At 43.6% G+C, this 117,669-nt stretch overlaps 1 protein-coding gene across 1 annotated transcript; it reads left to right on the top strand.

Annotated features, from left to right (window-relative positions):
* The first annotated feature begins 9,904 nt into the window (after positions 1 to 9,904).
* Positions 9,905 to 94,169, top strand: LOC106583522 (testis-expressed protein 264). The gene is made up of 4 exons (XM_014167803.3): positions 9,905 to 10,413; positions 33,396 to 33,617; positions 80,552 to 80,726; positions 93,294 to 94,169. The coding sequence occupies exons 1-4, from the start codon at positions 10,159 to 10,161 to the stop codon at positions 93,599 to 93,601; spliced, it is 960 nt and encodes a 319-aa protein (XP_014023278.1). The 5' UTR covers positions 9,905 to 10,158; the 3' UTR covers positions 93,602 to 94,169.
* Positions 94,170 to 117,669: the final 23,500 nt, after the last annotated feature.

Below are 117,669 nucleotides of genomic sequence, written 5' to 3'. Positions count from 1 at the left end.
ATGGAGAGGGTTGTGAATGTAACAGAGTAGTATGCTACTCCATTACCCTCTAGTCATATATTTTCCCCCACAGATACAAACACAGATCTTGTTCTGGAAGCTCTTGATGTTATCGTATCTGACCGACACGTTCTGCTTGTTGTAGGGCACCATCTGGGTAGAGTCCCAGACCTCAATCTCTCCCTGCTTCAGGAAGGTGCAGATCTAAAGACACGTTAGGGTTGGGAGTTTACATCGTCTTCAAAGGGAAGCCTGCTTCAGGAAGCTGCAGATGTAATCACACACACACTGTTTGAGTCCAAAATGGCACCCTGTTCCCCATATAGTACACTACCTTTGACCAGAGCACACAAGTTGGGCACTGTGTAAGGAATAGGGTGTCATTTCACACCTACTGTATCCTGGTCCTGTGTCAGTTACTTCGTAGTAGGCCAAGAAGCCAGCCTGTCTGGTGAAGAGTCCGGAAGGGCCGGGGCCAATGGTGGGAGCGCCCACAGCAGTGTTAGCGCCACTGGCCAGCTGAAAGGTGTGGCAAATCCAGCCAGGAGCTTCTTGGCAGGGGCACTGTTGCTTTTCCAGTACTTCATAGCATAGTCCTTAGAACACACAGTATCTGGTAGTGAGAACACTAGATAGCGAAGGTTGGAAAAATAAAGATGTTACTCACGCTCAACTGGAACCTAGACAGGCAGGAAGAGACTGATTTGATAAACAGGGGAAGAGATGGGTAGAGAGAAATATGAGGGGGAGATAAAGAGGGAAGTAGAATGAAAGTGTTTCGCCACTTTGTAGTACATATGGTTTCCCTGATCAGCCGGTCCTTGGTAGAGGGCTGTTTTCTCCAGTGTTGAATTCCCAAGATCCATGGAAGTCATAGGTCATCACATTCAGAAGGCCAACAGCCTGAGTGTTAGGGAGAGAGATACAAATATTTATTTAGTGGCTTGAATAAACAAACCATTTCCAATAGGCAAGATATTATTTGATAGATCATGCATGTTTTTGTGCACACATTTTACATGAGAATTGATATCATTGAGTCCCAGTGTGTATGTACTGACTGTCCAATCTTGGGGATCTGGTATGCAGTGTCAATGGTCCTCTTTCCAGACACAGCTGCAGTCAGAATCAGACGAGGACGGTTGGTCATCTTTTCTAGTTGTCTAAATTGGATCTCAGTAAAATCCAGACCTTGCCTCGTAACTAGTTACGCCAAGAGAACTTGACCTAAAGGTGGAAACACCCATTTCTGACCCGAGGGTGACCACGAGCTGCAGCCAAGGTTTGATTAGTTGTAACTCCAAAACGCAACACGAGGTTGAAGAAGACAAAGGAACCTTTAAACAACCTATGCTATGGATGAGTAGCTGTGTAAGAGGTTGAATTCAAGCAGGACCACCCGGTTATTCTCTCCAAGGAATCGTGTGTCTACACTGCTTTCATTCCCACGCTGGAACCACCTATATGGCTGATTAGCCATCCTCAGAAGACCCCTCTTTAAGAACAAGTGCGAGGAAACAGACCACTAAGAGAAAGGACACTGACATTGTGAGGACAATCAGAGAGTTACACCCGGTAACCGAAGAAGTGCCGTCATGAGAGAGAAGGCGAACCCGGTCCACAAAGAGACACCCCATTGGAGACCTTCGATACGTAATTACATCATTATATTCTGACCCATAAGAGCGGCAGTTCGGGTCAAGGTTAGGGTTAGACTAAGCATAGTTTACAAATGTACCCAAGTGTGCTTTTCTCTTGTACTCTCTCCCTCTTTCTCTCTCTTTTGAAATCCCCATTTTGTGTAACACGTGTCATATTGTGTTGGTCAGACCTGTTTCAGTGTACTAAGATCTATTCAATAGCCTAGACTGTGTTTGTGTATGTGTATCTTAAATTATCATTTTAGCTTGTTAGTAAATAAATAATCAACTCAATTGGTGTGGTACGGACTTATTTAGTGTGACTCGGGTTTGTGCAGATTCCTGGATTATGCGACGTTCAGAATGAGACTGTAGAGGAAATTAATTAATAAGCGACTGTTGTAAAATCGATATTCTGATATTCTTTGTGTTAATTTGGGAAATAGAAACTCAATAAAGCCAAACTTTCCCATGGTGCCCCAGGTTACTGAATTAATAATTACCTGATTCATTTAATCACGTAATTATAAACAGTTAATCATTCGATGAACAGCAGTCGTCACATTAATCAATCGAACATTACAACAGGTGTGTGTGTGTTCATTCGTGTTTGTTCAGTCACATGTGTGTGTGAGTCTGACCTGCACCAAGATGGTGAATCTGTACTTATCTGCGGGCCTTTAGATCTAGGGAACTCCCAGTCAAAGTCCAGGCCATCAAACTTAATCGCACTGTTGATGAACTTCTGGTGGTTGGCTGTACTGGACACTATCTCTGTTAACCTTGGGACACACACTGCTCAGACACAGGGTGTGTGTGTGTGTGTGTGTGTGTGTGTGTGTGTGTGTGTGTGTGTGTGTGTGTGTGTGTGTGTCTCCACTTGTGGCCGAGTGCCAAAGTTCCCTCCAATTGCCAGCAAGGTCTTGAGGTTGCTGTTCTTGTAAGCAAATACAAGAGTTAGGGTTAGTCCTGGTTTAGGTATGTGTGTGTACGTACCTGAATGAGAATGTGCGTACCTGCTTTTGAGTGTGTATGTGCCTGCATGTGTACATGCCTGCATGAATGTGTGCACACCTGCATGAGTGTGTATGTGCGTGCCTGCCTGCGTGAAAGAGTGTGTGTATGTCTGTGTGTTTGTGCATGTGTGTCTATTTCACTGGTTCTTGAGGGCCTGGAACTATTCCGAAGAGTATCTCATCATTCCAATCGGAGGTTTTGATCTCGTTGTTGCCCATGCAGGCGAAGGTATAGGTCAGATGGTCACAGAGGAAGGGGTCCAAGTCAGCGATCAAATACTTGCCTGCTCCTAGATGGTACTTGCCCCAGTTTGTGAAATAACATGACAGGATGTAGGAGGATCCTATGGAAGGGTATCAGTAATGGTAGAGTTGGGAGTCAAGCAGTTTCAGAGTCAGGGTTGACAGACTCTGTAATTCACATTATTGTTTTCTGATTTGCTACATCTAAATCTCAAATGTACGTAAAATGGCCTCTCAGCAGCCTCTAAGGTGCAGAGTTACGTAACCGGGTGGAAGCCGCTTGTTGATGGCTATTTAACAGTCTGATGGCCTTGAGATAGAAGCTGTTTTTCAGTCTCTCGGTCCCAGCTTTGATGCAACCTGTACTTAAGTCATTTTTTGGAGTATCTGTACATTACTTTACTATTCATATTTTTGACAACTTTTACTTTTACTTCACTACATTCCTGAAGGAAAGAATGTACTTTTTACTCATACATTTTCCCTGACACCGAAAAGTACTTGTTTCATGTTGAATGCTTAGCAGGACACAAAAATGGTCCAATTCACGCACTTATCAAAAAAATATCCCTGGTCATCCCTACTATCTCTGCACTGGCTGACTTTGTCTGTAAATTATGTCTGAGTGTTGGAGTGTGCCCCTGGCTATCCATAAATGCAAAACCCAAGAAAATGGTGCTGTCTGGTTTTCTTAATGTAAGGAATTTGGAATTATTTATACCTTTGATACTTGTTTATATTTTAGCATTTACATTTACTTTTGATACTTATGTATATTTAAAACCAAATACTTTTAGACTTTTACTTAAGTAGTATTTTACTGGGTGACTTTCATTTTTACTTGAGTCATTTTCTATTGAAGTATTTTTACTTTTACTCAAGTATGAGAATTGGGCACTTTTTCCACCACTGCTTATAATAACCTCGCCTTCTGGATGATAGCGGAGTGAACAGGCAGTGGCTCGGGTGGTTGTTGTCCTTGATTATCTTTTTGGCCTTCCTGTGACATCATGTGCTGTAAGGTGTCCAGGAGGGCAGATAGTTTGCGTTGGGCAAACTGCACCACCCTCTGGAGAGCCTTGCGGTTGCGGGCGGTGCAGTTGCCGTACCAGGCGGTGGTACAGCCCGACAGGATGCTCTCAATTGTGCATCTGTAAAAGTTTGTGAGGGTTTTAGGTGTTAAGCCAAATTTCTTTAACCTCCGAAGGTTGAAGAGGTGCTGTTGCGCCTTCTTCACCACACTGTCTGTGGGTGGACCATTTCAGTTTGTCAGTGATGTGTACGCCAAGGTACTTCAATTTTTTTTAAATCAATCAAACGTATTTATAAAGCCCTTCTTAAATCAGCTGATGTCAAAGTGCTGTACAGAAACCCAGCCTAAAACTCCAAACAGCAAGCAATGCAGGTGTAGAAGCACCTGCTTTCCACCTTCTCCACTGTGGTCCCATCGATGTGGATAAGGGGGTGCTCCCTCTGCTGTTTCCTGAAGTCCACAATCATCTCTTTTGTTTTGTTGATGTTGAGTGAGAGGTTATTTTCCTGGCACCACACTCCCAGAGCCCTCACCTCCTCCCTGTAGGCTGTCTCATCGTTGTTGGTAATCAAGCCTACTACTGCTGTGTCGTCTGCCAACTTGATAATTGAGTTGGAGGAGTGCTTGGCCATGCAGTCATGGGTGAACAGGGAGTACAGGAGGGGGCTGAGCACGCACACTTGTGGGGACCCAGTGTTGGGGATCAGCGAAGAGGAGGTGCTGTTTCCTACCTTCACCACCTGGGGGCGACCCGTCAGGAAGTCCAGGACCCAGTTGCACATGGCAGGGTTCAAACCCAGGGCATCGAGCTTGATGATGAGCTTGGAGGGTACTATGGTGTTGAATGCTGAGCTATAGTCAATGAACAGCATTCTTACATAGGTATGCATCTTGTCCAGATGGGACAGGGCAGTGTGGTGGCGATTGCATCGTCTGTGAATCTATTGGGGCGGTAAGCAAATTAAAGAGGGTCTAGGGTGGCAGATAAGGTGGAGGTGATATGATCCTTGACTAGTCTCTCAAAGCACTTCATAATGACAGAGGTGAGTGCTATGGGGCAATAGTCATTTAGTTCAAATACCTTTTGTTTTCTTAGGTACAGGGACAATGGTGGCCATCTTGGAGCATGTGGGGACAACAGACTCGGATAAGGAGAGATTCAATATATCTGTGTGAACACACCAGCTAGCTGGTCTGCACATGCTCAGAGGACGCGGCTAGGGATACCATCTGGGCCGGCAACCTTGCGAGGATTAACACACTTAAATGTCTTACGTTGGCCGCGGAGAAGGAGAGCCCACAGTCCTTGGTAGCGGGCCGCGTCGGTGGCACTGTATTATCCTTAAAGCGAGCGAAGAAGGTGTTCAGCCTGTCCGGAAGCAAGACGTCGGTGTCCGCGACGTGGCTAGTTTTCCTTTTATTATCCATGATTGTCTGTAGACCCTGCCACATACATCTCGTGTCTGAGCCGTTGATCTGGGACTCAACTTTGTGCCTATACCGATGTTTAGCCTGCTTGATTGCTTTACTGTTTGTATTCTTCCATATTCCCAGTCTTCTTGCCCTGGTTAAATGCAGTGGTTCGTGCTTTCAGTTTTGCGTGAATGCTCCCATCTACCCACGGTTTCTGGTTGGGGTAGGTTTAAATAGTCACAGTGGGTACAACATCTCCTATGAACTTCCTGATAAACTCATTCACCATATCGCATTTATGTGTTGATATTATTTTCTGAAGCTACTCTGAACATATCCCAGTCCATGTGACCAAAACAATCTTGAAGCGTGGATTCTGATTGGTCAGACCAGCGTTGAATAGTCCTCACCACAGGTGCTTCCTGTTTGAGTTTCTGCCTATAGGAGGGGAGGAGCAAGATGGAATCGTGATCCGATTTGCCGAATGGAGGGCGGGGGAGGGCCTTATATGCATTCTGGAAGGTAGTATAGCAATGGTCGAGGGTTTTAGCAGTGCGAGTACAGCAATCAATATGTTGATAGAATTTCGAGAGCCTTTTCCTCAAATTTGCTTTGTTAAATTCCCCAGCTACAATAAATGCAGCATCAGGATATGTGGTTTCCAGTTTGCATAAAGTCCAGTGAAGTTCTTTGAGGGTCGTCGTGGTATCCGCTTGGGGGTGATAAAGACCGGTGTGGCTATTATTGACCAAAATTATCTCGGGAGATAGTACGGTCGGCATTTAACTGTGAGATATTCTAGGTCGGGTGAACAGAAGTACTTGAGTTCCTGTATGTTATCACAGTTACAACATAAGTCGTTAATCATAAAACATATACCTCCACTCTTCTGCTTCCAGGAGAGATGTTTGTTCCTGTCGGCACGATGTACTGAGAACCCAACTTGCTTTACAGACTCAGATAGTATATCTCACGAGAGCCATGTTTCCATGAAGCAGAGTATGTTACAATCCCTGGTGTCCCTCTGAAAAGCAACTCTCGCCTTTATTATCCAGAGATTGGACATTAGTGAGTAAAATACTTGGGTGTGCACGCTTCCTAAGAGAGAGAAACAACTGTGGAACAATTCTAAAACTATATAATGAATATATATATATATATATATATATATATAGTTAATCTATAGTTCCAGAAAATGATGTCATGGCTTTGGAAGCTTCTGATAGTCTAATTGACATAATTTGAGTCAATTGGAGGTGTACCTGTGGATGTATTTCAAGGCCTATATTCAAACTCGGTGCTGTCACGTCCTGACCAGTGAAAAGGGTCATTTGCCATAGTAGAATGGTCAGGGCGTGGCAGGGGGGTTGTTTTGTGTGTTTTGGGGTATTTTTGTTCTAGGGGAATTTGTTCTAGTTTTCTATTTCTATATTTGGTTTTCCATGTTTGGCCGAGAATGGTTTCCAACCAGAGGCAGGTGTCTTTCGTTGTCTCTGATTGGAAGCCATACTTAGGCAGCCTGTTTTCCTTTGGGTTTTGTGGGTGGTTATTTTCCGTTTAGTTGTTGTACCTGATGAAACTGTTGGTCCTTTGTTATTTTTGTAAAGTGTTATTCATTAAAGATTTAAGAATGAGCACTATTCACGCTGCGCCTTGGTCTATTCAACAAGACGCATGTGACAGGTGCCTCTTTTGCTTGACATCATGCGAAAATCAAAAGATATCAGCCAAGACCTCAGAAAAATAATTGTAGACCACAAGTCTGGTTCATCCTTGGGAGCAATTTCCAAATGACTGAAGGTACCACGTTCATCTGTACAAACAATAGTATGCAAGTATAAACACCATACCGCTCAGGAAGAAGACGCGTTGTCTCCTAGAGATGAACATACTTTGGTGCGAAAAGTGCAAATCAATCTCAGAACAACAGCAAGGACCTTGTGAAGATGCTGGAGGAAACAGGTACAAAAGTATCTATATCCACAGTAAAACGAGTCCTATATCGACATAACCTGAAAGGACGCTCAGCAAGGAAGAAGCCACTGCTCCAAAACCGCCATAAAAAAAGCCAGACTACGGTTTGCAACTGCATATGGGGACAAAGATCGTACTTTTTGTAGAAATGTCCTCTGGTCTGATGAAACAAAAATAGAACTGTTTGGCCATAATGACCATCGTTATGTTTGGACGAAAAAGGGGTAGGCTTGCAAGCCGAAGAACACCATCCCAACCGTGAAGCACAGGGGTGGTAGCATCATGTTGTGGGGGTGCTATGCTGCAGGAGGGACTGGTGCACTTCACAGAATAGATGGCATCATGAGGCAGTGAAATTATGTGGATATATTGAAGCAACATCTCAAGTCATCAGTCAGGAAGTTAAAGCTTGGTCGCAAATGGGTCTTCCAACTGGACAATGACCCCAAGCATACTTCCAAAGTTGTGGCAAAATGACTTAAGGACAACAAAGTCAAGGTATTGGAGTGGCCCTCACAAAGCTGGGTCAAACATGTTGGGTACACTTCTGATCCACTGGGAATGTGATGAAAGAAATAAAAGCTGAAATAAATCATTCTCTACTATTATTCTGACATTTCACATTCTTAAAATAAAGTGGTGATCCTAACTGACCTAAGACAGTGTAACGACGGTCGTCAGGAATGGACCAAGGCGCAGCGGGTTGAGTGCTCATAATACATTTTTTAATGAAAACACTTATACAAACAAAACAAAACGATGGACGACGAATACAGACTTGAAGGCAAACAACAGCAATTCAAGTGACAACCTCCCACAAATGACAAACACACCCTAATATATAGGACTCTCAATCAAAGGCAACTAGACAACACCTGCCTTCAATTGAGAGTGCACACCCCAATTAACTAAACATAGAAACAGACTAACTAGAAAGAACATAGACTAACAGAGCAGTGACCAAAAAACCCCGGAATACATAAATCAACTACCCTCTACATAATACACACACCCCGAACCACATAAACCAAATACCCTCTGCCACGTCCTGACCAGCCTACACTAACAAAATAACCCTCATACTGGTCAGAACGTGACAGACAGGGAATTTTTACTACGATTACATGTCAGGAATTGTGAAAAACTGAGTTTAAATGTATTTGGCTAAGGTGTATGCAAACTTCCAACTTCAGCTGCATATAGATAGGTGTGTGCCTTTCCAAATCATGTCCAATCAATTACATTTACCACAGGTGGACTCCAATCAAATTGTAGAAACTTCTCAAGGATATTCAATGGAAACAGTGCGCACCTAAGTTCAATTTCGAGTCTCAGAGCAAAGGGTCTGAATACTAATGTAAATAAGGTATTTCTGTTTTAGTTTTGATAAGTGCGCAAACCTTGAAAAAAACTGTTTTCGCTTTCTCATTATCGAGTATTGTGTGTAGATTGCTGAGAAAAAAATTATATTTGATCAATTTTAGAATAAGGCTGTAATGTAACAAAATGTGGAAAAAGTAAAGGGATCTGAATACGAAGGCACTGTACAGTACAGTACTGTAAAGTAGACTAGAGTTTAGTGCAGTACAGTAGAGCACACTATAGTAGAGTAGAGTATAATTGACTGTATAGCACTTTACTGAACTCCACTGGACGTTACTGTATTGAACTAAACTGTACTGTACTGATCTCTACTCCACTATGCTCTACTGTGCTGTACTGTGATGTCCAAACTTGTGAAACATGTAGGTCTATGATTGGTACAGATTTGGTCCGGTCTGGAACAACCACATTTGATCTTGTTTGGAGGCGAAGCTCATTAGAATAATAGCCAGTGTGTAGAATAATACCCAAACATGCAAAGGAGGATATTACATTTTTCTACCTACTCAGGATACATCACCATGAAGAGAATAACATTCATAATTATGCATTTCTGTCCTATAGATCAGGGACCCATGATGTCATCTTGTTACTATCATACTATTACCAGGTGTTAATCCATTTCACTTACTGTATTTCAATAACCAAAATAGATTTTTTCATCATAGCTGACACCCCATTCTTTCTGCAGACACGTTTTGGAAAACGTGGTTCACATAAAAACTGAGGGAGATTTTACAGTTATTCTGATACCAAACTTTACATCTACACATCTGTTCTTCGAGTATATGTGTTTTTGTAAAATGTTCTGTGGAAGTTGTTAAAAGCAGTCCTTGTGCATATATTTATACGGTTTATTTAACTTTGCAAACAATGTTTTTTGTTTTTCATTCCGTTATCATAGAATTGCCCAGTAACAACTTCAATGAGGAGGATTTGTTGACCTCTGGTGGCGTCTCACGCAGCAAATCGTATAATTGATTGGAACAAGATAAAAAGATAAAGGGGTGTTTACTAGATTAACCGATTTTCTACAACACCCAATTTTAGTCGTTGGGATATTTTTTGTATTTGAAATGACATTGATATATGTGTTTGGTTTATAAAAGTCTGTAGCTACAATTTATATGACTGATATATTGCATAGCAATGGTCGTGGAATAAAACGATACCTCACTTTCGTTTCCACAGATGGTGCATCCCAGGAAGTTGTTTTCAACTGGTCCTTCTTGTTTAGGGAAATTAATCTGTATTCGAACGGAACCGTTGTTCATACCGTTTTGTGAGAGTTGTTATCAATTTAACGGACGTTTTAACTGAAAGTCGTTGTGGCTTTAGTTGGCTTTTAAGCCAGCTAGTTAGCTACCAACATAAATCAATTCCCGATTGTGTTTCAGCAAATCGCAAAGGCTGAAAAGGTTTCAACAACCAAAGCTACATTCTAGGACCCTACATCATGTCAGAATGGTTAATGTTGTGTTTGATTTTCGTCTTCTTGTTGAGTCTTGTGACAATAGTAGGGTACGTTCTGTACTCGGGACTGTTGTCAGAAATACACATCCGGACTGGTTCTCCTCCAATCAAGAACATCACAATCGCCTACAAGTTCAAACAGGGACCATATAAAGAGTGTGGACAACTTTTTACTGAGAGTTGCAGCATTGGACGCAATCTGTCTAGTATTGGAGTGTTCTACGATGATCCTAAAAAGGTAAACTAGCTAGCTATAGAACACAACCCCCTGCCTGCGCAGTGCTAGCCAACTTCCTGTGCACACATGCATCATTACTAGAAATCAGATTTTAGGCCTACTTATCAGCCCGTATTTAGTTATGACAGTATACTCATAGTGATATGCATACTACATAAATCCATTTTCTACGAATTGGTATATTTGTCATAAGAATAACAGGCTATTATCAGGCCTATGTCTGACAGTACTGAAGCCCATTACTCTCTAGCTGACATCATAAAGGCTGGCTGGCATGCACTGCTAGATGGCCACGGTCTGTAATTACTGTGTTCAGGGGTGTTGAAGATGTTAGGGATGCCATTTTATCCAAAGTGACATACAACTGTGAGTAGTAGCCTACATTATTGTATAGGTGGCTGCAGTGGGCCCCAGGTGGCCCCTGTAATCTAAAATAAATTACGTTTCACGAGTCTCAGTTGGTCATGCAACATGGTTGAGTTTGAACCTCGTATTGTAGGTAGGACCTATTACTAGAAGGCTACAGTTTCTGTGAGCTTACCTAGCTCTGACTCAAGGATTTAGTCTTGTCTGATTAATCAGGCTATAATGCACAATTAATTGACATGCTATGCAGCCTGACACATTTGAGTTCAACATTATGTTCCTTTCATGCCAGAATGTTGAATAAAATTACATTTAAACTTACTCTACCGATTGTTTGTGCGGTTTGTCTTTCACCCACTTGAAATTTGAGCCAAAATATCCACAGGAAATGATTGTTTACCCAACTTTTTAGAGAGCTGGTAGGTTTGCCACTGCCAGCTGAATGTAAGCAACGTTCAGTCTGTGGTGTGGTTTGGTTACACTTGGTTATTGTTTATTGTGCAAGTGTTTACGTTGCAGTAAAATACACAACAGAAAATCAAGCTGACAGAACCATACCTACCAGCTCTCAAAAAATTTGGGTAAACGATCATTTCCTGTGGATATTTGTAAAAACATTATTTTATTAAACCTTCTACTTTGCAAGGAACATTTAGGCTTTAACAATTTTTCACTCAAATGTGTCAGGCTGTATATACCAATGAATTATATATTACAGCCTGATTAATCAGACCAAATTTGAAGCATTCAGTTTGACAGACTACAACCTATTGGTGTATTGCAGCCACCTACTGGATTTTTTTTATGAACTCAATCAAAAACCATCCCACTTCTTCAGTCAGTTCAATCACATCCCTACACAGGCTCAGGGGCCTGTGAGGACGTAGCATTAATCGATTCCTTATAATGCCTCTGTTGTAAAAAAAAAAAAAACTTAAAGCCGCACTCAAAGCTATGCCTGTTTTCTCAGATTTTCTCTCTGTTTGCACTGTGCAGTTGATAACCAATGCAATAAACGCTACAAAGTTCACCTTCTTAACATGCAACATGTCAGGATCCTTCTGTTGACAAGGAATATTCACCTCTGTCTCTACTCCTACTACCATTATTTCCTCAACGTCACTCCTTTCTCCCACTCTTCTCACCGCCTTCAGATAGTAGACATTATTCTTCCCACCTGTGTCTCCTTCACCCTAACAGGGCATTTAAAGAATTCGGGTGCATGTTCACCACCACAATTGCAGTATTTAGTCTCAGCTTGCATACGATACTCCTGCCCTCTACATACACTTGACATATTTTCAGCTTGAGGTGGTGATTCGTCATCCACAGACATATCAGTGTGGATGACGAATCACCACCTCAAGCTGAACCTCGGCAAGACGGAGCTGCTCTTCCTCCCGGGAAAGGACTGCCCGTTCCATGATCTCGCCATCACGGTTGACAACTCCCTTGTGTCCTCCCAGAGTGCTAAGAACCTTGGCGTGATCCTGGACAACACCCTGTCGTTCTCCACTAACATCAAGGCGGTGACCCGATCCTGTAGGTTCATGCTCTACAACATTCGCAGAGTACGACCCTGCCTCACACAGGAAGCGGCGCAGGTCCTAATCCAGGCACTTGTCATCTCCCGTCTGGATTACTGCAACTCGCTGTTGGCTGGGCTCCCTGCCTGTGCCATTAAACCCCTACAACTCATCCAGAACGCCGCAGCCCGTCTGGTGTTCAACCTTCCCAAGTTCTCTCACGTCACCCCGCTCCTCCGCTCTCTCCACTGGCTTCCAGTTGAAGCTCGCATCCGCTATAAGACCATGGTGCTTGCCTACGGAGCTGTGAGGGGAACGGCACCTCCATACCTTCAGGCTCTGATCAGGCCCTACACCCAAACAAGGGCACTGCGTTCATCCACCTCTGGCCTGCTGGCCCCCCTACCTCTGAGGAAGCACAGTTCCCGCTCAGCCCAGTCAAAACTGTTTGCTGCTCTGGCACCCCAATGGTGGAACAAGCTCCCTCACGACGCCAGGACAGCGGAGTCAATCACCACCTTCCGGAGACACCTGAAACCCCACCTCTTTAAGGAATACCTGGGATAGGATAAAGTAATCCTTCCCCCCCTTAAAAGATTTAGATGCATTATTGTAAAGTGGTTGTTCCACTGGATATCATAAGGTGAATGCACCAATTTGTAAGTCGCTCTGGATAAGAGCGTCTGCTAAATGACTTAAATGTAAATGTAATGTAAATATATTACCAAATCATTTGCAATTATCACACTGCATGGGTTTGGGAAGGAAAGCTCTTAAAGTAGGAATCATCAACTAGATTCAGTCGCGGGCCAATTTTCTTCTTGTCCAACGCATCCATGATTTTCATATAGACTTCAAACGGATCTCCGAGGTAACTCCATCGATCCAAAACCCTCACTTTGTCCAAAAAAGAATCAGAACTAGGCTTGGATTTACTAAATCCCACAACCACATTACTTCTCTTATTTCAGTTTGTGTTTGCAACTGTAATCCTTCTCACTCTCATCTCCATTCGACACACCATCTGATTCAAACAGAAAATCCGCTTACGCCATCTTCTTCCCCGTTGGGTCTCTAGTTGTAGCTTCCACTCACCACCAAATATGGTGGAAGGAGGAGACAGCTCTATAGAGGCCGGTGTACGAGATATCTGAAGAGAATAAGTCAGAGAGTTGTTAAATCGCCTCTACCCTCCGTTCCAATGGTCTACGTGCAATCACTGGAGAATAAACAGGATGAGCTCTGTTCGAGACTATCTTATCAATGTGATCTGAAGAACTGTAATATCCTATGTTTCTCTGAGTCATAGGTGAACAAGGACTTAGTTAATATAAATCTAGCTGGTCTTTCTATACATCAGCAGGACAGAACGGCTCCGTCGGGGAAGCTGAGATGAGGGGGTGTGTGTATCTTTATTAACAACAACTGGTGTCCGATCTCTAATATCAAGGAAGTCTTGGGGTTCTGCTCGCCTAAGTTAGAATACCTCATGATACGCTAGCTGTATACCATACCAATTACAAAGAGATTTCATCTATATATTTCGTAGCTGTCTATTTACTACCACAAACCGGTGCTGGCACTAAGACCACATTCAACAAGCTGTATAGGGCCTTAAGCAAACAAGAAAATGCTCACCCAGAGGCTGTGCACCTAGTGACCGGTGACTTTAATACAGGAAAATTGAAATCCGTTTTACCTAATTTCTACCAGGAACTAAGGGTGAAAAATCTGTAGATCACCCTCCACTGAAAGGTTGCTGGATCGAATCCCCGAGCTGATAAGGTAACAATCTGTCGTTCTGCTCCTGAGCAAGGCAGTTAACCCACTGTTCCCCAGGCGCCGAAGACGTGGATGTTGATTATGGCAGCCCCCTGCACCTCTCTGATTCAGAGCGGTTGGGTTAAATGCAGAAGACACATTTCAGTTGAAGGCATTCAGTTGTACAACTGACTAGGTATCCCCCTTTCCCTTTCCCCATTTGGCAAATCTGACCATAACTCAATCCTGATTCCTTCTTACAAGAAAAAACTCAAACAGGAAGTACCAGTGACGCACTCAATATGGAAGTGGTCTGATGAAGCGGATGCTAAGCTACAGGTCTGTTTCACTAGCACAGACAGAATATGTTCTGGGATTCATCCAATGGCATTGAGGAGTTTACCACATCAGTCACCGGCTTTATAAATAATTGCATCGATGCACATATCCCAACCAGAAGCCATGGATTACTGGCAACATCTGCACCGAGCTAAAGGCTAGAGCTTTCAAGGAGCGGGACACTAATCCGGAAACTTATAAGAAATCCTGCTATGCCCTCCGACGAACCATCAAACAGGAAAAGCATCAATACAGGACCAAGATCGAATCCTACTACACAGACTCTGATGCTCGTCGGATGTGGCATGACTTGCAAACTATTACTGATTACAAAGGGAAATCCAGCCCGAGCTGTCCAGTGTTGGTAGCCTACCAGATGAGCTAAATACCTTCTATGCGCGCTTCGAAGGCTAGCAAACACTGAACTATGCATGAGAACACCAGCTGTTTCAGACGACTGTGTGATCACGCTCTCCGTAGCCAATGTGAGTAAGCCCTTTAAACAGGTTAACAATCAGAAGGCCGCAGTGCCAGACAATCAGGACGCGTACTCAGAGCATGTGCTGACCAGCTGGCAAGTGTCTTCTCTGAAATTTTCAAACTCTCCCTGACCTAGTCAGTAATACGTACATGTTTCAAGCAGACCACCATAGTCCCTGTGCCCAAGAACGCCAAGGTAACCTGTCTAATTGACTATTGCCCCATAGTACTCACATCTGTAGCATGAATTGCTTTGAAAGGCTGGTCATGGCTCTCATCAAAAAGCTCATCCCAGACACCCTGAAACTACTACAATTTGCATACCACCCCTACAGATCCACAGATGACACAGTCTCTATTGCACTCCACACTGCCATTTCCCACCTGGACAAAAGGAACACCTACGTGAGAATACTGTTCATTGACTACAGCTCAGCATTCAACACCATAGTGCCCTCCAAGCTCATCACTAAGCTAAGGGCCCTGGGCTTAAACACCTTCAGAAAATATTCATACTCCTTGACTTATTCCACATTTTGTGTACAGCCTGAATTAAAAATGGATTACATTGTAGTTTTTCTCACCCATCTATACACAATAACCCTTAATGATAAAGTAAAAAATGTATAGAAAATGAAATACAAAAATATCTTATTTACACAAGTATTCACACCCCTGACTCAATAATTTGTAGAAGCATCTTTGGCAGCAATTACAGCTGTGAGTCTTTCTGGGTAAGTCTCTAAGAGCTTTCCACACCTGGATTGTGCAATATTTGCCTATTATTTTCAAAATTCTTCAAGCTCTGTAGAATTGGTGGTTGATCATTGCTAGACAACCATTTAAGTCTTGCCATAGATTGTCAAATAGATTTAAGTCACAACTCGAACTCTGCCTCTCAGGGCCATCACTGTCTTCTTGGTAAGCAACTCCAGTGTAGATTTAGCCTTGTGTTTCAGGTTATTGTCCTGCTGAAAGGTGAATTCAGCACCCAGTGTCTGGTGGAAAGCAGACGGAACAGGGTTTTCCTGTGCTTAGCTCCATTACATTTTATTTTGAAAAAATCCCCAGTCCTTAACGATTACAAGCATACCCATAACATGATGCAGTCACCACTATGCTTGAAAATATGGAGCGCGGACCCAAATATAACACTTTGTGTTCAGGACAAAAAGTGAAGTGCTTTGCCACATTTCTTTTGTTATTACTTTAGTGCCTTTTGGAATATTTTGTATTCTGTACAGACTTTCTTCTATTCATTCTGTCAATTAGGTTAGATGTAGAGTAACTGTTTCAAAGTCACCATTGGTGAGATCCCTGAGTGGTTTCTTTCCTCTACAGCAGCTGAGTTGGGAAGGATGCCTGTATCTCTGTAGTGACTGGGTGTATTGATACACCATCCAAAGTGTAATTAATATGTCTGCTTTTTAAAAATGTTTACACATCTACCAATATGTGCCCTTCTTTGAGAGACATTGGAAAACTTCCCTGGTATTTGTGGTTGAATCTGTGTTTGAAATTCACTGCTCGACTAGAGACCTTACAGAGAATTGTATGTGTGGGGTACAGAGATTAGGTAGTCATTCAAAAATCAGGTTAAACACTATTATTGCACACAGGGTGAGTCCATGCAACTTATTATGTGACTGTTAATCCAATTTTTATTTATGCTTGCCATAACAAAGGGGTTGAATACTTGACTCAAGACATTGTGTGTAGGCCAGTGACAATCCTTTTTTCTTTTTAAATACATTTTAAATTCAGGCTGTAACACAACAAAATGTGTAATAAGTCAAGGGGTATGAATACTTTCTGAAGGCACTGTACCTCTGCAACTGGATCCTGGAATTCCTGACGTGCCGCCTCATGGTGGTGAGGGTAGGCAACAACACATCAGTCACGCTGACCCTCAACACGGGGGCACCTCAGAGGTGCGTGCTTAGTCCCCTCCTGTACTCCCTCTTCACCCACGACTCCAATACCATCATTAAGTTTTCAGACAACACAACGGTGGTAGGCCTGATCACCGACGACGATGAAACTACAGGCACGAGGTCAGAGACCTGGCAGTGTGGTGCCAGTAAAACAACATCTCCGTCAACGTCAGCAAGACAGTGTAGCTTATCATGGACTTCAGGAAACAGGGGGCCGAGAATGCCCTCATCCACATCGAGAGGGCTGTTGTGGAGCAGGTCGAGAGCTTCAAATTTCTCGGTGTCCACATCACTAAGGAACTTTCATGATCCACACACATGACACACATGAAGAGGGTATGACAATGCCTCTTACCCTTCAGGAGGCTAAAATATTTGTCATGGGCCCTCAGATCCTCAACAAGTTCTACAGCTGCACCATTGAGATGATCTTGACTGGCTGCATCACCGCTTGATATGCTTGGCATCTGACTGCAAGGCGCTACAGAGGGTAGTGAGAATTTTGACTTGGTCTATACCAGGAGAACGCTACCTGCCCAAATGCATAGTGCCAACTGTAAAGTTTGGTGGAGGCGAAATAATGGTCTGGGCCTGTTTGTCCCCTTAGTTTCAGTGAAGGGAAATCTTAACACAAATGAATACAATTACATTACATTCAGCGATTCTGTGCTTTCAACTTTGTGGCAACAGTTTGGGGATGGCCCTTCCCTGTTTTGGCATGACAATACCCCTATGCATAAAGCGTGGTCCATACAGAAATGGTTTGTTGAGATCGGTGTGGAAGAACTTGACTGGCATGCACAGAGCCCTGACCTCAACTCCATCGAACACCTTTGGGATGAATTGGAGCCAGGCCTAATTGACCAACATCAGTGCCTGACCTCACTAATGCTCTTGTGGTTGAATGGAAGAAAATCCCCTCAACAATGTTCCAACATCTAGTGGAAACCCTTCCCAGAAGATATAGCCAAGATATTGTTACTCATTGTGTATTTATTCCTTGTGTTATTATGTTTCCATTATTCTTCGTGTTATTATTTTTCCATTATTCCTCGTGTTATTTTTTTTCAAATGTTCTACTATTTCTATATTATTTTTTTGGGTTGTTCGCAAGGGCCCATAAGTAAACATTTCACTGTTAGTCTACACCTGTTGTTTACGAAACATGTGAGAAAGAAGATTTGATTTGACTTCTGTGGCTTCAATGAGAGGGGGCAGTCATTCTCCCCTGGTATTTCCAGATTGGATTTGTAATTTACTCCATTATCCACTAGATGGCGATAATGGTATCAGAAAGAACCCAGTGCTATTTGGAAGTGGTGGGGTGGAATATGATAGCATACACATTACCTTCAGGAGGAATTACCACATCAATATTGGATTCGTCTCGTTTGTATATAATTAGCTTATCGTGTGTTAAAAAATATGGATGTTGTTTCCCAGGGTATCCATTCTATACCCAAACATGTAACCAGAAATATGGTCGATAGACCTACTACCTTGAACCAAAGGTCAGCATATTGTGTTGTATGCAGAAGTTGAAAGTGTTGGTCATTTGAATGATGTGTGTTTTTGTCAGGGGGTATCCATGACTATGTTAACACAGCTTCTGTCCCCTATATGGTTTTGGGGGATGTATACTTTGAATCCCCCTATGCCTGATCCCTAGACCTGTGCTCTCAGGACTTCAGGCCAAGGGGCTAGCCTCTAAACATGGTTCCCCCTCTCTGGTCATGTGAATGAGGGTAGCCCATTGTAGTCCCGCTTGTTACTCTTCCATCCACTCTGCTGCCCCCTCTCCAGTCTTTCTCTTCCCACCCCGCTGCAGTGTCAACACCATCCACTAACCTGCTGGGTGTCTCTGTGACACTGTTTTCTCCAGCCTCCTGCTGGTCCCTGTGTGAAGACTGAACTTCCGTTACCCCATGGGTAAATCCATTTCATTTCTATCACTTTCTGACAACACCCCTTTTGATTTGAACGAAACCTTCCATACATTTTTGCCCAATGTAGAAGTGGTCAGAAAGTGACTTTTGGACCTGAATGCCAAAACATTGAAGAGATGAAGGTGCTCAAAGTTGACCTATTTTACACACCCCACCATACCATTAGACATGTCTTCATCACTGGAAAATATAAACATTTGAGATTGATATCTTTTAAAAGCTTACAAATAGGATTGTCAAACTATTTCAAAATGTCTTGAAAAAAAGTGTATTTAATGTTTTACCTTAAACATAAATGATCTAAAAATGCCTCCATTAGTTTTGTTTCTTCATATTGACATTTGTTGTAGCTTAGACCCTATTCTACATCATCTGAGGTTTGTGTTGTGCCCGCTATCGGTTGAGACACATCATGCCCTTGAATACATTGTGGATGTCATGTTTTAGCTCATAAATGTACTAAAATGGGACTTTCAAATCGTACCACAGAGATGGTTGGAGTTCCACACATCATAGAATGTTGACTTGAATGGGAATATCTGTTGTTTTAAATTATGCTGTCAATTCTCCATAGGAAATCATAGAAATATAGGTAATAGAAAAACATTTAAGTTGTCATTCGATGGTGGGTGGACCGGCGGCCATCTTTGGTAGTAATTCGATTAAAAAAATTAAAAAATCTTAAATTCCAATTTCAATGGTGTACCAGCTAAATTGCAGTGATCTGAAGGGATAGGTCCATTCTATGAAATCTATTTCTATGATTGAAATGACACCCAGCCTGTATTCAAGAGCAGTTTGTGTCTTAACCGATGGTGGGCACAACACAAAAACCTCAGATGTGAAATAGGGTCTAATCTACAACATATCAGAATATGAAAAAAATCGGAGTTTACGCATTTTTAGATAATTGATGTTAAAAAAGAAATTATGAAATAGTTTGACAACACTGTTTTGTAAGATTTTAAATTATAACTCAACTGTTTTATCTTTTCCATTGATGAAAACATGGATGTCTCATGGTATGGTGGGGTATGCAAAATGGGTAAACTTTAAGCACCTTTTTCTCTGGAATGTTTTGGCATTCAGGGGAAAAATGTCACTTTCTGACCACTTTTTCAATGGGCAAACATGTAGAGAAAGTTTTTAAATCGAAAGAGATGTGTTCAAACAGTGATTGAATTCAAATCATTTTTACTCCCTATCTCTCTCGCTCTCTCCCCTCTCTCTCCTTCTCCCCCACCTCTCTCTGTCTTTCTCCCCCCCACGCCCCCCTCTGGTCCTCTGCTCTGGAGTCCACAATAGATTGGCAATGGTAGCCTCTGACTGCTCAGCATACTGTACTTCTGTCCATCCCCACTCACAATACTTTCAGATTACCTAATGAATTTGTTCACCATTCTCTTTATAGGACTGCTATTTGGTTCCATGCCTCTCCTCTCCATCTCATTGGCTAATACTATGAGCTGGAGTTACAAGAGCAATAACTGTACCCTTCTCGTTATCTGAGCCTGATTCATACCCACAGCAACCTTATGGAATGTTAGCTACCAGAGTTGAATGACTCTTCCCAGCTCTGCTTCCAATCCCCCTTTGTGACACCGACACCCATCTGCTTTTTCCCAAGCCCGCAATTAGCAATGGACAAGTCCTGATGTAAGTTTGGCTAGGCCTAATTGGCGTAATGATCTCAGCTCGTTTGTTAAAACCCCGGGATGTTATCTGTTCCAAAGGTCAGAAGCCCTCAGTGCTTGGGCTCCCTGGAGGGAGGGTAGGGGGACGGGCAGAAAAACAGAGGCGTTGTTCTAAGTGGGACCCTATTTCCTGTATAGTACATTACCTTTGACCAGGGCCCATAGGGATTAGGGTGCCATTTTGAACACAGTCAGAGTTGGAATAGTGTTTTCTACTCAGAGAAAGGCTATTGGTTTTGTATGGAATGGGGAGTTTAAATTGACAAAAGCACAACTGTCAGAGGAGAGGTTGGTTTTCAGTTAAGTGTGGCTTCTATTTTCCTCCATCGTATATATCCTCATATTTTTTACAAGTCTAAAGTCTTCTCTTTTTAAATCACTTCCTCTGTGGAAACAAAAGACTCAGAGAGAAAGGGCTCGAGGTGGTCCTGAGATGGTTTGCATAAATACAGGGCTGTGGAGCAACTGTTCTATTCTTCCTATCCTATCCTTCCCTTCAAACAGCTGACATCACCAGGCGTAAAGTCTGTCTCATCTCGCTCTCCTCTTTTCCACAGCCTCTCCTCCTCTCTCGACATAGTTCAAAGGCTGAGGTTTTTCTCACTCTCCTAGTCTGCCCACCACTACCCCCCCCTCTCTCGGAAGCGCTCCACTCGTTTCTCTGTCCCTCTCTTAAATACATCTAAAACCAAAAGCATTGTATTTGGTTCAAAACATTCTCTAAGACCTAAACCTCAACTGGAGTTGTACATAAAGGGTGTCATTGAACAAGTTGAAGAAGCTGAACTCCTAGGAGTAACATTGGATGGTCAATTATCATGTTCAAGTCATAGTGACAAAGTTGTTATGAAGATGCAGAGAGGTACAGTTGAAGTCAGAAATTTACATACACTTAGGTTGGAGTCATTAAAACTCGTTTTTCAACCACTCCACACATTTCTTGTTAGCAAACTATAGTTTTGGCAAGTCAGTTAGGACAACTACTTTGTGCATGACAAAAATAATTTTTCCAACAATTGTTTACAGACAGATTATTTCATTTATAACTCACTGTATCACAATTCCAGTGGGTCAGAAGTTTACATACACTAAGTTGACTGTGCCTTTAAACAGCTTGGAAAATTCCAGAAAATTATGTCATGGCTTTAGAAGCTTCTGATAGGCTAATTGACATCATTTGAGTCAATTGGAGGTGTACCTGTGGATGTATTTCAAGGCCTACCTTCAAACTCAATGCCTCTTTGCTTGACATCATGGGAAAATCAAAAGAAATCAGCCAAGACCTCAGAGAAAAATAATTGTAGACCTCCACAAGTCCGGTTCATCCTTGGGAGCAACTTCCAAACGCCTGAAGGCACCACGTTCATCTGTACAAACAATAGTATGCAAGTATAAACACCATGGGACCATGCAGCTGCCATGCCGCTCAGGAAGGAGACACGTTCTGTCTCCTAGAGATGAATGTACTTTTGTGCGAAAAGTGCAAATCAATCCCAGAACAACAGCAAAGGACCTTGTGAAGATTCTGGAGGAAACGGGTACAAAAGTATCTATATCCACAGTAAAACGAGTCCTATATCGACATAACCTGAAAGGCCACTCAGCAAGGAAGAAGCCACTACTCAAAAATAAATTTGTAGAGTGGTTGAAAAACTAGTTTTAATGACTCCAACCTAAGTGTATGTAAACTTCCGACTTCAAATGTATGTAAGAATATGAATATGTACTGTATATATGAATAGTGTGTAAATAGTATTATTGTTGTCTCTGTTTTTGCTATATATTAACTGTTAAATTTATTTTTTATGTAGTGTAATATCTCACAGTGGCAAGAAAAAGTATGTGAACTCTTTGGAAATACCTGGATTTCTGCATAAATTGGTCATAAAAGTTGATCTGATCTTCATCTAAGTCACAATAATATATAAACACTGTGCTTAACCAAATGTTTTCTCGAGTTGCGGATCAGACCTACACAGCAGTCAGGAGGAATTTTGGACCATTCCTCTGTACTAAACTGTTTCAGTTCAGCAATATTCTTGGCATTTCTGGTGTGAACTGCTCTCATGAGGTCATGCCACAGCATCTCAATCGGGTTGAGGTCTGGACTCTGACTGGGCCACTCCAGAAGGCGTATTTTCTTCTGTTGAAGCCATTCTGTTGTTGATTTACCTCTGTGTTTTGGGTCGTTGTCCTGTTGCATCACCCAACTTCTTTTGAGCTTCAATTGGTGGACAGATAGCCTAACGCTCTCCTGCAAAATGTCTTGATAATCTTGGGAATTCATTTTTCCATCGATGATAGCAAGCTGTCCAGGCCCTGAAGTAGCAAAGCAGTCCCTCCACCATACTTTACAGTCAGGATGAGGTTTTGATGTTGGTGCGCTATGCCATTTCTCCACACATAGTGTTGTGTCTTTCTTCCAAACAACTCAAATCAATATTTTTGCCAGTAGCGCTGTGGAACATCCAGGTTCACTTTTGCAAACTTCAGATGTGCAGCAATGTTTTTTTTGGACAACAGTGGATTCTTCTGTGGTGTCCTCCCATGAACACCATTCTTGTTTTACGTATCGTAGACTCGTCAACAGAGATGTTAGCATGTTCCAGAGATTTCTGTAAGTCTTTAGCTGACACTCTAGGATTCTTCTTAACCTCATTGAGCATTCTGCGCTGTGCTCTTGCAGTCAGCTTTGCAGGACGGCCACTCCTAGGGAGAGTAGCAACAGTGCTGAACTTTGTCTATTTATAGACAATTTGTCTTACCGTGGACTGATGAACATCAAGGCTTTTATAGATACTTTTGTAACCCTTTCCAGCTTTATGCAAGTCAACAATTCTTAATCTTAGGTCTTCTGAGATCTCTTTTGTTTGAGGCATGGTTCACATCAGGCAACGCTTCTTGTGAATAGCAAACTCAAATTTTGTGAGTTTTTTTTATAGGACAAGGCAGCTCTAACCAACATCTCCAACCTCGTCTCACTGATTGGATTCCAGGTCAGCTGACTCCTGACTCCAATTAGATTTTGGAGAAGTCATTAGCCTAGGGGTTCACATACTTTTTCCAATCTACACTGTGAATGTTTAAATGATCTATTCAATAGACAACAAAAATACAATCATTTGTGTTATTAGTTTAAGCACAGTGTTTGTATATTGTTGTGACTTAGATGAAGATCAGATCAAATTTGATGACCAATTTATGCAATAATCCAGGTAATTCCAAAGGGTTCACATACTTTTTCTTGCCACTGTATGTTGTTCTTTTCTATTACTGTTCTGTACTTTGTCATGTATTTGTATGTGCAGTAGCTAATGGGGATCCTAATAAATTTAGCTCTCTCGCTGACATCTGAGAGGTGTCCCAGATGAGCAAATGGAGACGACATGAACATTGCATTTTCTTTTCTAGTATTTCTCTATTTTCTTTCTCTCTGCATTGTTGGGAAGGACTCCTAAGTAACCATTTAATTGTTAGTCCAAACCTGTTGTTTACGAGGCATGTGACAAATAACATTTGATTTGAGACTATGCTCCATTTTGAGATAAGGTTGCTGATCTCTCAGGGTCAGGGTTGGAGGTCTTTGTGACATAGGGATTGTCAAAGTGGGGTGCATTCGGAGGGAGATGGGGGCATGAGATGACAAATCTGTCTGTTCATTTGTGAGTCCTGTCCATATTATGTTGTGACAGTCACTCTTCCACAACAGGGTTGCAGTACATTGCAGGATGTGGGGCTCTTTGTTTGTGATGATTGACAGATCAAACTTAAACACTAGAGAAAGGGCTGGAGCAAAACACTGGTGGAGGTGACCCTCTGAGAGACGGAACATTCAGCCCTATCTTCAAGATCCTTGACTGCTCCAGCCCTACCCCCTGACCACCCCACTACCCAGCCCCAGAATGCCCCCATTCATCTTGATGCCACGATTTATCAAAAGCCCTCACAGAGCACAGTCCCAAGTGGCTCCCTGAGACCAATTTATTAGTATTTTAGCACCAGTCTGAGCATGGCCCGAACATGAAAAAGCTAGCGCACCAGGAGGGGTATGCTGGAGAAGAGACAGAGAGTTGATGAGAAGGGGAGAGGAGAGAAGAAAGGGGAGGAGGAGAGGAGAAAAGAGAGGAAGAGTAGAGGGAGGGAGGGGAAGAGAATGAGAGGTGCTTCCTAAGTGGATGTGAAATGAAGAATACATGGGACTGCGTTCAAAGTTGTTTTTGAAGTCCATCAATCTCCCAGAGGGCTGAGCAGCAGGGTTTGTAGCTGCGCCTCTTTGTCCAGCGTGTCCCGCTGTGAACCTTGTGTTGGCTCCAATCCACAGGGGCCCCCCCGCTGTGACCAAAAACAAAATCGCTACAAAAATCCCATCAAATATCCAGGCCTCACTAAAGTTAGTTTTTTGAATCTCTATCGGCTATTTCTTCAGTCCTACACCATTTTGAGAGTATCAGAGTGATCTCTCTCCCCAGTTTTACAATGTCCAGGAAATGCCTTGTGCGTCATGACCTACCATTTCTATAGTAGCCTGTAGGCTTCTTGATAGACTTCAACTGGACAGTTTGAACTGAACACTTCTCCCCCTCTTTATGAAAGCTAGTGTAGAAGTTTTTATCTCACTGTATCCATCTTCCCTGGTGGAGACTTCCTATTGGGTGTGAGGGTGTGATGGCCTATGTGTTGTCTGGTCCCAGATCTGTACGGGGACTGGGCTAGGTGTAGGTTCCTCTCTCCAGCCCTGTGCTGACAGACTGGGTTAGGTGTAGTCTACTGTACAGCAGTGTATGTTCCTCTCCCCAGCCCTGCTGACAGTGATCATTAATTAGAGCAGTGTTAGTGGACAGTGGGACTCATTTGGGTCCCTGGCCTGTCACAGGCTGATGAAGAGTATCTCTGTATGGACTCTGCTGTTATCACCACCCCTTCCCTCACTGCCTCCTCCATCCCTCCTCTTCCCATCCCTCTCTCCTCTCCTCCTGCATCCCTCCTTGGGTCAGTCCAGATTTCTGCGATTCTGGTCTCGGATGGCACCATGTGGCGGTAGTTGTCCCGTCTCATCGCGGCAGGAGACCCAGGCGCCAGCTAGCCCTGCGTGTGTCCCAGGCCTTTGTGTAGTGCTACTGGGGGTTAGCAGAGACAGAGCTGCAGTGATGGGACTGCTTGTTAACCACACACTTTAGTCACAGAAGCCATCTACAGCCATGCTGAGAAAGCGGAGAGACACTGGCCCTTCTGCTGCTGACACTCCACAGGCTGAAATGGGCATGGGGGGTGAGTGTTAGCAGGAACCAGAGATGGAGAGTAGATGATGGTGGGTCTGTCTCAATCCACAAAGGATGCTGCCTTTGAATCAGGTCTCAAATGGGATTCCGTTTTCAGTTAAGCTATCTTCTGGTAAAATACTACCTGGGAAGGTACGTGCCTTTTGGAGATACGTAGGCAGTAGACGGCTGCATTTTGATTGCGATGCAATACTTTGAAGAGAAACGAGATGGGATCGATGCAGGCGCCAATACCGGTTGAGTCAAGAGTCTGGGGTGTGGTGAATCTGAAGTGTTTTAACAGTAGCCTACTTTTCAGTGCTGTGTAGTAGGTTATGGCTTGAGTGAGGAAAGAGCGTTGTCTCCCTGAGGCAAGGTGATTGGTACTCTACTTCAGCTGCCAGTGTTAAAGGAGACCTCTCAGACTCAGTCAAGATTACTAGAGCGAGATAGGGATGGCGATATGTCGTTTATTATAAAACTGGTTGTTTGGATCCTGGATGCTGATTGGTTGATATCAAGGAGTAGAGGTCTGAACATTTAAACGTTAAATCATGTAAACAAAATTGGGATCCTTAACGTTAAGAAAAATCCATAACCGAAAAACAATGTTTTATTCACTACGAAATCAAAACGTCAGTGCAGTTATCACAACATATTATTTTCAAATCAAATGTTATTGGTCACATACACATGGTTAGCAGATGTTAATGCGAATGTAGCGAAATGCTTGTGCTTCTAGTTCCAACCATGCAGTAATATCTAACAAGTAATCTAACAATTTCACAACAACTACCTTATACACACAAGTGTAAAGGAATTAATAAGAATATGTACATATAAATATATGGATGAGCGATGGCCGAACGGCATAGGCAACATGCAGTAGATGGTATAGAGTACAGTATATACATATGAGATGAGTAATGTAGGGTATGTAAACATTATATAAAGTGGCATTGTTTAAAGTGACTAGTAATACATTTATTACATCCAATTTTTTATTATTAAAGTGGCTAGAGATTTGAGTCAGTATGTTGGCAGCAGCCACTCAATGTTAGTGATGGCTGTTTAACAGTCTGATGGCCTTGAGATAGAGGCTGTTTTTCAGTCTCTTGGTCCCAGCTTTGATGCACCTGTACTGACCTCGCCTTCTGGATGATAGCGGGGTGAACAGGCAGTGGCTCGGGTGGTTGTTGTCCTTGATGACCTTTTTGGCCTTCCTGTGACAACGGGTGGTGTAGGTGTCCAGGAGGGCAGGTAGTTTGCCCCCGGTGAGCAGAGCAGTTGCCGTACCAGGTGGTGATGCATCCCGACAGGATGCTCTCGATTGTGCATCTGTAAAAGTTTGTGTTATAGCCTAACTAGATAATCGTAAAAAAGCAAGAGGACAAGTACATTAGAGTGTCTAGTTTGAGAAACAGATGCCTCACAAGTCCTCAACTGGCAGCGTCATTAAATAGTACCCGCAAAACACCAGCCTCAACGTCAACAGTGAAGAGGTGACTCCGAGATGCTGGCCTTCTAGGCAGAGTTCCTCTGTCCAGTGTCTGTGTTCTTTTGACCATCTTCATTTTTTATTTTTATTGGCCAGTCTGAGATATGGCTTTTTCACTGTTGACGTTGAGGCTGGTGTTTTGCGGGTACTATTTAATGAAGTTGCCAGTTGAGGACTTGGGAGGCATCTGTTTCTCAAGCTAGAGACTAATGTACTTGTCCTCTTGCTCAGTTGTGCACCGGGGCCTCCCACTCTTTCTATTCTGGTTATAGCCAGTTTGCGCTGTTCTGTGAAGGAAGTAGTACACAGCATTGTACGAGATCTTCAGTTTCTTGGTAATTTCTCACATGGAATAGCCTTCATTTCTCAGAACAAGAATAGACTCACGAGTTTCAGAAGAAAGTTCTTTGTTTCTGGCCATTTTGAGCCTGTAATCGAACCCACAAATGCTGATGCTCCAGATACTCAACTAGTCTAAAGAAGGTCAGTTTTATTGCTTCTTTAATAAGAACCACAGTTTTCAGCTGTTATAACATAATTGCAAAAGGGTTTTCTAATGATCAATTAGCCTTTTAAAATTATAAACTTGGATTAGCTAACACAATGTGCCATTGGAACACAGGAGTGATGGTTGCTGATATTGGGCCTCTGTACGCCTATGTAGATATTCCATAAAACATCAGCTACAATAGTTATTTACAACATTAACAATGGCTACACTGTCTTTCTGATCAATTTGATGTTATTTTAATGGACAAAAATCTGCTTCTCTTTCAAAAACAAGGACATTTCTCAGTGACCCCAAACTTTTGTAGTTGTGTGTTTGAACTAAATGACTATCGCCCCGTAGCACTCACCTCTCATCATGAAGTGGTTTGAGAGTCTAGTCAAGGATCATATCACCTCCACCTTACCTGCCACCCTAGACCCTCTTTAATTTGCTTACCGCCCCAATAGATCCACAGACGATGCAATCGCCACCACACTGCACACTGCCAGGTCCCATCTGGACAAGAGGCATACCTATGTAAGAATGCTGTTCATTGACTATAGCTCAGCATTCAACACCATAGTACCATCCAAGCTCATCATCAATCTCGATGCCCTGGGTTTGAACCCTGCCCTTTGCAACTGGGTCCTGGACTTCCTGACGGGTCGCCCCCAGGTGGTGAAGGTAAGAAACAACACCTACTCATGGCTGGTCCTCAACACTGGGGCCCAACAAGCGTACATGCTCAGCCCCCTCCTGTACTCCCTGTTCACCCATGACTGCGTGGCCAAGCATGCCTCAAACTCAATCATCAAGTTTGCAGACGACACAACAGTAGTAGGTTTGATTACCAACAACGATGAGACAGCCTACAGGGAGGATGTGAGGGCTCTGGGAGTGTGGTGCCAGGAAAATAACCTCTCACTCAACGTCAACAAAACAAAGGAGATGATTGTGGACTTCAGGAAACAGCAGAGGGAGCACCCCCTTATCCACATCGATGGGACCACAGTGGAGAAGGTGGAAAGCAGGTGTTTTTACACCTGCATTGCTTGCTGTTTGGGGTTTTTGGCTGGGTTTCTATACAGCACTTTGTGACATCAGCTGATGTAAGAAGGGCTTTATAAATAAATTGGATTGAAATAAATTTGAAGTACCTTGGTGTACACATCACTGACAAACTGAAATGGTCCACCCACACAGACAGTGTGGTGAAGAAGGCATCAGCGCCTCTTCAACCTCAGGAGGCTAAAGAAATTGGACTTAACACCTAAAACCCTCACAAACTTTTACAGATGCACACTTGAGAGCATCCTGTTGGGCTGTATCACCGCCTGGTATGGCAACTGCACCGCCCACAACCAAAAAGCTCCCCAGAGGGTAGTGCGGTGTGTCCAACACATTACTGGGGGCAAACTTCCCGCCCTCCTGGACACCTGCAGCACCCTATGCCATAGGAAGTTCAAAAAGGACATCAACCACCCGAGCCACTGCCTGTTTACTCCACTATCATGCAGAAGGCGAGGTCAGTACAGGTGCAGTACAGGCATCTTCCTTTTGGTGTTTTTCAGAGTCAGTAGAAAGGCCTCTTTAGTGTCCTAAGTTTTCATAACTGTGACCTTAATTGCCTACCATCTGTAAGCTGTTCGTGTCTTAACGACCATTCCATAGGTGCATGTTCATTAATTGTTTATGGTTCATTGAACAAGCATGGGAAACAGTGTTTAAACCCTTTACAATGAAGATTTGTGAAGTTATTTATGAATTATCTTTGAAAGACAGGGTCCTGAAAAAGGGACGTCTCTTTTTTTGCTGAGTTTATATATACAGCTCTGGAAAAAATTAAGAGACCACTGCAAAATTATAATTTTCTCTGGTTTTTCTATTTATAGGTATGTCTTTGGGTAAAATTAACATTTTTATTTTATTCTATTAACTACTGACAACATTTCTCCCAAATTCCAAATATAAATATTGTCATTTAGAGCATTTATTTGCAGAAAATGACAACTGGTCAAAATGGCAAAATAAGATGCTGTGTTGTCAGACCTCGAATAATGCAAAGAAAATAAGTTCATATTCATAATTTAAAACACGCAATATTCATATTTTAACTTAGGAAGAGTTCAGAAATCAATATTTGGTGGAATAATCCTGATTTTCAATCACAGCTTTCATGCGTCTTGGCATGCTCTCCACCAGTCTTTCACATTGATGTTGGGTGACTTTATGCCACTCCTGGCGCAAAAATTCAAGCAGCTCGGTTTTGTTTGATGGCTTGTGACCATACATCTTCCCGTTGATCACATTCCAGAGGTTTTCAATGGGGTTCAGGTCTAGAGATTTGGCTGGCCATGACAGGGTCTTGATCTAGTGGTCCTCCATCTACACCTTGATTGACCTGGCTTGGAGCATTGTCCTCCTGAAAAAAAACAATCCTCAGAGGGGGAACATTGTCAGAGCAGAAGGAAGCAAGATTTCTTCCAGGACTACCTTGTACTTGGCTTGGTTCAGACAAATCTGCTCGATTCCAGCCTTGCTGGAGCACCCCCAGATCCTCCACCAAATTTCACAATGGGTGCGAGACACTGTGGCTTGTAGCCCTCTCCAGGTCTCATACCCACTGTGAAATTTGGTGGAGGATCGGTGATGAACTTCATCTCCCCTAGAAAAAAGCATCTAGACAATATTTCCCAATAGTACTAAGCTAGCATTTGGTTTGCAACAGTTGCGGTTTGTCTAAACCTTGCTGTCTGACCTGTGTAACAATGTTGCAGGTTTTTTTGGCCACCGTGCCATGCATATGAACATGAAGAGACTGACAACTTCTCTGAACCAGACAAATTCATTTATCATGATCATTATAATGGATACAGTATATCCAAATAAATTGCAATAGAAACAAACAAATTCCCCCCGCCCTCCACCACAACTTTTCCCCCTGGAGACACTGAGCCAAATCAGGTGTTCTCAACTCCAACAATCCTACTCTACAGTAACTAACTGTTCTGGAGTTACAGTAGCTAACTCACCCTGGGGATAAACTGACATACAGAGAATGGACTCATGGTCTCCATGTCTCCTTCCTCCCGCTTCATGTAGCAGTGTGTTGGTTGGCCTTGAACGATGGAGATTGCAAGGAGACAGGGAATTCCCAGAGGCCTTTGCCCTGGCTGGTTGTGAGGGGATATGTACGGAGAGGAGGTGAGAGAGGAGTTGGCAGGCAGGTAGCCTAACGGTTAACCCCCTAGAGTTGATGTCCACGCCCCTGCGGAAATCTAATTAGCATAATAATAGAAAATCCACAGAAAGTATAAGTCTCAATCCACAGCATCGCCGATGTCACATCTGCCCAGAAAGGTGACAGTGCTAGAGCGGTGTTTGTCAGACCATGAGGCATCCCAAAAATCTGTCTTCTCACAAAATCGTCTGAAGCGTCTGAACGGTTTGGCCTACAAACTATTATGACCCCTCTATGGAATGATGAGACTCTCTGACCACGATGGTGTACATGTCGGTTGTTTTGCTCTAGGTTGTCCACAGGCCTCATAAGAATCATCTGGAGGTACCCCGTTACCAGTTGAAAAAATGAATGGAAGTACACTACATGACCAAAAGTATGTGGACATGTACTCGTCCAGCATCTCATTCTTAATCATGGGCAATAATATGTTATTGTTGGTTCCCCATTTGCTGCTATAACAGCCCCCACTCTTCTGGGAAGGCTTTCCACTAGATGTTGGAACATTGCAGCGGGGACTTGCTTCCATTCAGCCCCAAACATTCATGAGGTCGGGCACTGATGTAAGGCGATTAGGCCTGGCTCGCAGTCGGCGTTCATCATATCGAGGAAAAGCAATAAGAACGTTCCGAATGCAACCCCTGTCCTGTCCTCTCTACACCTGCTGGGACTTAAGATATGAAAATTGGTGAGAAATCAGCCGTTTGATTGGCCATTGGTTTGTACACAATCCGGAGGTCATTTCGGATGTCCCATGAGTCTTAATTTGCATTAAGTGGCTCCTCTTTTTCTACCCTTTAATGGACGATTCGATTCGCTCCCCAGATTGGAGAGAGAACCACCAAGCACAACTGAGCAGCCAAATGTAGCAATCAGTGTCTTAGAGCCTAACAAGAGCCTTGCTCTTAACATTGCCTGCCAACTGTGCTGGATTCTAAAACTTGGCGTTTATTTGTATTTATTTATTTATTTGTGTAAAATTGTTTTCCATTTATTTGTTTAAAATTTGTTTTCCTTTCACATGGTTTGTTAAGCTGTTTTCTGCCAGCCTATCTTCTGTCTCTTCTTTGTGACTCATCTGTTTATTAGAAGGTGGATATTTTGGGAGACTGAAGGAACCGTCTGTCTGTGAAATTGGTTGGCTATTTTTCAGACGGTGGACAATTTTTTTGGGGGAGGGAACTTGTAGACTTTGATGGGCATAGATAAAGGTGGGTTTAGATAAAGGCAGTGTTTACAACAATAGTGGTTTTGCAGTCCTTAATTGCTGCGGCAGGCTTCAGGGGGTTGTTGAGGGAGGGAGGGAGAAAGAAAGAGAGGAGGCATCCTTCTCCATTGAAGCAGTTTGCATGTATAATTACAGGCTCTCTGAATGACTGTAATGAGAGAAAGGTGGAGGGACAGAACAACAGCGATAGAGCGAGTCGTTAGCGAGAGAGGTCAATTTGGAAATTGTTCCACGGTTGGGGCTGAGGACAAACATATTGACACATTTTCAGATTGTTTTTAAAATAATCTGACGTGAAGGAATACTAACATCATGATACATTATTGCTGTAGGACTAACGCTGCAGATAGCAATACTGGGTGATTTGAAAAGCCATAGTCAATCAATAATATAATAATTATTTTAGCAAAAATGTTTATTTTTAATTTACAATCTGTAGAAGCTATGAGAATAGAAAGGTTCAGTACTTTTGTGAAGCATCACAGCACAGTTGAAAAATATATGGCAAATAGAAATCCAAAATGGATGGTGTTAAGAGATAGATGGGAGGGGTTGAATGGAGCTGAAGGGTGGGACTAATAACAAGATAACCAATGTAAAACATACGGGGTCTGTAAAATGTAAATAGGTTCAGAAATGTTGTGAAATGGCACAGTTACAAATAGAAATCAAACTGGATGGACATCAGAAATAGAGGAGGGACTAAAAACAAACAAAATATAACTATTGTAAAATAGATTGTGTTTGTAAAATGTGTATAATATGTATAAACTGAAGGTAGAAACCTAAGTGTTATTGTTTATTAGTTTACTCCAATTGGAGAAGGGTGGTAGGGTTTGCGGGGAATAATAAAGGTATATTCTAAAAAAAGTACATATGACTATATAGGTATGTGTATGTATATATGTGTATATCAATATATATATTTACCAAAAAAAGATATGTGGGATTGGAAATGATGCAGACAATTACATTGATGGAAGCAACAATCTTTCCGCAATATTAAGCTGATCCACCCCTAAAAACATAAAATAATGATACATGATTGCTGTATAAACACCACAAATAAGCAGCAGCCCAATTGAAACGAAAGCAATCACATTAAATGCAAACAGACTGTTGTCACATCAGATTGTTCATTTTAACCTCACAGTGAGATTTAACCTTTTGCTGACAAGACTCTCTCTCCCTCCTTTCCGTCCTTCCTTCCTTTTTCTCTAGGTGATAGGAGAGAAGTGTCGCTGTGCGGTGGGTAGTGTCCTGAGTGAGGGCGATACTAGGCCCAGTGAGGAGCTCCAACAGCTCTATGAGAAGTTTGGTTTCCGGGTCTTCAGCTTCCCAGAGGTCACTCACGTGGTCAGCGCCTCCTTTCCCTACAGGACGCCCCTGTCAATCTTCTTTGGGGTGCAGAGAGTCTACCCCCAGCTAGAGAGCTACATCAAGGTAATAATATACAGCATGACTGACTGCCTTCTGTTTTCTCCTCCGCCTCTCACCCCTTTATCCATGGTCTCCTCTATTCGTCCCTATCCATCCTTATCTATGCTGTCCTGTCTTATACCCTAAGAACCATCCATTCCCTAGGCCAAGTCCTCCATGTTTACTCCAGCCCTTAGCCCAACACTCCCCATCCCTCCCTTGTATCCACTGACCCAGTACAGCAGCAGGCCTGGGGCTGCTGGGAAAATGAGTCATTGCAGAGTCTGAGCCGTGGGTTTCTCAAGGGTTAATTAGGTAGCATTCTGGTACAGGTGGCATCACCATGGGCAGCCAGCCCATGGTGTAGCAACGTGTGTGTGTGTGTGTGTGTGTGTGTGTGTGTGTGTGTGTGTGTGTGTGTGTGTGTGTGTGTGTGTGTGTGTGTGTGTGTGTGTGTGTGTGCAAGTGAATGTCTGCCTCCCCTGCCACATTCCCTGGCTGGCGATGCCATCTGCCCTGGGCCTGACGCTGCTAAAGTCTGGCCAGCGTCACTCAGTGGCACACTTGACCCATCTGTATAAGTTGCTTTGGACTCTGACAAATGATTTTCGTTACATCTAAGGAACATTAAGTTTTGTCTTTCATTGCATGGTTTCCAGTTTCAGGGCTTAACCAATCGTAACCGTCCAATACAGTCTTGTGCCAGTTGCCTCTCTACTTCCTAGGCCTATACCATCTGCCTTCTGTCTTGGGGATTTACAAATTACTATTCAACTTTAGCTCCTTGCATTGGTACTTTATCAGGCTGGGGGTGTCTCAAATATGTGACTGATCAACTCTTTTCAGTCTTATGTTGCAAAATTTGAAATTGTGTTTTTTTACATTGGATAAAAGTACAGACTGGAACAATGGGAAAGTAAATCTGGTTTGAATGTTGATAAACATGTAACCCCACTTTTGCAAAAGTAGCCCCTTAATGTTTTGTTACACCAATTGGAGAGTTCTTCTTTGTCTACACCCATTCAGCATCGTTCAAAACTCTGTCAACTTCTTCCTTGACAGCAATACTGTTGATCGCCGTTTCTTCCCCATCACTGTCATCAGAAGACTACAATGTCTGGTTCAATGAAAATGTTTTTACTTAAGTCAGGGATTTCCTCATCGTCTGATTTTATTTTCAGAGTCACAGAGTCAGCATGGCACGATCGTCCTCCAGAAAGTACTTTTTCCCACTGATCTTTGTCGATAGCGCCTGCTTAATTCAGGGAAGCAATGATGTTGAGAGCAGTTCTCAATGGCCACTATATCTTTCAAAAAAGCTGTGGTAGCAAGGGTTATCTACACATACTGAGCAGCTCATGTTATAGATAAAAGCATGCTACATGGCGTTTCCAGCCCATCCATTATCTCATCCAATCATGGCTAGCGGGAAGTTTCCTGTCTTTTTTTCCGTGGCTAAACCAACTAGGCTCGTAATTTAACAATTTTATTTGTATTTACGGATGGCATACAAGTTTGTTATTAAGGCACATGAAAGTTCACATGTTCCAGAAGGCATTTCTGCCAAAAAAACTTCAAATGCCTCTCCAGTGAAGTAGTGACAAGCGACATACGCCTAGCTTCCTGAAACGGGTCACATATGATTGCTGTCTATTTAATCCTCTGTTTATGAGTCATGGTACAGTTCCCATTTTTAGTGCTAAACCAGTCTTTAATGGGTTTTTTAAAATATTGAATTTGTTGTTCTACTGAGTGGGTGAAAGGTGAGCTCTGAGTGTTGGAAAACATTGAGGGGTGAGGGAAGCAGAAAAATCTAGGCTATACAGTAGTAGTAGGTGTGAGTGATTGTGTTTATTTGTGTGTGTATTGTGTGCCAAACTCATTTTGATTAATGAGTTCATGTCCATTTCTAACCCCTAGTGACAGTGGGTGTTTGCAGTGGCGGCCTAAGGAAGACAGATTCCTACAGTGTATTCACTTATTGTGACATTTTTTAATTATAAATGTTTCCTAACCACCTCATGAACTAGGCCTAAATATGTTGGTGAGAGAATGGAATTCACTTTCATTTCAATGTATTATTCAATGTAAAATGTTTATTTGGGTATTTAACATTCCTATCCATCATGCTTGCACAGTGTCTCTCCTTACTGCTTTTCTTCTGATGGCATTTTGTATCTGTCCTGAGTTGAAAGAATAAGCATGCTGTTCTTTCAGACAAATTCGGTGTCAGTAGACTCCCTAGACCGTACCAGAATGACTTCTCATAAAAGCATGATTTGATTTTCTTACCCTCAGTCCTTAACCTTATCATATAAAATGTGCCATGATAAGAAAACAGCATTCAGTTATACCCATTGATTTGCACATAGGTGTTATAGAATCTGTGTGGACTTACTCAGCAGAAGCTGTGGTGAAACATCATTATGAAAGACAGCTTTTTTGTCTCCACTGACTCTCCGTACCCTACTGTCATCCCTGAAAGATGCTGCGTAGCAAGTAAATTTTGTATCTGGTCGTGGTGTAAGAGGAGAGCAAGATAATGAGAATCTCCCATAGATTTTCTTTTGGTTATGCAATCGCACCTTTTTCTCTTTTTGTTAAAAGCCGGACATGATTAGTTTAATTAAAGTGTTCTGCCTTTTCTCTTATTTATCTTTCTTTACCGGTGATAGGCTACAATATTCAAAGTTATATTTTTAAGAGCCTCTTGAAAACCAAACATTGCATAAAAAGGTGCATGACCCAGAGGAGATTATTATTATTCTTTATTTCACCTTTATTTAACCAGGTAAGCTAGTTGAGAACAAGTTCTCATTTACAACTGCGACCTGGCCTAGATAAAGCAAAGCAGTGCAACACAAACCACAACACAGAGTTACACATGGAATAAACAAGCGTACAGTCAATAACACAATAGAAAGAAAAGAGAGTCTATATACAGTGTGTGCAAATGGCATGAGGAGATAAGGCAATAAATAGGCCATAGTAGCAAAGTAATTACAATTTAGCAGATTAACACTGGAGTGATAGATGAGCAGATGGTGATGTGCAAGTAGAAATACTGGTGTGCAAAAGAGCAGCAAAGTAAATAAAAACAATATGGGGATGAGGTAGGTAGATTGGGTGGGCTATTTACAGATGGACTATGTACAGCTGCAGCGATCGGTTAGCTGCTCAGATTGCTGATGTTTAAATTTAGTGAGGGAAATCTAAGTCTCCAGCTTAAGCGATTTTTGCAATTCGTACCAGTCACTGGCAGCAGAGAACTGGAAGGAAAGGCGGCCAAAGGAGGTGTTGGCTTTGGGGATGACCAGTGAGATATACCTGCTGGAGCGCGTGCTACGAGTGGGTGTTGTTATCGTGACCAGTGAGCTGAGATAAGACGGAGCTTTACCTAGCATAGACTTATAGATGACCAGTGGGTCTGGCTACAAATATGTAGCGAGGGCCAGCCGACTAGAGCATACAGGTCGCAGTGGTGGGTGGCATAAGGCGCTTTGGTAACAAAACGGATGGCACTGTGATAGACTACATCCAATTTGCTGAGTAGAGTATTGGAAGCTATTTTGTAGATGACATCGCCGAAGTTGAGGATCGGTAGGATAGTCAGTTTTACTAGGGTAAGTTTGGCGGCGTGAGGGAAGGAGGCTTTGTTGCGAAATAGAAAGCCGATTCTAGATTTGATTTTGGATTGGAGATGTTTGATATGAGTCTGGAAGGAGAGTTTACAGTCTAGCCAGGCACCTAGGTATTTGTAGTTGTCCACGTATTCTAGGTTAGAACCGTCCAGAGTAGGGATGCTAGTAGGGCGGGCGGGTGCGGGCAGCGAACGGTTGAAGAGCATGCATTTGGTTTTGCTAGCGTTTAAGAGCAGTTGGAGGCCACAGAAGGAGTGTTGTATGGCATTGAAGCTCGTTTGGAGGTTTTTGTTTGTCGAATGACTGAAAAGGTCACTTCTGGTGACTTTTTAAAAATACATTCTACTCCATAATGCATTAAAAGTAAATGATGTTGACGCCATCTGAAATAGAACTGATGCGTGCCACTGCACTGTAGGGAGATGATAAGGAACAAGTGGTGGTTGTACATTCCTGGCTCTCATTTGTGCCACTGCTCGCTCTGGGGTCACTTAGAAATGTCCTTGTTTTTGAAAGAGAAGCAAATTTTTTGGCCATTACAATAACATCAAATTGATCAGAAATACAGTGTAGACATTGTTAACCTCTCTAGGGTCGGCGGGACGAAATCGTCCCACCTACGTAACAGCCAGTGGAATCCTGTGGCGCGTTATTCAAATACCTTAGAAATGCTATTACTTCAATTTCTCAAACATATGACTATTTTACACCATTTTAAAGACAAGACTCTCGTTAATCTAACCACACTGTCCGATTTCAAAAAGGCTTTACAACGAAAGCAAAACATTAGATTATGTCAGCAGAGTACCCAGCCAGAAATAATCAGACACCCATTTTTCAAGCTAGCATATAATGTCACAAAAACCCAGAAGACAGCTAAATGCAGCACTAACCTTTGATGATCTTCATCAGATGACAACCCTAGGACATTATGTTATACAATACATGCATGTTTTGTTCAATCAAGTTCATATTTATATCAAAAAACAGCTTTTTACATTAGCATGTGACGTTCAGAACTAGCAAACTTCCGGTGAATTTAGTAAAAATTTACTAAATTACTCACGATAAACGTTCACAAAAAGCATAACAATTATTTTAAGAATTATAGATACAGAACTCCTCTATGCACTCGATATGTCCGATTTTAAAATAGCTTTTCGGTGAAAGCACATTTTGCAGTATTCTAAGTAGATAGCCCGGCATCACAGGGCTAGCTATTTAGCCTCTTGAGGATACCCTAGGATAGGGGGCGCCACAGCGCATTTTGAAAAAAAATCGTTCCCATTTTCAACGGCCTACTAATCAAACTCAGAAGATAGGGCATGCATATACTTATTATATATGGATAGAAAACACTCTAAAGTTTCTAAAACTGTTTGAATGGTGTCTGTGAGTATAACAGAACTCATTTGGCAGGCAAAACCCTGAGACATTTTCTGACAGGAAGTGGATACCTGATGTGTTGTATTGAGTTCTAACCTATCCCATTGAAAAACACAGGGGTTTAGGAATATTTTGGCACTTCCTATTGCTTCCACTAGATGTCGCCAGTCCTTTCACAGTGGTTTGAGCCTTATAGAGTCAAAACTCAGTGAATGACAGGAGTTTGAAATTGGTCACAGGGGATGGGCCATCACCATTATGACGCCGGCGGCCATGTCTGCCCCCACCTTTGGAAACGGTTTTAAAGGCAGTGAAATCATCCCCCTCGAATCTTATTGGCTCTCTTGGTGTTAGTGGCCCTGAACATTTATTTTATACAACGTTTGACATGTTTGAACGAACCTACATGCGCGAGGATTGCTTTCAGTATGAAGTGCAGAGCTGCGTTTGGAGAGAGCCATAGGACGCGCTACCAACATCAGGCTAATGGAACGTGAAGTATGGACTTTTTGACCGAAAATACATCTGTTGTGGACCTGGGATGCTTTCTGATGAAGACAACTAAAGGTAGGCGATTATTGACAATATTATTGAAGATGAGATGGTTCATACTGTTGCATCCAAGATGGCGCCGAGCACTGTATATTAGCTGATTTTCTGAGTATCGCATCTCCTTTTATCGCAAAGTGTGATTACCCAGTAAAGTTAATTTAAAATCTGGTATGACGGGTGTTCTCAAGAGATATTCATCTATAAATGTTAGATTGACAATATACATTTAAAAAATCGTTATAGTATAGCAATTTATTGAAACGTAGCATTGTTTACCGGGACGCTTTTGAGGGGAAATTAGGTAGTCAACGTCAGACAGAGATGTAAAATGCTGTTTTTATATATAAATATGACCTTTATTGAACAAAAGAATGCATGCATTGTATAACATGATGTCCTAGGGGTGCCATCTGATGAAGTTTGTAAAAGGTTAGTGCTACATTTAGCTGTTTATTGATAATATGTGATGGAAGTGGTTGGTCGGAAAATGGCTATGAAGCTGCTTTTTACGATGGACTCATCTAATATAATCTAATGATTTGCTTTTCCTGTAAAACCTTTTTGAAATCGGACGACGTGGGTCGATTCAGGAGAGGTGTATCTATAAAAAAAAAAAAAAAATATTTTTAATTTTTGTAAAAAATTATGATAATTTTTTAATGCTAATTGGCGATATGATTTTTCGCTGGATTTTGATCCCGCTAACGGGATCAGATGCTCAAGAGGTTAGACACCCAGCAAGTTTAGCACTCACCAAAGTCAGATTTACTGCAAGAAAAATGTTATTACCTTTGGTGTTCTTCGTCAGAATGCACTCCCAGGACTTCTACTTCAATAACAAATGTTGGTTTGGTCCCAAATAATCCATAGTTCTATCCAAACAGCGGCGTTTTGTTCGTGCGTTCAAGACACTATCCGAAAGGGTAAAGAAGGGTGACGAGCACGACGCATTTCGTGACAAAACATTTCTAAATATTCCATTACCGTACTTCGAAGCATGTCAACCGCTGTTTAAAATCAATTTTTATGCAATTTTTCTCGTAAAAAAGCGAGAATATTCCAACCGGGAATCTGCGTTTAGGTAAAAAGACTAAAGAAAATAAAGCATGGAGTCGACTCGTGCACGCACCTAAGCCCATTGTCCTCTGATCGGCCACTTGCCAAAAGCGCAAATGTGTTTCAGCCTGGGGCTGCCTCGATATCATTCAGCTTTTTCCCGGGCTCTGAGAGCCTATGGGAGCCGTAGGAAGTGTCACGTTACAGCAAAGATCCTCAGTCTTCAATAAACAGAGACAAGAAGAACAAGATCTTGTCAGAGAGGGCACTTCCTGTAAGGAATCTTCTCAGGTTTTTGCCTGCCATATGAGTTCTGTTATACTCACAGACACCATTCAAACAGTTTTAGAAACTTTAGGGTGTTTTCTATCCAAAGCCAATAATTATATGCATATTCTAGTTACTGGGCAGGAGTAGTAACCAGATTAAATCGGATACGTTTTTTTATCCGTCCGTGTCAATACTGCCCCCTACCCCCAACAGGTTAATGTTGTAAATGACTATTGTAGCTGGAAACGGCTGTTTTTTTTATGGAATATCTACATAGGAGTTCAGAGGCCCATTATCAGCAACCATCACTCCTGTGTTTCAATGGCACGTTGTGTTAGCTAATCCAAGTTTATCATTTTAAAAGGCTAATGTTATAACAGCTGAAAACTGTGGTTCTGCTTAAAGAAGCAATTAAACTGGCCTTTAGACTAGTTGAGTATCTGGAGCATCAGCATTTGTGGGTTCAATTACAGGCTCAAAATGGCCAGAAACAAAAACCTTCCTTCTGAAACTCTTCAGTCTATTCTTGTTCTGAGTAATGTGAGAAATTTCCAAGAAACTGAAGATCTGGTACAACGCTGTGTACTACTCCCTTCACAGAACATCGCAAACTGTCTCTATCCAGAATCGAAAGAGGAGTGGGAGGCCCCAGTGCACAACTGAGCACACATTAGTGTGTCTAGTTTGAGAAACAGACTCCTCACAAGTCCTCAACTGGCAGCTTTTCTAAATAGTACCCGCAGAACACCAGTCTCAACGTCAACTGTGAAGAAGCGACTCCGGGATGCTGGCCTTCTAGCCAGAGTTCCTCTGTCCAGTGTCTGTGTTATTTTGCCCATCTTAATCTTTTATTTTTATTGGCCAGTTTGAGATATGGCTTTTTCTTTGCAACTCTGCCTAGAAGGCCAGCATCCCGGAGTCGCCTCTTTACTGTTGATGTTGAGACTGGTGAGGGAGGAGGATGTCTTCCCTGTAAAGCACAGCGTTGAGATTGCCTGCAATGACAACAAGAAAGGCCTCTTTAGTGTCCTAAGTTTTCATAACTGTGACCTTAATTGCCTACCGTCTGTAAGCTGTTAGTGTCTTAACGACCGTTCCACAGGTGCATGTTCATTAATTGTTTATGGTTCATTGAACAAGCATGAGAAACAGTGTGTAAACCCTTTACAATGAAGATCTGTGAAGTTATTTGGATTTTTACGAATTATCTTTGAAAGACAGGGTCCTGAAAAGGGGACGTTTATTTTTTTGCTGTGTGTGTGTGTGACAGTGTACCACTGATGGGTCCTGTGCGGTCCTGCTCTTATGTGATCTTCATCTTTGATGGCTCCCCTGCCCTCTGTAACCCTTCAGTGTGTGTGTGTGTGTGTGTGTGTGTGTGTGTGTGTGTGTGTGTGTGTGTGTGTGTGTGTGTGTGTGTGTGTGTGTGTGTGTGTGTGTGTGTGTGTGTGTGTGCGCGCGCCATGTTACCCTCCACTGGCTTCTATCACAACTGTAAAGAGTGTCTGGGGACTTGGGGATTGAGGTCTGACTGCGCTGTGTGTGTGCACGCAGCAACAGCCAGAGGTTGTGCCATGCCGAGGCCTAGCGTGGCCCATCCATCCCCCTGTGATGTTAATGTGATTATCCATTATTAATGATGTCATCTTCCAGCATTAGGGTTTTATTGTTAGACATCAGGTCTCTCTCCCAGGTGTGTACTTCCAGTGCAGACTCTTAACAGTGGAAGGAAGCAGACAAGTCCACCAGTCCAGTGCAACGCCTGGCCAGGCCTTATAGACAATGGCCACATCTGTTGAACCTTACACCTCATTTTCTGTCCGCACAATAACATTTTCTCTGTTGGAATGTCCACACACTAGCATACTACTCAGAATGAAGCAATGTCTTGGCTAGGCATTGTAAGTGGTCTGATAGTACGGAGATTTGAGCATAGCCAATGTCTCTTATCTCTGTCTATTTACAGGCTATTTCATTATGATCTGCCATTCAAAATTCCTATTCACAATCTGTCAGCAAACTCCAGGTGGGTGTGATGGGCAGGCTGGGCTGTAGCCTACTTCATACAAATGCCTCATACTCCTGCACATCAACTCGGTACTGCTATTCCCTGTATATAGGTTTGTAATCTTTATCTTCAACTCTGCATTGTTGTTAAAGCACCCGAAAGTAAGCATGTCACTGTTAGTCTACACATGTTATTTATTAAGCATGTGACAAATAATATTTGATTTGATGACAATTGAAAAGCTCTGTGGAGACACTCTTTTAAGATGGTACTTGTACGTAAGCTCTCTTTTCAATAGGCACGTTACCCACTGCTCAGTGGACTAGTTGTGTCTTTTCCATTTTAATTAATTTATTTTTTATTTCACCTTTATTTAACCAGGTAGGCCAGTTGAGAACAAGTTCTCATTTACAACTGCGACCTGGCCAAGATAAAGCAAAGCAGTGTGACACAAACAACGACACAGAGTTACACATGGAAGAAACCAATGGACAGTCAATAACACAATAGAAAGGTCTATATACAGTGTGTGCAAATGGCGTAAGGAGGTAAGGCCATAGTAGCGAAGTAATTACAATTTAGCAATTTACACTGGAGTGATAGATGTGCAAGTAGAAATACTGGTGTGCAAAAAAAGTAAATAAAACAATATGGGGATGAGGTAGGTAGTTGGATGGGCTATTTACAGATGGGCTGTGCACAGCTGCAGCGATCGGTTAGCTGCACAGATAGCTAATGCTTAAAGTTAGTGAGGGAGATATAAGAGTCCAGCTTCAGTGATTTTTGCAATTCGTTCCAGTCATTGGCAGCAGAGAACTGGAAGGAAAGGCGGCCAAAGCAGGTGTTGGCTTTGGGGATGACCAGTGAGATATAGCTGCTAGAGCGCGTGCTACAGGTGCGTGTTGTTATGGTGACCAGTGAGCTGAGATAAGGCAGAGCTTTACCTAGCAGAGACTTATAGATGACCTGGAGCCAGTGGGCCTGGCGATGAATATGTAGCGAGGGCCAGCCGACGAGAGCATACAGGTTGCAGTGGTGAGTGGTATATGGGGCTTTGGTAACAAAACGGATGGCACTGTGATAGACTACATCCAGTTTGCTCAGTAGAGTGTTGGAGGCTATTTTGTAAATGACATAGCCGAAGTCAAAGATCAGTAGGATAGTCAGTTTTGCGAGGGTATGTTTGGCAGCATGAGTGAAGGAGGTTTTGTTGCGAAATAGGAAGCTGATTCTAGATTTAATTTTGGATTGGAGATGTTTAATATGAGTCTGGAAGGAGAGTTTACAGTCTAACCAGACATCTAGGTATTTGTAGTTGTCCACATATTCTTGGTCAGACCTGTCCAGAGTAGTGATGCTAGTCGGGCGGATGGGTGCAGGCATCGATCGGTTGAAGAGCATGCATTTAGTTTTACTAGCATTTAAAAGCAGTTGGAGGCCACAGAAGGAGTGTTGTATGGCATTGAATCTCGTTTGGAGGTTTGTTAACACAGTGTCCAAAGAAGGGCCAGATGGATACAGAATGGTGTCGTCTGCGTAGAGGTGGATCAAGGAATCACCCGCAGCAAGAGCGACATTGTTGATATATACAGAGAAAAGTCAGCCCGAGAATTGAACCCTGTGGTACCCCCATAGAGACTGCCAGAGGTCCAGACAACAGGCCCTCCAATTTGACACACTGAACTATCTGAGAAGTAGTTGGTGAACCAGGCGAGGCATTCATTTGAGAAACCAAGGCTGTTGAGTCTGCCTATTAAGTATACGGTGATTGACAGTCGAAAGCCTTGACCAGGTCAATGAAGACGGCTGCACAGTACTGTCTTTTATTGATGGCGGTTATGATATCGTTTAGGACCTTGAGCGTGGCTAAGGTGCACCCGTGACCAGCTCAGGAACCGGATTACACAGCGGAGAAGGTACGGTGGGATTCGAAATGGTCAGTGATCTGTTTGTTAACTTGACTCTCGAAGACTTTAGAAAGGCAGGGTAGGATGGATATAGGTCTGTAACATTTTGGGTCTAGAGTGTCACCCCCTTTGAAGAGGGGGATGACCGCGGTAGCTTTCCAATTTTAGGATTTTCGGAAGATACGAAGAGAGGTTGAACAGATTGGTAATAGGGGTTGCAACAATGGCGGCGGATCATTTTAGAAAGAGAGGGTCCAGATTGTCTAGCCCAGCTGATTTGTATGGGTTCAGGTTTTGCAGCTGTTTCAGAACATCTGCTATCTGGATTTGGGAGAAGGAGAAGCTGGGGAGGCTTGGGCAAGTAGCTGCAGGGGATACGGAGCAGTTGGCTGGGGTTGTGGTAGCCAGGAGGAAAGCATGGCCGGCCGTAGATAAATGCTTCTTGAAATTCTCGATTATTGTGGATTTATTGGTGGTGACAGTGTTCCCTAGCCTCAGTGCAGTTGGCAGCTGGGAGGAGGTGCTCTTATTCTCCATGGACTTTAGTCTCCCAAAACCTTTTGGAGTTAGAGCTACAGGAAGCACATTTCTGTTTGAAAAAAGCTAGCCTTAGCTTTCCTAACTGACTGTGTGTATTGGTTCCTGACTTCCCCGAAAAATTGCATATTGCGGGGACTATTCGATGCTAGTGCAGTCTGCCACAGGATGTTTTTGTGCTGGTCGAGGGCAGTCAGGTCTGGAGTGAACCAAGGGCTATATCTGTTCTTAGTTCTACATTTTTTTAAAGGGGCATGCTTATTTAAGATGATGAGGAAATGACATTTGAGGGATGATCAGGCATCCTCTACTGACGGAATGAGGTCAGTATCCTGCCAGGATACCCGGGCCAGGTCGATTAGAAAGGCCTGCTCGCAGAAGTGTTTTAGGGAGCGTTTGACAGTGATGAGGGGTGGTCGTTTACTGTGGACTCATAACGGATGCAGGCATTGAGGCAGTGATCGCTGAGATCCTGATTGAAAACAGCAGAGGTGTATTTGGAAGGCAAGTTGGTCAGGATAATATCTATGAGGGTGCCCATGTTTACGAATTTAGGGTTGTACCTGGTGGGTTCATTGATAACTTATGTGAGATTGAGGGCATCTAGCTGAGATTTTAGGACTGCCGGGGTGTTTAGCACATCCCAGTTTAGGTCACCTAACAGAACGAACTCTGAAGATAGATGGGGGGCAATCAATTCACGTATGGTGTCCAGGGCACAGCTGGGAGCTGAGGGGGGTCTATAACAGGCGGCAACAGTGAGAGACTTATTTCTGGAGAGTTTCATTTTTAAAATTAGAAGCTTGAACTGTTTGGGCATAGACCTGGAAAGTATGATAGCCTCTATGTCTGCAGTAGATTGCAACTCCTTCCCTTTGGCAGTTCTATCTTGATGGAAAATGTTGTAGTTGGGGATGGAAATCTCAGAATTTTTCGTGGCCTTCCTAAGGCAGGTTTCAGACACTACAAGGACATCAGGGTTGGCAGAGTGTGCTAAAGCGGTGAGTAAAGCAAACTTAGGGAGGAGGCTTCTGATGTTAACATGCATGAAACCAAGGCTTTTACGGTTACAGAAGTCAACAAATGAGAGCGCCTGGGGACACACAGGGCCTGTGTTAACCTCTACATCACCCGAGGATTAGAGGTGGAGTAGGATGAGGGTACAGCTAAAGTCTATTAAAACTGGTCGTCTCGTGCGTTGGGGACAGAGAATAAAAGTAGCAGATTTCTGGGCGTGGGAAGATAGATTCATGGCATAATGTACAGACAGGGGTATGGTAGGGTGCGGGTACAGTAGAGGTAAACCTAGGCATTGAGTGACGATAAGGGAGGTTGCATCTCTGGACGCACTAGTTATGCTGGGTGAGGTCACCGCATGTGTGGGAGGTGGGACAAAAGAGGTATCTGATGCATGTTGAGTGGGACTAGGGGCTCCACAGTAAACTATAACAATGATAACTATCCTAACCAACAGTATACAAGGCCTATTGACATTAGAGAGAGACATAAAGCGAGGCATAAAGCAATCACAGGTGTTGATTGGGAGAGCTAGCTAAGACAACAACTGGTTAGACAACAACTGCTAATCAGCTAAGACAACAACAACAGGCAAAATGTCGATGAATGGGCAGAGAAGGTCAGTTAACTACACACAGGGCCTGAGTTCGAGACTGGGGCTGACAGATAAACAAAATGGAGTACCGTGATTAATGAACAGTCCAGCAGCCATCAGCTATGTAGCCAAGTGATCATAGGGTCCAGTGAACAGCTATAGATGAAACAGGGAAGCCGCTAGGTAGTCGTTACTACGTTAGCAAGCGGAGACACGGCGTTCAAAAAAGAAGTTAGCAGGCCGGGGCTAGTAGAAGCGTCTTCACCGATGTCCGGCAAAGGCCGGTTGAGGGCACCACAGATGGAATTACGTCGGCAGACCAGTCGTGATGGATTGGCGGGGCTCCGTGTCGACAAAGGGTCCAGGCCAGTTTGCAAAAGAGGTATTGTAGCTGGAGTAATTTCGTTTGCTAGCCAGGAGATGCGCCTGGCTTGAGGCAACTGGTGCTAGCTTCGGGACAAGGGCGTTAGCCACTTTAGCCACTCGGTAGCCGCTAGCTAGCTGCGATGATCAGATGCAAAGGTCCAGAGCTTACGGCAAGAATGATGTAGTGTATTCTTGATGTGTTAGTTAAGAGTCCGGGAGGAATCAGCTGTGTAGCTGAGTGATCATAGTGTCCACTGAGCAGGCCGGGAGATGGGCCTGGCTCAAAGCTAGCTTCGATGAACAGGAGTAATGGTCCAGGGCTTTCGGCAGGAATCCGCTGTTGTAGTGGAGAAAAACAGGCTAAAAGCTGCTGGTGTCTGTGCTACAGGTAAAGGCCGCTAACAATGATTAAATAGCTAGTAGCTGGTTAGCCTCTGATGGCTAGCTTCTGATGGAGGTTCTGGCTATAAGGTCTAAAAATAGCAGATCCGTATCACATTGGGTGAGGCAGGTTGCCGGAAGGTATATTTTAATTTAAAAATGGAAAAAGAGAGAGATTAAAAAAACAAAAATTTACACGGGAGAACGACAAACAACGTCTGCACTGCTACGCCATCTTGGATATAATTATTTTTTTTGAAATCCATTCTGTTGCATCCAATTGCTTTTAGACCGGAAAGTCACACTCTAGGCTGTCATACATAATGAGATGTTTCTTAGCAGAGTGATATTGCTTAGAATTTCAGTGATAAATGGTGAGGATTATATGGACAGACGAGTCCAGTCTACACCACATGCGGTGGTCAGTGCTTTGTACTGATTTGTTATGTGGTCATGATATTCTGATGCCGGACACACTAGACAGACACTCTTAAATATAACCTGGGCCAGCCCAGGTGAAATAGCTTCCCACTAACGAGATGATAAACCAGCACAGGTGTAACCCCAATCTGTGCGGCCCATGTGCTAATGTGCTAACTTGCTAATGTCCAACCTCGAAATATAAATGGAAAAACCAAAGCCTGTACCACGAGGCAGTTATGAGCCCTGGCCTGATACTGTGTGCTGAACATGTCTGTGGTGGCTGACACTTTGTGTGTCCCCCTGTGGTGCGACCTTTTCAGAGGAACTCATCAGTATTAAGCATGGCTGGCCTGTCACGGCAGAATGAGGGTCTGTCTGACCTGCAGACAGGAACTCTGAGTGGACGCCCCAGGGTAGAGGGCACTAGGGGGCTTGATATTTGGAAACCAAGACGGGAGACCATTGACCGGCCCTGGTGTTTGCTGTCTGACTTTTTAGGGCTATGTCACATCAAAGATGAGAGACGACCCTGGCATCTTGAGACTGGGGTTTAGCGTTTTGGGGGGGCTGGGATTGTAGTGGGGAGAGGAGGGGTGTAGAGGCGCACTAGTGTTGACATTTACAGAGATCTGAGGGTTAGTGAAACTGGCGACGTGGTCTCTCACCAGCACAGAGGGGGACTGAGTTGAATATAAACCGACTTTTGGGAAATAAAGTCACTTTTGTCGAGTGACTGTCGCTTACGGTGAGGCTAAATGAACATAATTGTTGTTTTCCTCAGCAAGATGCATGTTGATAGGGGTTTGTTTGTAGGTGAGTGTGGTTTGTGACTGGCAGCTAGCAGTGCTTATTAGCCTGGTCAGTCACAGGTCACAGGCTCAGGAACAGCTGTTAGTCCGCAGGGCCTGTGAAACAGTAGGGCGCAGTTGTAAATGTCAGTAAAGGACATGGACGAAGTTGAAAAGGTGATGGAGAATGAGTGAAAGATTGACAGACCGAGAGAGGGAGATAAAGAGAGAGCCAGACAGGCAGACAGAGAGTATGGGAGGGAGACAGTGTCGTGTAGGGGTGAAGCTTCTTAACAAGGCCTGGTCTTGGCCTTCCATCCAACTCTGGGTTTCCAGGTTCAGATGAATCATTTGGGCCTACAATTTCATTAAGCCACTCTTTGGCCTGGGCTAGAAGGTCACCGGATAGGTGTGAGGATGGCTCAGACTCTCAAACACCTAAACTCTGCTGTACATGCATATGTAGGACCTTAATTTGAGCCAGTTTGCTACAGCAGGAACATAATCCTGCAGCGACAGGAAATATTAATTATTATGTGGATTATAATTAATGGACATTTTTGTAGGGATTGATACATTTTGGGTAAGGGATAATCAAGTCTGAAATTTCAAAGTGGAAATTACAAACTTCAGAAGACTTTTTTTAACCTCAAATACACTACTAGTGTAACATTTTCTGTATTGCATGAAAGACCTCCTACAACAGGGTGATGAAATTGAGATCCTACATCTCTACAACTGGGGCATGCTTCAGAGTCACAGACACACATTCAAGTAGAGCAACACAGAAAGCAGATCACTATCTGTCACTCTTTTCTTTAGTAACAGAGGTTTTTTGGAATAAACCTCACTGACTCTTCTCTCGTGGCTCACACTCATAATTCTGTACCTAGACGAAGGAAAGGAAGCACTTTTCCATTCTGACTTTGCTGTAGCCTAACAATTGTACTTTCTGTCCATTGGGACGGATTCATTCCTGGAGAGGAATTAGTCAGAAGACATTTTTAAAATGCCTATTAGTTATCTCTCTGAGCCTCTCACTGTTTAAAGGAGTGATCAAACACTGTGTGTGCATGTTGTGTGTGTGTAGGCTGTGTGTGTGTGCGTGTGTGTGTTTATGGACTATCCATACAGAGGCATTCTGATGAGCTATCTCCATTTATCATAAATCCATCCTATTCTCTGATTCTCCTTCTGTTGCCTAGTAAACAATCTCCGGCACTAGGATGTTCAATTAGATGGGCAAAATGTGGTGCTTTATCAAGCTATGGAAATACAGGCTTTATCTCCTTTTCAACAATTCAATAGCAGTAGCAATCTGTAGCTCAGTTGGTAGAGCACGGTGTTTGCAACGCAGGGTGTTTGCAACGCCAGGGTTGTGGGTTCGATTCCCACGGGGGGCCATGTATGAAATGTATGCATTCACTACTGTAAGTCGCTCTGGATAAGAGCGTCTGCTAAATGACTAAAATGTAAATGTAAATAAAGGTTAAATTTAAAAAATTTATGGAATGAGGCTAAGGGGGAAATATGCAGGAATGTACTGGGTCTATATGTTTAGCCTTAGGCTCAGAGAATATAGCCTAGCCCTAGTTTAGGACAATGATAAAGAAACGCGAAGAACTCCACTTTCTTTGAGCCTATATGTTAACAACCATATCTTTCATTTTAGCAGAGTAGTTGAAGATACTGATAAAGAATTGTGAAGCATTATATCCCTAGCTCTGAGCTCTTCCGTTTGCGAGTCGGGCTATCATTTTGCTGTTGGGTCAGGTGAGGTGAGGTCCAGTGAGAGAATGTAACTGAGACAGATATCAGACAGGGTCTGACCCTCTGAGCCAGGTCTGGTCTGTCCAGGGGCTGTGAGGAGCTCTGAGGTCCTTTCTCTCTCGCTCGCTCTTCCTCTCTCACACACACACAATCACGCACTCACTCACGGGGCTGTGTGGACCCCGCCAGTCAAGTGCTCAAACATGACTTTAGTCATCCGGCCACGGGGAATCCAAAGACATTTGTTAGCGCTAAATGTCACATTTGAATATGATTGATCCGATGTAGATTTTATTCCAGACGGCTGTCACTCTGAATGAAGATCAGGCAGGAGGGGTGCACCAGCATATTTACTACCCATTTACTGTGGAAAGAGAGCTGTTTTATGGCCCATACAGATAGGATGCTTAGCTGGAATTATAAAGTGACTATGATACAGATGTTTGTTGGGTGAGAGAGTAGGCGAGAGAGAGATGGGTGGAGAGGTGGAGCGGAGGCAGAGGATTTTTTTTATTTAAAAAAAACAACATTATTTCACCTTTATTTAACCAGGTAGGCCAGTTGAGAACAAGTTCTCAATTACAACTGCGACCTGGCCAAGATAAAGCAAAGCAGTGTGACACAGACAACAACACAGAGTTACACATGGCGTAAACAATAAACAAGCCAATAACACAATAAACAAGTCAATGACACAGTAGAGAAAAAAGAAAGTCTATATACAGTGTGTGCAAAAGGCATGAGGAGGTAGGCAATAAATAGGCCATAGGAGTGAATAATTACAATTTAGCAGATTAACACTGGAGTGATAAATGAGTGTATGATGTGCAAGTAGAAATACTGGTGTGCAAAAGAGCAGAAAAGTAAATTAAATAAAAACAGTATGGGGATGAGGTAGGTAGATTGGGTGGGCAATTTAGAGATGGACGATGTACAGCTGCAGCGATCGGTTAGCAGCTCAGGTAGCTGATGTTTAAACTTGGTGAGGGAAATAAAAGTCTCCAACTTCAGCGATTTTTGCAATTCGTTCCAGTCACTGGCAGCAGAGAAATGGAAGGAAAGGCGGCCAAATGAGGTGTTGGCTTTGGGGATGATCAGTGAGATATACCTGCTGGAGCGCGTGCTACGAGTGGGTGTTGTTATCGTGACCAGTGAACTGAGATAAGGTGGAGCTTTACCTAGCATAGACTTATAGATGACCTGGAGCCAGTGGGTCTGGCGACGAATATGCAGCGAGGGCCAGCCGGCGAGAGCATACAGGTCGCAGTGGTGGTTGGTATAAGGTGATTTGGTAACAAAACGGATGGCACTGTGATAGACTGCATCCAGTTTGCTGAGTAGAGTAATGGAAGCTATTTTGTAGATGACATCACCGAAGTCGAGGATCGGTAGGATAGTCCGTTTTACGAGGGTACGTTTGGCGACGTGAATGAAGGAGGCTTTGTTGCGAAATAGAAATCCGATTCTAGATTTGATTTTGGATTGGAGATGTTTAATATGAGTCTGGAGGGAGAGTTTACAGTCTAACCAGACACCTAGGTATTTGTAGTTGTCCACATATTCTAGGTCGGAACAGTCCAGGGTGGTGATGCTAGCCGGGCGGGCAGGTGCGGGCAGCGAACGGTTGAAAAGCATGCATTTGGTTTTACTAGTGTTTTAGAGTAGTTGGAGGCCACGGAAGCAGTGTTGTATGGCATTGAAGATCGTTTGGAGGTTTGTTAGCTCAGTGTCCAAGGAAGTGCCAGAAGTATACAGAATGGTGTCGTCTGCATAGAGGTGGATCAGGGAATCACCAGCAGCAAGAGCAACATCATTGATATATACAGAGAAAAGAGTCGGCCCGAGAATTGAACCCTGTGGTACCCCCATAGAGAGGTTGTATCCCTCCTATACTCCTCCCTATCTCTGTCCCTCTTCATTTGTCCCTTATTCGCAATGTTTCTTCCCTCAGGGAAATGTCCCCTCAAACATTCACTTCATGTTGGCTACTTCATTAGTGTGGCAGTTGACCTTTCAGTTGACCCTGAGATGAGAAGTCAGCGAAGGTGATACAGTTGATCATTTGATCATGATGGAAGATGCTTCTTGGAGTGAATGTCAGATGTTAGTGCATATCCTTTGTGGATTAGAAAGTGAATAGTAAGGTTATGTTTCAATCTCAGGGGTTCCCTCTCTCACCACAATTGATGCTGAAAAGCTAATCCATGCATTCATTTTCTCCTGAATTGATTATGGGAATGCAGTACTTGGGGAGCCTGCCTCCAAATTCAATTCATAAACTATAGCTCATCCAAAACAGAAAAATAAAAAAAGTCTGCCCACATCACCCCCATCCTTGCTGATCTCCATTGGCTACCTGTTCCTCAAAGAATTAACTATAAAATTCTCCTCCTCATCTACAAAGCCCTAAATGGCATCGGACCTGTCTACCTGTCAGACCTACTATCCTCCTATGAACCTCCACGCACCCTATGTTCAAGCCACACCAAACTCTTCCATGTCCCCAGGACCAGGCTCCACACAATGGGGGGGCCGTGCCTTTTCCTCCCACTCACCATGTCTGTTCGTCGAACATCTCATTCCAAAATCATGGGCATTAATATAGAGTTGGTCCCCCCTTATGCTTCTATAACTGTATCACATCCGGCCGGGATTGGGAGTCCCATAGGGCGGCGCACAATTGGCCCAGCGTCGTCCGGGTTTGGCTGGGGCAGGTCGTCATTGTAAATAAGAATTTGTTCCAAATTGACTTGGCTAGTTAAATATATATATTTTTTTTATATGTATATTTTTACAAATATAACAGCCTCCACTCTTCTGGGAACACTTTCCACTAGATGTTGAAACATTCCATTCAGCCACGAGCATTAGTGAGGTTGGGCACTGATGTTGGGCGATTAGGCCTGGCTTGCAGTCGGCGTTCCAATTCATCCCAAAGGTGTTCAATGGGGTTGAGGCCAGGACTCTGTGAAGGCTAGTCAGAATCTTCCACACTGATCTCAACAAAACATTTCTGTATGGACCTCGCTTTGTGCATGGGGGTGAAATAGGAAAGGGCCTTCATCAAACTGTTGCCACAAAGTTGGAAGCACATAATCTTCTAGAATGTCATTGTATGCTGTAGAGTTAAGATTCCTGTTCACAGGAACTAAGGGGCCTGAACCATGATAAATAGCCCCAGACCATTATTCCTTCTCCACCAAACTTTACAGTTGGCACTATGCATTGGGACAGGTAGCATTCTCCTGGCATCCATTTCCACTGCTCCAGAATCAAATGGCGGTGAGTTTTACACCACTCCAGCCGACGCTTGCCATTGCGCATGGTGATCTTAGGCTTGTGTGCGGCTGCTCGGCCATGCAAATCCATTTCATGAAGCTCCCGACAACGTTGCTTCCAGAGCCAGTTTGGAACTCGGTAGTTAGTGTTGCAACAGAGGATTTTTGCACACTACGCGCCTCAGCACTTGGCGTCCCGTTCTTTGAGCTTGTGTGGCCTACCACTTTGTGGCTGAGCCTTTGTGACTCCTAGCTGTTTCCACCAGTGGAGGCTGCTGACAGGAGGACGGCTCATTATAATGGCTGGAATGGAGTAAATGGAATTTGATAAATGTATTTGATGCCATTCCACTGATTCCGCTCCAGTCATTACCATGAGCCCATCCTCCCCAATTAAGGTGCCACCGACCTCCTGTGGTTTCCATTTCATAATAACAGCACTTACTGTACAGTTGATCGGGGCATCTCTAGCAGAGCAGAAATTTGACGAACTGACTTGTTGGTTAAGTGGCATCCTATGACGGTGCCATGTTGAAAGTAACAGAGCTCTCTGCATTCATGAAAACCACAACTTGGCTGAAATAGCTGAATCCACTAATTTGAAGGGGTGTCTACATACTTTTGTATATATAGTGTATGTTGCCAATACTGTGTAGTCATTGGTTGATAGTAGTAGGCCTGGGGGGCTCTGGCATCTTGTGTTTTTTGTGTGTATCAAACTAAAAAAGACACTAATTTACATCTCTGTACAAGACTCACTCTACAGCCATACCCCATCTAGTACTCTCAGCCTGTCTACCAGTTCTAAGTCCTTCATGTTTTCTTACCCCTTATTAACCGTAGTGAAGTCTGCATAAGTTAGGTATCTTGTTGTTCATCATATCTCAGAAGATAAACATTGATGTCTGCAGCCTGTGCTGAGAGCTAATCCTCCAGGTATCAGGCCCTGCAACAGCTCCATCATAATACCCTGCTCGGTGGGGTGTGCGGCTGTGGGCGCTGGGGAGGCTACGTGTGTGGTGTCGTGCGCAGCTGGCGGGCACCACGGCCGGGGGCATGGGAGAGCCGCTGGGGAGGCTACTTGTGTGGTGTGCAGCTGGCAGGCACCGCGGCCGCTGGGAAGGCTACGTGTGGGGTGGGGTGTGTAGCTGGTGGGCATCACGGCCGTGGGCGCTGGGGAGGCTACGTGTGGGGTGGGGTGTGTAGCTGGTGGGCATCGTGGCCGTGGGCGCTGGGGAGGCTACGTGTGGGGTGGGGTGTGTAGCTGGTGGGCATCGTGGCCGTGGGCGCTGGGGAGGCTACGTGTGGGGTGGGGTGTGTAGCTGGTGGGCATCGTGGCCGTGGGCGCTGGGGAGGCTACGTGTGTGGTGGGGTGTGTAGCTGGTGGGCATCACGGCCATGGGCGCTGGGGAGCCTACGTGTGGGGTGGGGTGTGTAGCTGGTGGGCATCGTGGCCGTGGGCGCTGGGGAGGCTACGTGTGGGGTGGGGTGTGTAGCTGGTGGGCACCGTGGGCGCTGGGGAGGCTACGTGTGGGGTGGGGTGTGTAGCTGGTGGGCATCGCGGCCGTGGGCGCTGGGGAGGCTACGTGTGGGGTGGGGTGTGTAGCTGGTGGGCATCGTGGCCGTGGGCGCTGGGGAGGCTACGTGTGGGGTGGGGTGTGTAGCTGGCGGGCACCGTGGCCGTGGGCGCTGGGGAGGCTACGTGTGGGGTGGGGTGTGTAGCTGGTGGGCATCGCGGCCGTGGGCGCTGGGGAGGCTACGTGTGGGGTGTGAGGAAGTGTTCAGTCTGGGCCTTTGGTGTTCACTGCTCCTATCGCTCACTTGTTCTCCTTGTCTTTCTCGCTCCCTCACTGTCTCCCCATAGTCTCTGTCTCTCTCTCTCTCCCTTTGTCTCCATCTCTTTCTCTCCCCACATTAACACTATCTGAGAAGGTTGTGTTAATCAGCCTCCACACCCAGAACAATAGCTTGAAACGCCACAGTGGTTTTAAGCCACAGATTTCCAGTATTAGGAAAATGAATTGTCTTGTATTGTCTGGGTTCCGTCTGTTACTTTTTCCTTCTTTGCAATGAAGATAAACAGTTTCTTTGTTTTGGAGGTTTTAATAGAGAGGTGTGGGATTATCATTCTCTCCTGGCTCTGACGCATGGCTAATTTCTATTTGTGTAATGTTTTTGTTATTGTGTGTAAAGGTGAAGCTGTGCTAAATAGAATGGTGTTAAATCCTGCCGATGTTTTATAAACCTGCTAGCTGGAACTCTTCTGAGGTGGAATTGTCTATCTATTCCAACAACCCACAGAGATTGCAGAATGCAGACTGACTTTCCCCCTCTGTGCTTATTTGGAAATAGTTTTGGACTGATGGTTTTGAACCAATTATCACACATATTGTCTTCCCCGCTGAAGATACTGTGCTGTGAAGAGTGTAACAGTTTAATCAAACAGATCAGTTCTATGTTAAGTAATTCTCCTTCCCATAAGGCCAGAATCAGGTCTGTTTGGTATTTGAAGTAATGTTTTTTGAAATAAGTATCTGAAAAAACGTTCAAATTGTAGGCTATTAATAGGAAATTATTTGAAAATACTTCCAATAGAAGTAGTTGATTTGAGCCACATTATTTGAAAATTCTCAAATACACAGAAAATAAGTATTTAAATAACAAATAATGAAATACACATTTGAACCCAGGTCTGAAATCTATAGATTTACCTGGCCAGATTAAATTCCAAAGTGCCAATTCTTCATGGAATGATGTGCATCAGGCCTAGTTGAAATAGCAGCAGTAGATTGCACCTGTTGCCCAATCCTTGACCCTACCTGCAGACGAGATTACCAGTTACTTAGTGTGCTGCCTCTGGTTCACCATTTCTCAGTATCCAATGAAGCTTAACATAAGATAGAGAAACACATCCACAGCATATCCTCCCTCCTCCATCCTCCCTCCTCCATCCTCCCTCCTCCATCCTCCCTCCTCCATCCTCCATCCTCCCTCCTCCATCCCCCCTCCTCCATCCCCCCTCCTCCATCCCCCCTCCTCCATCCTCCCTCCCTTCTGCTCTTTGGAATATCAGTTTAACCAACATCTCTGGAAATGTGAGGAATCTATATAGACAGTTTCCCTGGTAACCAGTTTGCTCCTGCTAGTTGCCGAGGGAGAGTAAAACGTCCAGTCTGGTAGGCTTATAGCTGAAGGCTCTTCCATGTCATAGTTTGGGAAGATTATTAGTATCTCTGTGAACACTGTGGAAGCCTTGTCATAGTTTGGTACGATTATTAGTATCTCTGTGAACACTGGAAGTCTTATCAATGTCATAGCTTGGTAAGATTATTAGTATATCTGTGAACTCTGTTGAAGTTTTTATCAATGTCATAGTGCAGGCATCTACTTTTGGCAGGATGTGTAAAAATACCAACAACACTGTAACAGCTGTCTGAGGAAGAAGTGGACCAAAATGCGGCGGAGTTAGGGTTCGTCATATTTAATTACACGAACACTATGCAATTTACAAAAAAAAAAAAAAACTGACAGCCAACACAGTCCTGTCAGGTGCAACCACAATGACAAGCACAATTACCCACGAAACACAAAGGAAACGTAGGCAACTTATGTGTGACTCCCAATCAACCACAACCCTCTACAGCTGTGCCTGATTGGAAGTCACACGGCCAAAATCAATGAAACAATAAAAAACACACACTCCCTTCTGCCACGTCCTGACCCAACTACCCCCTCAACTGGTCAGGACGTGACAGTACCCCCCCCCCCTCAAGGTGCAGACCCCGGGATGCACCTAAAAAAAGAAAACACAAGAAAATCCCCAATACCCCAACAAAAAATAACCCCTAAACAATAAGGGAGGGAAGGGAGGGTGGCTGCCGTCACCGACAGCACTGTGCTACACCCTCCCTCCCCAACCCACCTATCCTGGAGGTGGCTCAGGTGCAGGACGTGGACCTCGCTCCACCTTCGGCGTCGCCCACTTTGTTGGCGCCGAAAGCTGCGCCGGGCAGACGGGCCACTCGGGCTGACCCTGGCAGACGGACCACTCTGGCTGGGTCGGAAGACATGCGGGCCACTCGGGCTGGGCCGGAGAACAGGCGGGCCACTCTGGCTGGGCCGGAGGACAGGAGGACCACTCTGGCTGGGCCGGAGGACCGGAGGGCCACTCTGGCTGGGCCGGAGGACCGGAGGGCCACTCTGGCTGGGCCGGAGGACCGGAGGGCCACTCTGGCTGGGCCGGAGGACCGGAGGGCCACTCTGGCTGGGCCGGAGGACCGGAGGGCCACTCTGGCTGGGCCGGAGGACCGGAGGGCCACTCTGGCTGGGCCGGAGGACCGGAGGTCCACTCTGGCTGGGCCGGAGGACCGGAGGGCCACTCTGGCTGGGCCGGAGGACCGGAGGGCCACTCTGGCTGGGCCGGAGGACCGGAGGGCCACTCGGGCTGGGCCGGAGGACCGGAGTGCCACTCGGGCTGGACCGGAGTGCCACTCGGGCTGGACCGGAGGGCCACTCGGGCTGGGCCGGAGGACCGGAGGGCCACTCGGGCTGGGCAGGAGGGCCACTCGGGCTGGGCAGGAGGGCCACTCGGGCTGGGCAGGAGGGCCACTCGGGCTGGGCAGGAGGGCCACTCGGGCTGGGCAGGAGGGCAGGAGGGCCACTCGGGCTGGTCCGGAGGACCGGAGGGCCACTCGGGCTGGGCAGGAGGGCCACTCGGGCTGGGCAGGAGGGCCACTCGGGCTGGGCAGGAGGGCCACTCGGGCTGGGCAGGAGGGCCACTCGGGCTGGGCAGGAGGGCCACTCGGGCTGGGCAGGAGGGCCACTCGGGCTGGACCGGAGGGCAGGAGGGCCACTCGGGCTGGGCAGGAGGGCCACTCGGGCTGGGCCGGAGGACAGGAGGGCCACTCGGGCTGGACCGGAGGACAGGAGGGCCACTCGGGCTGGACCGGAGGACAGGAGGGCCACTCGGGCTGGACCGGAGGACAGGAGGGCCACTCGGGCTGGACCGGAGGACAGGAGGGCCACTCGGGCTGGACCGGAGGACAGGAGGGCCACTCGGGCTGGACCGGAGGACAGGAGGGCCACTCTGGCAGACCCGGGCAGTCGGGCCACTCTGGCAGACCCGGGCAGTCGAGCCACTCTGGCAGACCCGGGCAGTCGGGCCACTCTGGCAGACCCGGGCAGTCGGGCCACTCTGGCAGAACCGGGCAGTCGGGCCACTCTGGCAGAACCGGGCAGTCTGGCCACTCTGGCGGCTTCGGGCAGTCTGGCCACTCTGGCAGCTCCGGCTCAGGATTCACCAGGCTGGGGAGACATAACGGAGGCCTGGCTCTGGGCGCAGGCCCTGGACTCACCAGTCTGGGAAGACCCGCTGGAGGCCTGGTTTGAGGAGGTGGCACAGGAGAGACCAGGGTGGAGAGACCCACTGGAGGACTGGTCCGTGGAGGAGGCACGGGCTTGACCAGGATAGGGAGACCCACTGGAGTACTGGTCCGTGGAGGAGGCACGGGCTTGACCAGGATGGGGAGACCCACTGGAGTACTGGTCCGTGGAGGAGGCACGGGCTTGACCATGATAGGGAGACCCACTGGAGTACTGGTCCGTGGAGGAGGCACGGGCTTGACCAGGATGGGAAGACATGCAGGAGGCTTGGTTCTGGGCATAGGCACAGGACGTGCAGGGCTGGGAAGACATGCAGGAGGCCTGTTTCTGGGCGCAGGCACAGTCTTTACCAGACAACCAGCACGCACCTCAGGACGAGTATGGAGAGCTGCCTCAGGTGACATCATTCCCACGACACGCTCATTAGGGCGAATGCCGTACTTTATGCACCACGCTAGCAGCTCTATCATCTCTCTCTCTCCTAATTTCCCCATTAACCCCGTCACAGTCTCTGCCTCATATCCCTCGCTCACCTCCAATGTCATCCCGACTGGCTCTGGTTCCGACCTCAGCTCCACCGACTGTCCCGTGTGCCCCCCCCAAAAAAATTATTGGGGCTGCCTCTCGCACTCGTTGCGCTCTCTCTCCTCGTAATAGCGCCTCTCCGCTCTTGCCGCTTCAATCTCCCACTGCGGGAGGCGATAATCCCCAGCCTGAGTCCATGGTCCCTCTCCGTCCAGGATTTGTTCCCAAGTACATTGGTCCATAACGCTGTACTCCTGCTGCTCCTTCCTCCTCTGCCGCTTGGTCCTGGTTTGGTGGGTAATTCTGTAACAGCTGTCTGAGGAAGAAGTGGACCAAAATGCGGCGGAGTTAGGGTTCGTCATATTTAATTACACGAACACTATGCAATTTACAAAAAAACAACAAAACTGACAGCCAACACAGTCCTGTCAGGTGCAACCACAATGACAAGCACAATTACCCACGAAACACAAAGGAAACGTAGGCAACTTATGTGTGACTCCCAATCAACCACAACCCTCTACAGCTGTGCCTGATTGGAAGTCATACGGCCAAAATCAATGAAACAATAAAAAACACACACTCCCTTCTGCCACGTCCTGACCCAACTACCCCCTCAACTGGTTAGGACGTGACAAACACATTCAAATTTTCTCACACTCATTATAGTTTTTTCTTCCTTATTATGCTGTGAGCCTTTGGGTCTGTGAACACCAATGATCCTAAGCATTTCTACTGAGTGAAGTGCAGAAGATTAGGTCACGTGGTTGCGGTGAACCATTCAAAAGCTACCTGGCACATATTCAACAAGCCCATCTGTAGGTGGTTAATTGTCCACCTCACTATACTATAGATGTGGTAAAGAGGTCAATGAAACCCAGACCATGTGGGATAGAAGGATGCTGGATTAGCGCATATTTAACTAATCTGATCTAACAAACTTGATATTCATCAAATGATTGATGTTCTGTAACAGGCCCACAATCTGGTTACTAAAGTCTGATTTGAATATATTTTTTGCTGCATAACATTTAGAAGTAGTCCCTTTTCAGGTTTAGAAGAAGTGACTGCTGAATGCTAACTCCCGTTCGTATAAGCTGGTAGCATAGCTAGCATAGAGAAGTCGGTGGTGGTAGTCAATGTGGTTTTTAACTGTAATGCAGTTGATCGGTGACGTTGACCTGAACGGTGACGTTGACCTAAAATAATAACCCACACAAGGCCTGTCCCCAACAAAAAAAGTATAATCTTGGTTGACCGAGAGACAGCTGTTCTTTCGACCAATCGACTTCGGGGGAAGGGTTCCATTGAAGGTCCCCAAAAACACAGTGGCCTCCATCATTCTTAAATGGAAGAAGTTTGGAACCATCAAGACTCTTCCTAGAGCTGGCCACCCGGCCAAACTGAGCAATCAAAGGAGAAGGGCCTTGGTCAGGGAGGTGACCAAGAACCCGATGGTCACTCTGACAGAGCTTAAGAGCTTCTGGGAGAACTTTCCAGAAGGACAACCATCTCTGCAGCACTCCACCAATCAGGCCTTTATGGTAGAGTGGCCAGACGGAAGCCACTCCTCAGTAAAAGGTGCATGACAGCCCGCTTGGAGTTTGCCAAAAGGCATGTAAAGTCTCTCAGACCATGAGAAACAAGATTGTCTGATCTGATCAAACCAAGATTGAACTCTTTGCTCTGAATGCCAAGCATTACGTCTGGAGGAAACCTGGCACCATCCTTACAGTGAAGCATGGTGGTGGCAGCATCATGCTGTTGGGATGTTTTTCTGCGGCAGGGACTGGGAGACTAGTCAGGATTGAGGGAAAGATGAACGGAGCAAAGTACAGAGAGATCCTTGATGAAAACCTGCTCCTGGGCGCTCAGGACCTCCGACTGGGGCGAACGTTCACCTCCCAACAGGACAAAGACCCTTTAGCACACAGCCAAGACAACCCAGGGGTGGCTTCGGGACAAGTCTGAATGTCCTTGAGTGTCCTAGCCAGAGCCCGGACTTGAACCCGATCCAACATCTCTGGAGAGACCTGAAAATAGCTGTGCAGCGAAGTCCCCATCCAACCTGACAGAGGTTGAGAGGATCTGCAGAGAAGAATGAGAAACTCCCCAAATACAGGTGTGCCAAGCTTGTAGTGTCATACCCAAGAAGACTCGGCTATAATCACTGCCAAAGGTGCTTCAACAAAGTACTGAGTAAAGGGTCTGAATACTTATGTGCATTTATTTTTTTTATTTTTTTTTATACAGTTAAAATATAAAATAGATAGCTTGCTAGCAACGAACAAAAACATTGTCTAGAAAGTTGCTTTTAGTTGCCTGGCTTGTTAGATTGACATAGCCTATCCTAAAAATGTTTTTAAACAGATGTGTTTTTTGGTGCAAAAAATAGAGTAGGTAAGGTTGCTATTTGGACCAGGCTGCTGCGTTGTCATGCCATTTATGTGTTGATACTGCCTCATTTCCTGCGTGTGTAATGGGTCCACGGTCAAACAACCACCCCTCATCATTGTCAAACGCTCCCTAAAACACTTCAGCGAGCAGGATTTTCTAATCGACCTGGTCCGGGTATCCTGGAAGGATATTGACCTCATTCCCTCAGTAGAGGATGCCTGGTTTCTCTTAAATGCTTTCCTCTCGATCTTAAATAAGCACGCCCAATTCAGAAAATGTAGAACTAAGAACAGATATAGCCCTTGGCTCACCCCAGACTTGACTGCCCTTGACCAGCACAAAAACATCTTGTGGCGTTCTGCATTAGCATCGAATAGTCCCCGCGATATGAAACTTTTCAGGGAAGTCAGGAACCAGTATACTCAATCAGTTAGGAAAGCTAAGGATAGCTTTTTCAAACAGAAATTTGCTTCCTGTAGCACTAATTCCAAAACGTTTTGGGACAGTGTAAAGTCCATGGAGAATAAGAGCACCTCCTCCCAGCTGCCCACTGCACTGAGGATAGGAAACACTGTCACCACCGATAAATGTACGATAATCGATCATTTCAATAAGCATTTTTCCACAGCTGGCCATGCTTTCCACCTGGCTACCCCTACCCTGGCCAACATCTCAGCACCCCCTGCAAGTCACCGACCATTTTCGAATCCCACCATACCATCTCCACTATGCAATCTGGTTTCCGAGCTGGTCATGGGTGCAACTCAGCCACGCTCAAGGTCCTAAACGCTATCATAACCGCCATCGATAAAAGACAGTACTGTGCAGCCGTCTTCATCGACCTGGCCAAGGCTTTCGACTCTGTCAATCACCGCATTCTTATCAGCAGACTCAATAGCCTTGGCTTCTCAAATGACTGCCTCGCCTGGTTCAACCAACTACTTCTCAGAGTTCAGTGTGTCAAATCGGAGGGCCTGTTGTCTGGACCTCTGGCAGTCTCTATGGGGGTGCCACAGGGTTCAATTTTCGGTCTGACTCTTTTATCTGTATATATCAATGATATCGCTCTTGCTGCTGGTGATTCTCTGATCCACCTCTACGCAGACAACACCATTCTGTATATATCTGGCCCTTCTTTGGACACTGTGCTAACAAACCTCCAAACGAGCTTCAACGCCATACAACACTCCTACCGTGGCCTCCAACTGCTTTTAAATGCTAGTAAAACTAAGTGCATGCTCTTCAACCGATTGCTGCTCGGACCCTCCCGCCTGACTAGCATCACTACTCTGGACGGTTCTGACCTAGAATATGTGGACAACTACAAATACCTAGGTGTCTGTAAACTCTCCTTCCAGACTCACATTAAGCATCTCCAATCCAAAATGAAATCTAGAATCGCCTTCCTGTTTCTCAAAACTAAGCCTCCTTCACTCATGCCGCCAAACATACCCTCGTAAAACTGACTATCCTACCGATCCCTGACTTTGGCGATGTCATTTACAAAATAGCCCCTAACACTCTACTCAGCAAGCTGGATGTCATCTATCAGTGCCATCCATTTTATCACCAAAGCCCCATATACTACCCACCACTGCGACCTGTATGCTCTCGTTGGCTGGCCCTCACTACATATCCGTCGCCAAACCCACGGGCTCCAGGTCATCTATAAGTATTTGCTAGGTAAAGCCCCATCTTATCTCAGCTCACTGGTCACCATAGCAGCACCCACCCATAGCACACGCTCAAGCAGGTATATTGCACTGGTCATCCCCAAAGCCAACACTTCCTTTGGCCGCCTTTCCTTCCAGTTCTCTGCTGCCAATGACTGGAACCAATTGCAAAAATCTCTGAAGCTGGAGTCTTATCTCCCTCTCTAACTTTAAGCATCAGCTGTCTGAGCAGCTTACCGATCACTGTACCTGTACACAGCCAATCTGTAAATAACACACCCGACTACCTCATCTCCATATTATTACTTACCCTCTTGCTCTTTTGCACCCCAGTATCTCTACTTGCACATCATCATGTGCACATCTATCACTCCAGTATTAATGCTAAATTGATAGCAGGGCCTATTTAGGGCCTATTTATTGCCTACCTCCCTACTCTTCTACATTTGCACACACTGTACATAGATCTTTCTATTTTTCTTTTCTTTTGTGTTATTGACTATGTTTGTTTATGTATAACTTTGTGTTGTAGTTTTTGTCGCACTGCTTTGCTTTATCTTGGCCAGGTCGCAGTTGTAAATGAGGACTTGTTCTCAACTAATAAAAAAATGATGACAAGGAAAAGTTCAACATTACAATGTTCATGATTTAATGCGTGCCAAAGCCGGTAAGAAGAAAGGGGACGTTTATACTGAGGCATTGACCTTTTTTTATTTTTTATTAGGCATTCATGACTACTTCAGTTGGTGGAAATAAAAGTACAGTCTATGTTACCGGCAATACCTTTCAGATATAAAGAAAATGCGTAAAAAGGTTGGCGACAAAACGTTTTGGTTTGATATGTGTAATACGTTTCAGGTGGCCTCGTTTCTGTACTATAGCTGGACAAAGTGGCCAAACCTGCTTAGCCACTTCTTTGAGATAAAAAGAAATCCACATTCGTGGGATTTTATCCAGTGTCCTCTTGAGGGATTTGTCAGAAAAGCAATTCATAATGCAATTTGGAGCCAGTCAAGTATGAGTGAGTCCAACTACAGGGTGGGATGGGGCGGAGGTGGGGGCTTCCAGTTCAAGTTCGCACAAATGTGGCCCTGTGATTTAGCTAAAGAAAATAGGAGAGATAAAGAATCTTTCAACTTTCCTCTTGTTACTCAGGTCAGTGACTTCTAAACGCACTCCTGTTGCCTTCTTGTGCATTTGGCATGGCTGAACGTAGCTGGGTAAAAGAGGCTGTTAAATGAAGAGAGGAAGAGTGAGATGGGGGAGTGGGGAGAATGATGAATAGCAGCAACAGGGTGAGAGGAGAGACAGAGAACTGTCACCACTTGACACTTGCCTATACCCCTATCTCAGTTTGAGTGGTCTGCCCCATAATCTCCTGTCTCAGACTGTCTACCCCCAGTGCCCCGTAATCCCACAGATTACAGCCATTAGACCACACAGGAACCGGCCAAGTGTCACAAACCTGTAAATTAAATACTTTGTCCATGACAAGGAGGGCTGACCTGTATTTTATATAATGTCCCAAACACAAGACTGGAGTCTGGTAAGAGTGCATTTAGATTTGCTGCCCAATCATCTTGGAACATTTAGCAGATGGACCTATAGACTCAATCTGTCTCCTCTGTGTGATGCAGTACTATGGGTACTAGGGGTCTGCTTAGTTCTCCCAATGAGTGCAGCTGAGTGTAAACTGATTTTACATGCCTATGAATACCCTGTTTTTATATCTGCCCTTAGTGACTTGTCACTGTAAGTCAGACTGGATCTTGTAGCTATACATTAACAGAATTTATGACATGGTTCCAACTTTATAGAGACCTAATGTATGTGAAGAACCTCATATGAAGAACTCATTAACACTGCATTCCAAATGGCACCCTACAGGGATTTTTCTGTTATTAAAATCCTTGGGCGGGCCGCGTTTTTTCTGGATGCCTTAGTATAAAAAAAAAAAGGTTTTATACATTTCCGGGATGGAAAAACACATTCAGTGTAAACTTAAAAAAATAAGACCAGATATAAAGTATTCAACAAATATAATGTACCTATATATATTTGTTTATAATATATTCTTTGAGAACTCCCAATTACCAAAATAAAAGCTGGACTGTCAGGGAAAATTGAAAATTCCCAAATCAGTTAATTTAGCAGTATTGATTTTGTTATTATGTTTGAGTAAAAGAACACAGCATTAGCCATGGCAAAATGCATAGAATTGCAGGAAATTTGCTTTAAAACTGTAACACTTTCTCTGAGCTCCATGGAGAAATGTGTATAATTGCAAGAAATCGGCTTAAATATTAAAAAATGTCTCTACACCTCCAAGATGGGGGCCTCTAAATAAATATATATTTTTTTTATACAGTCCAACCTTGCCCATTGCCACCTTCCCTGCCACGCCCACCACCTAAACCCCTTTTTGATCCAGAAACAACCCTGCCCTATTCCCTTTATAGTGCACTATTTTTGACCAGGGCCAAAGTAGTTTTTTGACCGAAGTAGCGCAGGGAATATGGTGCCATTTGGGACCGATCCTAAGTATCTCTTGGTATTCCATGGATAGCACTCATTGGAAATGCTAGCATGTAGTCTACAGTAGTCTGTCAAGTTCTTTTCAGATGTGTGTGTTTACTGTACGTGCCTCACCAGAAGTCTTACAGGGACCTTTTTATACCTATCTAAATATAAACTGCAGTACATTTTCATTTATTTATCTAAAGGGAAATGTGTATGTGGTGTATGTGTTCTTTCTCTATGTAGCTGTTCTGCCCCAGACTAGGAACCTGGAGAGGAGAGGAAGAGAGGGAGGATGCTGCTGCCCCATCCTTATCATCTATCTAGCTTATCCTCCATCCTCTCCCTCTCTCTCAGAAACATCCCTTCTCTAAACTGCATCTGTCTCTCACCCACTATTCCCCCCCCCCCCCCCCCCATGGGAGAAATCATACAGGAGATGTGACTGAGAGTCCACTGGAAGTTTTCCATGGCATTTAACGTTCTCATCTTATCTTATGGGTCATCATGGAGATCATGCTTGATTATCACTAAATTAGCGTACCTTCACTCCATCTCTAGTAGTTGGTCACATCCTTACTGTGTGTGTAGGTCTACCTCTTAGTAATACATGTGTGTATTAACCTACCTCTCGGTAATAAGTGTGTGTGTGTGTTAACCTACCTCTTGGCAATTAGTGTGTGTGTAAACCTACCTCTCGGTAATAAGTGTGTGTGTAAACCTACCTCTTGGCAATTAGTGTGTGTGTAAACCTACCTCTTGGTAATAAGTGTGTGTGTAAACCTACCTCTTGGTAATAAGTGTGTGTGTAAACCTACCTCTCGGTAATAAGTGTGTGTGTGTGTGTGTAAACCTACCTCTTGGTAATTAGTGTGTGTGTAAACCTACCTCTTGGTAATTAGTGTGTGTGTAAACCTACCTCTTGGTAATAAGTGTGTGTGTAAACCTACCTCTTGGTAATAAGTGTGTGTGTAAATCTACCTCTTGGTAATAAGTGTGTGTGTAAACCTACCTCTTGGTAATAAGTATGTGTGTAAACCTACCTCTTGGTAATTAGTGTGTGTGTAAACCTACCTCTTGGTAATTAGTGTGTGTGTAAACCTACCTCTTGGTAATTAGTGTGTGTGTAAACCTACCTCTTGGTAATAAGTGTGTGTGTAAACCTACCTCTTGGTAATAAGTGTGTGTGTAAACCTACCTCTTGGTAATTAGTGTGTGTGTAAACCTACCTCTTGGTAATAAGTGTGTGTGTAAACCTACCTCTTGGTAATAAGTGTGTGTGTGTGTGTGTGTAAACCTACCTCTTGGTAATAAGTTTGTGTGTGTGTAAACCTACCTCTTGGTAATTAGTGTGTGTGTAAACCTACCTCTTGGTAATGTGTGTGTGTGTGTGTGTGTGTAAACCTACCTCTTGGTAATAAGTGTGTGTGTAAACCTACCTCTTGGTAATTAGTGTGTGTGTAAACCTACCTCTTGGTAATTAGTGTGTGTGTGTGTAAACCTACCTCTTGGTAATAAGTGTGTGTGTGTAAACCTACCTCTTGGTAATAAGTGTGTGTGTGTAAACCTACCTCTTGGTAATAAGTGTGTGTGTGTAAACCTACCTCTTGGTAATAAGTGTGTGTGTAAACCTACCTCTTGGTAATTAGTGTGTGTGTAAACCTACCTCTTGGTAATAAGTGTGTGTGTAAACCTACCTCTTGGTAATAAGTGTGTGTGTAAACCTACCTCTTGGTAATTAGTGTGTGTAAACCTACCTCTTGGTAATTAGTGTGTGTGTAAACCTACCTCTTGGTAATTAGTGTGTGTAAACCTACCTCTTGGTAATTAGTGTGTGTGTAAACCTACCTCTTGGTAATAAGTGTGTGTGTAAACCTACCTCTTGCTAATAAGTGTGTGTGTAAACCTACCTCTTGCTAATAAGTGTGTGTGTAAACCTACCTCTTGGTAATAAGTGTGTGTGTAAACCTACCTCTTGGTAATTAGTGTATGTGTAAACCTACCTCTTGGTAATTAGTGTGTGTGTAAACCTACCTCTTGGTAATAAGTGTGTTTGTAAACCTACCTCTTGGTAATTAGTGTGTGTGTAAACCTACCTCTTGGTAATAAGTGTGTGTGTAAACCTACCTCTTGGTAATAAGTGTGTGTGTAAACCTACCTCTTGGTAATAAGTGTGTGTGTAAACCTACCTCTTGGTAATTAGTGTGTGTTTAAACCTACCTCTTGGTAATTAGTGTGTGTGTAAACCTACCTCTTGGTAATTAGTGTGTGTGTAAACCTACCTCTTGGTAATAAGTGTGTGTGTAAACCTACCTCTTGGTAATAAGTGTGTGTGTAAATCTACCTCTTGGTAATAAGTGTGTGTGTAAACCTACCTCTTGGTAATAAGTATGTGTGTAAACCTACCTCTTGGTAATTAGTGTGTATGTAAACCTACCTCTTGGTAATTAGTGTGTGTGTAAACCTACCTCTTGGTAATAAGTGTGTGTGTAAATCTACCTCTTGGTAATAAGTGTGTGTGTAAACCTACCTCTTGGTAATAAGTGTGTGTAAATCTACCTCTTGGTAATTAGTGTGTGTGTAAATCTACCTCTTGGTAATAAGTGTGTGTGTAAACCTACCTCTTGGTAATAAGTGTGTGTGTAAACCTACCTCTTGGTAATAAGTGTGTGTGTAAACCTACCTCTTGGTAATATCTGTGTGTACCTGCGGAGGATGAGAGCCTGATTCTGTGTATTCTCTGTGGGAGAATTAGGGATGAGGCTGAAATAGCTGTATACCTGCAACAGCTGTTGGTCTAAACTCAGTCACGACGACAAACCCCCTGGAGACAGACCAGGACTAACGACTCACCGTTCACACCTCTTCCTTTACTTCTTTCTTCTCCACCTCTCTTCCTTAACGACTTTAACTTGAATTAGTGCAACTGTGCAACTGTGAAACTTCTTTTAATCTTTTAATGACCATTTATTATGATCTCATATTCGGATACTTTTTTTGTTCTCGGACAGAATAATAGGCCATTACACAGTGCCATGCACACTGTAGAGGGTAACCTGTCTGTGAATGCTAATTGATTCAGGGAGCATTAGCATTACGTTTTAGTCGTTGTCTTTATCCCCCCTCTCCCATGTCTCTCCCCCGTCCCTCCTTTGCTCTCCCCTTTTAAATCTCCACGCCTCCATTGGAAATGATTTAGATTCCATAAGTAGAGATGGAGTCCTCCATCGGGGTCTTGATAGGCAGTAGGGCTGATTTGCTTAGATTCATTGTATAACTTGAGATGAAGCTAAATGTATCTATTATCTTCAATACGTTTGGGAGACATTGAGATGCATTGTCCAGATATAGTCAAATATGGTCTGTGTATAATGAAATCATTAGATTAGAGGGAAATTGGTGGTATTTCCTTCGCTTGACAAATTGCCTGGGCCATGGGTACCATGGATAATAAACATACCGAAGGAGACGTTGGATCGCTTTGTCTGTAGGGATGGGCATTTTAAATAGTAAAATTATTTGAATAATATCATGACATTTTTGGGCATATCTGGATAGGCAATAAGTATTCACACCCCTAAGTAAATACATGTTAGAATCATCTTTGACCTCGATTACAGCTGTGAGTCTTTCTGGGTAAGTGTCTTTTTTTTAATGTATTTTATTTTCATTTTTTACCCCTTTTTCTCCCCCAATTTTGTGGTATCCAATTGGTAGTTACAGTCTTGTCTCATTGCTGCAACTCCTGTATGGACTTGGGAGAGGCGAAGGTGAGTCGTGCGTCCTCCAAAACACAACTCAACCAAGCCACACTGCTTCTTGACACAATACCCGCTTAAAAAATATATATAATTATTTAACCTTTATTTAACTAGGCAAGTCAGTTAAGAACAAATTCTTATTTACAATGACGGCCTAGGAACAGTGGGTTAACTGCCTTGTTCAGGGGCAGAACGACAGATTTTTACCTTGTCAGCTCGGGGATTCGATCTAGCAACCTTTCGGTTACTGGCCCAACGCTCTAACCACTAGGCTACCTGCCGCCCCACTTAACCCGGAAGCCAGCCACACCAATGTGTCGGAGGAAACACCATACACCTGGTGACCGTGTCAGTGTGCATGTGCCCAGGCCCGCCACAGGAGTTGATAGAGCACGATGGGACAAGGACATCCCTGCCGGCCAAACCCTCCCCTAACCCGGACAAAGCTGGGCCAATTGTGCTCCGCCCCAATCGTCTCCCAGTCACGTCCCGGCTGCAACAGAGCCTGGACTCGACCCAGGATCTCTAGTAAAAATAAAGAACTGAAATATCACATTTACATTCAGTAAGTATTCAGACTCTTTACTCAGTACTTTGATAAAACACCTTTGGCAGCGATTACAGCCTCGAGTCTTCTTGGGTATGACGCTACAAGTTTACACACCTGTATCTGGGGAGTTTCTCCCATTCTTCATTGCGGATCCTCTCAAGCTCTCTCAGGTTGGATGGGGAGCATCGCTGCACAGCTATTTTCAAGTCTCTCCAGAGATGTTCGATCGGGTTCAAGTCCGGGCTCTGGCTGGGCCACTCAAGGATATTCAAAGACTTGTCCCGAAGGCACTCCTGCATTATCTTGGCTGTGTGCTTAGGGTCTTTGCCCTGTTGGAAGGTGAACCATCGCCCCAGTCTGAGGTCCTGAGTGTTCTGGAGCAGGTTTTCATCAAGAATGTCTCTGTACTTTGCGCCGTTCTTCTTTCCCTCGATCCTGACTAGTCTCCCAGTCCTTGCCACTGAAAAACATCCCCACAGCATGATGCTTCCACCACCATGCTTCACTGTAGGGATGGTGCCAGGTTTCCTCCAGATGTGGCGCTTGGCAAGCGTTCAATCTTGGTTTCATCAGACCAGACAATCTTGTTTGTCATGATCTGAGAGTCCTTAAGGTGCCTTTTGGAAAACTCTGAGTGGGCTGTCATGTGCCTTTTACTCAGGGGCGGGGCTTCCATCTGGCCACTACCATAAAGGCCTGATTGGTGGAGTGCTGCAGAGATGGTTGTCCTTCTGGAAGGTTCTCCCATCTCTACAGAGGAACCTCCCTGACCAAGGCCCTCCTCCCCCGATTGCTCAGTTTGGCCTGGCGGTTAGCTCTAGGAAGAGTCTTGGTGGTTCCAAACTTCTTCCATTTAAGACTGATGGAGGCCACTGTGTTCTTGGGGACCTTCAATGCTGTAGAAATGTTTTGGTACACTTCCCCAGATCAGTGCCTTGACAATTAATTTGACCTCCTGGCTTGGTTTTTGCTCTGACATACACTGTCAACTGTGGGACCTTATATAGACAGGTGTGTACCTTTTCTAATTCATGTCCAATCAATTTAATTTACCACAGGTGAACTCCAATCAAGTTATAGAAACAGCTCAAAGATGATCAATGGAAACAGGATATACCTGAACTCAATTTCGAGTCTCATAGCAACGGGTCTGAATACTTATGTAAATAAGATATTACAGTGTTAAAAAATGTTATACATTTGCAAACATGACTAAAACCTGTTTTTGCTTCGTCATTATGGGGTATTGTGTGTAGATGGATGAGATTTTTATTTATTTAATCCATTTTAGAATAAGGCTGTAATGTAACAAAATGTGGAAAAAGGAAGGGGTCTGAATTCTTTCCGAATGCACTGTAATTCTTAACAAAATTCTTCAAGCTCTGTCAATTTGGTTGTTGATCATTGCTAGACAACCATTTCCATGTATTTTAAAGCACATTTAGGTCAAAATTGCCACTCGGTAACATTCACTGTCTGCTTGGTAAGCAACTTTTGGCCTTGTATTTTAGGTTATTGTCCTGCTAAAATGTGAATTTGTGTCTCTTGGAAAGCAGATAGAACCAGGTTTTCCTCTAGGATTTTGACTCTGCTTAGCTCCATTCTGTTTCTTTTTTACCCATAACATGATGCAGCAACCAATATGCTTGAAAATATGGAGAGTGGTACTCAGTAATGTGTTGTATTGGATTTGCCCCAAGCATAAAAAGTTTATTGCTTTGCCACATTTTTTGCAGTATTACTTTAGTGCATTGTTGCAAACAGGATGCGTGTATTGGAATATTTGTATTCTGTCTTTTTGTACTGGCGTCCTTCTTTTCACTTTCAATTAGGTGAATATTGGCCATCTTCAGTTTTCTCCTATCATAGCCATTAAACTAAAAGACAGTACTGTGCAGCTGTCTTCATCGACCTGGCCAAGACTTCGACTCTGTCAATCACCGCATTCTTATCGGCAGACTCAATAGCCTTGGCTTCTCAAATGACTGCCTCACCTGGGTCACCAACTACTTCTCAGACACAGTTCAGTGTGTCAAATCGGAGGGCCTGTTGTCTGGACCTCTGGCAGTCTCTATGGGGGTGCCACTGGGTTCAATTCTCAGGCCGACTCTTTTCTCTGTATATATCAATGATGTCGCTCTTGCTGCTGGTGATTCTCTGATCCACCTCTACGCAGACGACACCATTCTGTATACATCTGACCCTTTGGACACTGTGTTAACAAACCTCCAAACGAGCTTCAACGCCATACAACACTCCTTCCGTGGCCTCCAACTGCTTTTAAATGCTAGTAAAACTAAGTGCATGCTCTTCAACCGATTGTTGCCCGCACCCTACCCTCCCTCCCACCCGACTAGCGTCACAACTCTGGACGGTTCTGACCTAGAATATGTGGACAACTACAAATACCTAGGTGTCTGGCTAGACTGTAAATTCTCTTCCAGACTCACATTAAGCATCTCCAATCTAAAATTAAATCTAGAATCGGCTTCCTATTTCACAACAAAGCCTCCTTCACTCATGCCGCCAAACATACCCTCGTAAAACTGACTAGCCTACCGATCCTTGACTTCGGTGATGTAATTTACAAAATAGCCCGCAACACTCTACTCAGCAAGCTGGATGTCATCTATCAGTGCCATCCATTTTATCACCAAAGCCCCATATACTACCCACCACTGCGACCTGTATGCTCTCGTTGGCTGGCCCTCACTACATATCCGTCGCCAAACCCACTGGCTCCAGGTCATCTATAAGTCTTTGCTAGGTAAAGCCCCATCTTATCTTAGCTCACTGGTCACCATAGCAATATCCACCCGTAGCACGCGCTCAAGCAGGTATATTGCACTGGTCATCCCCAAAGCCAACACTTCCTTTGGCCGCCTTTCCTTCCAGTTCTCTGCTGCCAATGACTGGAACCAATTGCAAAAATCTCTGAAGCTGGAGTCTTATCTCCCTCTCTAACTTTAAGCATCAGCTGTCTGAGCAGCTTACCGATCACTGTACCTGTATACAGCCCATCTGTAAATAGCCCACCCGAGTACCTCATCCCCATATGATTACTGACCTTCTTGTTCTTTTTTGCACCCCAGTATCTCTACTTGCACATCATCATCTGCACATCTATCACTCCAGTATTAATGCTAAATTGTAATTATTTTCGCCTTTAGGGCATATTTATTGCCTACCTCCCTACTCTTCTACATTTGCATACACTGTACATAGATTTTTCTATTTTTCTTTTGTGTAATTGACTGTATGTTTGTTTATGTGTAACTCTGTGTTGTAGTGTTTGTCGCACTGCTTTACTTTATCTTGGCAAGGTCGCAGTTGTAAATGAGAACTTGTTCTCAAATGGCCTACCTAAATGAAGGTAAAATAAAACTCTGTAACTGTTTTAAAGTCACTATTGGCCTCATGGGTAAATTACTGAAAGGTTTTCTTCCTTTCCGTTAACTGAGTTAGGAAGGACGGCTGTATCTTTGAAATGACTGGGTGTTTTGATACACCATCCAAAGTGTAATGCAACTCATGTGACTTGTTAAGGGATTGAATTCTTATTGACTCAAGACATTTAACTTTTCAATTGTAATTAATTTGTAAAATTTCCGAAAAACGTAATTCCACTATGAAATGATATGGTATTGTGTGTAGGCCAGTGACAAAATGAAATCAATTTCAATTCAGGCTGTAACACAACAAAATGTGGAAAAAGTCAAGGGCTGTGAGTGTTTTCTGAAGGCATTGTAGATCGTTTTATTTATTTGAAACAAACTTTTTCATTTTTAAAATAGGCCTAAGATTATATTTTTCGCAAGTAGGCCTATTCAAATACCAATGTCAGTTCGGTTATTCGAATAACCATGCCCATCCCTACTTGTCTGCTGCTTCTAGTGATTCTGAACGGAGCAGAGCAGTTATAACAGTCAATAATCTATGTCTGAGTGATTGGCATATAACATTTTAATCTTATTAATGAAATTTGAGCCAATTCCCATATGTTCCATGACAGACCAGAGATATGACCATTCTAGTCTATCAAAGAGATGAAACAGCCTAAGGAGTTGTTGTTTCTGGTAAGAGGATAAAAGTTTTTTAACAAACCCGCTTTGGTCCGTGTGGGACGACAACATTTTGGAAACTGTGTTTATCAAAGATATGGTGCGATAGTGAGAACGCTTGGAGGCATCTTTACCTTTTGTTTTATAAAAGCAAAATTAGTCCTGTATTCACATCTCTTCTAAATTAACCTTTGCTGAACGGCTGTGTTGATAATTTCAAGCAATAGTGGACCTAATTGATTCCACATTTTTTCATACACCTCAGGAGGAATACCATCCCATCCAGGTGATTTGCCTTTGTCCATGCTATTCAATGATCTTTTGAGTTGTGGGCTCCCAGCAAGGCGGCTTCTTCTTTTGTGAAAAGAGGAATTCTTAATTATTTTAGAAAGGAGTTGTTGGTCTGGCTTGGTGTGGGATTTACAATCAGAGGTGTACAGTTCTTTATAGAAGTGTTAGTATCTTTGATTGATTAATTTTGGTTCTGATAGTAATTCCCCTGTTTCAGATTCAATAGTTTCTATATCAGCTAATTGATCATTACTGTGTAGCTTGTTGGCCCAAAAAAAGTGTTTGTTGAGAATGCTCCAACGCAGTTAACATTTCCAATTATGATATCTTATTTAATTATGGTTTATTCAACCCAGATTTAAATGTAGTTGCATTATTTTAATAAAACCTTTAGTGTCATCCCTTTAAAATCTGGGGGTCATCGGCTGAATTTTTATTAATCAATTTGAATTCATTAAATTACATTTTAAATTGATCACTGGATTTTTTAGTAATGAAATGTTGAAACACCATCTTGTGGCTTTTTTAGGAGATTCTGAAATGTGTAGTTGGCAGTAGTAGGCGTTGTGATCGGACAAGCGAATTTAGATTTTCTTAATTTTAGAAAATAGAGTTTTATAAAATCGATTCGGGAGAATGTATTATGCCTGTTTGAGTAGAAAGTGTACTCGTTTGCCTTTGGATTATGTGCTCGCCAGGCATCAATAAGTTTATAATCAGAGAGTAGGCCTGTATGTTGGAGAGCCTTGGTTGCGTGTGGATTGTAGTTGGTCTTATTATATTTGTCCCAAAATGGTGTTTATGTCTGTCCCAGTAACCAGATGGAATTCAGTTAATTATAACTATGTTTTTTAGAGAATCAAAAAACGTACGATCATATGCCACAGTGACTTTCAATGTGGCACCTTCATTGGATGGCACCTTTCCAACAAGTCAATTTGTCAAATTTCTGCAATGCTAGAGCTGTCACAGTCAACTGTAAGTGCTGTTATTATGAAGTGGAAACGTCTAGGAGCAATAACGGCTCAGCCACGAAGTGGTAGGCCACACAAGCTCACAGAGCGGGACCGCCAAATGCTGAAGTGCATAGCGTGTAACAATTGTCCGTCCTCGGTTGCAACACTAACTACCGAGTTCCAAACTCCCTCTGGAAGCAACGTCAGCCCAAGAACTGCTCATTGGGAGATTCATCAAATGGGTTTCCATGGCCCAGCACACAAGCCTAAGATCACCATGTGCAATGCCAAGCGTCGGCTGGAGTGGTGTAAACCTCGCCACCGTTGGACTTTGGAGCAGTGGAAACGCGTCCTGCACAGAGCCCTGAATTGGAACGCCGACTGCAAGGCCTAATCACCCAACATCAGTGCCCGTCCTCACTAATGCTCTTGTGGTTGACTGGAAACAAGTCCCCGCAGCAATGTTCCAACATCTAGTGGAAAGGCTTCTCAGAAGAGTGGAGGCTGTTATGGCAGCAAAGGGGGGACCAAATACATATTTAAAAAAATTATTAAATAGCAATTGTGTAGTAGCCTATATGGGACTGGACATCTCTCCTTAACAGTAGCAAAAACAATTGTAGGGGAATAGTTTCCAACTTATATTGCCACGTTGCTTCCAACTTATTGCCACAGTTTGCCCATGTGTTGAATCAATGCGCTGGTGCCCCACAAGTAAACAGCCCCCAGTCAGTGTAACGTTGCTCTCAAAAACTGTTCTCTGTATGTAGGGTTTTCAACCATAATATTCGTCAAAATTTGTGACCGACCGCCATGATTCGGTCTTATGTAGCAAAATTTGAAATAGTTTTTTTTTACATCGGATACAGGCAGAGACAGAGCTACAAAATGGTATATCATACACTGCATTTGAGGAACAATGGGAAAGTAATTCTGCTTTGAAAGATAATCTCACTTTTGAGAAAATGGCCTTTGAATAGGTTGGTACCTACTGGAGAGCTCCCCTTTGTCTACACCCATTCAGCATTGTTCACACCCTCTTAAGCCAGCCCCACCCATCTCTTCAAGGATTCACATGTGAGGTCATGTGCTAAACAGTGAGTAGTAAAGATTAAGACTAAAAGTGGGGAAAGTAGTAGCCTACAATAAGGACAAATTCCAGGTAATCAGAAAGTATCCAGATATAAATATTAGATGACGCTTACCCAGACACACTTGTCTAAATTGATGGGTCATGTGAAAGAAATGCTATAACCCCCAGCCACATATTGCTTAGTGGATGGGTCTCCACAGAAGTTGTAAACGGTACAGCGAAATGGTTACTTGCATAGTAGCAATATCAGAAATAGATAGTGTATATTATTTTCTTTATATTGACACTATGTAAAAGAACAATATCAATAATGATATCAGTAATAGCTGAGGTAGTTATGCATAAAATCAGGCGTAAAGTGGCTGAGCAGCAGGATGAAAAACAAATTGTAGCAGCAATGAATGTCGTTTGTGTTAGGAGAGAGTCATGTCATACCTCAATTAGCCCAACTAACCGGTGACTGTATATAGCCACGCTACTGTTATTTTTCACTGTCTTTTTACTGTTGTTTCTATTTCTTTACTTACAGTTGAAGTCGGAAGTTTACATACACCTTAGCCAAATATATTTGAACTCAGTTTTTCACAATTCCTGACATTTAATCCTAGTAAAAATTCCCTGTCTTAGGTAAGTTAGGATCACCACTTTATTTTAAGAATGTGAAATGTCAGAATTATACTAGAGAGAATGATTTATTTCAGCTTTTATTTTTTTCATCACATTCCCATACAAACCTGACTCAGTTGAACCAGCTCTGTTAGGAGGAATGGGCCAAAATTCACCCAACTTATTGTGGGAAGCTTGTGGAAGGCTACCCGAAACGTTTGACCCAAGTTAAACAATTTAAAAGCAATGCTACCAAATACTAATTGAGTGTATGTAAACTTCTGACCCACTGGGAATGTGATGAAAGAAATAAAAGCTGAGATATATCATTCTCTCTAGTATTATTCTGACATTTCACATTCTTAAAATAAAGTGGTGATCCTAACTGACCTAAGACAGGGAATGTTTACTAGGATTAAATGTCAGGAATTGTGAAAACTGAGTTTAAATGTATTTGGCTAAGGTACATTTTGGCTTCCCCGTAGATTACAACAGAGACTTGTGGATAAAACATTAATATTATGTTGCCACGCTCAACGAGAATAGCATATGCAGCTGCCAACACCTCATATATTGACAAATACTGGTTTTATATCGGTATTGAGAGCCGCCATGTTCCAACAATGAATCGTGGACAGACAGAATGTGCTATCTCCTTGAGCAAAATAGACCTGCTATTTTTTTCTTGTCATACAATGAACGTCCCACCTTAATATGGTGTTTACAATTGATTATTTTAGAAAACAAGTCCGTTAATTCATAGTCATTTTGCCATGCGTTTCAATGCATGCCACCTGAACTGATGAATCCCACCTGAACTGATGAATCCCACCTGAACTGATGAATCCTACCTGAACTGATGAATCCTACCGGAACTGATGAATCCCACCTGAACTGATGAATCCCACCTGAACTGATGAATCCCACCGGAACTGATGAATCCTACCGGAACTGATGAATCCCACCTGAACATGAATCCTACCGGAACTGATGAATCCCACCTGAACTGATGAATCCCACCTGAACTGATGAATCCCACCGGAACTGATGAATCCCACCTGACCTGATGAATCCCACCTGACCCGATGAATCCCACCTGAACTGATGAATCCCACCTGAACTGATGAATCCCACCTGAACTGATGAATCCCACCTGACCTGATGAATCCCACCTGAACTGATGAATCCCACCTGACCTGATGAATCCCACCTGACCTGATGAATCCCACCTGAACTGATGAATCCCACCTGAACTGATGAATCCCACCTGAACTGATGAAGACATCCTTTCCTTTTCAAGGAAAACATGTTTGAAACTGGACAGAACTGACACGTGACACCTTTCACATCTCAGTGGTTCACTGGAAATGTCACAAACTGTGTGTGTGTGTGTGTGAGAGTTCCTGTCGTAAGCCCACACAAAACAGAGGTATTCTGATGTTTTTGAAGAGAAAATCCATAAATATTTAATAGTAGGTTCATTTAATTACAGACAGTTGGAGGGCTCTGGCAGCTATGAAGAGAGGGGGAACCTTGCTGTTGTCACTACAGTGCGTAGGCTGAAAGACCGTTGGGCAGAAAGATGATGAGATTGTGTAGTGTAGGTGTTTTTTAAGGAGCCCCCCTCCACGGGCCCATCGGGTGGGTGTGTGTGTGAGCGAAGATGCCATGCCAATGTATGATTGTTGACCGTGCATGTAAAGTAAAAAACGTCAGCCATCTGCCTGGTCCGGCTTGTGTGAGCAGAATAAGAAAATGGTGTGCATTAAAAGTTAACAAGCAGGGGGAACTCCCCTCCACTTCTCTTCTAGAGGACAGGAGAGGGGGACGAACAACATACAGGGCTTTCATTCTGCATGCCTGCCTGCCTGGTTAAAGCCAGATAGGTTATTCATGCATTAAAGACAGAGCAGAGGATCAAAGCCATGGTGTAGGGGGGAGAAGGGGGTGATGGGAAGGAGGGACCGAGGACGACTCAGTTTCCCAGGTCTGATATTAAGTAGTGACTTATTGCCAGTCTCTCTTGTACATCAGCCTGATCATTCACCAATTCGTACATTTATCTAAAAGCATATGAACGTACGCACACACACATAAACGCACACACATTTACACAAACACACATCCACATACGCAAGAGGGCGTTGGGCACACATACGTATGCACATGTAGTACAGACAAACGCACCTCAGGCATCATCCATTTTTATTAGGTTCACCGCATGTGACTAGACCTTCAAAGGCTTGTCTGTTATTAACGGTTTTATGTACACTGGCATTATTAGAAAAATGGATTAAAGTAACACAACATAGCAGTTACTATAGAGGTCATGTGTCCTTCAGCCTCCAACTCATGTCAGATAGGACTAAACCTTTGACTACTTTATTTATAAGAGGTGTCAATCATTTTGACCCCTACCTTTTTGAGACAAAAATTATTACTTGTGAAACAAAATCTTTCTCTGAACGATTGTATTGGTATAACATATCATTTATCCAATTTGTTGCATAAAATATAGCTTAGTATTTGTATTATTTATTTTATACAGTCATTATTGCTCATCTTTATCAAGGGTGTCAATCATTTCCGACCCCACTGTATGTCTACAGAGAACATACTGTACATGTATACACTGTCTTTGTCCAGTTCTTATTAAAGTTGTCATGACATTTTATTGGAAATGCGTGAATATTAGGAGCAACTATAGTACCTCAGTATGTTTGTTTTCTGTGTTTCAGTTGCCTAGAGCGATGCGCCACAATGTTGCCATCTTACTGATAGGACAAGACGGGCCTCAGCCCCGTTAAGTCCACCCTCGACAAGAAGTGTGTGTGTGTGTGTGTGTGTGTGTGTGTGTGTGTGTGTGTGTGTGTGTGTGTGTGTGTGTGTGTGTGTGTGTGTGTGTGTGTGTGTGTGTGTGTGTGGCTACTCTTCCTTGGGTCTAAACGAATTAAGGCAAAAAATAAACCAGTACATATAACATTATTACACCACTTCATATCTACGATACAACATTGTGTGTGTGCGTATGCATGTGTCCGTGCAGCTAGGCCTCCATTTCCCATGACTTGTATAATCCTGTGTAATGTAAGCTCCCTTGTTTCTCACCTTCTGTTTATTGCCTCCCTCCCTCTCTCTCTCCCTTCCCTTCCCCTCCCTCTCTCCCCCCAGGAGAGAAAGTTGTGTGCACACCCATGCCTGGAGATCTACAGAGATGACCTGATCCACTACATGAGTCCTCTGGCTCGCCAGGGAGATTTCTACGTACCAGAGGTCCGCCAAGCACCAGACAGGAGGCTGCTGGGAGACAATGACTCTGAGGAGGACAGAGGGACCGACATCACAGGTACACTACAGTAGGCCCTAGACCAGGGCTCTCCAGCCCTGTTCCTGGAGAGCTACCCTCCTGTAGATTTTTGCTCCAACCCCAGTTGTAACTAACCTGATTCATCTTATCAGCCAGGTGCACTAGATTAGGGTAGCTCTCCAAGAACAGGGTTAGATATTCCTGCCCTAGAGACACACACACACACACACACACCCTCCACTGGGCTATACCTAGTACTGTACAAGTAGAGAACATTATTTGGGGTGACCACCCACTCTGCCCAGAATGGGTGAAAACATGATTTGGTGATGAAATTTCACTTCCTTATATTATAAAATGCATTATACCAAGACAAATATGATTCTTCATGTTCTGAATAGTTCAGTTGGGTCTTTCTCTAAAATATCTTTAACATTATATCCTAAAAGTCAGATTTCGTGATCTAATACATCCGATAATAAGCACTGAACTATGTTGACAGAGCGGTGCAGCTTTCTCCCAGCGACTTTTGGGGATTTGACATGTTGTGGTGGTAGTCTGCAAAGTTGTTTCCATGGGTTGCAAAAAGCTACACTGAACAAAAATATAAACATGTTGGTTTCATGAACTGAAATTAAAGATCCCAGAAATGTTCCGTATGTACAAAAGCTTATTTGTCTCAAATTTTGTGCACAAATTTTTTTAAACTGCGTGATCGTTACACAGGTGCACTTTGTGCTGTGGACAATAAAAGGCCAGTCTAAAATGTGCAGTTTTGTCACACAACACAATGCCGTAGATGTCTCAAGCGTGCAATTGGCATGCTTACTGCAGGAATGTCCACCAGAGCTGGTGCCAGAGAATTCAATGTTCATTTCTCTACCATGTCGTGTCTCAAAAACTATATAGATCTCTGTTGTTTTATGTCTTCCGGATTCAAGAAGGATGACAAGATCAACGCTGAGCCTGTCAGTTAGCCTTAATTCTCGCACAGTATCCAGCCTAGCTGACGCTATTTTCCAGATTTTTTACCTTTTTTCTTCTTCTCTGGGCTCCATTAATTTTGTCTGCTTAATTTTGGCCATCCTACAAGGGTAAAAACTTCAATACATTTTAAACAGAAAGACAATTTTAAACATTTATTTTTCCCATTGGTCAAAAGATGGGTTTTGATTGGACACCCAACATCCATCAAATTCAACTCTTGACTTTGAAGCCAGTTCCACTGCTTTTTTTCATTGTTGCCCTTTAATCAGGGACTGATTTAAACCTGAGACACCAGGTTGGTGCAATTATCAAGTAGAACAGAAAACCAGCATGCTCTGGACCTCATAGGGTAAGAGTTGAAAACCCCTGCCCTACATTATTACATCCATGGGCATACTGTACTATATATGTTAAGGAATACATACAGTATCAATGGAAGCACAATCCTGATATGGATTGTGAGCTCACCGCTTTGTCTTTGAGGCCATTTCCCAGTCAATAAGCAGGGGAACCAGTAGGCCTATGCTTCTTTGTTAACTGATTGAATCACTAGTAGTAATGGATATGACTGTCCACATTGGAAGGTGTTAGAACACAGATGGGTAGTTGGCAGAGAAATACACATAATGTGAATGTAATGGTGATCCACAGAATAACAGGTGACTCCATGGTATTAGCAGAGAATAGTGTATTTTTGAAAAACGATCAAATCTATGTATAATTAAATTGGACAAAACATTTCTAAACGTATACAGTATATGTTTTGTGTGTTATTGTCGCATCATTTCAGTTTCCAGTTGGTACCAAAGGGATTTGGACCTTGTTGGTGGTGTGTATGAGCTGAATCCCCACGGTGTGTCGTAGTGTGCCTATGTTTATGAGCTAGGCTCCTAGGGTGTGCTCTTGTCCTGTGAGTGACACACACATATATATATATATATATATATATATATACACACACACACACACACACACACACACACACACACACACACACACACACACTGTATCCTGTGAGTGACACACACACATACACACACACACTGTATCCTGTGAGTGACACCCTGTCAGGTGCTAATGAAAGGCTAAGACCCACAGAACACTGCTGTCACTCACCAGGGGGCTGGTCACAGCCACCACCACCACCATATGCCCATAAAACACACAAACACACACACCTGGGTAGACGTCACTTACTAGGGGTCTGTCCTTCACCACCACCATATGTATGGCCTGATGCTGCTCAGTGCTCACCCATACTAGACTGGGCTGGGCTGTAGCAGAGTCCCCTGGGCTCCATTAACACTGTGGCATGGCACCTAATGTTTAATCAACAGCAAGAATGAGAGGTGAGGTTTATGAATACTAACAGTGGCTGCATCCCAAATGACTCCCTATTGCCTTCCATAGGGCACTACTTTTGACTAGAGCCCTATAGGCTATATAGGGACCATTTGAGACACAGCCAATGTAACTGCTTTATGAGGATATGTTTAGGAATGACTGGATATATTGGCTCTTGACTGCCTATATTGGCTCTTGACTGGGCATATTGGCTCTTGACTGGCTATATTGGCTCTTGACTGGATATATTGGCTCTTGACTGGATATATTGGCTCTTGACTGGATATATTGGCTCTTGACTGGCTATATTGGCTCATGAGTGTCTGTCCAAATAATTTGGACAGACACTCATGCAGGTAGTTTTGAAGCAGAACATAGTCAAAAAGGCGATTTAAAGGAAATAAAGAGGGGTCAGACTAGAAGTGAGACTTGGAGGGGAGCCAAAATAGAGAATTAATGTTTTAGTGAGCGAGCGAGAGAGAGAGCTGCAGATAACACTTGATAGTGAGATGGTGCACAAGATTAGTCTCCACCCAAACATTACCAGAGATAGAATGTGTTGCTGTGGGTGTGTCATGGAGGTGTTGTACACACTGTCTGTCTGTCACTGTGGGAGTGTATGGAGGGGGGGTGTCAGTGTCTGACAGAGAGAACATCAGACCTGTATATCCATCTGTTTGACTCTTGGCAGATTCCATAGTAGGTACTGAGGGCCACATATTTGCCTAGACCTAATTCCATGGATGACTCTGCACAAACTGATAAGATGAGAAAGTTGAGTGATCTAAGTCAACACATAGCTGTGACTTCATATCTACCATAGACCGGGAAGGCTATATCTCTGAGAGATATGCTTCCAGGAGCCGTGAGCTTGGCCTACTGCTTCAGCTTGCCTGATTTCCCTTTAAATCATCTTCCACTCAGCCCTTAACCTGTCAAGTGAGCCATTAACATTACTCCAGCCACAAGGGAAGGGCGGGGAGGGGAGGCAGCCTGGGCCTGGTCCTGGCCTACAGGCAGGCAGCGGGGCGGGGCACAGCGTGGTGGGCTGGGGGATGGACCTACAGGCAGGTAGTGGGGCGGGGCACAGCGTGGTGGGCTGGGGGATGGACCTACAGGCAGGCGGCGGGGCGGGGCACAGCGTGGTGGGCTGGGGGATGGACCTACAGGCAGGCGGCGGGGTGGGGCACAGCGTGGTGGGCTGGGGGATGGACCTACAGGCAGGCGGCGGGGTGGGGCACAGCGTGGTGGGCTGGGGGATGGACCTACAGGCAGGCGGCGGGGTGGGGCACAGCGTGGTGGGCTGGGGGATGGACCTACAGGCAGGCGGCGGGGTGGGGCACAGCGTGGTGGGCTGGGGGATGGACCTACAGGCAGGCGGCGGGGCGGGGCACAGAGTGGTGGGCTGGGGGATGGACCTACAGGCAGGCGGCGGGGTGGGGCACAGAGTGGTGGGCTGGGGGATGGACCTACAGGCAGGCGGCGGGGCGGGGCACAGAGTGGTGGGCTGGGGGATGGACCTACAGGCAGGCGGCGGGGCACAGCGTGGTGGGCTGGGGGATGGACATACAGGCAGGTGTGTGTTGGGGGTGGACAGATGTAGTGTGTGTAAATGCATGGAGAGTGGGTGATAGAAAACCTGAGGGTGAAATGTGTGTGCAGGCAGAATTATCTATCGAAACATTTATGTGTGTGTGGTGTGAATACCTGTGCACATTGGGGGGTGACTACACACTGAGAGAGAAATATAATTGTTGCGGCTGCAGCGTTTCGTCAATGTAGTAGCCCATGGCAGGGCCATGCTGTGTTGATGTGATCTTAGAGAACAGAGGAAGAGAGCAGTAACAGGGTGTGTGTGTGGGTGTGTGGGCGTGCGTGCGTGCGCACAGGGTAGCAGTGGGATGTCGTGTGTGTGTGGACCCTCTCAATGTTTGATGACCTGTCCTCTCTCACCGTGAGGAATCACATTTTCCAGCCTAATACACCAGTGGGACATCAGTTCTGCACACACATGCAACAGATACACACACACACACACACACACACACACACACACACACACACACACACACACACACACACACACACACACATACATACACACACACACACACAGATGACACCACACACGCACACTTTATTTTGCATTCAGTCACTGATACTTTCACCTCAACTTTCCACCACGTACAGAAACACACAGACACACACATACAGGAGAGCAGAGCAGTGTGGCAGTATGTCTGTGGTAGGAAGACAGCCCATACAGGCTGTGAGAAACTGGGCTGAGACGAAGCTTTCCTGTAAAGCCAGCCTAATCTAGCTGCCTGCTGGCCAACACACACTTACACACACACTTACACAGAGACAAACTGGGATTTGGACCCAGTTATCTAACTGATCTAACTCCACAACAAAAGTCCTCCAAGGCAAGCACAGAGACTGGGACTTCAGCTGGGAATAACTCAACACCATTCTGTCTGCACGACTCAGGATCTTCAGTAGTAGATTGGGATGTAAAATGTGCAACACACACACACACACACAAGCATGTGCACACACACCCATGACACTCATGGCAACCAGAAGATGTCATCTCTCTCTCTCTGTCCCCTCCACACATGGCTGCAGACCTACTGAATGTTGAGTAACAGTGACAAATCCAGCTCCTCTCTATTCCCTGTGTCCCCGGCGTGTGTGTGTGTGTGTGTGTGTGTGTGTGTGTGTGTGTGTGTGTGTGTGTGTGTGTGTGTGTGTGTGTGTGTGTGTGTGTGTGTGTGTGTGTGTGTGTGTGTGTGTGTGTGTGTGTGTGTGTGTGTGTGTGATATGATACTGTGACAGGTACCCATTGTCCTATCACTGACTGGTCTCATCTCACAGAGGTCAGTGGAACACAAGGGGCCTTCTCGGACCATCGCCCCCTGTATTTGTGACAGGGCCAGCCAACTCCACAAACCCGCCTCCCCTCCCTCTGTCAGCCTCCCGTCCATCTCAAAGTCACCCTTTCCTCTCTGTCTTTTACTAACATGTAAGGGTGCACTGAAGAGTGGGTGAACATGGTATGGATTTGCACTTGCATTTTGCTGCTAGTTTCTTTTCATAGTTTCTGACATATACAGTGGGGCAAAAAAGTATTTAGTCAGCCACCAATTGTGCAAGTTCTCCCACTTCAAAAGATGAGAGAGGGCTGTAATTTTCATCATAGGTACACGTCAACTATGTCAGACAAAATGAGAAAGAAAATCCAGAAAATCACTTTGTAGGATTTTTTTGGAATTTATTTGTAAATTATGGTGGAAAATAAGTATTTGGTCACCTACATCAAGCAAGATTTCTGGCTCTCACAGACCTGTAACTTCTTCTTTAAGAGGCTCCTCTGTCCTCCACTTGTTACCTGTATTAATGGCACCTATTTGAACTTGTTATCAGTATTAAAGACACCTGTCCACAACCTCAAACAGTCACACTCCAAACTCCACTATGGCCAAGACCAAAGAGCTGTCAAAGGACACCAGAAACAAAATTGTAGACCTGCACCAGGCTGAGAAGACTGAATCTGCAATAGGTAAGCAGCTTGGTTTGAAGAAATCAACTGTGGGAGCAATTATTAGGAAATGGAAGACATACAAGACCACTGATAATCTCCCTCGATCTGGGGCTCCACTTAAGATCTCACCCCGTGGGGTCAAAATGATCACAAGAACGGTGAGCAAAAATCCCAGAAGCACACGGGGGGACCTAGTGAATGACCTGCAGAGAGCTGGGACCAAAGTAACAAAGCCTACCATCAGTAACACACTATGCCGCCAGGGACTCAAATCCTGCAATGCCAGACGTGTCCCCCTGCTTAAGCCAGTACATGTCCAGGCCCGTCTGAAGTTAGCTAGAGAGCATTTGGATGAACCAGAAGAGGATTGGGAGAATGTCATATGGTCAGATGAAACCAAAATATAACTTTTTGGTAAAAACTCAACTCGTCGTGTTTGGAGGACAAAGAATGCTGAGTTGCATCCAAAGAACACCATACCTACTGTGAAGCATGGGGGTGGAAACATCATGCTTTGGGGCTGTTTTTCTGCAAAGGGATCAGGACGACTGATCCGTGTAAAGGAAAGAATGAATGGGGCCATGTATCGTGAGATTTTGAGTGAAAACCTCCTTCCATCAGCAAGGGCATTGAAGATGAAACGTGGCTGGGTCTTTCAGCATGACAATGATCCCAAACACACCGCCCGGGCAACGAAGGAGTGGCTTCGTAAGAAGCATTTCAAGGTCCTGGAGTGGCCTAGCCAGTCTCCAGATCTCAACCCCATAGAAAATCTTTGGAGGGAGTTGAAAGTCCGTGTTGCCCAGCGACAGCCCCAAAACATCACTGCTCTAGAGGAGATCTGCATGGAGGAATGGGCCAAAATACCAGCAACAGTGTGTGAAAACCTTGTGAAGACTTACAGAAAATGTTTGACCTGTGTCATTGCCAACAAAGGGTATATAACAAAGTATTGAGATAAACTTTTGTTATTCACCAAATACTTATTTTCCACCATAATTTGCAAATAAATTCATAAAAAATCCTACAATGTGATTTCCTGGAATTTCTTTTCTAATTTTGTCTGTCATAGTTGAAGTGTACCTATGATGAAAATTACAGGCCTCTCTCATCTTTTTAAGTGGGGCAACTTGCACAATTGGTGGCTGACTAAATACTTTTTTGCCCCACTGTAGCTGTGCTAGCCTGTATCTCACTGCTCAGTATTGCCTATGGCTTTTTGAGAATGGTTTTTAAAAATCCTTTGGAGAAAGCACATTAAATGGTAACAAACTAAAGGTTCCACACAATATTTCACATACTATATAAGCAAGTAGCAATAATGGATTGATTATAGTTTTGAAGGATGGGAAGACTAGCTAGCTGGTAGCCTGAAGGCACCACTGAACATTTCCTCTCAAATTTAAGCCAGGCAGAAGCGTGTGTGTGTGTGTGTGTGTGTGTGTGTGTGTGTGTGTGTGTGTGTGTGTGTGTGTGTGTGTGTGTGTGTGTGTGTGTGTGTGTGTGTGTGTGTGTGTGTGTGTGTGTGCTGTTCACTGTCAGATTTCAGTTTCCACTACCTCCTATCCATCACATGTAAATTAGTCTAGTGTGAATTAATCAGCGACAGCTCTTGACTAGATTTCAGTTGCACTGCAATGAGGCAGTTTTATTCAGACAAAAAGCCATTGGTTGTGAGTTTGTGTCTGTGTGTACAACACATTTTTTCATAGCCATTTACTATAATTTTACTCATGTCGCCAAGTGTAGGCTAACTGAAGTCACACAGGAGGAAATGGTCTTGCCTTATTGTCCTGACAGTGTTGTTTGGTGTCATTTCATTAGTTGCACATTGGTCAATTTGGAGTGATATGGAAAGAGATAGACAGGTGGTAAACCCTTTAATATAAACTGCTGTCAACAGCTCAGTCTTTGGTGAGTCTGACATTTCCTATCAGCTTCAACTTCATCTCTCTCTCTGTCTCTCTGCTACTCTTTGTCTCTCTATCTTTCTCACTCTGTTCATCTGCAGTCTCTCTGTCTTTTTCTCTCCCTCTCTGTCCTTGGGTGGTGTGTGTGCGTGCGTGCGTGCATGCGTGCCACTGTGACAGAATGAGATAAATAAACATTAGGAAGGATCCTGTCTGTCCTATCTGCTATTAGGTACACTGCAGAACTAACAAACCAAACCATCACTCTGCTGCAAAAACACTGACATAGACATATCATTTATTAGGCACAGTTTTAAAATATTTGATCAATCACATAATAATCAACATATCAGCCAGGATCAGAATATGACATTTTAGCGTCTCCGTACAGTATGTGCACGTATCACCTGCATGTGTGCGAGTGGTCCATTGCTCAAGGAGAGACTACAGTTAGACATTTTAGCAGCAGGCAGGCCTAGCCTATAAAATATGATAGAAACAGACTAACTAGGTTTGTAATTCAAAACATATATTGTAGCCTGGCTAGTTATCCCTCTAGTTAACTGTTTAGCTATTATTAGCATGTATTCATGTTTTTGTCATGTCCCCAAAAACTTTCCACCGACACTCGCAAATAAGGTCATATAAAGTTGATGTACACAGCCGCGAGCTGCCCAGTGACACGAGCCTACCAGACGAGCTAAATCACTTCTATGCTCGCTTCGAGGCAAACAACACTGAGGCATGCATGAGAGCATCAGCTGTTCCAGGCGACTGTCATCACGCTCTCCGTAGTCGATGTGAGTAAGACCTTTAAACAGGTCAACATACACAAGGCTGCGGGGCCAGACGGATTACCAGGACGTGTGCTCCGGGCATGTGCTGACCAACTGGCAGGTGTCTTCACTGACATTTTCAACATGTCCCTGATTAAGTCTGTAATAGCAACATGTTTCAAGCAGACCACCATAGTCCCTGTGCCCGAGAACACAAAGGCAACCTGCCTAAATGACTACAGACCCGTAGCACTCATGTATGTAGCCATGAAGTGCTTTGAAAGGTTGGTAATGGCCCACATCAACACCATTATCCCAGAAACCCTAGACCCACTCCAATTTGCATACCGCCCAAACAGATCCACAAATGATGCAATCTCTTGCACTCCACACTGCCCTTTCCCACCTGGACAAAAGGAACACTTACGTGAGAATGCTATTCATTGACTACAGCTCAGCGTTCAACACCATAGTATCCTCAAAGCTCATCACTAAGCTAAGGATCCTGGGACTAAACACCTCCCTCTGCAACTGGATCCTGGACTTCCTGATGGGCCGCCCCCAGGTGGTGAGGGTAGGTAGCAACACATCTGCCACGCTGATCCTCAACACTGGAGCTCCCCAGGGGTGCGTGCTCAGTCCCCTCCTGTACTCCTTGTTCACCCACGACTGCATGGCCAGGCACGACTCCAACACCATCATTAAGTTTGCTGATGACACAACAGTGATAGGCCTGATCACCGACAACGACGAGACAGCCTATAGGGAGGAAGTCAGAGACCTGGCCGGGTGGTGCCAGAATAACAACCTATCCCTCAACGTAACCAAGACTAAGGAGATTATTGTGGACTACAGGAAAAGGAGGACCGAGCACGCCCCCATTCTCATCGACGGGGCTGTAGTGGAGCAGGTTGAGAGCTTCAAGTTCCTTGGTTTCCACATCAACAACAAACTAGAATGGTCCAAACACACCAAGACAGTCCTGAAGGGGGCACGACAAAGCCTATTCCCCCTCAGGAAACTAAAAGTATTTGGCATGGGTCCTGAGATCCTCAAAAGGTTCTACAGCTGCAACATCGAGAGCATCCTGACTGGTTGCATCACTGCCTGGTACGGCAACTGCTCGGCCTCTGACCGCAAGACACTACAGAGGGTAGTGCGTACGGCCCAGTACATCACTGGGGCTAAGCTGCCTGCCATCCAGGATCTCTACACCAGGCGGTGTCAGAGGAAGGCCCTAAAAATTGCTACCGCACGGTACCAGAGCGCCAAGTCTAGGTCCAAGAGGCTTCTAAACAACTTCTACCCCCAAGCCATAAGACTCCTGAACATCTAGTCAAATGACTACCAAGACTATTTGCAGTGCCCCACACCTCACCCCCTGTTACACCACTGCTACTCTCAGTCATCTATGCATAGTCACTTGAATAACTCTGCCTACATGTACACACTACCTCAAAGAAACCGGTGCCCCCGTACATTGACTCTGTATCGGTACCCCCCTGTATATAGTCTCGCTATTGTTATTTCACTGCTGCTCTTTAATTACTTGTTAATTTTATCTCTTATTCTTATGTCTTTTTTTAAACTACATTGTTGGTTAGGGGCTCATAAGTAAGCATTTCACTGTAAGGTCTACACCTGTTGTTTTTCTCCTAGAGATGAACGTACTTTGGTGAGAAAAGTGCAAATCAATCCCAGAACAACAGCAAAGGACCTTGTGAAGATGCTGGAGGAAACAGGTACAAAAGTATCTATATCCACAGTGAAAAGAGCCCTATATTGACATAACCTGAAAGGCCACTCAGCAAGGAAGAAGCCACTGCTCCAAACCACCATAAAAAAGCCAGACTACGGTTTGCAACTGCACATGGGGACAAAGGTCCTGCTTTTTGGAGAAATGTCCTCTGGTCTGATGAAACAAAAATATAACTGTTTGGCCATAATGACCATCGTTATGTTTGGAGGAAAAAGGGGGAGACTTGCAAGCCAAAGAACACCATCCCAACTGTGAAGCACGGGGGTGGCAGCATCATGTTGTTGGTGTGCTTTGCTGCAGGAGAGACTGGTGCACTTCACAAAATAGATGGCATCATGAGGCAGGACAATTATGTGGATATATTTATGCGACATCTCTAGACATCAGTCAGGAAGTTAAAACTTGGTCGCAAATGGGTCTTCCAAATAGACAATGACCCCGAGAATACTTCCAAAGTTGTGGCAAAATGGCTTACGGATAACAAAGTCAAGGTATTGGAATGGCCATCACAAAGCCCTGACCTCAGTCCCATAGAAAATTTGTGGGCAGAACTGAAAAAGAGTGTGCAAGCATGGAGGCCTACAAACATGACTCAGTTACACCAGCTCTGTCAGGAGGAATGGGCCAAAATTCACCTAACTTATTGTGGGAAGCTTGTGGAAGGCTACTTGAAATGTTTGACCCAAGTTTAACAATTTTAAGACAATGCTACCAAATACTAATTGAGTGTTTGTAAACTTCTGACCCACTAGGAATGTGATGAAAGAAATATAAGCTCAAATAAATCATTCTCTCTACTATTATTTCACATTCTTAAAATAAAGTGGTGATCCTAACTGACATTGTTACATTGTGTTGTTTACATTGTGTTGTTTAAGTGTTCCCTTTATTCTTTTGAGCAGTATACATATATATATACACATATATAGTTTATCAAGGTCTAGTTGAGCAGCTCATTTTTTTGAATGTAGGGGGTGGATCAGCTTTAATATTGCTGATAGATTGTTGAACCATCAAGTAATTGTCTGCATCATTTCCAATCCCGTGTGTGTGTGTGTGTGTGTGTGTGTGTGTGTGTGTGTGTGTGTGTGTGTGTGTGTGTGTGTGTGTGTGTGTGTGTGTGTGTGTGTGTGTGTGTGTGTGTGTGTGTGTGTGTGTGTGTGTGTGTGATGTATGTAAGCTTGGCACACCTGTATTTGGGGAGTTTCTCCCATTCCTCTCTGCAGATCCACTCAAGCTTTGTCAGGTTGGATGGGGAGTGTCGCTGCACAGCTATTAACAGGTGTCTCCAGAGATGTTAGATCAGGTTCAAGTCCGGGCTCTGGCTGGGCCACTCAAGAACATTCAGAGACTTGTTCCAAAGCCACTCCTGCATTGTCTTGGCTGTGTGCATATGGTCATTGTCCAGTTGGAAGGTGAACCTTCACCACAATCTGAGGTCCTGAGAACTCTGGAGCAGGTTTTCATCAAGGATCTCTCTACTTTGCTCTGTTCAGCTTTGCCTCGGTCCTGACTAGTCTCCCAGTCCCTGGCGCTGAAAAACATCGCCACAGCATGATTCTGCCACCATCATGCTTCACCGTAGGGATTCATCAGACCAGAGAATCTTGTTTCTCATGGTCTGAGAGTCTTTAGGTGCCTTTTGGCAAACTGCAAGCGGGCCGTCATGTGCCTTTTACTGAGGAGTGGCTTTCGTCTGGCCACTGAAATCAAATGTTTATTGTCACATAAACATGGTTAGCAAATGTTAATGCGAGTGTAGCGAAATGCTTGTGCTTCTGGTTCCGACAGTGCAGTAATATCTAACAAGTAATCTAACAGTTCCCCAACAACTACCTAATACACACAAATCTAAAGGGGGGTGAATGAGAATATGTACATATAAATATATGGATGTGTGATGGCCGAGCGGCATAAGCAAGGTGCAATAGATGGTATAAAATACAGTATATACATATGATATGAGGAATGTAAGATATGTAAACATTATTAAAGTGGCATTGTTTAAAGTGTCTTGTCTGTCCGTCTATATGTATTGTCTATCTATCTATTTATCTGTCTATCTAGCTCTCGTCTGTCTGTGTGTCTGTCTGTCTGTGTTTGTTGATTCACATATGTTATATGTTCATAATTTTCATTCATCCTGCTTAGTAACACAGTGCCAACAAAATTGTATGCATTCTCCTTAGTCTTACCTGTTCCCCCCGTGTCTTTTTCTCCCTAAGTGCAGTTTCTAACTATTCTTACCCTCTCTCTCCCTTACTCTCTCTCTCCCTGTCTCACTAGGTGCGGACTCCAATAGTGAGTGCAGTTCAGGGAGTGGTGTTTTCCTGTCAGACAGCAGAGAGACCTCCTTAGCCCCATCCAGCGTCCCCTCCCTGATCCGACACTACAGAGGAGGAACAGGGGGAGGAGGAGGTGAAGACCGCAGCAACAGGAGCTCCAGCTCCTCCTCCTTTGAGGAGTTGGACATGGAACTCCCAGACGGACAGGAGGAGGAAGCAGGGACAGAGCAAGCTAGCGACGCCCCCTGCAACAAGAACCTAGAGACGACCACAGAGGAGAGAGGGGTTGTAGCCGGGGGAGAGGAGTGAGGGGATGAAGTGGGGGAGAATGGAGGGGGGAGAAGAAGAAGAAGTGGAGGTTGGGGGAGGAGGAGAGAATTCTAATGTGCAGTTTTCTATGGCTCTTTTTCAATTAGTCTTTCCTTGAATCCTCCCATTTTGGACTTTCTCCTCCAATATGGTTGAGGTGAGGAAATGGGATGCAGGGAATCACAGAAATACTTTTTGAGATAGAGCCATTGTGTCTTCCTACAAGTAGAGTTTTTTTTTACATTCCCAAACCTATTTTAAGGTGATGAGTTACTCTGATGAGTGTGTTGTGTTGAGCTGTTGGTCAGGCAGAGTTCCAACGGGAAAATGGTTTCCTTCTTTCTGTCCTTCTGTTGGTTGGCTGACAGAAAATAGAATTTAAAAAAACTATCAGAAATACGTCAGGTAACCTGAGTTTCTTGAAATCCACGTTTGTTTTTAAGTATTTAATTGATATGATAAGCAAAGTGGTGCATGGTGAACAAGTGTGTTTGGATGCATTTTAGATTTTTTTTTTACTTGATTGTTATGTTTTTACAATTAAAATTATGATTATCATCCCTTGTGACTGATGTTTTGACCTTCATCCTGTAATTGCAGTAAAACTGTAGTGTATCTATATTTGAGATGATCTTACTTTTCATTTTTATATAGTGTTTGGAGTAAGAAAAAAACTATTTAGAATATAATGTTTGTTTGGGTATGTAAAAGTGCTCAATGTTTTTCCATACTGTTTATTTTTCCCATCCTTTCAATCTGACCAAACAACTTGAAATCTATAAAATCAGTATAAGTACTGTATATGTATAAGCCGGTTGGTTCGAGCCCTGAATGCTGAAAGCTGTGGTATATTGGACTGTATACCACGGGTATGACAACAAACAAAAAAACTATTTACTGGTCTAATTAAGTTGGTAACCTGGTTATAATAGCAATAAGGCACCTCGGGGTGGGGGTGGTATACCTAGTCAGTTGTACAACTGAAATGTGTCTTCCGCATTTAATCCAACCCCTCTGAATCAGAGAGGTGCGGGGGGCTGCCTTAATGGTCATCCACATCATCAGCGTCACAGACTTGCTCAGGGGCAGAATGACAGATTTTTACCTTGTCAGCTCGCAACTTTGTCAGTTCAGGGATTCGATCCAGCAACCTTTCGGTTACTGGCCCAACGGTCCTACAAGCCAGGTTACCTGCCGCCCCATATATGGCCAATATACCAAGGCTAAGGGATGTATCCAGGCACTCTGCGCTGCGTCGTGCATAAGAACAGCACTTAGCCGTGGTATATTGCCCATTTACCACACCTCGGGCCTTATTGCTTAAATATGCCATGGGTAATTGCTGGGTAAACTGGGTAATTTGGGTCCTGGCTGCTGATTGGCTGAAACGGAATTTCAGATGTGTGTATATAAGACAATATACCATAGTATGATGCAAAAATACTTGTTTTTTGTTCTATTTATGTTGGCAACCAGTTTATAATAGCAATAGCACCTTGGGTTTGTGATATATGCCTAGTATACCACGCCTAGTATACCACACCCCCTCGGGCCTTATTGCTTAATTATATCCCAAAATCACAGGAATGTCAAAAAGATCATCAAGGACAACAACCCCCTGAGCCACTGCCTGTTCACCCCGCTATCATCCAGAAGGCGAGGTCAGTACAGGGTGCATCAAAGCTGTGACCGAGAGACTGAAAAACAGCTTCTATCTTACGGCCATCAGACTTTTAAATAGCCATCACTAGCACATTAGAGGCTGCTGCCCTATATACACAGACTTGATATCACTGGCCACTTTAATAATGAAACACTAGTCACTTTAATAATGTTTACATATCTTGTATTACTCATCTCATATGTACAGTTGAAGTCGGAAGTTTACATACACCTTAGCCAAATACAGTTGAAGTCGGAAGTTTACATACACTTAGGTTGGAGTCATTAAAACTTGTTTTTCAACCACTCCACAAATTTCTTGTTAACAAACTATAGTTTTGGCAAGTCGGTTAGGACATCTACTTTGTGCATGACATAAGTCATTTTTCCAACAATTGTTTATAGACAGATTATTTCACTTATAATTCACTGTATCACAATTCCAGTGGGTCAGAAGTTTACATACACTAAGTTGACTGTGCCTTTAAACAGCTTGGAAAATTCCAGAAAATGATATCATGGCTTTGGAAGCTTCTAATAGGCTAATTGACATCATTTGAGTCAATTGGAGGTGAAGCTGTGGATGTATTTCAAGGCCTACCTTCAAACTCAGTGCCTCTTTGCTTGACGTCATGGGAAAATCAAAAGAAATCAGCTAAGACTTCAGAAAAACAATTGTAGACCTCCACATGTCTGGCTTATCCTTGGGAGCACTTTCCAAATGCCTGAAGGTACCACGTTCATCTGTACAAACAATAGTACGCAAGTATAAACGCCATGGGACCACGCAGCCGTCATACCGCTCCGGAAGGAGACACGTTCTGTCTCCTAGGGATGAACGTACTTTGGTGCGAAAAGTGCAAATCAATCCCAGAACAACAGCAAAGCACCTTGTGAAGATGCTGGAGGAAACGGTAACAAAAGTATCTATATCCACAGTAAAACGAGTCCTATATCGACATAACCTGAATGACCGCTCAGCAAGGAAGAAGCCACTGCTCCAAAACCGCCATAAAAAAGCCAGACTACGGTTTGCAACTGCACACGGGGACAAATATCATACTTTTTGGAGAAATGTCCTCTGGTCTGATGAAACAAAAATAGAACTGTTTGGCCATAATGACCATCGTTATGTTTGGAGGAAAAAGGGGGAGGCTTGCAAGCCGAAGAACACCATCCCAACTGTGAAGCACGGGGGTGGCAGCATCATGTTGTGGGGGTGCTTTGCTGCAAGAGGGCCTGGTGCACTTCACAAAATAGATGGCATCATGAGGAGGTAAAATTAGGTGGATATATTGAAGCAACATCTCAAGACATCAGTCAGGAAGTTAAATGGGTCTTCCAACTGGACAATGACCCTGAGCATTCTTCCAAAGTTGTGGCAAAATGGCTTAAGGACAACAAAGTCAAGGTATTGGAGTGGCCATCACAAAGCCCTGACCTCAATCCCATAGAAAGTTTGTGGGCAGAACTGGAAAAGCGTGTGCGAGCAAGGAGGCCTACAAACCTGACTCAGTTAAACCAGCTCAGTCAGGAGGAATGGGCCAAAATTTACCCAATTTATTGTGGGAAGCTTGTGGAAGGCTACTCAAAACGTTTGACCCTAGTTAAACAATTTAAAGGCAATGCTACCAAATACTAATTGTGTGTATGTAAACCTCTGACCCACTGGGAATGTGATGAAAGAAATAAAAGCTGAAATAAATCATTCTCTCTAGTATTATTCTGACATTTCACATTCTTAAAATAAAGTGGTGATCATAACTGACCTAAAACAGGGAATTTTACTAAGATTAAATGTCAGGAATTGTGAAAACTGAGTTTAAATGTATTTGGCTAAGGTGTATGTAAACTTCTGACTTCAATTGTGCTTTTAAACTCCGTTTAAAAAGTCCAGCATCCCGGAGTCGCCTCTTCACTGTCGATGTTGAGACTGGTGTTTTGCAGGTACTATTTAATGAAGCTGCCAGGATGAACCAGACTTGTGGAGGTCTACAATTTCTTTTCTGAGGTCTTCACTGATTTCTTTTGATTTTCCCATGATGTCAAGCCAAGAGCCACTGAGTTTGAAGGTAGGCCTTGAAATACATCCACAGCAACACCTCCAATTGACTCAAATGATGTCAATTAGCCTATCAGAAGCTTCTAATGCCATGACATCATTTTCTGGAATTTTCCAAGCTGTTTAAATGCACAGTCAACTTAGAGTATGTAAACTTCTGACCCACTGGAATTGTGATATAGTGAATTATAAGCGAAATAATCTGTCTGTAAACAAATGTTGGAGAAATTACTTGTGTCATGCACAAATTAGATATCCTAACCAACTTGCCAAAACTGTAGTTTGTTAAAAAGAAATTTGTGGAGTGGTTGAAAAACGAGTTTTAATGACCCCAACCTAAGTGTATGTAAACTTCCGACTTCAACTGTATGTGACAAATAAAATTTGATTTGATATCACACAGACACCCATGTTTGCCAAGTAGGCTCCTTGATGACCAAATCCTAAACTTGCTTGTGTGATGCAACTGCATACCATGCACCTGGTCATATTGACTACATAAATATATGTGTATGTGTGTGTGTGTGTGTATGTATGTATGTATGTATGTATGTATGTATGTATGTATGTATGTATGTATGTCTATATATATATATATTTAAGTTATACAATTTTTTTCTTATACATTCATTCTAGGAACAGTTTTATTATGGAATCTAGATGGAGTATGTAGAAGCATACAACCGTACACCTCACTCAATACCCTTTACTCTGGCAGACCTTTGGGTGTTGGTATCTTGTTTATCTAATGAATGTCCCTATGTTTATTATTGGTTGAATAAAATACATTTTCGATTTGCCAGTTGTCGTATGACTTTGGGCTGTCATGCTTAGCTATGCTATGTTATGCTCAGCTGTGTGTGAAAAAATAGGAGAGATAAAGAAGGGAGGGGTGAGAAGGAAAGAGAGGGAGGAACTGGGAGTGTATGCATCTGTAATTCAATAACTGGGAGACCAGAAATCCAAGTTTTATGCAAATGGCTATGTATATTCATAAGCAGCAGTGTTAAGTTATTTTCAAGATCACACCGTTTATTCCACTCAGAGAGATTAATAATACAAGACAGGCAGGGAAGAATCTCCACTTCAGTTCATTCCTGTTACTAACCCTGAGTGTTCCTCAAATGGAACCCTATTCCCTACATAGAGCATTACTTTGACCAGGATCCATAGGGTTCTGGTCAAAAGTAGTGCGCTATGTTGGGAATAGGGTGTTGTTTGTTACGCATTCCCTGTCTGCTTTAGTCCTGGAATGGATGTCTTTCTAGACACAACCTTGTGGGGATGATACATTACTCACCATTTGTTAGCGTAGAGCACACTATTGTCATACAGTGGATATCATAAATATTCACCCCCCTTGGATTTCTTCATTTTATTATGTTACAAAGTGGGTTTCAAATAGATTTATTTAATACACTTTTGTCAACAATCTACACAAAACACCAATGTCAAAGTGGACGTAAACAATCAGATTTTTTTTTAAGATTAGTGAAAAATAAAGCACGAATATATCCCCCTGAGTCAATACTTCATTTGTTTTTTAAAAAATGTTATAATTTAGCAGACGCTCTTATCCAGAGCGACTTACAGGAGCAATTAGGGTAAAGAGCCTTGCTTAAGGGCAAATTGACATTGTTCACCTAGTCGGCTCTGTGAAGATGTTGGGATCATGAATATTCAATATTGGCAATATTCAAGTCTTGCCATAGATTTGTTTATCAAAAATCTATGAAGCTGGAGACTCATATCTCCCTCACTAGCTTTAAGCACCAGCTGTCAGAGCAGCTCACAGATCACTGCACCTATACATATACACCTATACATAGCCCATCTGCAAACAGCCCATCTATCTATCTACCTACCTCATCCCCATACTTATTTGTCTTGCTCCTTTGCACCCAAATATCTATACTTGCACATTCATCTTCTGCACATCTACCATTCCAGTGTTTAATTGCTATATTGTAATTACTTCGCCACCATGGCCTATTTATTGCCTTAACTTACCTCATTTGCACTCACTGTATATAGACTTTTTGTTTTCTTTTGTTCTACTGTATTATTGACTGTATGTTTTGTTTATTCCATGTGTAACTCTGTGTTGTTGTATGTGTTGAATTTCGATGCTTTATCTTGGCCAGGTCGCAGTTGCAAATGAGAACTTGTTCTCAACTAGCCTACCTGGTTGAATAAAGGTGAAATGTACATTTATTTTTAAGTAGATTTAACTTGGCCACTCAGGAACATTCACTGTCTTCATGGTAAGCAACTTCAGTCTACTTTTGGCCTTGTGTTGTAGGCTATTGTCCTGCTGAAAGGGGAATTCTTCCTCCAGTCTCTGGTGTAAAGCAGACTGAAGCAGGTTTTCCTCTAGGATTTTCCCTGTGCTTAACTCCATTCCATTTATTTCTATCCTGAAAAACTCCCCAGTCTGTGCCGTAATCAAGCATACTCATACCATGATGCAGCCGCCACCATGCTTGAAAATAAATAGGCAGTTACTCAGTGATGAGTTGTGTTGGACTAGACCCACATATAAGGCTTTGCATTTATGCCAAAAAGTGTATTCCTTTGCCATGTTATTTTGCAATATTACTTTAGTGCCTTGTTGCATGCAGGATGCATGTTTTGGAATATATATTCTGTATATTTGTATTCTTTTCATTCTGTCATTTAGGTAATTATTGTGGAGTCACTACAGTGTTGTTCATCCATCCTCAGTTTTCACCCATCACAGCCATTGAAGTCCGTAGCTGTTTTAATATCACCAATGGCCTCGTGGTGACATCCCTGAGCAGTTTCCTTCCTGTCCTGCACCTCAGTTCAAAAGGACGGCTGTATCTCAGATGTGTCTGGGTGGTTTAATACATCATCCACAGCATAATTATTAACTTGACCATGCTTAAATTGATATTCAATGTCTGATATCTTACTGTTAACCATCTACCAATCACTGCCCTTCTTTATGAGGCTTTCTAAAAGCTCCCTGGTTTTTGTAGTTGAATCTGTGCTGTAAATTCAATTATTGACTGTATGGTGGACAGAGGAAGGGGTAGTCATTTAAAAAATGTCAACCCCTATCCCAATAGTGGCTAAAGGACCCTGACCTTACTCCTTAGTTCAAGGACCTTGCAATGTTCTGTTTTAAGGCGAATTGGCGGTGGAAACCAAAACAGCTAATTACTCCATCTAAGCGTGAATCGATTCTCAATTGCGGTATGGTTCTAGAAACATAAATCCCTCTACTTACATATCACATCAAAATCATTTCAAAAATACTAAATACACTTACTGTAAGCAATTGAAAACAATTCTAATAAATAAAACAGTTGGACAATGGATGGAGATACTCCAAACTTTTTGAATTTTGTAAATCGATCAGATATTGACTGAATTATAGCGCATGAAACATTTTACTGGCACAGACAAATAATGAATGTTCAGGGATTTTGGTGCATTAGGAAAGTTTTCAGACCTCTTGACTTTTCCACATTTTGTTACATTACAGCTTTGTTCTAAAATGGATTAAATAAATAAAAATATGAATCTACACAATAGATGAATGTGTAATGACAAAGCAAAAACAGGTTAAAGAAAGGTTTGCAAATGTATAAAAAATGAAATATCACATTTACATAAGTATTCAGACTCTATACTCAGTACTTTGTTGAAGAATCTTTGGCAGTGATTTACACAGCCTCAAGCCTTAACTCCTATATTTGGGGAGTTTCTCCCATTCTTCTCTGCAGATCCTCTCAAGCTCTGTCAGGTTAGATAGGGAGTGTCGCTGCACAGCTATTTTCAGGTCTCTCCAGAGATGTTCGATAAGGTTCAAGTCCGGGCTCTGGCTGGGCCACTCAAGGACATTCAGAGTCTTGTCCTGAAGCCACTCCTGGGTTATCTTGGCTGTGTGCTTAGGGTCTTTGTACTATCGGAAGGTGAACCGTCGCCCCAGTCTGAGATCTTGAGCACTCTGGAGTAGGTTTTCATCAATGATCTCTCTGTACTTTGCTACATTCATCTTTGCCTCGATCCTGACTAGTCTCCCAGTCTCTGCCGCTGAAAAACATCTTCACAGCATGATTCTGGCACCACCATGCTTCACCGTAGGGATGGTGCCAGGTTTCCTCCAGATGTTACCCTTGGCATTCAGGCCAAAGAGTTCAATCTTGGTTTCATCAGACCAGAGAATCTTGTTTAGGTGCCTTTTGGCAAACTCCAAGCAGGCTGTCATGTGCCTTTTACTGAGGAGTGGCTTCCATCTGGCCACTCTACCATAAAGGCCTGATTGGTTGAGTGCTGCAGAGATGGTTGTCCTTCTGGAAGGTTCTCCCATCTCCACAGAGGAACTCTGGAGCTCTGTCGGAGTGACCAATGGGTTCTTTATCACCTCCCTGACCAAGGCCCTTCTCCCCCAATTGCTCAGTTTGGCCGGATGGCCAGCTCTAGGAAGAGTCTTGGTGGTTCCAAACTTCTTCCATTTAAGAATGATGGAGGCCACTGAGTTCTTGTTGACATTCAATGCTGCAGAAATGTTTTGGTACCCTTCCCCAGATCTGTGCCTTGACACAATCCTGTCTCAGAGCTCTACTGACAATTGCTTCGACCTCATGGCTTGGTTTTTGCTCTGACATGCACTGTCAACTGTGGGACCTTATATAGACGTGTGCCTTTCCAAATCATGTCCAATCAATGTAATTTACCACAGGTGGACTCCAATCAAGTTGTAGAAACATTTCAAGGACGATCAATGGAAACAGGATGCACCTGACCTCTATTTTGAGTTTCATAGCAAAGGGTCTGAATACTTAAGTCAATAATGTATTTCTGTTTTTTATTTTTTAATACATTTGCAAACATTTCTTAACCTGTTTTTGCTTTGTCTTTATGGTGCATTGCGTGTAGATTGATGAGTAAAACTGAATGACATTTTGGGGAAAAAAGCCAACTCGTCTCCTTAATTTATTGAATCAGATGGCTCATTCATCACAAAGCCCACTGATATTGTAAACTACTGACTTTGATATTGCAAACGAATGAATTTTTAATTGGCAAGACAAGTAAACTTAGGGATGACATGCTAGCAACAAATGCTGACACTACACATCCAAGTATATCGGACCAAATTATGAAAGACAAGAATTGTACTTTTGAGTTCCGTAAAGTCAGTGTGGAAGAGGTGAAAAAATGATTGTTGTCTATCAACAATGACAAGCCACCAGGGTCTGACAATCTAGATGGAAAATTGCTGAGGATAATAGCAGATGGTATTGCCACTCCTATTTGCCTCATCTTCAATTTAAGCCTGCCCTATGGCCTGGAGGGAAGCTAAGAGTAGTAAAGAATAGTAAAGCCCCCTTTACTGGCTCAAATAGCCGACCAATCAGCCTGTTACCAACCCTTAGTAAACTTCTGGAAAAAATTGTTTGACCAGATACAATGCTATTTTACAGTAAACAAATTGACAAAGAAATTCAGCATGCTTATAGGGAAGGACACTCAACAAGCACAGCACTTACACAAATGACTGATGATTGGCTGAGAGAAATTGATGATAAAATGATTGTGGGGGCTCTTGTTAGACTTCAGTGCAGCTTTTGACAGTATTTATCATAGTCTACTGCTGGAATTATGTGTTATGGCTTTACACCCCCTGCTATAATGTGGATAAAGAGTTACTTGTCTAACAGAATGCAAAAGGTGTTCTTCAATGGAAGCCGATCAAATATAATCCAGTTATAAACAGTAATTCCCCAGGGTAGCTGTTTAGGCCCCTTGCTTTTTTCAATTTCTTACTAACGACATGCCACTGACTTTGAGTAAAGCCAGAGTTTCTATGTATGCGGATGACTCAACACTATACACGTCAGCTACTACAGCGGCTGAAATGACTGCAACACTCAACAAAGAACTGCAGTTAGTTTCAGAGTGGGTGGCAAGGAATAAGTTAGCTGTCAGGGATTTCGTCGTCGTCAGACGACATGGCGAAAACATCGTCGGAAAAGGAGGACCAATATGCAGCAGGATTGACAATGCTCATCTTGAAGTTTATTAACTCAAAAGTGAACACAAAATAATAAACAACGTACTCACGATCTACTAGACAGTCCTGTTAGGCTCACACACGCTAAACAAGAAACAATCTCCCACAAATGACAAACACACCCTAATATATGGGACTCTCAATCAAAGGCAAATAGACAACACCTGCCTTCAACTGAGAGTCCCAACCCCAATTAACCAAACATAGAAACAGACACACTAGACTAAACATAGAGTACATGAAAATCAAACAGTGCCCAAAAACCCCGGAATACTTAAATCAAATGCCCCTTCAACAAACACACCACCCCGAACCACATAAAACGAATACCCTCTGCCACGTCCTGACCAAACTACAATGACAATTTACCCTTATACTGGCCAGGACGTGACATTAGCCCTAAATATTTCTAAAACTAAAAGCATTGTATTTGGAACAAAACACTCATTAAATCCCAAACCTCAACTAAATCTTGTAATAAATAACGTGGAAATTGAGCAAGTTGAGATGACTAAACTGCTTGGAGTAACACTAGATTGTAAACTGTCATGGTCAAAACATATTGATGCAGTAGTAACTAAGATGGGGAGAAGTCTGTCAATAATAAAGCGATACTCTGCCTTCTTAATAACACTATCAACAAGGCAGGTCCTACAGGCCCTAGTTTTGTCACACCTTGACTACTGTTCAGTCATGTGGTCAGGTGCCACAAAAAGGACTTAGGAAAATTGCAATTGGCTCAGAACAGGGCAGCACGGCTGGCCATTGGATGTACACAGAGAGATAATATTAATAATATGTATGTCAATCTCTCCTGGCTGACAGTGGAGGAGAGATTGACTTCATCACTACTTTTATTTATGAGAGGTATTGACATGTTGAATGCACCGAGTTGTCTGTCTCAACTACTGACAAGACATGCCACAAGAGATCTCTTCACAGTCCCCAAGTCGAGAACAGACTATGGGAGGCACACAGTACTACATAGAGCCATGACTACATGGAACTCTATTCCACATCAAGTAACTGACGCAATCAGTAAAATTAGATGTAAAAAAACGGATAAAAAAAACACCTTATGGAAGAGCCGAGACTGTGAAGCAACACAAACATTGGCACAGACACATGCATACACACACACACACATACGATAACATATGCACTATACATCCACATGGATTTAGTAATGTAGATATGTGGTAGTGGTGGAGTAGGGGCCCGAGGGCACACAGTGTGTTGTGAAATCTGTGAATGTATTGTAATGTTTTAAAATTGTATAAACTGCCTTAATTTTGCTGGACCCCAGGAAGAGTAGCGGCTACTTTGGCAGCAGCTAAATACAAAAAATATTTAATTTAATCAATTTTAAAATAAGGCTGTAATGTAACAACATTTTGAAAAATGGAAGAGGTCTGAATACTTTCCGAATGCACTGTATACAGTACATGTTCTAATGGTGTCATTTTTTTACATTTTTGGTGAAAAAATAAAGAAAATGATATGTGCCTAATTTGCATGTGTATTTGCAATTTTTTTTATTATTTTTATTAAGGGGTGGAACAGGGCTGCAACCACCAAAAACTTGTATTGGTGTGAGCCAATTGGTCTGAGCCTACCTGCACTCACCTCCGCTGTCTAGACCGCCTCATTAATTACCGTTGTTGTCACATTCTGTTGCATAATTCAAGTGTGTCATTAGCAGGATATCCTCAGATTAAAAATCAACGCTCTTGCCTCGAGATTACACCTATCTATACACACTTTACTTGATTTGTGAGATCAGACATAATATCACACAAGCAAGAGTATGAGAGAGTCGCAGGAGTAAAATGAAAGCAATCAATCCAGTGAGATGTGACAGGTGGATTTTGCACCACTCAGACACAGCAAATAGATGGCTGAAAAAGACAGATCCTCAGGTGGGCGGGGCATGTGCATTGCTACTTATTGTCTTAACCGGTTTTAACACAGTTGCAGCGGACAGTATTTTTCAGTGACAACACGTTTTTGGCGTCTGTCTTTTGTTTACACACAGGTGTTCGGACACAAAGATAGCTAATTAGCACAGGTAGTACACTCTGTCTTCCATCTGTTTTCTGGAAACAAGCTCTGTGACATGGAAATATGGCCGTGTGGGTACCCTAACCCTGTAAAGGTGTGTAGTAAATGAAACTTTGCTGATATGAACGATACGTTCTTTATGTGTCCAAAACCATACCGGAAGTGATGTGTGGCAATGTTTAGAGAAAGTGTTCAGACTCTTAACAAAACTCCCCCAGTCAGAAGATACTATTGTGAATAATCAAATAAAATGTTATTTGTCACATGCTTTGTAAATAACAGGTGTACACTAACAGTGAAATGCTTACTGACGAGCCCTTCCCAACAATACAGAGAGAAAGAAAAGATAAATAGTAGGAAAATAAATAAATATACAGTGAGTAACGGTAACTTGGCTAAATACACGGGGTACCAGCACCGAGTCAATGTGCAGCGGTACGAGGTCATTGAGGTAGATATGTACATATAGGTAGGAATAAAGTGACTAGGCAATGGGATAGATAATAACAGTAACAGCAGCGTATGTGATGAGCCAAAAGAGTTTGTGGGAAAATGAGTTTGTGTTAGCTTAAGCAGTTAGCGTCTATGAAAGTGGTAGTCAACCCCTGTTATTTCACACAGAGTGAGTCCATGTAATTTATTATGTGATTTGTTAAGCCAAATTTTACTCCTGAACTAATTTAGGCTTGCCTAAACAAAGGGGTTGAATACGTATGCAATGACTATATTTTAGTTTTGTTTTTATTAATTTGTACAAATTTGTAGAATTTTCCTTTCACTTTAACATTATGGAGTATTTTGTGTAGATCAATTACTAAAAAATATACATCTATAAGAATTCCACTTTGTAGTGCAACAAAAAAATAATTAAAAATCCAAGGGAGGTTAATACTTACGTTACCCAGTGTATATAATCAACCAACATGTACATTTTGTCTTCCTTTTCCTGTGTCTACTTCATGACAGACAGTTACAATACTGTTCCACAGCATATTGCCTTGTAAAACACAATAATGATAAGTACTATGAAAGTCTATATAACAACAGACCAGTGGCGGTCAGTGCCGTTTATGATGAGGGAGGACGATTCTTTTTTCATGAGCATGGCCTTATTTCTATTACAGCATGTTGGATGACTGTCATTCATATTCCATTCACCCAGTTCAATGTAACATCAGTAGGTTTAGGCTACTACAGGATACTCACATTTTCCCTATGCCCATCATGAGGTTGCTACAGTCTAGCTTATGAATAAAAGCTTACAACGTAGGTGCACATAAGTCGACAGACAATTTTGAGATGACAGACAGTGACGCATTCAATGCCACCTTGCATACTCGCGCCTGCATCTAGCTTATCTAGGGTGTAATCATTAGTCCAACTGTTGCAAACGAGAGTTTTTTATTGGACAAATTCAGGTATTTTTATCCCCGTTTCGTTTCCTTCCGTTTAAGAAACGTTTTTCAACAGAATTGGCGTAATGAATACACCCCTGATCATGGCAACCACATTGTATTCATTCTAGCCTCTTTGCACTCCTCCTCTCACCTTTCCCTTCGTTTGTGGACTTCAATGAACAACACATCAATTGTACTGTATGTGACCAAGCAAAAAAAGCTTTCCAAGCCAAACCATGTCATAACCGCTACACACAAAGTAGCATCCTAGTCAACATAGCTAATAGAACTAATGCATTAGTAAACCTGCTACAATCATGCAGTAACGTTACAGTGTATAGCCAGTAAGCAGTTACACCGGCGGACCCCGGTGACAATAAATTAATAAAACCAAAAGCTTACCTTGACTTGGAAGAGTTCAAGTGTTGTGTTGGATAGTCATAGCCAGCTAGCTAACATAGCATCCCTCTGTTTGAGCCGGGTTTTTGAGTAACTAAACTAGCCAGCTGCATTTGCCATGTAAGTAAGTGAAAGCATCACTGCCTGGTATGGCAACTGCTCGGCCTCCGACCACAAGGCACTACAGAAGGTAGTGCGAACTGCCCAGTACATCACCGGGGCCAAGCTTCCTGCCATCCAGGACCTCTATACCAGGCAGGGTCAGAGGAAGGCCCTAAAAATTGTCAAAGACTCCAGCCACCCTAGTCATAGACTGTTCTCTCTGCTACCGCACTGCAAGCGGTACCAGAGCGCCAAGTCTAGGTCCAAGAGGCTTCTAAACAGCTTCTACCCCCAAGCCATAAGACTCCTGAACAGCTAATCAAATGGCTACCCAAACTATTTGCACCCCTCCCCCCACCCACCCACCTACGCTGCTGCAACTCTCTTATCATCTATGCATAGCCACTTTAATAACCCTCCTGCATGTACATAATTACCTCAACTACCTCGATACCGGTGCCCCCGCACATTGACTCTGTACCTCTTCCATCCCCCTGTATATAGCCCCGCTGTTGTTATTTACTGATGATCTTTAATCATTTGTTTTTCTTATCTCTTACTTTTTTTGTTGGTATTTTCTTAAAACTGCATTGTTGGTTAAGGGCTTGTAAGTAAGCATTTCACAGTAAGGTCTACACCTGTTTTCGACGCATGTGATAAATAACATTTGATTTGATTTGAAACTGAAAACAATGAAATCTCTCTCTCTTGCTTCTGCTTCATTTTTGAAGAAATTAATTTGTTGAAAACTGTTGAACTATTGTCTTTCTTTCTCTTTGAGTCAACTACTCACCACATTTTATGCACACGGCAGTGCTAGCTAGCTAGCTGTAGCTTATGCTTTCAGTGCTAGATTCATTCTCTGATCCTTTGATTGGGTGGACAACATGTCAGTTCATGCTGTAAGAGCTCTGATAAGTTGGAGGATGTCCTCCGTGTAACAGTGTAGGTTCCGTCCCTCTCTTTGCCCCAACCTGGGCTCGAACCAGGGACCCTTGCACACATCAACAACTGACACCCACGAAGCATCATTACCCATCGCGCCACAAAAGCCGCAGCCCTTGCGACGCAAGGGGAACAACCACTTCAGGTCTCAGAGCGAGTGACGTCACTGATTGAAACGCTATTAGCGCGCACCACCGCTAACTAACTAGCCATTTCACATCGGTTACACTCACTCCCCTTCTGACCTCCTCTTTTTTCCGCAGCAACCAATGATCCGGGTCAACAGCATCAATGTAACAGTGTAGGTTCCGTCCCTCTCTTCGCCCCAACCCAGGCTCGAACCAGGGACCCTTGCACACATCAACAACTGACACCCCACGAAGCATCGTTACCCATCGCGCCACAAAAGCCGCGGCCCTTGCGACGCAAGGGGAACAACCACTTCAGGTCTCAGAGAGAGTGACGTCACTGATTGAAACGCTATTAGCGCGCACCACCGCTAACTAACTAGCCATTTCACATCGGTTACACCCGGAAGCAGTCATAATTACTGTATAAGTCTATGGAAAGGGGTGAGAACCAAAAGCCTCCTAGGTTTTGTATTGAAGTCAATGTACCAAGAGGAGGATGGAAGCTAGCTGTCCTCCGGCTACACAATGGTGCTACCCTACAGAGTGCTGTTGAGGCTACTGTAGACCTTCATTGCAAAACAGTGTTTTAATCAATTATTTGGTGACATGAATATATTTAGTATAGTTTTATCTAAAAAGGATAACTTTTTCAATGTTTTGCCATTTTTATTTTAATGAAGTTCACTGAGGAGGATGGTCCTACCCTTCCTCTGAGGAGCCTCCACTGCAACAGACATGTATGAAATGTTATATATTTTTTCTGTCGTTTGTCATTCTATAAAAGGGAATATGTGAGAAAAGAACATAGACACACACATACCACTTTCTTCAAAAGATCATCAATCAACCAAAGCCTGATCCATCCATTGTTTTATCCATCACGACAACTTTCCTCTAGGTTGTTCAATTCAGTTGCTTTTCCACTCCTCAGTGAAATCAAGGCTAGTTGGTTGGTGTATACTTGTTCTCAGGCAATCTTCAAAGTGCTGCAACCACCCACTCTGATACTGATACAAGCCCTGTTTGCAATGTATACCCACATTTTTATGTTGCTGTCAATTATTTCCAATGTGTACAAAACATTAGGAACACCTGCTCTTTCCAAGACATAGACTGACCAGGTGAAAACTATTATCCCTTATTGATGTCACATGTTTTAGAGGGTGAATGGGCAAGACAAAATATTTAAGTGCCTTTGAACAGGGTATGTTAGTAGGTGTCTGGCGCACCGATTTGAGTGTGTCAAGAACTGCAAAGATGGTGGTTTTTCACTCTCAATATTTTCCTGTGTGTATCAAGAATGATCTACCACCTTGTGTAAAATAGTAAATAATGGCTACTTTTCAGAAAGTATTAAATTGTCCACTATCGGTATATCTATTTATTATGGCCATCGAAATGTTAGCTATTAAAATCAGATCCAACAATATCAATGGCTTCGAAATCCAGGGTTTAAAAACAAAGCTGTCATTGTACACTGACGAAAAATCAGCAATTTGTATCCCTGCACAGCCTCATAGAGGATCTAGATAATTTTTCTGACCTCTCTAGATTAAAACAGAATTATGATTAGTGGATTAAAATCAGAATTAGAATTATGATTTGTGCACCATAGAGGATCTAGATAATTTTTCTAAACTCTCTGGATTAAAACAGAATTATGATTCGTGCACCATATTACCTATTGTTTTGCAAAAAAATAAAGCTTTTACATGGCCCTGCCTACACCTAACAACTTGTTTTTTAAATTATATGACCAAAAAATATTCCTCTTTATTTGGAATGTCAAACCAGACAAAATTAAGCATGCCTATTTATATAATGAATATGAATTCGGAAGGGCAGAAATGATTAAATATTAACGCATTGCACCTCTCACTAAAGGCTTCAGTCATACAAAAACTATACTTAAATCCAAACTGGTTCTCTAGCAGATTAGTAAGAATGGCATTTTTACCTTCATTCAGATTGCAACCTCTCACTTTCGGTTATTTGAAAAGGAAATAATCTCCAAAATATCGCTATTTTTAAAACGAGCCATATAAAGCTGGCTGCAATTTCAGTTTAATCCACCTGAAAAAAAAACAGAACAAATATTATAACAAATATCACAGTATAGTTAAACTCAAATATCCTAATTGATAAAAAATTAAAAAATTAAAATTATTAAACGATGTAATCTTTATGAATTATTTCATAAATAGGACTGGTGGAGTTAAGTCTCACATGCAGTTAACAAAAATATATGGAAATGTCAGGGCTATCCAAAATTACAACTGATTGCAGCATTACCGCAACAATGGAGGAGGCAAGTGGAACAGGGAGAAGGTAAGGAACTTGACTGTTGGCCCTGCATTAAAGACCAAAATTGTGATAAATAAAAAAAGTATGTTTCATTTAAGGACCAAAAAATTTCCAGCTGCGCCATACAGGTTGCAAAATATTTGGGATGAGATTTTCGATGTACCGATTCCATGGCACATGTTTTATGAACTGATACAAAACGACGCCGGATTAAAAACTTAGAGTTTTTCTATGTAAATGATTATACAAAATTCTTGCAACCAATATAATGTTCTATACAACCATCCCAGCTCTGCATATTTTGCTGCGAAGAGACAGAATTATTAGGTCACTTGTTTTGGTACTGCCATACAGTATGTAGCCTGTTTTTGGTCGCAGGTTCGGGGATAGCAAAACAATTGCAACATCTACTTGGAGCTAACTCTGCAAATAACATTGCAGTGTGATTCTAAAAGTCATAGTCAATTGATCAATAATATAAACTTACTCTTAGCAAAAACAATTATTGAATTTACAATCTGTAGAAACTATGAGAATAGAAAGGTTCAGAAAGGGTCCACCTGCATTGGAGTCAACATGGGCCAGCACCCCTGTGGAACGCTTTTGACACCTTGTAGACTCCATGCCTGACAAATGGAGGCTGTTCTGTGGGCAATAGGGGTGCAAGTCAATATTAGGAGGGTGTTCCTAATGTTTTATACAATCAGGTTGTGTGCAGGTGCACTTAGTTAAACATGTTTTTTTCCCCATAGGTTCACTAGGTGCAGGTGTGGATATTTCCCCTCTGGGTAGGTGTACTGAGGTTGTCTATTTGGCATGTGATGTGATGAACAGTGTGCACCCAAATGGCACCCTAAGGCTCTGGTCAAATGTAGTCAACAATGTGGGACTTAGACCATAATGACAAGGTTGATACTGACCCAGAGGGAGATGACATTTTGAGGGTCTGAATGCTGATATCAAACTGATTTGCCCATTTTTGCAACTCTGGTAAACAACACTGTTCTCCCAAGAGTTTTGTTGACACTGTGTTACTAAGCAGAATTAATGAAAATTATGAGCATATAAAACATGTGTATCAACAAACACAGTTCTGCTTTTTCTTTAAGGGTCACAACATAAGTCATTTCTATGTTCACTCAATTTCTAAATATTCAGTTATATATTAGTTGCCTCAGAGAGCAAGACTCAAATGTTGGACACAGTAAGACAGACTGAGATGCCCTATACACACTCTAGTTGCACAACTGATGTCCAAAGCATTGGACACAACTGTTTTAATACATCGGAAGGTTGTGGAGACACCACACAATGGTTGTGTAAATATGTTTGTGCAGACAAACTCTCTGTTGCATCTTAAGAATATTAGTTGTGTATCGCAACTATGGTGTCAAATGCCTTGTACATCAGTTGCACATTGGCTTACAAAATTCTGGGAAATGTCAATAAATCCCCTGTTTTTTTTTAAATCCCAGTTGGAAGATTCCTAGATTCAGGAGGGAATAAGCAGGAAATCCAGAATGAGGATTTCTGGAAAAGCAGGGAATTTATTGAAAGTTCCTGGAATTATGCACCCCTAGTTGTACAACCTATGTGAGTACAGGGCCTGAGAGAGAACCTCTGATCTGGCACAAGTTGCACTAATCCGATTAAACAAATGGCACCCTAGTCCCTCTAGTGCACTACTTTTGACCATAGGCACTAGGGTACCATTTGGTAAAGACCTGTAGTGTGTATTTGCATTTCTGATCTAATTGCTAATAATTATTGTCTAGGTTAGGAACATTGCAGCCCATGTGGTATACTGTTCTACTGTAGGAACATGAGACAAATTAGGTTATATGTCAGAGAAGACATGCAATGTTGTGTTTTGTCATTATGCTAAATACTGCTTTGGGAGGTGTGTGTGTGTGTGTGTGTGTGTGTGTGTGGTGTGTGTGTGTGTGTGTGTGTGTGTGTGTGTGTGTGTGTGTGTGTGTGTGTGTGTGTGTGTGTGTGTGTGTGTGTGTGTGTGTGTGTGCACAGTTTTCTCCCTCGCCAAATGTATGTTCTTAAAGAGTGGGTGCATACAGTATAATGCATGTAGTGAATATTTCCTCCTTGTTTTGGTCGTGTAACAGGCCTCCAAAATATATTACATATTTTCACAGGCTTGCATCCTCACCATTTAATAATGAAATCTGTTCATAAGGTGTTTCAAATTGTTTCTAACCTCAAGCTAAACATATGAATATGTTAATTAGCCCTACGGTACAGTATATTGCTAGCAATAGGTTTTGGCTTGGTCTGAACAAACAAACAAGTATAGCTAAAAGTTAGGTAACTCAGATTAATTCATAGTAATTTATAATTTATAATTTAATCTTCTCCTTTCCCCCTTCTGACAACCAGGTGGCGAATCGCATCTCTGCATGTCTGGCAGACATATCAGTGTGGATGACGGATCACCACCTCAAGCTGAACCTCGGCAAGACGGAGCTGCTCTTCCTCCCGGGGAAGGACTGCCCGTTCCATGATCTCGCCATCACGGTTGACAACTCCCTTGTGTCCTCCTCCCAGAGTGCTAAGAGCCTTGGCGTGACCCTGGACAACACCCTGTCGTTCTCCACCAACATCAAGGCGGTGACCCGATCCTGTAGGTTCATGCTCTACAACATTCGCAGAGTACGACCCTGCCTCACACAGGAAGCGGCGCAGGTCCTAATCCAGGCACTTGTCATCTCCCGTCTGGATTATTGCAACTCGCTGTTGGCTGGGCTCCCTGCCTGTGCCATTAAACCCCTGCAACTCATCCAGAACGCCGCAGCCCGTCTGGTGTTCAACCTTCCCAAGTTCTCTCACGTCACCCCGCTCCTCCGCTCTCTCCACTGGCTTCCAGTCGAAGCTCGCATCCGCTACAAGACCATGGTGCTTGCCTACGGAGCTGTGAGGGGAACGGCACCTCCGTACCTTCAGGCTCTGATCAGGCCCTACACCCAAACAAGGGCACTCCGTTCATCCACCTCTGGTCTGCTCGCCTCCCTACCTCTGAGGAAGCACAGTTCCCGCTCAGCCCAGTCAAAACTGTTCGCTGCTCTGGCACCCCAATGGTGGAACAAGCTCCCTCACGACGCCAGGACAGCGGAGTCAATCACCACCTTCCGGAGACACCTGAAACCCCACCTCTTCAAGGAATACCTGGGATAGGATAAAACCTATCTGCTGCCTTTGATACTGTGAACCATCAGATCCTCCTCTCCACCCTCTCCGAGTTGGGCATCTCCGGCGCGGCCCACGCTTGGATTGCGTCCTACCTGACAGGTCGCTCCTACCAGGTGGCGTGGCGAGAATCTGTCTCCGCACCATGCGCTCTCACCACTGGTGTCCCCCAGGGCTCTGTTCTAGGCCCTCTCCTATTCTCGCTATACACCAAGTCACTTGGCTCTGTCATATCCTCACATGGTCTCTCCTATCATTGCTATGCAGACGACACACAATTAATCTTCTCCTTTCCCCCTTCTGATAACCAGGCGGCGAATCGCATCTCTGCATGTCTGTCAGACATATCAGTGTGGATGACAGATCACCACCTCAAGCTGAACCTCGGCAAGACTGAGCTGCTCTTCCTCCCGGGGAAGGACTGCCCGTTCCATGATCTCGCCATCACGGTTGACAACTCCCTTGTGTCCTCCTCCCAGAGTGCTAAGAACCTTGGCGTGATCCTGGACAACACCCTGTCGTTCTCCACTAACATCAAGGCGGTGACCCGATCCTGTAGGTTCATGCTCTACAACATTCGCAGAGTACGACCCTGCCTCACACAGGAAGCGGCGCAGGTCCTAATCCAAGCACTTGTCATTTCCCGTCTGGATTACTGCAACTCGCTGTTGGCTGGGCTCCCTGCCTGTGCCATTAAACCCCTACAACTCATCCAGAACGCCGCAGCCCGTCTGGTGTTCAACCTTCCCAAGTTCTCTCACGTCACCCCGCTCCTCCGCTATCTCCACTGGCTTCCAGTTGAAGCTCGCATCCGCTACAAGACCATGGTGATTGCCTACGGAGCTGTGAAGGGAACGGCACCTCCATACCTTCAGGCTCTGATCAGGCCCTACACCCAAACAAGGGCACTGCGTTCATCCACCTCTGGCCTGCTGGCCCCCCTACCTCTGAGGAAGCACAGTTCCTGCTCAGCCCAGTCAAAACTGTTCGCTGCTCTGGCACCCCAATGGTGGAACAAGCTCCCTCACGACGCCAGGACAGCGGAGTCAATCACCACCTTCTAACCCCCCCCCCCCCCCCCCTTAAAAGATTTAGATGCACTATTGTAAAGTGGTTGTTCCACTGGATATCATAAGGTGAATGCACCAATTTGTAAGTCGCTCTGGATAAGAGCGTCTGCTAAATGACTTAAATGTAAATGTAGATCATTCTCTGAATTGTGTGATTAAATTGATGAACTCTACAGCAGAGGAGGCTGGTGGGAGGAGCTATAGGAGGACAGGCTCATTGTAATGGCTGGAATGGAATTAATGGAACAGAGTCAAACGTGGTTTTCAAATGTTTGATGAATTTGATAACGTTCCTGTCACGGGCTGGCTCGAGGAACAACAGGAGAGGTAGAGTCAGGCGCAGGAGACAGAGAGAGTTCGTGACCACCCTTCTTTATTTGAAGCACTGTACGTGGTCGACAAGGTATAGGGGCGCAGCCCTGAACGATTCTGCGGTGGTGTACACAAAATAAAAGAAACCACTGGCAGAAGGAAAAACTAAATACACGTTCTTACGAACACACAAAACCCGGACAAGCAACACAATCACGTACAACCACATACATCCTACGCTAACCTAAATAACCCCCCCTTACTAATGACTAACCCAAAACAGGTGTGTGCCTACCTAGACCTAACCAAACGAAAGTGAAACAAAAAGGGATCGATGGTAGCTAGTAGGCCGGCGACGACGACCGCCGAGCTCCGCCCGGCCGAGGAGGGGCGCCACCATCCGTCACTGTCGTGACAGTTCCACTCATTCCAATCCACCATTACAATGAGCCCGTCCTCCTACAGCTCCCCCTACCAGCCTGCTATGCCGTACAGTGTCTGGTGAAATAAGGTGAGAAATAGTGAGGAGGAAAGGATGGTTGCATCCCAAAAGGCACCCTATATCCATCCCTATGGGCCATGGTCAAAAGTAGTACACTAAATCAGGAATAGGGTACCATTTGGGACATATCTGTAGTAACTTACCCTGGAACAGTGCAAAGTCCAGAGTTACAAGCACCCCACTGTGGCTGAGCTTGGTACTGCCATTGCCAGCTTAATTATACTGTAACCATTGATATGAAAGAACACGTACTGTATGCAATATGGATGGTTTGGTAAGTAAATGAATAAGTGCAAGCAGAGATATGTTTTGGATAAAAATGTACTTGCATTTCTCATGACCCACCTACCACAACATGCATTCATCCTTCTCCAAATGATGGAACAACGGAGACAGCGAGAGAGACACACACACACACAGTTTTTTTGTTATTCCTACTTTTTGGTTCTTAGCCTAATACAACATCTAGATGTTTCATCAGACAGTGAGTGACCACTGGACAGGAAGTCTTTGATAACAGACCGTTTTCTATAATCCCCCAGGACATTAATCAACATGCTTCTATCTACCATCCTTCTTTCTCTCCCTACTCCTCCCCAGAGCTCCCTGACATTGTAACGTTAAACTAAAAGTCTATTTCAGGAGGAAATTGGTCCCTTTGTGTTAGCAGAGGGGGAATTATGCAACAAACAAATACCAACCCCTTGTCATTTGAATTACCTCTCTCTCTCTCTCTCTCTCTCTCTCTCTCTCTCTCTCTCTCTCTCTTTCCCACTGAAAACAAACTTTTCTGTTTGTCCCGTGGTGAGAAAATAGAGCGAGAGAGAAAGGGAGACAGGAAAGAGAGAGATAGGTAATGAAGTAAGTTCATTTGAGATAGAATGATTTGGTTTTCTTATGTTGCTTCCTGTTCTTGTTTCCAGATTTTCTCTTAATTGGTTGTGTCCCCATTCAGACGAGCTGACAACAAAAGACGACTGGAGAAGGGGAGGAAAGACGGAATGAAAGAGAGGGGGATGAGGACTTCATGAGCACTTCCTCTGTGACAGATTATGCAACAGTCATTTGGTTGATGTTATACCGGTAGGTGTTATAACACCATTGAAGAAATTCAACAAAAGTGTTACGAAGTAGCCTGCCAGCTCTGGAGCGGCTGAGACAATATCATCAAGTTTTTAAGGTCAAAGTCTGTAGTCTATAAAGAATTCTAATAGGCAGTGATAGAGAGTTTATCTCTCTCCCTCTCTCTCGCTCTTACTTCTCCTGACTGTGTTCAGGACATTCTGGTGGGAATCCGCCACACCTCATCCAGTCCCAGCTTATCCAAACAGCTGTTCACAACAGCTGTACCATTGAGTGGCCCAAACAGACAGCCCTCTGTCCACCTGCCACCTACAAGCTCTACCTCTCTCGCTTGCCCTCTCTACCTCTCTCTCTCTGTCTCCCTCTCTATCTCTTAGTCTGCCTCTCTCCCTCTCTACCTCTGTCTCCCTCTACCTCTCTACCTCTCTACCTCTCTGTCTATCTCTGTCTACCTCTCTGTCTATCTCTGTCTACCTCTCTATCTCCATTGCTCCCCTATCCCCATGAATTTGTGTCAATACGGAAGTAGAGAGCTAAAAATAACTAACCTATTTAAAAAAAAAAAATTCACCTTTATTTAACCAGGTAGGCTAGTTGAGAACAAGTTCTCATTTACAACTGCGACCTGGCCAATATAAAGCAAAGCAGTTTGACACATACAACACAGAGTGTTGTGTGTGTGTGAATAATGGGTGAATAATGGGTGAGATAACACTACTACTCAAAACCACAGAATGGTGTATGATTTATACATTATTGGTGTTATAATGGGTGAATAATGGGTGAGATAACAC

This window comes from Salmo salar, chromosome 22, assembly GCF_965601325.2.
Source record: "Salmo salar chromosome 22, fSalSal1, whole genome shotgun sequence".
Taxonomy (NCBI): Eukaryota; Metazoa; Chordata; class Actinopteri; order Salmoniformes; family Salmonidae; genus Salmo; species Salmo salar.
The sequence above is the reverse complement of the archived record's forward strand: the minus strand, read 5'-3'. Positions and strand labels throughout refer to the sequence as shown.

Coding starts and splice junctions, on each gene's coding strand:
- LOC106583522 (XM_014167803.3), top strand. CDS start 10,159: ATGTCAGAATGGTTAATGTTGTGTTTGATTTTCGTCTTCTTGTTGAGT. Junction 10,414..33,395: donor TCTACGATGATCCTAAAAAG/GTAAACTAGCTA, acceptor CTTTTTCTCTAG/GTGATAGGAGAGAAGTGTCG. Junction 80,727..93,293: donor CAGAGGGACCGACATCACAG/GTACACTACAGT, acceptor CTGTCTCACTAG/GTGCGGACTCCAATAGTGAG.